This window comes from Scyliorhinus torazame, chromosome 7 (genome assembly GCF_047496885.1).
Source record: "Scyliorhinus torazame isolate Kashiwa2021f chromosome 7, sScyTor2.1, whole genome shotgun sequence".
Classification (NCBI taxonomy): Eukaryota; Metazoa; Chordata; class Chondrichthyes; order Carcharhiniformes; family Scyliorhinidae; genus Scyliorhinus; species Scyliorhinus torazame.
In genome coordinates, this window is record NC_092713.1 from 43,460,011 (window position 1) to 43,604,189 (window position 144,179).

At 48.8% G+C, this 144,179-nt stretch overlaps 1 long non-coding RNA gene across 2 annotated transcripts; it reads right to left on the minus strand.

Moving 5' to 3' along the window:
* Nucleotides 1-1,332: 1,332 nt before the first annotated feature.
* Nucleotides 1,333-100,504, minus strand: LOC140427274 (uncharacterized). Of its 2 annotated transcripts, XR_011948427.1 has the most exons (6): nt 100,400-100,492; nt 83,521-83,577; nt 14,737-14,850; nt 13,923-13,998; nt 9,694-9,786; nt 1,333-1,832 (listed from the first exon to the last, which is right to left on the minus strand). It is a non-coding gene; the product is annotated as an uncharacterized lncRNA (long non-coding RNA). The 2 variants fall into 2 exon arrangements; XR_011948426.1 differs by lacking the exon at nt 83,521-83,577 and having other exon boundaries at nt 100,400-100,504.
* Nucleotides 100,505-144,179: the final 43,675 nt, after the last annotated feature.

A 144,179-nucleotide genomic window follows, 5' to 3' on the forward strand; every position in this document is an offset into this window, starting at 1 on the left:
CCAGTCGTTTTCCTCTTAATTAATTTTCTTACCAAAAGAGAGCATATGCATATAATTTGTAAAGTTTTGCCACATGGTATGTAGAGGGAGATACACTGAAAGAGAATTATCAGAATGTTTTTATGCGTTGGTAACTCAGCATTATTTGGAGGTTTCTATAATTTAATGAGTGAGGTAAGATTGTAAAGGAGATGTGAAGGGGCTTGTTTACCTGCAGCACAATTTCACAGCCTTTTATGGGATAGTAGCATGTGTTCCCATTACAACCAGGGGCTGAATAATGGGACCTGCCTCATATGGGATGCCAGAAAGGGGATCTGATCACATGCCAAGTCTCAGGCTGGTTCATACAATAACTTGTCCGATTGCCATATTTCCTTCAGATGCTTCACCTGCATGGTTCTGCCCCAAGAATGGGGTATTGTGCCCTTTCATCCATGCTGTGCCTGGGCCATTGTTTACAGGACAGGTATGCCATTAATCTAAATGGCGACGTCTCAGACCCAGGTCAATGTGTTGTGATGTGCACTGAGCACAAGGAACAAGGCCTTGCTGCCATGATATTGGAACTCCCGAATTGGAGATGACCAGACGGGTAACGCTTCTTGCCTCAAAGCACCTGAGTGAAAATCAATCAGACAGAATTAATTTCAATCTGTCACAGTCCATTAATGAATCTCAGAGTTGGAGACTGGAGTCACAGTGCTCCATGCCGTGTCTGATTTATTCTCCTTCCTATTCTTCTAGCCTTAATCCTTTTCACAATCAAATCAATCAAAGATTCATCTAGGTGTCATTAAATAAATTAAACATCAAAGTATTAAATGTTTTGGAATGGACTATATTCCAATATCTACTGTGGGAAACCCTTCATTCTTATCCTTGAAGTCTCCCAACTTTGTCCCTTAGTCCCACAGTTTACATTAAACAATCAGCTTCTGTTTACATTATTCATGCCTCTCAGCGTTTTAAAGACCGGTATCATGTCCCTTCTCAATCTTCCTTTCTGCAATATAAGGTGTATAAAACTCTGACAAGCTGTCCAGAAATTGTTTTTCAGTTTCTCTCCAATGTGTCAATGCTAATTTGAAGATAACAAAGAAAGGAATAAAGGATGTAATCAGATAGACACATTGTTTTCGGGGCATCCCAAAGCACTGTGGAACCACCAAAGTATTGTTTTAAGTTAGGTGAAAAATAGAAAATGTTCCCGCGTAGCTTATCCGCATAAGCACATTTTCAGTGCCAGTGGTTAGTTAAGTAATTCAGTGGCAAGACAGATGCAATTATTCTGGTTCAAAACTTCAACAACTAGAAATGAACCAAATGACCTTTGTTAATGAGTCTGGTTTACTGCATTTCTGCTCGAGGTAAGAAAAAAATTACAAGCCCAATTAAGTTGACAAAGAAGCCATTCTTCTGGAAAACCAAATTAAAGGTTTAGTCACAGATTTTCTTCTTAAACAATTGGGCCTGTTAAAAGAGTCAATACGGATTTGAAAAGCCTGGGCATAAATGACAAAAGAAAAGGTCAGCAGCATATTATAAGTAATCAACTCTATTTGGAAGACTGTCAAATCCATTTCATTGACTGGTAAATGGGTAGTTGAATGGAGGAGGTACAATATCAGCCGCAATCATGAACATCTTAAAGGTAGAATTGTGCTGCTGAAATGGGGGCAGCAACGAGCCCTTGTTTTTCGTAAATTGATATGAAATTCCGAGATAGATCCTTCCATTGTCTCAGTGTCATCTAAGTTAATTTGATGCGGGTGGTAACACGCTATCTTCTTTGTATCTGTGGTCTTTGTATAGCGATTAATGCAGTCATCCTGAAAACAGATAGACAAGAATTCTTATAATCCAATTTTTATTTCTTCAGAGATTACTTATCTATCTCTTTAAAAGAAAATGGATGTCCCTTTTGACCTGACGAGGGTGAGAAAAAGAAAATTCACAGTTTGCCAGGAGCAGATAACAGCCCATAAGATCTGTCAGGTGTCTGACAATCCCAAATCTGCAATGTTCACAATTCTGAAAATGCATCGGAAAGCACCTAATCAACCTCAAGGGAATTCATTAGCTCTGTGTGTGAGAGCTGGTACATGCCCTTGTTGTATAATAAAGATTATTAGTAACTCAATTTGAGTGGGGACTAACACTTGACCCTGCTCCAAAATGTGGGATAAAATGTAAGGATTTAATGATAGTATTAGATGAAGATTTAAGTGGAGGCTCATGTGAGAAAAAGCTGGGCCGAATGGCTTGATTCTGTGTTGTAAATTCTATCTGCTGGTGGTGGTGTGCTACAGTTCACGCAGGGAGTCCAGGAATCTCTTCCAGTCATACCGCTGCCTTTGGCGTATTTGCAGGTTGACACTCAACCTGTTGGCAGTATTATGAAAGCAACTTCCTTGGTCAACAAGTCCTGGGGCGGGACGTGAACCTGGACCTTCTGGCTCAGAGGCAGCCACACTACTCACTATGCCACAAGACCTCCTAAATTCTATGTCTTGTAAGGTTTTTTTTGTGGAAAGGCTAGGGACGTAGCGATTGCTCTTCTTTGAGCTGAAAGAGGTAAGGGGAGATTTAATGGAAGTGTTCAAAATGATTAGACAGTGAGAAACTATCCCCACAATCAGAGGACACAGATTAAGTAAGATCATTAGAAATAGTAACAAGAGTAGGCCGTTCGGCCCCTCGAGCCTGCTCTGCCATTCAATAGGATTGTGGCTGATCCGACATTCCTGATATCCACTTTCCTGTCCTTTCCCCATAAACCTTGATTCTCTTACTGATCAAGAATCTTTCTATCTTAACCTTAAATATACACAGGACTCTGCCCCACAGCTCTCTGCGGCAAGGTGTTCCAAAGACTCACAACCCTCTGAGGGAAGAAATTCCTCCTCATCTCAGTCTTAAATTGGCGCCCCTTTACCCTGAGACTGAGTTGTTATGATGGATCTGAAAACTGCTTGAAGGAATGTCAAAGAAGATTCAATTATAACTTTTTAAAAATGCATAATTGCTGGGAAAGAACATTTTGTTTTGCAGGTGTCTGAAAAGGAGCAAGAATAGGAGTTTTTCAAAAGCTCTTGAAAAGAACCCATACAGGCACAATGGGTGTAATGCTGAGCAGTCCACATTTATGGTCCATCTATACTTGCCCTGAAACGGTGGTGGCCTTTCCCCTCAAACTGCGGACGTCCTGGAGCTGATGGTGCTCCAGTCCTGTCATTGGACAGGAATTCCAGGCTTTCGACTCAGAAGTGATGATTTTTCTGTCCAGGTCAGAATAGGAAGGAATCCTGCAGGTCTACCATATTCAGCTCAATTCGTCAGACGACATTGTAAGATTGATGCATCTGGTACCCGATCTACTGCACTGGTAACCTTTAAAGCTGCACGATGCACCACACACCCATCACCCATCCTTCAGTAGTCCCTGGCAGTCAACTTCAGCTCAGCCTCGTACATATTCCAATGATACCAGCCTCATACCCAGCTCAACCTGCTGCCATACTTCTCCAGTTATTCAGCTATGGCAGGGACAGAATCCTACACACTGCAATGCATTCCGTGACATTGTTCCTCTCTTGCAGAACAAGGTGTGTCATGACCACAGGGAGCAGAACTGAAGAAGTGGGGGACAAGGACACCTGCATCCTGACTCCTACAGAGAAGGTAGTTCTCATCACCAAGGGGCTGTTTACAACAAAATCCTGGCACCTGACAGCATTGAAAACATTGATACTGATGATATGTTCCTGCCTAAGTCACCTTCTCTACTCTTACCTTACCCATATCCTGCTCTTTGCCATGATACACAGTCTGTATGTGGTGTGACCATGGGCCTATAAATTTCCACCCTATCCCCTCTTTCCTCCCCTCAACCTCCCCCTTTCTGATTTTCTGCTTTGAGACAGCCAAGAGTTACTTCCTTCCCTGTATTGTATTGAAAATTGCATTGTATATTTTGAACACTTAAGGCTACTGTATATACATGTACCAGCAGAGGGAGTCTGGAAGAGAATAAAGGAAATCCAATGTTTTAGCAGCACATGCAGCAGTTTTGTTCCTTACTGAATATGGCTGAACCTTACTGTTGCTTCCCAAGTACTTCACATACTCATCCACTGCAGCTTCAAAAAGAGGTAAGAGGACAACAGTGCAACACTGATTAAAAAGGCCACATCACTTGATTTGCCATTTGAAGCCACTGGCTCAGATTCTGGCACTGCACATGCCTTAATGGCTGGTACACAGAATTGGGATCTACACCTAATGAGTCACTGGACATGAGTGGACTGGAACCAGAGCAGGGAAATGGATAGTTCATGTGCAAGCTCACATTAGGGCAGGTTGCAGATGTGTTTTGTTACAAGGAACTCGGATGAAGATTTCAATGAGGCAGCATACAGGAGAAAGTTGATAAGGAGGCACACCAAGATGCTGGGTGTGTTGTCTGCTCTGCCAAACAAGGGAATGGAGGAGTTGGTCTTGAACTTGTAAAGGCTATTGTGCAGAGCTTATTCTCTATAGAGCATCTGTTACATCTCCCTGTTGTTCTGCAGGCCCAGTAACACTGCTCCTGTTGCCCCTATCTGTTGCAACCTTTATAGATCACTAAATTTTAATTATCATTTCAACTATAAATCATCCTCTGCCTCGAGTGTAAATTATGTTACAATTATATAGAAGGTTGCCTTGGCCACATTTGAAATACTGAGTCCAATTCTGGTCACCACGCTACCAGAAGGACGTGGCGGCTTTGGAGAGAGTACAGAAAAGATTTACCAGGATGTTGCCTGGTATGGAGGGTATTAGCCATGAGGAGAGATTGAATAAACCGGGATTCTTCTCCCTCGAAAGACAAAGGCTGAGTGGCGACCTGATAGAAGTTTATAAAATTATGAGGGGTGTAGATAGGGTGAACAGTTGGAGGCTTTTTCCCAGGGCGGGAATGACAATTACAAGGGGGCACAAGTTCAAGGTGAGGGGGGAACTGTTCAGTGGAGATGTGCATGGGAAGTTTTTTTACAGAGGGTGGTGGTGGCCTGGCATGCACTGCCAAATGAGGTGGTTGAGGCAGATACGTTAACGACCTTTAAGACTTATCTAGATAGACACATGAACAGACGGGCTATAGAAGATTACAGGTGGTTGGTCTCGATAGGACACGCGGTCAGCGCAAGCTTGGAGGGCCCAAGGGCCTATTCCTGTGCTGTATTGTTCTTTGTTCTCTCTATGGGAGTGTAATAACACTGCCTGGAAAACCTGGGGACACCCACCTCCAGAAACACTCCAAAGATGTTGGAAAGCCAACCTGCAAGTTGAGTGCTTTAAATATTGCTGGTAATGGGAGGGGGAGATCCTTGTTGCTGCTGGTGAGTGACAAGTGGGTACGTTCAGCGGACCCAAATGGCCAAAGTTTGGCATCAAGATCTGCTTGACATCAACATGAGCTTGGCAAATCCGCATGAGTGCCCTTTCCAATGTGGTGGACCATGTGGGAAAAACTAGAAGTGACCCTAAATGATGTGCACCGAATTGGAATGCCCCAGGCTTCTTCTTCAGTGCTGGCTCCAGCTGCGGTGCAGTGTTGAACTGTTCAGCCTAAATTCGTACAGCTTTTCCTTCATAAGTTGACCCCACTTGGGTGTGTCCCCGGTGAGGTGCCTTAAGACCATAAGACATAGGAGCGGAAGTAAGGCCATTCAGCCCATCGAGTCCACTCCACCATTCAATCATGGCTGATTTCAACTCCATTTACCCGCCCTCTCTCCATAGCCCTTAATTCCTCGAGAAATCAAGAATTTATCAACTTCTGGCTTAAAGACACTCAACGTCCCGGCCTCCACCGCCCTCTGTGGCAATGAATTCCACAGACCTACCACTCTCTGGCTGAAGAAATTTCTCCTCATCTCTGTTCTAAAGTGACTCCCTTTTATTCTAAGGCTGTGCCCCCGGGTCCTAGTCTCCTCTGCTAATGGAAACAACTTCCCTACATCCACCCTATCTAAGCCATTCATTATCTTGTGTGGGGGAGAAGGGTTGGGAGCCATTTTACTCCAGTGGTGGTCAGGCAGCTCTTCCAGCTGCATGGATGTGAGCCACTTAAATAATCACAGGCCTCGTGCACATTAGGTGACCTGCTTGTAATCCCTGAAAACATGACAGGAACAACACCAGAGGACATCAATGATTAGGCCAGGGTTGCAGTGTGAGACCCTCAGATTTTCAAGACCACAGTGCAGAATACATTACTGTTCCACTCTGCTGATTATGATAAATGATTTATTTTTATTACTGAGAGAACCAGATGACAGCCAAGGCACAAAGTGCAAGGCACAGTCAAGGTTGAAAGAGCTTAAATAAATTAAGAAATAGTGCTTTGATGACAACAAAATCGGACTTTGAAAGTATAATGGTTGAATTTAGCATAAGTAATATGAATAATTTTAAATTTTGATTTGACTACTTTTACTTGAACACTTATTAATTAAAACCATTGGTTATCAACACCTCTTGACCTTTATTCAACACAGATAAATGGTTACCATTTCATAATTGATAGAACAAACGTTGGCTGCATCTTACAATATGATTTTTGTTCTCGCCTTATGTTCATTTTAGTTTTCTTTTATCTGGTTCATCTATCTCTTTTTAGTGCCGCAGTCCTTCATTTTTTACGTTAATTGGGCAATAGCCTGGGTGATAGCTGCCAGTTTGCGAGAGCTGTTCAATATTCAATTATGACAATTTTCATATCACTTTGGAAGAAACATATCACACAATTCAATCAAAAGGATCATTTTCTCTCCAAAATTACTGGCAATTAAATAATTTTGGGGATTGTTCAAATAGCAACGCATAATGGAATCAGCTAATTCATGGACGATACCTGGTGCGACAAAAAGGAATAATTTTGGTTTAATGATTAGACATGGTACTGGCTTCTTTTAAGGTCGATGAAAGCACTTTCACCCCTGATTTACAGGACTCTAGGTTCAAGCTCCTTTCCAGGAAATGAGCACATAGTCTAGGCTGATAATTAAGTGCAGCATTGAAGGAGAATTGGATGTACAAGGTGCTTTTGTTGCAGATGAAATATTTGTGGTAGTATGTATTGGGGGTCATGTGGGACTGGAAGCCCTAATGCCATTGGCTGACAGATCCCGGGTCCTGGTTGGCCGTTGACCTCAAGCTCCGCCCTGAAGGCGAAGTATAAGAAGCCGGTGTCTTCCCCCGCAGGCCAGTTTACTATTGGGCTGCTGGGGAACAGACACGCTTAATAAAGCCTCATCGACTTCACTCTATTCGTCTCATGGAGTCTTTGTGCGCTACAATATTAAAACAAGGTGGATGTAACGACTGACAGCATTATTTAAAGAATAACAGGAGGGTTTTCCCAGTGTCAAGATTAAAGAAGATTAATTTGCCATTAACTCATTGCTGTTTGTGAGACCTTATTGTGAACAAATAGATTGTCATGTTTATCTGAAAAATAACAGTGACCTCAATTCAATCAGCGTTGGTTAGTTCATTTGGCTAGGTGGCTAGAGTGTAGTACAGAATGATACCAATGGTGTTGGTTGAACCCCGCTGTTATGGTTCATAGAGGCCTGCCTCACTGCCTAGCCCCAAGCTTAATGTGGAGTTGTGCCCCTCAAGCTCTGCAACCAATTGGCACTCTCTAATAAATTATCTATGTGACTGCAAGATTTTAGGGTATTGTTTAACGTGCAATACAAATGAAAGATAGAATCATAGAATCAATCCCTACAGTGCAGAATGTGGCCATTTGGTCCAGCAAGTCTGCACCAACCCTCTGAAAGAGCACCCTAAGATCAGGCCCCCACCCTATCCCCATAACCCCACCTAACCTTTTGGACACTAAGGCAATTTAGCACGGCCAATCCACCTAAACTGCACATCTTTGAATTGTAAGAGGAAACCGGGGCACCCGGAAGAACCCCACACAGACACAGAGAGAATGTCAAACTCCACACAGACAGTCACCCTGGGCCGGAATTGAACCTGAGTGCCTGGTGCTGTGAGGCAGCAGTTCTAACCACTGTGCCACCATGCTGCCCTACGATTTTAATTCTTGAACATCGCTGATAAAAGAGACATGCTGCCAAAGCTTTTAATCTTGCACTCATCAGGACACACACAAGGATGAAAAATTTCAAAGGGAGCAACAATTTATACTGCACAAAAAAAGGGTAATGATTGGATGGCAATCTGCTCTGGTTGGTTGGAATATTGCCATCTGGAATGCACCTGGAGCCATTGTCCCCCATGTTTCTTTAATTCATGTATCTTTGTCCTGCAGAGGACAAGTCGCTCCATATGAATACATGTAGCCTCTAGAAAAAATAAATAAGCCATGATTGTGCACCTAACTGATGTGGGCTGGATAAAGGGGAACTGGCGGAATGTATTTAGACTTTTGGAAGGTATTTGATAAGATGCCACATCAAAGGTTACTGCGGAAAATAACGTTTTGGTGTAGAGGCTGATATATTGGCATGGATTGACGATTGGCTAGCTACCAGAAAACAGTGAGTATCCATAAATGGGTCCTTTTCTGGTTGAAAGGATGTGAAGAGTGCTGTGGCACAGGGATCAGTGTTGGGGCCTCAACCTTTTACAATTTATACAAGATACTTGGATGAAAGGTCAGATGATATGGTTGCTAAATTTGCTGATGACTCAAAAATAGGTCGGACAGTAAGATGTGACGAGGACATAAGGAGGCTACAAAGGGTCATAGAATGTTTAAGTAAGTGAGAAAAGATCTGGCAAATGGAGCGTAAAGTTGGAAATTATCTATTTTGGCAGAAGGAATAAAAAAGAAACATATTATCTAGATGGTGGTGAGAGATCGCAGAACTCTGGGATTCAGAATGCTGGGTGTCCTAGTGCATGAAGTACAAAAGGCTAATATGCAGGTACAGCAAATAATTAGAAAAGCTTCCTTCAATCACCTTCCTCAGCAGGGTCTCATGCTTTGGGACATGGGCCAATCCAACTTTGTTGCCTTTTTTTTGATGATGCTCACTAACAATCTATTCTCCTCCACTATCCAGAGAACCTCTTCATTGCCCTTGTGTTCTCTCCAACTGACCCACCCCATGCTTCTGCAGAACCACATTTCACAATTTTCCAGACTTTGGGTAACCGCCTTTCTCAAGACCCACATTTCAGATCTGTCCATCAAGACACTCCAAAGCACAGCCTTTTTAACTCTCTTCTTAAGATCTCTACCCATTCCTACGCTGAGAAATTCTTTATGTTTGGGGATTGCATTCTTTGCCATTGATATTCCAGCCCTGATTTCTTCATGGCAATAAACACCTTCTGACATAAAACATCCCACCAATTTGAATTGTGATATCTATTGTTCATGTGTTTTAGACAGTTTTAAAAAATTACCGAGTTCTGTTGGTTCCGGTTGGATCTGAGCCCCATTTTGAAATTATTTATCGATCTGTGGTTCAAATTGGACAGTCTGCCTTAAAATCATTGAGTGAGTTCAGGCAGCTTTCTTAGATAATGCGACAAGGAGAAGAATTGCTCAGTCAACCTATTACGCCCTAGTTTTGTACAACATTTATTTGCCATGACGTGATCAGGAGCTAAGCTTACAAGTTACAGAAATACATATTTTGTTCAATTATTACTCACATGCCCTTTACTCTTTCCTAAACTTGTTTGGCTGTTAAATTCCGAGTCAGTGCAATGTTAGTTTTCTGTTGCCAAGCAGATTTACATAATTGTCTGTTGAATTGAAAACAAAAAGCGGTAATCGAACATATATTGAACAAACTCTGTCTATGTGGACCCTGAGGACAAAGAGGATGATGTGAGATCATACAATAAAGTTAGAAGCTCGGTTAGCCTGAATGGTTCTCCATTCCTTTCTTGGGCACAATCTGAATTTTCATCAATACCTGAGCTAATTAAACACCCTGGGACAGAGAGTTAGAGTTAGAGTTAGTGGTGATCTATAATCGTATTCCGAACTGTGGTATCCATCAATATCTGGATTAAAGAAAGTAAAGAAAACCAGAAATGCTGCACTTGAGATTTTTCTTGGTACAGCTCTTTGAACAACATACGGATGATTTTCCTGGAGCCTCACAGCCTAATTGAAATCTGGGTCTTCATCTGCAAACTCCTCTAAGGCTTAATCTTCCCTAACTTGGCAACTTCCTTTAGCTTTACCTCACTTCATACATCACTGATCTTCCACTTTTTCCGTTTATTCATAGCCACTTTCCTCTAACCTAACATTGATGACACCTTCCCATGTCTCAAAGTTACTCGTTGAAACTCCCTGCCTATCTCTGTCTTTAAAGTCCTTCTTAAAATCAATCTCTTTGGTCTCTCCCAACTCTATCACAATGATTTAGTATTAATTCCCTTTATTCGTTGATTGTCATTTCTAAACAGTGACGCTTCAGAGTTTTGAAGATGGTCACTCTTATAATTGAGTTGTCTCGGAAGACATAAGTGTACTCCTCTACTATGAGATCTGGCTGGAGGCAAAGATCTTTCTTAAAAGTACTTTTATTAACCTAAGTACAGAAGATTACAGAAAGTCAAGACAGGAAAATACTGCTTCTCTCTGAGGTTTTTCTCAATCACCTCCCTCTGAGTGACATTTTTATGACATCGTTCCTTGCGCACATGCTCAGTAGCCATTATTCGTGTAGTGTTAGAGTTAACCCTTTCCTCCACAGTCACCAGTCTTGATTCAATCTATTTTTTTTAAATTTAAAGTACCCAATTATTTATTTTCCAATTAAGGGACAATCTAGACTGGCCAACCCTCCTAACCTGCATGTCTTTAAGTTATGGGGGTGAAACCCACGCAGACACGGGGAGAATGTGCAAACTCCACACGGGCAGTGACCCAAGGCCAGGATTCAAACCTGGGTCCTCAGCGCCGTAGGCAGCAATGCTAACCATTGTGCCACGTGTCGCCCCTGTCTTGATTCAATCTTACCAAACTAACCTTCCATTGTAAAGGCCACATGTTGCAAATAATGCCACTACCCACCAGAGGGTAATTTAGCTGCACTCGCAGAACTTCTAAACTGCTTTTTTTTAAACCCAGAGAGAACATAATTTACCGAGTGTTATTTTCACGAGACAAATGTTTGGTTTTCATGGAAAACCATGGTTTTCATGTTTCAACAGTGCTCATTCTTCTGGTGTGCAACCATAGTGGGAAATAGTTTGTAGCAAAGCCTTATCTTCAATGAAACCCACAGTACAAGAGCTGATTTTCCTCATCTCTTTGTCAGATGGTGGATGATTTTTTCCAAACCACGAGAATGGGGTGCTGTTGAACACACATGAATTGCCAGGGTCAGCTCACCTGCGCGGTCCAGCTTACACTGGGAAAGGCAAATGCTCCTGCCAATGGGCAGGCTCTCCATACTGGCAAGGGAGCAGGAAGCTTGTTTATTGCAGCAGGGTTGACATCTCAAAGTAGCAAAAGAGACAGCACAGCAGGGCTGATTTTTTACTTTATGGTAGAAGTTGAATGGGGGGTGAGTGAGGCAATTGGATATCTGTCTGATGCCAATAGCGAGAGGTCTTTTTTGGATGGTCATTTAAATCTCATAGATTAAGTGTTTGTGCGTTAGTCACATTGGTTGGCCACCATTATAAGGGTGGGATTTCCTGCGGGCATTGGAGGAGGTGATTCCTGTTTAAAGAGAACTTGCATACTGTAAGTTAAGATTCCCTTTAGATTTGGAATAAGAAAGGCACAACTTTCTACAGAGGTCTCCTGCAAAGGATATCAGCTTCAGTGATGCAGCGCCACAGGCCTTTGTGGGGTGGCTGAGGGGCTCAGAGGCAGGTTTTGTTGCGCAGAATTGTCACAAGGCAGCCCAAGCAGACACAACCGCAGGCCTGCAAGGAGGTTCCTGAGAATGTCTGTACTGGAGGCTACACTTCCAGGAGATGTTCAGTAACTTTACCCAGTGATGATGCTTGTTATGTCTTCCACTCAGCGTATGATCTTGATGCAGTATTTTTCTAGCTGTCCGAATCCCCCTGCCCCCCCCCCCCCCCCCCCCCCCCCGCCCCCCCGCCATCACCCCACACCCGAGCAACTGAAACAGTTCTCCAATTACAATCTGGGGCACTGCATCAACCCTTCTCATTCAAATCACCGAGTCCTTGATATTCTCAGAACAAACAGCATTCTGCTTTTATCCAGTGCCAGCCACAAAGCTTTTCACTTCTCCTGCATCTCACACTGGAGTTACTCCCTTGCATGTGAATCCCTCGCGATCCTCCTGGCATCTTGCTCCTTCGCTCACAGTGAGCAGACGTTGTGGAGCTACCTCACACATCTGCACAATCCTTGACAAAACCTCATGCCAAACCATTCTTCTTGCTGGACAAGCTGGTTCACAACGCTGGAGACAGGGCCAGAATCATTGGAGAGTTAGCCTGCACACAAACCCTCAGTTGAATGAAAGAGGAAGCAACATTGGAAATCGCAGGGGCTGGCATTGGAAAGAGCAAGTGGAATGAGATGACTGGATGCTAAGTACAGCAGGTGTCTACCTAATTCCCTCCTCTCTTTCTTCAAGTAATCATGGATAGAGGCAGCACAGTGACCTGGTGCAGTGTTGTGATGCCACTCATGCTTAAGCATCTCAATGGTCTTGCTGATGAAATTTTGTGTGACAGCATAAGTTTCATTTCATGCATACTGCCCACCTGTGCTTGGGTTGCGCACTGGAGTCATAACCCAAATTGTCAGCAGGTAGCCCTTCTTGCTCAGTAGACATCCTCTGTTCTCTTCTGGTGGCTTAAATACTCTTGGAATAATGGATGGTGCAGAATGAAGGCATCTGTTGCTAGGATACCTTGCCTGCATGATGCATTGAGTATGGTCGCTAACCATCTCTTCATAGAAGGGGTGGAACCCTCTGTGGTTGTGGTCTTTGAATTTGAATGTAAAGCTCACAAAGCAACATATACATATGTTAATGACACTCGGCACCATGGAGAAGTCTGCTATCTTGATAAAGCCACTTTATTAGCCTCCCGCTGAGGTCGATATATCCATCTTTCTTTGAAGACAAAATGTCAGTTGCCTCCTTTATGAAGCTGTGAACTGCAAACAGGATGATCTTGGAGATATGCCTTCTCCAGCCTGAAAGTATCCCAATTCCATGGTATACTGGCAGTATCTATTTTTTTGTAAAACATTTTATTAAGGTATTTAGAATTTTATAATAATAACAATAAACAGTACAAATACAAATGTAAACATAGTGAATAAAAACATCTCCATCCCTCGCTAACCCCACCTACCCTAAACAGAAAATAGCCTAATTCCCCCCCCCTTTTATTGCCTCTGCTGACAGTTTCGTTTTCTCCGAAGAAGTTGACAAACGGCTGCCACCTCCGGGCGAACTCTAGCGTTGACCCTCTTAAGGCGAGTATACTGGCAATATCAACCTCACCTTGTTCTAAAGCTGCAGGTCTGCCCACAATACGTGCCAGATTTGAGTAACCGGTTTCTCAGTGAAATGGAGACATTGCACACACTGAGGGTGAGGTAGGCGCATTTCTCCCTGAAAGCATTGGGTGGATATGGGTCTGCCTCTGAGAGCTCCCCCTCCTCCTCTATCTTCGAGCAGCTTGTCCTGCTCTGTGGTCGCCTCTGTTTATTCTCCATATATTCTGCCAGGTCGAAGGGGGAAAGATGGAAACTACAGAACCCTTGACTGTTCTAAGCAAAACCTTTGAAGTCAGAACCAAGACATTCACCCCGTCCTATGCCACTCTCTGATGAATTCATCAACTTTAAATGGCAGTGAAAACGAGCAAACACTTCTGCTAACTCGGTAGCAGCCAACAGATATTACTTAGCAACTAACCTGAGAGTGGTTGATGATCCTTTTAAATAGGGCGGGTAGGAGAAGTTTTCCTTCCGGCTGCTGAATACATGTTTACCTGTGCACAATTAAAAGAGAGCATTAGTTGCAGCATTGAGATAGAAAATGGCACGGTTACAGTCAACTCAGTGTTACAGGCTGGGATTGACTCCACCATCTGTCTACTGTGTATCATACGGGTCCTCCAAGTGTCAACAGCTTATCCAAAATGGCATCCAGCCTGGCCCGTGCCAGGAGTGTGAGCACATGGCACAGACGCCTTTTTGGATGCTAAATGGCACCTGCAGCTCCAAAAATAGAGATAATTCTGGAGCTGCAATTTCTTGGATTGGTTACTGGATAGGGATGTGCTTCATCTTTCACTTCAAATTCGTGGGTCGCCTTGAGTTGAAGTATTCATGAATGTACGGATTGATTATTGTGCAATGCTTAATTAGGCTGAACAATGTGCTGAATCCCTCCCGGTTGTTCCAAAGACAACCATTAAATGTGCCTTTTAATTCAACCATATCCCTTTTTGATGGGCAGCACAAGATGACTTTCTTCCCAAGATTCACTTGCTTTGCACAGAAGCCAAATACAGAAATGTCACCAGCATCATTTTTATTATGACATTTGCAGCAGCTCCGATTACGAATACCATTTGATTGGTGTGGAAGTTTAATCCACCATCATCTTGCACCTCAACATGATCATCTAATCTCACAAAATGGTACTGTCACGGGAAAAGATTGAACATTACGATGGCTGAGAGAATCCAGAACAGATTATTTTACTAAAAGAAATTGAAACTTACTTTCGGTCAGATCTCTTCTCCTGCTGAACACTCTCATTTTTCCACTGGAGGGGCTAAGTCACTCCTTGAAGTGAATGTCGCTAGAATCAGTGCTCTCAGTCGTATCCTGTAAAACTGATGACCACCAAGAAGATCAACGAATAAACGGTGTATTAAGGTAAGCACGAATTTACAGAGAATGAGATAAAGGCTGGCACTCCACAACTCCAATCTCCAAACTGGCAAGGAAAATCCACACTCAGCCCCAGGGTTTGCCCGATCCGACCCGATTGACCAAATGGATCATATGCCCCCCCAAGAACTCACCTCTTAAAGTGGTATGTTACCACATCCCCCCGCCTTTAAGTTGCTGATTAACACATTTCAATAACAATGGAACTATTTACAACAATATACAACAAATGGATCTCAACATTGTCCCTTATAAAGGTGAGTCGGTCTGGGGACTTCCTGATCATTTGGGGATGTCGTAATTCACTAGCAGGCGCTCCAGCAGTAGAGGCAAATTTAGTTTGAACCTCAATGGGTTGACTCTCGACTTGTGATGGTGCTTCAGTGCAGAAAACATCTTCATTTCCTACTGGAGCATTATTTGACTCTTCCTTGGGTAGCATTATTTTCACCCGAGCAATATCTTTGGGGCATACTTGGTGCAGACTGCACATTAGCTCTGTGTGCGATTCTCTTCTTCTCAAATGGTCCAAGTGTTTCTTCACCCTTTTACCTTGGACATCTATCTCGTATGACACTGGATCTGTTCTAGCCATGTCTGAACCAGGGATCTAATTTGGACCAGCACTAAAATTCTTTACACATACCAAGTTGTCCATCTCAGATGTTCTCTCAGTTTTTCTTGAGTTGTGATGCCTCTTCTGTGTTTTTAGTTTTGCCACCACCGTTTCCGTTAAATTTGGAAATACCGGATCCAACCTTTTTCTAATTAGTAGCTTGGCAGGTGGAACACCTGTGGTTTTTTTTTGTAAATTTAGAGTACCCAATTCATTTTTTCCAATTAAGGGGCAATTTAGCATGGCCAATCCACCCAGCCTGCACATCTTTGGGTTGTTGGAGCGAAACCCACGCAAACACGGGGAGAATGTGCAAACTCCACACGGACAGTGACCCAGAGCCGGGATCGAACCTGGGATCTCGGCGCGTGAGGCAGCAGGGCTAACCCACTGCACCACCGTGCTGCCCAGGAACACCTGTGTTGACATGAGGTGTTCTATAGGCAATCATGAAACAGGCCAGTTTTGTTTGTAGAGAGGTTGATGACTGTTCCTTCATGATGGCATTGAATGTTTGGGCTTCCCTCTCAGTCAGTCCATTTGATGAAGGGTGGGTAGGGAGCAGTTTGAAGGCGTTGAACTTCGTTGGCTCTCATGAAATACTGGAATTCTTCACCAGTGAATGCAGGTCCGTTATCCGACACTAGCACCTTGGGCAATCTGTGGGTGGCGAACATCTGTCCCATTTTCTCTACTATTGTTGATGAGATCGTGGACTTCATTTTGTGTGTGTCCAACCATTTGGAGTGCATATCTATTAAGAACAGGAACATGGACCCAAGAATGAGCCCACAAAATCAACGTGTAGTCGCACCCATGGTTGATCTGGCCTCTCCCAAGGTGCATTAGGGCTGAAGACACCAATTTTTGCAGCAATTGACATTGTTTGACCAGATTCCCTATCCCGGGCTACCACACATAGCTGTGTGCAAGAATTTGGATCTTCGTCACCCCAGGATGGGCACAGTGTAACTCTTGTAATAATAACTTTCTTGTGGGAGTGGGAATAACCATCCTTGCTCCCCATAATAATACGTCATCTTCACAACTTAACTCGTCTTTTCTTATATGAAAAGGTCTTAATTGCTCAGGCCTGTTATCAAGCAGCTGGGAAGGACCATATGCTTAACTCTAGATAATATGAGGTTCTCCCTGGACCAAAACTTGATCTGTCGCGCCAACACGGGCAACATATCAGAAAAGATTAAGAGTCAGAACAATTTCCTGTGGTACTGGCAGAGGCAATTTACTTCTGGTAGGGGAGGGCGGCTTAAAGCGTCCGTGTTTGATACGCGTGTGCCCGGCCTTTGCTGAAAAGTATACTCACAGGCTGCTTTTAATACAGCTCAGCGTTGGACCCTAGCTGATGGGAGGAATGGCCTCATCCTCCCTAAATAAGCCTACCAGGGGTTTGTGGACAGTGACTACGATGAAATGCAGTCCATAAACATCTTGATGGAATGTCTTCACACCAAAGATTACAGCTAGTCCCTCTTTTTCGAGTTGAGAATAAACGTTTTCAGCATTGGTCCGAGTTCTAGAGGCATAGGTGATAAGCATTTCTACGCCATATTCTATCTTACTTGATAAAACTGCTCTGATCCCATAAGGAGATGCTTCGCAGGTATGACCCCTCTTTTGAGGGGTCAAAGTGAACTAAGAGACTGGATGCCTGCAAAGCTAGTTTGACTTGTTCAAAGACATAGAATCATAGAATCATAGAATTTACAGTGCAGAAGGAGACCATTCGGCTCATCGAATCTGCACCGGCTCTTGGAAAGAACACCCTACTTCAGCCCACGCCTCCACCCTATGCCGGTGACCCAGCAACTCCACCTAACATTTATGGATACTAAGGGCAATTTATTATGGCCAATCCACCTAACCTGTACATCTTTGGACTGTGGGAGGAAACCGGAGCACCCGGAGGAAACCCACGCAGAAACGGGGCGAACGTGCAGACTCTGCACAGACAGTGACCCAAGCCGAGAATCAAACCTGGGACCCTGGAGCTGTGAAGCAACTGTGCGAACCACTGTGCTACCATGCTGCCCACCTTCTTTCTGATGCTCTCTTCAATACCACCTCTGGTGCCTCTTGAGCAGTGTGTGTAGGTGTGACAACATTGTCAAAAGTTTAGGAATAAATCTTCCTTAATAATTCACCATTCCTAAAAATGAAGTCAATTCTGACACAGTTTTCGAGGTCAGTACTTCCTTAATTGCTTTGATCTTCTCCTCCATTGGGTGCAGACCTTGGATATCTTAACCCCACGTCCGTTACTTCATGAGCCTGAAAAGTACATTTTCTCTTTGCAACCTTACTCTGGCCTTCTTAAGTCTTTTAAAAACATCTTTGGGATTTGCTAGGTCCTCCTCTTCAGATGCTCCTGTAATCAGTACATCATTCAGATAGACAACCACCTTGGGTAGGTCCTGTAATAAACTTTTCATTGCATGCTGGAAAATCGCACGCACTGATGAGACTCCGAAAGGTAGCTGAGCATACTGGTCTCAGCCTTTGTGGGTATTTATATCACCTAATTCTCTAGATGCCTTGTCTAATTCTAATTGTTCGTAGGCATGACTCATATCAAGTTTAATGTAAGTTAAACCTCCTGCTAACTTTGTATAGAAGTCTTCAATTCTTGATACTGGGTATCGTTCCAATTATGCTGTCTGATTCACGGTTAATTTATAGTCCCTACATATCCTGATGTTTCTATCTGGCTTCATCACTGGCACGATGGGAGCCGCCCACTCTGAATACTGTACAGGCTTGATGATGTCTAATTCTTCCAACAGTTTGAGTGCAGACTCAACCTTCCCATGGAAAGAATAGGGCATAGGTCGGACTCTATAATACTTTGGCATGGCCTCAGGATCCACTTAAATTTTGCTTTTAAGGCCCTGTACCTTGCATCCTGGAACACGCCCCGGTATTTTTTTAAGATGTCTTGAAAATCACCCTCGTTAATTTTGAAGATTTCTCGCCAATTTGGCAAAGTCAATCTCAGACAATCAAACTTGGCCCTTAATCCCCTACTAATATTGGTAATCCCCTACTAATATTGGAGACAGTTGAGCTCACAGGTGTCTGTAGTTTACGGGTGTTGTTGTTTTTCCTAAGACTCTTAAAGCTTTCCCAGTGTAAGTGGATAGCCTGACGGTCGTGCTTCTTAACCTTAGTGCTGGATCACCCTTGCAAATAATGATATGTTTGTTCTCCCATAACTGTAGCGGAGGCAGCCATGTCCACTTCTATTCTGAGTGGCTGACCATTTAACCTGTATAATTCAGATCCATTTTCAGGATTATTCTCACTACTGTGTATTGGAGTGGGAATTTTCTATTTTTTTGGCCCTAGTAGGCTCTGCTTAATCTTGCACTTGCTCTTAATGTGCAGGCATAACATATCGCTTCCCTGAATTTACATCTCTCCTGTGGGTGATCTCTGCCACACCGGTAGCATTCTTCATTGCTCCTGGTCTGTGAACCAATGTCTCTGCATTCTCTTTCTCTCAAGCCTCTTTGCTCAGTGATCTCTGCGCCCTAATCACTGGTGCCACGACTACCAGCGCTGTCCCGCCAACTTAGTAGACATTATCTGCTTGCACGCTTTGCAATTCCACCCCCCCCCCCCATCCCCCCCCCACATTTTGGTACTTTCTATAGCTTGGGCCTTCTTTATGTAATCTCTGCCTCTGCTAATAATTTACTTTTTAAGGTCGTGTCATTAACACCACCGACTAGCCTGTCTCTCAACATGTCGTTGAGTGTAGACTTGAACTTGCACTGTTCAGCGCTTTTACTTAGGCGCACCATGAATGTTGCTTTCATCTCCCCCGTGGCTCTTATCTTTGAATTAAATTTGCAATGTTGCATTATCTTCGCGGGCTTTGGCTGATAATGTCCCATGACTAATTCCATAATCTCCTCAAAGAATTTGGAGTCAGGAACGTCTGGAGAAGTCGGACTCCTCATTGGGATATAGATCGGAGCGCTGCAGGCTGTTAATCGAATTACCCACTACTTCGCTTCTGCCCCCCCAATTTCATTGGCCTTAAAAAAAATAGCACAGGCGTTCAACATCTAGGACCCACTGCTCCATGTTAGGATTGAATAGCTCAGGTTTCCCAAAAAGCATCATTTTGACATTCACAGACTGTTGAACGAGTTTTCTTCATAAAAAGACTTCCACAAAAGATCTGCTCTCCAATTTCTGTGACAGTAAGGAGGCACTCTGATTAATCCTCATCACTAAACATAGCATCCTGTAAGGCTGGCGACCAAGTAGATCAACATATAAACGGTAAGTAACTATTTACCGAGAATTAGATTTTTTTTCCCAATTAACGAGCGATTTGGCCAATCCATCTATCCTGCGCATATTTAAGTTATGGGGGTGAGACCCACGCAGACACAGGGAGAATGTGCAAACTCCACACAGAGAGTGATCTGGGGTCAAGATCGAACCCGGGTCCTTGACGCCATGAGGCAGCAGTGTTAACCACTGCCCCACCGTCCCGCCCCACAGAGAGTGAGATGAAGGACACTATACTCCACAACTCCAGACTCCAAGCTGACAGGGAAAACCCGCGCTTAGCGCCAAGATTTGCAAGCTCTGGCCTGATTGGCTGAACAGTCACATGACCCTCCGAGAACTCATTCCTTAAAAGGGCACACTACCACACTCTCCATTGTAATCCTCCAATATGAGACACAGGTTTGGATTATGGAGTCACCTGGCCCCAGGTGCAGTAGAAAATTGAGGCCTTCATCCTGCATTCCATTTGAAAAATCATGTCACATTGTACAAATTGCGTTTACATTCATTTTCTATTCAGCCATGAACAGTTATTATTACCGAAGATTAATTGCTCCGTTGTACTAAGTTTTTGTTTTACTTTCTAAAACATTGCTGCTCAGAAGACAATGTTTGCAAGAATGCATTATTGTCAGTGTGCGCTCACTGCAGCACTCGGAAATAAAAGTTATACCTTGTTATTCTGAAGGTTGATATACGAGCTACATTTGCGTACATTACATGCTGCTCTTCACATTGCCTGGGCATTGGGCCAGATCTGGTCAGCAATGTCAGCAGTTTACAGGTCAGCAACTCCTTTGTTACCTCAGGGAACCTCTAAAAGACAATTAATAAATGGCTGTCGTGGAGCTTTTCACATGTTGTACCTCTCAAGTAAGAACCATCCAGTTTCAAATTCAACATTTTGAATTACCTGCTCTAATCACATGTGCAATTGGGACAGCTGACCGGATAAAATTAAGACAATGCAAGATACAAAATAAAGTACCTGCATTTAATGAGCACCTTATCAGAATCGCAGACACACCAAATCACCTCATACCCAACAAATTGTATTTGAAGTGCAAGCAGTGTGTCAAAAGGCCGGTGAAATAGCCAATTTGCATTCAGCATTGTCCCGTAGACGGTTAAATTTGATAAATGACAAGATAATTAATTTCTGTAGGTGTTTGTTGAGGGGAAAATGGGGCCCACTTCTTTGAATATTGTTCGTGACCATCTGATTAGTCAGCCATGACTCTTTTTGAATATGGCAGGACAATTTATTAAGACGGTTTTTGAGGCACGATCAATTGGACAAAGACGATAGTTGAATCCAACTGAGGCTTTATTGCTATCAGATGTGTGGCCTCCCACAGCAGCTGGTGAAATGGCTGCTAGCTGGAGGACACGCATATTTATATCCCGCCAACTGGGTGGAGCCAGCAGGCAGGGACTACCGGCGAACCTGTAGTACAGGTCCTACCGTACAACACCTAATACAGGTTCAACAGTGGTTTACCACATTCACCCCCTGTTAAAAATTGAGTCCGGCGGGGGTGGTGGATAACTATATACAACAATGAGTTAATATTTACAAGATTTGAACAAACAAATGTCCTTTGATTTCCGGTGGACCGGTCAGAGGTTTAGCCGGTCCGGGCCTTGATGTTCCTCTGTGAGCGACGCAGTGGTGTCGGCGATGTTGGTGCTGATCTGATCGAAGGTGACTCCGGGAGCGTGCCGAACTCCTCTTAATCTTCGGGCGTGGGCAGAGGGGGGACGGACGGTCCGGGAGGGGGGGTGGGGGGATGCTGTTGTGAGCGACGGGGGAGGGGAGGGTGGCACCAGGGGCGAAGGGGGTGGTGAGGGGGTGGAACCTGCTGGTGCCAGGTCCCTGAGGGAGACAGTATCCTGGCGGCTGTCAGGGAACGTCACGTAGGCATACTGGGGGTTTGCGTGGAGCAAGTGCACCCTCTCCACCACCGGGTCCACCTTGTGGAGTCGGACGTGCTTACGGAGAAGCACGGTTTGTTGTTGAAAACTCACCATTATTCTTAGAATTCCCCCTATACCAAAAAGGGCCGACATTCTAAATGGTGAACAGGGATTCTCACTCCCCGACTCCGATGCAGGCTTCAGTGGGTCATTTGTTTTCAAGTTATCCCCCGGTATGACCCATACCTTCACCGAAGATTTCATCTACTTACCACTTAGTAGCATTGATCCTGGGTCCCGCATTGCTAAGTAAGTAAAGTAGACTTTGGAATAACCACTATTTCAGGTTCAATTAAGTTATTTTATTATTATATTTTTTCTTTTAAAAGCTGCAATTATTGTCTTTACAGAAAGGTAAAAAGATCTTGCTTCTGGATCCTTCTGGTTGGTTGAAGGGACCTTCAGGCCCAACTTGACAATCAATCTTCTTTTTAAAATCTTGTCTTATTTAGATGATGAGCTCGGTTGCTGTGTCCTATCTTTCCCATGTACCGAGCTGTGAGAGCTGTCTCTGCTGGCTATCTCTGAGCTGACTCTGCCTCCTTTTTAAATTCTAGTCTTCCTTAGATGTATTAGCTATTTTAGTTCGGCTGCTTTACCCTGTCCCTTTCCCATGGCTGAGCTGACTGTAATCTGAATCTGAGCTGCTTGTTCCTTCTCTGTTTCTCCGCATCTCTCTGAGTTCTGGTTCTGGCTGCTGTTCCCTTTCTTCGGGTTTATATATTTTTCTAACAGTTATCTAGTTTTTATGACTTTATTGTAAAGTAACTTTTATCACTTTGATTGTAAAAAGTATCTTTGATCTGAACATTCTAATACAACTAAGTATTCATTTTGACATAACTTCACCTCTCAGGTCTCTGATTACATTGTTTCCTTTGTGATGTTCAAAGTTCCTTTGTGATATTCAAAAATGCGTTGGTTTCAAGAGGTGTTACTTTTAATTCCTGTCATTTCTATAGTTTTATTTTCCAATTGTGTCCTCAGCTCATAATTTTGACTTTGATTTTGGCTTTGAATTATGTTTCTCGTAGACTGATAGTCTCCAGTTTTCTTTAATTTACCTGGTATTAGCAAAATTTCACACCTGGAATTGTCACCAAATTCAACTGCAACACATCCTTTCCTTTCCAGCTGCTTACGAAGATAGTCACTTTCAATGAAGGTGTGAGCCATTGTTTTTACCTTTAAACAAAAATCCTGTTTGTCCTGCTTGACCAAGGCTATCTGCATGTTACAATCCTTCCCTGGCAGCTGCTGTTAACCCTTTGTGGGATCTTGCCCTGTATTCTCTCAATGTTTCTCTCAGACCAGATATTGCCAGACTTCCATGTTTCAAATGACACATCTTTCCATATTTTCAATAACAGGTTCTCGGAGCTGTGAGCCAAGTCGGGAGCGACGCCCTGGATGTGGACTTCCTGGGGAAGGCAAAAAGACGTTAATGGGGTGTATTGTTAGTGGCAGTGCAGAGTATTGAGCGAATGGAGTGGAATGTATCAGGGAGGACCTCCTGCCAGTGGGAGGCCGGGAGGTTTCTAGACCGTAGGGCCAGCTGGACGGCCCTCCATACCGTCCCATTCTCCCTTTCTATCTGTCAGTTTCCCCGGCGGTTGTAGCTTGTCGTTCTGCTGGAGGCGATACCCCTGCTGAGCAGGAACTGATGCAGCTCATCACTCATGAATGAGGATCCCCTGTCACTGTGGATGTAGGCGGGGAAACCGAACAGAATGAAGATTGTGTTGAGGGCTTTAATGACGGTGGCAGACGTCATGTCGGGGCATGGGATGGCGAAGGGGAACTGGGAGTATTTGTCGATCACACTGAAGAAATATGTGTGATGGTGGGTGGAGGGGAGGTGGCCTCTGAAGTCCATGCTGAGGTGTTCAAAGGGGCGGGAGGCCTTCACCAGGCACGCGCGGTCAGGCCGGTTGATGTGCGGCTTGCACTCCGTACAGACCTGGCAGTCCCTGGTGATTGTCCTTACTTCCTCGACGGAGGAGGGCAGATTTTGTGCCTTAATGAAGTGGTACAACCGTGTGACTCCTGGGTGATAAGGGTTGTCATGCAGGGCCCGGAGTCGGTCTACCTGTGCGCTGGCACATGTACCTCGTGATAGGGCATCTGGGGGTTTGTTGAGTTTGCCGGGGCGATACATAATCTCGTAATTCTAGGTGGAGAGCTCGATTCTCCACCGCAAGATCTTATCATTTTTGATCTTGCCCCGCTGTGTGTTATTGAACATGAAGGCTACAGACCGTTGGTCAGTGAGGAGAGTGAATCTCCTGCTGGCCAGGTAATGCCTCCAATGCCGCACAGCTTCAACGATAGCTTGGGCCTCCTTTTCGACGAATGAGTGCCGAATTTCTGAGGCATGAAGGGTGCGGGAGAAGAATGCCACGGGCCTGCCTGCTTGATTGAGTGTGGCGGCAAGGGCGACGTCTGATGCGTCGCTTTCTACTTGGAAGGGCAGTGTTTCATCTACAGCGTGCATTGTGGCTTTGGAAATATCAGCTCTGATCCAGGCGAAGGCCTGTTGGGCCTCGGCCATCAGGGGAAACTGGGTGGACTGCATGAGTGGGCGGGCCTTGTCCGCATAGTTTGGGACCCACTGAGCGTAGTACGAGAAGAACCCCAGGCAGCGTTTGAGGGCCTTGGGCAGTGGGGGAGGGGGAGCTCCATGAGGGGGCGCATGCGGTCGGGATCGGGCCCCAGAACTCCGTTCTGGACCACATAGCCGAGGATGGCTAAGCGGTTCGTGCTGAACACGCACTTCTCCTTGTTGTAAGTGAGGTTTAGGAGAGTCGCTGTGTGGAGAAATTTAGCAAGGTTGGCGTCGTGGTCCTGCTGATCGTGGCCGCAGATGGTGATGTTGTCTAGGTACGGAAAGGTGGCCCGCAACCCGTACCGGACGACCATTCGGTCCATCTCCCTTTGGAAGACCGAGACCCCGTTTGTGACGCCGAAGGGGACCCTAAGGAAGTGGTATAGGCGGCCATCTGCCTCGAAGGTGGTGTATGGACGGTCCGATTTACGGATGGGGAGCTGGTGGTAGGCGGATTTCAGGTCTACCGTTGAGAAGACCCGGTACTGTGCAATCTGGTTAACCATGTGAGATATGCGTGGGAGGGGGTATGCGTCGAGCAGCGTACCGGTTGATGGTTTGGCTGTAGTCCACAATCATTTGGTGTTTCGCCCCAGTTTTAACCACTACCATTTGAGCTCTCCAGGGGCTGTTGCTGGCCTCGATGATGCCTTCCCGAAACAGCTGCTCGACTTCGGACCTGGTGAAGGTCTTGTCCTGGGTGCTGTACCGTCTGCTCCTGGTGGCGACGGGTTTGCAATCTGGAGTTAGATTGGCAAAGAGGGAAGGTGGGTCGACCTTTAGTGTCATGAGGCCGCACACAGTAAGGGGTGGTAAGGGCCCGCCAAATTTCAGGGTTAGGCTCTGGAGGTTACACTGGAAGTGCAGGCTGAAGATTAGTGCAGCGCAGAGGTTAGTGAGGACGTAGAGGCGGAAGCCGGTGCATTCTACGCCCTGGACCGTGAGCATGACCGTACAGTACCCCCGGATCGCTACGCAATGGGATCCGGAGGCCAGGGAGATTTTTTGGTTGGCGGGGTGTATCGTGAGGAAGCAGCGCCTTACCGTATCTGGGTGTATGAAGCTTTCGGTGCTCCCGGAGTCCAGCAGGCAGGAGGTTATATGTCCGTCGACTTTCACGCTGGTGGATGCGTTGGTCATGTTATGCGGACGAGACTGGTCGATTGACATGGAGGCGAGTCTTGGTTGGTTGTCGGGTAATGGGGCGGCTGGTGATCCCGGGTCCTGGAATGCTGGTGGTGCCCATGTGCTGAGGGGTAGACAAGATGGCGGCACCCGAAGATCCTGAGGGTTACAAAATGGCGGCACCCATGGAACGTACGTTGCGGGAGTGGAACAAGATGGCGGCGCCCATGAAATGCATGTGTCTCGCGGAGGGGAAGATGGCGGCGCCCACTGGCCGCACGTGGTCTGGGGGGGGAATGGCAGCGCGCATTGTCCGTGACCGAGGGGGGGTGGGGGCGATAGCGGCTACTAATCGGGCCTGGCACACCGCGGCAAAGTAGCCCTTGTTCCCGCAGGCTTTACAAAGGGCAGCGCCGGCTGGGCAGCGTTGGCGGGGGTGCTTCTGTTGGCCGCAAAAATAGCATCGCGGCCCCCCGGGGTCCGCTGGCTGGTGTGTAGCGCAAGCGTATTGGGTGGCCAGTGCCCCCGCTGGGGCGGCTGTTTGTGGGGTCCACGAAGCGTAGGAGGGGTGGGCCGCACAGTTGGGGGTGTAGGACTGGACATTGCGCAGGGCAACCATCATGGAGAGCGCGAGCATTTTAGTCTCTGCGAGGTCTCACGTGGTCCTTCTAGGAGCCGCTGGCATATGAGATCTGACCCAATTCCAGTAACAAAAGCGTCCCACATAAGGAGGTCTGAGTGTTCCTTGGCCGTAACTGCCTGACAGTCACAGTCACGGACTAATGGGATTAGGGCCCGCCAGAAGTCTTCTTTGGACTCGACAGGGAGTTGAGAGCGAGTGGCGAGTGCGTGCCTGGCGAAGAGCATATTCGTTTTCTGTGCGTAATTGTCCTTGAGCCGAGTCATGGCTTCGGCGTAGTTCGGCGCATCCTGGATTAACGGAAAGACTTTGGAGCTCAACCTGGAATATAAAATCTGAATCTTCTGAGCCTCCGGAACAGGGGTTGGCGCCGCGTTGATATACGCTTCGAAGCAAGCTAGCCAGTGCTAGAAGTCCTTTCTGGCATCGCTTGAGTGCGGATCCAGCTGCAGGCGATCCGGTTTGCTACGGAGGTCCATCCTTAGAAACTGATAGCAATAAATTGAGGCACGATCAATTGGACAAAGACGATAGTTGAATCCAACTGAGGCTTTATTGCTATCAGATTTGTGGCCTCCCACAGCAGCTGACAAAATGGCTGCTAGCTGGAGGACACGCATATTTATACCCCGCCTCCTGGGCGTAGCCAGCAGGCAGGGACTACCGGCGAACCTGTAGTACAGGTCCTACCGTACACCACCTAATACAGGTTCAACAGTGGTTTACCACAGTTTTTAAAAATCAGATCCTTAGCTTTGTGATCAGACGCAGAGAGCACAAAAGCAAGGAAGCTACGCTAAGCCATTATTGGTTAGGCCCAAGTTGGAGCATTCTGTTCAATTCTGGGAACCACACTTTAGGAAGGATACCAAAGCCTTTGAGATGGTGCACTCGAGGCCTTCTGTGCCTGGTGGGAACCACATGGTCTGGGATGCTTTATTGATGCTTATAACCACAAGTCAGTTTGATGTTTTAAGTTTCATTTGCTCTCTGTTTTTGTTCAGCGCAGTGTCCCTTTAAGAAGCTGCCCCTTTTAATTTGCTCCTCAGTTTGTTTGATTTAATTTAATTGGTTGAACTCAAAATAGTTCAGCACCTCATGGACACACCTGCCTCTTCTGACCTGTGCTATGGCCTCTTCCCCTGCAACCTCATCTTTCGCGAACACATCAACTTCATTCCCTTCGTGGTTCTCCTCATTGGAGGAGATGTGAATCTCCTCCATCTCGTCTTCTGGAAAGTCCTCTCTCCTTTACCGCATCAGGTTGTACAGCGCACAGCAAGCCATAATGATCTGTGAGACCTTGAGAGTGTACTGGCGTGCTCCGGCAGATGTGGCTGGGCATCGGAATCGCATCTAAAGATGCCTTTGGTATGCTGCACCAATGCTCGGCTAGTGCCATGAGACTTGTTGTACCTTCTCTCTGCAGGAGTCTGAGGCTGCCGCACGGCGTCATCAGCCACAGCCTTTGTGGTTACCCTTTGTCACCAAGGAGCCAGCCCTACATCCTGTGTAATCCCTCAAAGATATCCGCAATCTGTGATCTGCTGAAAATATATCGGTTGTGGTTGCTTGCCGGGTATCTGGCATAAACCTGCATGATCAGTTTCTTGGGGTCACAGACCAGCTGCATATTGAATGAGTGGTAGATTTCATGTTTATATATTGCAATGTCCGTTGCCATGGGGCCTCCATAGCCACACGAATACAGTCTACAACATCTGTGGAAGTCCAGAAACCTCTGCAAAGCCCAGGGCTCTGGCATTCTGGTGTGCTTGATCTCTGTTGAAGTTGAAGTAATTGTGGGCCTTGGCCAAAAGGGTATCTGTGACCTCATGAATGCATTTGTCGGTGGCCATTTGCGAGATCCCGTAGAGGTCCCCAGTGGAGCCCTGGAAGAAGAGACTGGAGTAGAAGTTCAGACTGGCCATTAATTTCACAGCCATCAGCAATACATGTCCACCCAGCCTCCATGGCACCAATTCCAGGAGAATGTGCAAAATACGAACAACCAGGTGCTTGGACATGGGGAGCCGTCGGTGACATTGGTCCTTGCTCATCTGCAAATAATACATGCGGGTTCTGTGGACCCGGGGCCTTATGAGCCACCTGCACACAGCATCTCCGTAAGCCTCAGCTCCTGCTGGCCGGTGGTCTTGAGGTTCTTGCACCTCCCTTTGGAGATTCAAAAGCCTCCGTCGTAATCTTCTCCTTCTAGTCTCCTGCCTGTAACCAATGATGTAGAGAGCGATGAATCCAGCCTCCATCTTCCTGATGATCTCTCTCTGCAATTTCAGTGTGAAATACACAAGAGTCCCATTTCAAAGCAAACTGCCTGTCAATTAATGGAGTGGAGCAGGTTATCTTTTTCCATTTTCAACAACAGGCATGTGTTTTCAAAGTTAAAAGGTCTCAACACATTTAAATCACAGTCAAAAGCATGTCAGCAGTATTTGCCACCACATTTCTCTATAGTTTTGAATGCATTATGATATTAATGGGAAAAGTACTGTAATTCATCTCAACACTTACACAATGCTGGTCAATATAATGGTAAACTTACCCAGGATAGAGCCTTATGATCAATCACTGCATTAAGACATAATCTGTCTTACGATATGGCAACTAACAGTGACACTTAAAGGTGTCAAAACATGTTGGGCAGGATTTACCGAGCAACCCGACATGTGTTTCCCGGCAGTGGGAAGCGGCCCACCATTGGCCAGCGGTTTGGGATCTTCCAGTCCTGCTGCTGTCAACGGGATTTCCTGTTGAATCACACCTTGCTCGTGGGAACCTGCAATGGGGAGGGCGTGCTGACCCTGGACTGGAAGATCCCGCCAGCGTGAAAGGCCGGAAAATCTTGCCCGTTGTTCCAGATTCCTTTAAAGGTTCCTCCAAGTGGTTATGAACTCTCCAACAAGGTTCTTTTTCCAGACTTCCAAAACATGCACCTGCACATGCAGATAGGGTGAGGAAAGAAATTGAACTTTCCTATGATCCTCACAATGACGGTACGTGCCTCATGAATGCGTGTGTGCGCGTGTTTTTGCAGCCACCATTTTAACCCAGATAAAGGCCACACAAAAATAGCGCGGAATTAAGAAGGTAGAGGACATTTGATTCTGCAGCCAAATAAAATCAAACTTCCAGGTTTCCTGACCCTATTCTCATCCCTGTTGAGAACTGTAAGAAGTTTTACAACACCAGGTTAAAGTCCAACAGGTTTGTTTCGATGTCACTAGCTTTCGGAGTGCTGCTCCTTCCTCAGGTGAACTGACAATGTGGCTCAATGTGCTTTCTTCAAATATTATCACTGTACGAATGTAAAATGCAAATGACTGCTTCAGTGTCCAGAGACAAATTTTCTTCCCCTAAATGAGATTCACTGTGACCATTCGATAAGATATAAAAAGGTGTTAACTATGCAGATGAAATGTAAGTCTTACTTATGCAATGTATTTGTCAAAGGAAACAATGTGAAACGCACAGTGTTAAATATTGTCTGTGTTTCTGGTGCCTTCTCCCATACAAACCTTTTTTCTTATCTAAATGCACCACCTTACACTTACTGACATTAAATTCTATCAGTTACATTATTGTCTTTCACGCCACCTTATCTCCCTCCAGCTCCTTTGGGTCCCCGAGATTATTTATCATGCCTCATCTTTTAGTGTTGTCTGAAAATTTCCTCCAACCCTCTATCCACATTATTTTTCAACATGTAGTGGGGGACAGGCAAATAAATGTCTCAATAAAAACAGCGACGGAAAGAAAGTGTTTGAGGATTAGGTTGATCCTGACAATATAAATATCCTGCAATTTGTGTTAGTCCAGCTACACAAAGGAAAAGCATCCTTATATTAGAGCAGTCAAGCAGGCAGGGTAGAGTTAGCCCAATGCACTGGCTGAATAATGAATCTCTTCACTACTTTGGTACATCACACAATATTTGAAAATTACCAGTTTAACATGCTTGGTGTCTTTTGAAGACAGGCCTGTCTTGAGGGTTGAGATGCCTTTGAATGTCAGTGTGACTGATGTTAACTTAAAAGGCAATGTTAGAGATTCTTGCTCAACTTGAGTCATTTGTTATACATAAGTAGTGAAGTTAAATACCATTAAAATGTGAAAATGCACCACCCTTTATTCACTTTTCTAATTCAAGAATTATTAGATAAATTGTCCAATGTCTTTTTCATTGATACTGAACACTTTTTTTGGAATTATTTTTATGCTTATTTTTAACTATTGTAATACAAAACTTTCAAAAACACAGAGTAACAATTAAACTGTAAGAGCCCCCCCTCCGCAACCCTGCCTTCCCTTAAAACTTGTGTTTTCATGAAGGTAATGTGGCTCTTATAGCTGGAACAGAGAAAATTGCATTCGAATATAGGAAATTACAAGATGATTCAGTGCAGATAATGTAAAATATGGAGGAGTGGGATAGAATGGATAGAAACTAAGAAACCTAAAATCAGCCGGAATAAATGTCAAATTAAATGCAAGAGATTTTGGACAGAGAGCAGGGCAAAATGTTTCCACAGAGATCTGTGAGGCTGTGGACTGTACAATTATAATTACTGATTGAATATGACACTGTGTCGACATAGAATAACTTGTTGAAGGCAGGAGAATAAAGGAACAGAATGGTGTGTAGGGTTAGGACTACTGCTCATCTGGAGAATGAAGATCAATGTGGACTAATGAGGACAAACGGCCTGATTCTATATTAGAACTTTGATATAATTCTGTCACCTAGCTGTGCCCTATATTTTCAGATGGGCTGAAAATCCAAATTCTAATTAATTATTGAATTCTGCAGGAATGGGAATCCACACTTTGGAAATTAACAATAGCATTGTAAGACAGGGCTATGGAGAAAACAATCCAGGAGTATATTTCATTTTCATTTTCATTTTATTCATTTCATTCTCGCTTTGGGTGTTTCGAGACACTTGCAGGAGGTCCCAAGTTTAAATCACAGTCAAGCTCTTTGATATCCCGAACAGGCGCCGGAATGTGGCCACTGGGGCTTTTCACAGTAACTTCATTGCAGTGTTAATGTAAGCCTACTTGTGACAATAAGGATTACATAAAAAGAGTCAGGGGTTGGCTTGGACACAGTAGGAAAAATGGCGTTCTTCTGTTCTGCAAGATTCTATAGTGTGTTATGTGGTAAACTAGCAGTAATATTACACATAAATGGTGCTTTTACTACCGAACATTTGAACGTTATGTTGTTTTTATACTTACTGGCATACAAACAGTGCATGTGGAGAGCGAGTCTACCTACCAAGCACTAAATGTGACCGATAAGTTCTACAGCTGATCTGGCTGATAAGAGTTTCAGAGAATGCCAAATAATGAGTCTGGAAAAGCTAGAGATACTGTTGCTTAAGAGGAGTAGAAAATTACCTTGAGTAGGTACTCAGCGTGAGATGGATACAAGGCTAATGGTTTAAAAGGGTCCATCTGCTGTCAGGTTATTACTGAAGAGTGGTGTTAAATATGCTAGCTGCAGGCATCAAACGATCCAGATGACTAACAGACCCCTATCACAGGCATCATTAGGTAATCCTTGTGGCTAACAGATTTCTGTCAGTTTTCTGGTAAGATTCACTGATCTATATATCTGCAAAAGATGGAGTATTGTCAATATCCACATTTCTAGGACACACTGTTGGCAAATGTACATTGGACCTGAAAGAAACTTGTTTATTTGTAGTTTGCCTGTAATTTCTTAACTCTGTTCAAACACACACCATGTCATGACGAGGCAGAGAAGTTCACTGACCTGTTAACAGTCTCTGCTAAATGTGTAGGGCATTGCCTACGGTGAAGCTATTAAATTGTGGAAATAAACTGCTTTTTGTGTAGAGGCAAGTCTAAGGTTCAGTGGTTTGTAACTGGTGCAAACAAAAACATCTTTAATTCTGCTTTCAGCAAATGACATACAACATCTTTAAATAAGTTAAATTATCTCTCCGTGCCTGCGTGGGCCTCACCCCCATAACCCAAAGATGTGCAGGGTAGGTGGATAAGCCGCAATAAATTGCTCCTTAATTGGGGAAAAAAAGGATTGGGTACTCTAATTTTATTTTTAAAAAAGAAGTAAAATTATTTGAATCCGCAAAGGCACACAGATTAGAATTGGTGATTGTTATAAAAGGATTGATTAGTCAGGGCAGCATGCTGTGTAAATATCTGTAGAACAATTAACCTTAGCCTGGAGATGCTTCTAAGTACTCTGAAGCCTAAAAATATATTTTAAAATGCCGAAGTTGATGAAGTGGCCTCATGCTGAATGTTAAACCTACCTTTTCTCTGTCACGTTCCAACAGACCTATCATACTTTCCACCATTTTGACTATTTTGTTCTTGCACAACCTTTCTGAGGAATATTCGATGCCTTTCCAGTCAGCTATTAAATTTAATCATGCCAGTTCTCATTAGGTGAACACAACCTTTGCGTTCATTTAAAGTAATCTGTACTCACAGTATGGAACTTCAGAATGGGAAAAAGCTGGTCAGTAACTTTAGGTCCCATCATCATTCAGTGTAGAGCACTCTCAGCTAACATGTATTCTCGAATGACCATTACCAAAACAGATTGCCTGGTCATTATCACATTGCTATTTTTGGGAGTTCGCTGTCTTCAAATTGGCTCCTGCGTTTCTTACATTTCAATTGCCACTGCACTTCAAAGATGCTTCATTGCCTGTAAAATGCTTTGAGACATTCTGAGGTCATGATAGCTGTAATGTTCTTGTCAGATGGCCTGACTTATATTACAGGAATTCTTGTAGCTAAAGCTATAAACCATTTATTAACATTAACTGTGGGTAAACTATATGCAAAACAACAGATGAATAAGAGTATGATCATGCACAAGCAACCTCTCTCTCCAGCTCCCGCCAGCCAGTCTGAGGGGTCACCTGACTCTAACATTCACTTATATACTAATGAGATACCTAGTGATCAGTCAGTGAATTACAACACAACCATGATATCACCATAATACGCTTTACATAAAACACATCTTTCCTTTCCTTTTCTATCGGTAAGAGACATCTTGAGTCCGTTTTCTGTTACTCTTTGCCTTAGTTCCACATTTGTAAAACTGCAGACAGCATATTTATGGTTTTATTGATTTCATCTTGGTTCCGTTGATGTTACCTGCTGCCAGTGCATACATGAAACCTTTCAGCCCCAGTTCAATCTTTTTGATCCATACATGTCCTTCTCCCAAGTAGCCAATTAGGTAAATGGCAAATTTGCGAATCAGAACTTTATTTGTAATTATGTTGCCAGTGTAACATTAACGTTCAGGTTTCATGTTCCCCTGCTGAGAATCCTCATTTTCCTGAAGTCTCTGCCTTTTTTCTCCTGAGTCACTAATTTCCATGGTGTTTCAATCTACCTGTATCTTCTATCTGTCTGATCTCTTTAGTGTGTCTCATCTGCACCACCCTTTATGTTAACCACACGTGGCTTCCAACACCAGCTTAACCTTTGAAGTTAGTGCTGCTGAGGCTTCTGAGTTTGAAACCTTTATTTACCACGATGGCCTAACCAATAGCAAATAACTTGAGCTTGGACATTTCTACTCTTTTGGAAATTGGGAACAAATAGTTCATTACAAATTAGATGTGTGATTATTCTTTATTATTTTGGCTGAGGTTATTCTCGCGTGGCAGCTGGCATGGGGAAAGTGGTGGTATAGTGGCTTTGTCACTGGACTAGGAGTCCAGAGACCCAGGGTAATTCTCTGGCAACTGGGGTTCGAATCCCACCATGGCCGATGGTGGAATTTGAATTCAATTAAAGCAAAACCTGGAATTAAAAGTCTCATGGTGAACATGAAATCATTGTCGTAAAAACCCACCTGGTTCACTAATGTCCTTCAGGGAAAGAAATCTGTCATCCTTTCCTGGTCTGGCCCACATGTGACTCCAGACCGACAGTAATGTGGTTCACTCTTAACTGCCTCTGAAATGGCCACTCAGTTCAAGGGCAATTAGGGATGGGCAGCCTTGCCAGTGGCCTTGCCAGCCATGCCCACAACCTTGAAATAATTTGTTTAAACTCCCGATTTTTGGATTCCCAAGTCATGCCGAATCCTGGCTTCACAACAGCCTGAGTAATGGAGCATTTGCAATGGATTCAACAGCTAAAACTGCTGTAAGTGGCCTCAGCAGCCATATTCTGAAGCATTCCTCCTTAGGAAATGGACAATTGAGACATTCCCTCAGTTTCAATGAAGCTGTGTTGGAGCTGATGTGGCGCGACGTGAGATAAATGAGGCAGGTCCTCTTTGGCATGCAAACACATCCTCCATAAAAATGGCCTTTCTGGAGATAGTGAACAAGATCAATGCTGTTGGCATCACCCAGACGCAAATAAATAAGAAGAGAGCAAACCTGGAGAAAACCTTCAAAATAGAGCAGCAAAAAAGATTTCTTTGCCAATTAATTGTCCAAGTTTGAATGTAACAAAGTATTTCCTCCTATCTGGTTCCTGACCACTAACATCCAGAACTCAGTCATATGAATGCATTCCAAGCAGGGCTACATCGCAGCTTGCAAGAAATACAAGTTGCAAACTTATGCCCTATTGTTATTAGAAGTTTATATTTTTCAGTACTGTGGTACAGTTGGAAATGTCTGCTCTGCCCAGTTCATGGAATCATTGAAACCTCCCCCCCCCCCAATTTTTTTTTAAAAATAAAAAAAAATCGCTTATTGTCACGAGTAGGCTTCAATGAGGTTACTGTGAAAAGCCCCTAGTCGCCAAATTACGGCACCTGTTCGGGGAGGCTGGTACGGGAATTGAACCGTGCTGCTGGCCTGCCTTGGTTTGCTTTCAAAGCCAGCGATTTAGCCCAGTGAGCTAAACCAGCCCCTGGTGCAGAAGGAGACCATTCAGTCTATCACCGACCCTTCGAATGAGCACTCTGCCCATTTACGAGTGTCCAACCCACCCTCATAACCTCATAACCTGCACATTCCTTGACATTAAGGTGCAATTTGTCATGGCCAATCCATCTAACCTGCACATCTTTGGACTGTGGGAGGAAACCGGAGCACCAGGAGGAAACCCCGCAGACCTGGGGAGAACACGCACACTCCACACAGACAGTCAGTCACCTGAGGCTGTCGCCATGGCACCCGGAGGAGTTAAATGCCTTTCTGTGTTCGGGGAGGGATGGAATATGCAAATTTGTTTGCAGCTCCCAAAAAGGAAATGATTCACCCGGGTTATGTGGAATTAGGAAACACAAAATTCATCGAAATTATTGAAATAATTACTGTTGACCAGCAGACCACCATGTGTATCCATTTGCAGTGTATAGCCGATGCAATTGGCCCATTAGAGAGCCCATGGCCGAGACTTTCAAATTGTTCTCCCTGACAAGAGACAAACCATCCTGCTACCCTTGAAAATCATTTCTACTTAAAATGGAAAGGCACCATTTTACCCTTGCTGTCCACCTGCTTGATGTGAAAAATTAAGAAACGCATACGGACTAGTCAAATCCTTAACATTCTTGGGTTCTCTACCCATCGTGACAATCTACAGCCAAAAGTTAATTAAGGACTCTATGGGGTCTCTGCTATTGTGAAACCATGCTTTATGGTGAAACTATCCTCCTCACCGTTAACTGCATTTCTGAGTTCTGTGTCGTCTGCAGACTTTGAAATTATAAAGGAAGAAGAAAGAACAGCCTACATTAATATAGTGCTTTTTGAGATCATAGTATGTCCGGTCGCCCTGTAAAGCCAATGAAATGCTTTAAAATGTAGTCACTAGTGTAATATTATGCCATGTCTATCTATGACCAGGTGATTAATGTATATGGCTGTTGTCCTAAGAGCACATCTTCCCTCCAGTCTGAAAAACGACACCCGCCACTGCCTCCTACTTTCCTTCCCTGAGTACTGAGGGAGATAGGAAATGGGTGACCATCGGACAGAGGAAAAGTAGGAAGGCAGTGCAGGGGTCCCCTGTGGTCATCCCCCTCCAAAACTGTGTTGGATACTGTTGAGGGAGGTGACTCATTAGGGGAAGGCAGCAGTAGCCGAGCTCATGGCACCATGGCTGGCTCTGCTGCGCAGGAAAAAGAGTGGCAGAGCTATAGTGATAGGGGATTCGATTGTAAGGGGAGTAGACAGGCGTTTCTGCGGATGCAAACGAGACTCCAGGAAGGTATGTTGCCTCCCAGGTGCAAGGGTCCTGATGTCTCAGAGCAGCTACAGGACATTCTAGAGGGAGAGGGCGAACAGCCAGCAGTCATGGTGTATACAGGCACCAACAAAATAGGTACAAAATGGGATGAGGTCCTACATGTTGATTTAGGGAGTTAGGAGCTAAACTAAAAAGTAGGACCTCAAAAGTAGCAATCTTGGGATTGCTACCAGTGCCATGTGCTAGTCAGAGTAGGAATGACAGGATAAACAGGATGAATGTGTGGATTGAGAGATGGTGCAGGAGGGACGGATTCAGATTTTTGGGACATTGGAACCGGTTCTGGGAGAGGTGGGACTATTACAAATTGGATGGTCTACACCTGGGCAGGACTGGAACCAATGTCCTAGGAGGGTTGTTTGCTAGCGCTGTTCGGGAGGGTTTAAACTAATGTTGTAGGGGGATGGGAACCAATGCAGGAAGTCAGAGGGTAGTAAAGAGAGGATAGAAACAAAAGTCAGTAAGGAGAAAAGTGGAAGGCAGAGAAATAGATTGAACTGCATTTATTTCAATGCAAGAGGCTTAACGGGCAAGGCAGATGAACTCAAGGCATGGATAGGTACATGGGACTGGGATATTATTGCTATTACTGAAACATGGCTAAAAGAGGGGCAGGACTGGCAGCTCAATGTTCCGGGGTACAGATGCTATAGGAAAGATAAACCAGGAGATAGCAGAGGAGAGGGATCTTTCAAAAGATGATTGGAGGTGCCTATTTGCAGGCAAGGGGACAGCTGGTAAGTGGGAGTCTTTCAAAAAGGTTTTAACCAGGATTCAGGGTGAGCTCACTCCTCTTAGAGTGAAGAGTAAGGCTGGTAGAAGGAGGGAAACCTGGATGACTAGGGATATTGAGGCCATGTTCAAAAGGAAGAAGGAGGCATATGACATGCATAGGCAGCTGAGATCAAGTGGATCCCTTGAAGAGTATAGGGCTTGTCGGTTAAGAGAGTTAAGAGAGAAATCAGGAGGGCAAAAAGGGGACATGAGATTGTCGTAGCAGATAAGGCAAAGGAAAATCCAAAGAGCTTTTACAGATACATAAAGGGTAAAAGGGCGACTAGGAAGAGGGTAGGGCCTCTTAAGGATAAACAAGGTAATCTATGTCCAGGTCCACAAAAGATCCTAAATGGATATTTCTCATCAGTATTTACTGTTGAGAAAGGCACGAATGTTAGGGAAATTTGGAAAATAAAAAGTGATGTCTTGAGGAGCTAACATATTACAGAGAAGGAGGTGCTGAAGGTATTGAAGTGCATCAAGATAGATAAATCCCTGGGACCTGATGAAATGTATCCCAGGATATTGTGGGAGGCTAGGGAGGAAATTGCCGGCACCCTATCTGAGATATTTGAGTCATCGACAGCCACAGGAGAGGTGCCTTAAGATTGGAGAGTAGCAAATATTGCGCCATTGTTTAAGGAGGGCTGTAGAGGGGCGGCATGTGGTGCAATGGTTAGCACTGGGACTGTGGTGCTGAGGACCTGGGTTCGAATCCTGGCCCTGGGTCACTGTACATATGGAGTTTGCACATTCTCCCCGTGTCTGCGTAGGTTTCACCCCCACAACCCAAAGATGTGCAGGTTAGGTGGATCGGCCACGCTAAATTGCCCCTTAATTGGGAAAAAAAATAATTGGGTACTCTAAATGTATATTTTAAAAAAAGAAGTAAAAGGGGTAAGCCTGGGAACTACAGACCGGTTAGCCTTGCTTCTGTAGTGGGTAAATTGTTAGAAGGTGTTCTGAGGGACAGGATCTGGGCAGCATGGTAGCATAGTGGTTAGCACAATTGCTTCACAGCTCCAGGGTCCCAGGTTCGAATCCCGGCTTGGGTCACTGTCTGTGCGGAGTCTGCACGTTCTCCCTGTGTGTGCGTGGGTTTCCTTCGGGTGCTCCGGTTTCCTCCCACTGTCCAAAGGTGTGCAGGTTAGGTGGATTGGCCATGCTAAAATTGCCCTTAGTGTCCAAAATTGCCCTTAGTGTTGGGAGGGGTTACTGGGTTGTGGGGATAGGGTGGACGTGTGGGCTTGGGTAGGGTGCTCTTTGCAAGAGCTGGTGCAGACTCGATGGGCCGAATGGCCTCCTTCTGCACTGTAAATTCTATGGTCTATGGTCATCCACAGGCATTTAGACAGGCAAGGGTTAATTAGGGAAAATCAGCATGGCTTTGTAAGGGGAAAGTCATGTCTCACGAATTTGATTGAGTTTTTTGAAGGGGTAACCAAGAAGGTAGATGAGGGCAATGCAGTCGACGTTGTCTACATGGACTTTAGCAAGGCCTTTGACAAGGTACTGCATGGTAGGTTGTTACAAAAGGTTAAATCTCACGGAATCCAGGGTGAGGTAGCCAATTGAATACAAAATTGGCTTGGCGACCGAAGGTTGTGGAGGGTTGTTTTTCAAACTGGAGGCCTGTGACCAGTGGTGTGCCTCAGGGATCGGTAAGGGTCCACTGTTATTTGTGATATATATTAATGATTTGGATGAGAATGTATGAGGCATGGTTAGTAACTTTGCAGATGACACCAAGATTGGTGGCATAGTGGATAGTGAAGAAGATTATATAAGATTGCAACAGGATCTTGACCAATTGGGCCAGTGGGCCAATGAATGGCAGATGGAGTTTAATTTGAATAAATGTGAGGTGATGAATTTTGGTAGACCAAATCAGGGCGGGACCTACTCAGTTAATGGTAGGGAGTTGGGGAGAGTTACAGAACAAAGAGATCTAGGGGTACAGGTCCATAGCTCCTTGAAGATGGAGTCGCAGGTGGAGAGAGGGTGAAGAAGGCATTCAGCATGCTAGGCTTTATTGGTCAGAATATTGAATACATGAGTTAGGACATCTTGTTGAAGTTGTACAAGACATTGGTAAGACCATACAAGGAATGTTGTGTACAGTTCTGGTCACCCTATTACAGGAAGGATATTGTTAAACTAGAAAGAGTGCAGAAGAGATTTACGAGGATGCTACCAGGACATGATGGTTTGAGCTATGAGGAGAGGCTGGGACTTTTTTCCCTGGAGCGTAGGAGGCTTAGGGGTGAACTTATAGAGGTCTATAAAATAATGAGGAGCAAAGATAAGGTAGATAGTCAACATCTTTTCCCAAAGGTAGAGGAGTCTAAAACTAGAGGGCATAGGTTTAAGGTGAGAGAGGAGAGATGCAAAAGAGACCAGAGGGGAAAATTGTTTTGCATAGAGGATGGTGAGCATCTGGAACGAGCTGCCAGAGGCAGTGGTAGAGGCGGGTACAATGTTTTCCTTTAAAAAACAGTTAGTCAGTTACATGGGGAGGGTGGGTATAGAGGGATATGGGCCAAAAGTGGGCAAGTGGGTCTAGCTTAGTGATAGAAACTGAGCGGCATGGACAAGCTGGGCCGAAGGGCCCGTTTCCATGCTGTAAACATCTGTGACACTATGAATCTATGAGTTAATGGGCTTCAGTCTTGCTAACAAATCTATTCTGTGGTGCTTTATCAGACAATTTTGAAGTCCCACTGTGCAACATCAACTGTTCCACCCTCATCAGACCTTCCATTACTTCACCAAAGAACTCAATCAGATTAGTTGTGCACGATTTGACTTTAACAAATCCGCGCTGACTTTCATTTATCGAATCACTGTTTCTCGAAAGGCCAATTAATTTTGTCGCGGGTAATTGCTTTCCCATCACCGGGCTTATTGGTATGCAACTGTTGTGCTTATTCCTCTCCCCTGCTTAAACATGAGTTTTCAATCATCCAGTCAACTTCTGGCATCCCAACAAGGAAGGCCGAAGGGTGTGGCCAAGCCTCTGCAATTTTCACCCTTACCTTCTTCAATCATTTAGAATGCACCCACCTTGACCAGGTGACTTTTCTACTTTGCGTTCTGCCAACATTTAAGTATATGAGTTTTTATCTATCTTAATTCCAGCTGTGATGTGTTTTCAATGGATATGATAGCAGATATTATCTGCCCATGGAAAGCGGGCAGCATAATCAAAGACCCCTCCCACCTGGGCTATTCTCTCTTCCAACCTCTTCCATCGGGCAGGAGATACAGAAGTCTGAGAACTAACAGATTCTAAAACAGCTTCTTCCCCACTGTTTTTTTAAATTAAAATATCTTTATTAAAGTTTTTTAACACAATTTTTCTCCCTGACAAACAATAACCCCCCCCGTAACAAAATAACGAGAAATCGCGCAGAGCAAGATATATACATGGCAAAATGATATATTTACATGGCTTTCTACACTGGCTTTCTCCCATACTTGCCAGTTTCCCCAACCCTTCATGTTATCTCTTGCTCATCCACCCTCCCAGGACGTTCCCCCCAGGTTGCTGCTGCTGCTGACTAATCTTCCTCTAACGCTCCGCGAGATAGTCTAGGAACGGTTGCCACCGCTTGTAGAACCCCTGCGCAGACCCTCTCAAGGCGAACTTAATCCTCTCCAACTTTATGAACCCAGCCATATCGTTTATCCAGGCCTCCACGCTGGGGGGCTTCGCCTCCTTCCACATTAGCAAGATCCTTCGCCAGGCTACTAGGGACGCAAAGGCCAGAATGCCGGCCTCTTTCGCCTCCTGCACTCCCGGCTCGTCCACTACTCGAAATATTGCTAGCCCCCAGCTTGGCTTGACCCGGACTTTCACCACCTGAGATACTGTTCCCGCAACTCCCCTCCAGAACCCCTCCAGTGCCGGGCATGACCAAAACATAGGGACATGGTTCGCCGGGCTCCCTGAGCACCTTCCACATCTGTCCTCTACCCCAAAGAACCTACTCAACCTCGTCTCCGTCAGGTGAGCTCTGTGAACCACCTTAAATTGTATCAGGCTGAGCCTGGCACACGAGGAGGAGGAGTTAACCCTACCTAGGACATCCGCCCACAGACCTTCCTTGATCTCCTCCCCCAGCTCCTCCTCCAATTTACCCTTCAACTCTTCTACCAGCGCTTCCCCTTCTTCTTTCATCTCCTGGTGTATTTCCGACACCTTGCCCTCCCCGACCCATACACCCGAGATCACTCTGTCTTGAATTTCTTGTGCCGGGAGCAACGGGAATTCCCTCACCTGTCGCCTCACAAAAGCCCTCACCTGCATATATCTAAAGGCATTTCCCGGGGGTAACTCAAACTTCTCCTCCAGTGTCCCTAGGCTCGCAAACGTTCCGTCAATGAACAGGTCCCCCATTCTTCTGATCTCCGCCCGATGCCAGCTCTGGAACCCCCCGTCCATCTTCCCCGGGACAAACCGATGGTTACCCCTGATCCGGGCCCCCACCGATGCTCCCATTGCACCCCTGTGCCGTCTCCACTGGCCCCAGATCCTTAGCGTTGCCGCCACCACCGGGCTCGTGGTATACTTTGTCGGCGAGAGCGGCAGCGGTGCCGTCACCAACGCCCCCAGGCTCGTTCCTTTACAGGATGCCATCTCCATCCTCTTCCATGCCGCCCCCTCGCCCTCCATAACCCAATTGCGGATCATCGACACATTTGCTGCCCAGTAGTAGTTCCCCAGGCTTGGCAGCGTCAACCCTCCTCGGTCCCTACTGCGTTCCAGGAACCCTCTCCTTACCCTCGGGATCTTATTCGCCCACACAAACCCCATAATACTCCTACCTACTCTCTTAAAAAAGGCCTTAGTGATCACGATGGGAAGGCACTGAAACACAAACAAGAACCTCGGAAGGACCACCATTTCGACCGACTGCACTCTACCCGCCAGCGAGAGCGGTAACATGTCCCATCTTTTGAAATCCTCCTCAATTTGCTCCACCAACCTCGTCAGATTCAGTTTATATAGGGCCCCCCAACCCCTGGCTATCTGGATCCCCAGATACCGAAAGCTCCCCTCCGCCCTCCTCAGCGGTAGGTCCCCAATCCCTCTTTCTTGGTCCCCCGCCTGTAATACAAAGAGCTCACTCTTCCCTACATTGAGCTTATAGCCTGAAAACTCCCCAAACTCCCTCAGAGTTTGCATGACCTCCACCATCTCCTCCATTGGATCCGCCACGTACAGCAACAGGTCATCCGCAAAAAGCGACACCCGATGCTCTTCTCCCCCTCGGACCACCCCCCTCCATTTATTAGACTCCCTCAATGACATGGCCAGTGGTTCGATCGCCAATGCGAACCACAGGGGGGGACAGGGGGCACCCCTGCCTCGTCCCTCGGTACAGTCGAAAGTACTCCGAACTCCGCCGGTTCGTCACTACACTCGCCACCGGGGCACTGTAAAGGAGCTTAACCCAACTGATAAACCCTCCCCCGAACCCAAACCTATGCAGCACCTCCCAGAGGTACTCCCACTCTACTCGGTCAAAGGCCTTCTCCACGTCCATAGCTGCCACTATCTCCGCCTCTCCCTCCACCGATGGCATCATTATCACGTTTAAGAGCCGCCGCACATTGGTGTTTAGCTGCCTACCCTTTACAAATCCTGTCTGGTCCTCGTGAATCACCCCCGGGACACCGTCCTCGATCCTCGTGGCCAGCACTTTTGCCAGCAACTTTGTATCCACATTAAGGAGCGAGATTGGCCTGTACGATCCACATTGCAGTTACAATTTATTGAGCAGACTTAAAAAGGAATATGGAGCTCCAGATCACCCCGGAGTGCCTGCGAATCAGCCCCCACGCAGCAAACGCAACATCCGCGTTTAAACACTGGCTGGTGTGTTTTGAGGGATACCTCCGAACAGCCCCTGGCAGACCAACAGAAGACCAGAAGATGCAGGTCCTGCATTCCAGGGTGAGTCCCAAAATCTACTCACTCATCGAGGGCGTGGAAGAATTACCAGAGGCGATCAACTTGCTGAAGGAGATCTACATTAAGCCCGTCAACCAGGTCTACGCACGCTACCAGCTCGCGACGAGACGACAAATCCCCGGGGAATCGCTAGACGATTTCTTCAACGCTCTAACGATCCTGGGACGAAACTGCAACTGCCCAGCGGTTACGGCGAACGAACATACGGACCTCCTGATCAGAGACCCTTACGTAGCAGGTTTGGCATCGTCGCAAATTCGCCAGAGACTTTTAGAGAAAGACTCTCTTGGACTCACAGAGGTACGGGTCCTCGCAGCCTCCCTCGACGTGGCCTCCCAAAATGCCCGCGCCTATGCCCCCGACCGCGCTGCAGCCCCTTGGGCTTCGTGGACCCCCGCCGCGACCGACCCCCCGGCAACTCCAACCGCTCCGCAAGCGTGCGCAGCCAGAATCCCAGACCACCCGGGGGGCCCCCGCTGCTACTTTTGCGGGCAGTCAAAACATCCCCGCCAGCGCTGCCCAGCCCGCTCGGCCACCTGCAAAAGCTGCGGTAAAAAGGGGCACTACGCAGCGGTGTGCCAGTCCCGTGGGGTCGCCGCTATCTCCGGGGAACAAATGGGACCACGGGCTCAACTCTCCCAGCGACCCACGGGCGGCCAACGGGCGCCGCCATTTTGGACCCCGGACACCACGAGGGGGGGGGATGGGCGCCGCCATCTTCCTACCCACAGGCCGCGTGCGATCCATGGGAGCGGCCATTTTGTCCACCCCCGGCCGCGTGCGACTCATGGGAGCGGCCATTTTGTCCACCCCCAACCGCGTGCGATCCATGGACGCCGCCATCTTGGCTGACAGGCAAGGACCCTGGTGTGGCCGGCTCCACACTGCCTGAAGACAACGGTCTGATACACCAACCACGTTTGGCATCGGTGACCCTCGACCAGTCGTGGCCCCGGACGCTCCAGATGACAACGACAAAGGTGCTGGTGAACGGCCACGAAACGCCGTGTTTGATCGACTCGGGGAGCACGGAGAGTTTTATTCACCCGGACACGGTAAGACGCTGTTCCCTTGTAATTCGGCCAAGCACCCAAAAAGTCTTCCTGGCGGCGGGGTCCCACTCCGTTGAACTCAAAGGGTTCTGCATCGCAAACCTAACGGTGCAGGGGAGAGAGTTCAAAAATTACCGGCTGTACGTCCTTCCCCACCTCTGCGCTCCCACCCTCCTGGGGTTGGACTTCCAATGCAACCTCCAGAGCTTAACATTCAAATTTGGCGGGCCTATACCCCCACTGACTATCTGCGGCCTTGCGACACTCAAGGTCGAACCGCCCTCCCTGTTTGCGAACCTCACCCCGGATTGCAAACCCGTCGCCACTAGGAGCAGACGGTACAGCACCCAGGACCGGACGTTTATCAGGTCCGAAGTACAGCGGCTGCTGAAGGAAGGCATAATCCAGGCCAGCAATAGTCCCTGGAGAGCCCAGGTGGTAGTAGTGAAGACAGGGGAGAAGCAAAGGATGGTTGTAGACTACAGTCAGACCATCAACAGGTACACGCAGCTAGATGCGTACCCTCTTCCCCGCATATCCGACATGGTCAATCGGATTGCACAGTACAAGGTCTTCTCCACCGTGGACCTTAAGTCCGCCTACCACCAGCTCCCCATTCGCCCGGGTGACCGCAAGTACACTGCCTTCGAAACAGACGGGCGGCTCTACCACTTCTTAAGGGTTCCATTCGGCGTCACGAACGGAGTCTCGGTCTTCCAACGAGAGATGGACTGAATGGTCGACCAGCACGGTTTACGGGCCACGTTCCCGTACCTCGACAACGTCACCATCTGCGGCCACGACCAGCAGGACCACGACGCCAACCTCCGCAAATTCCTCCAGACTGCTAACGCCCTCAACCTCACCTACAACGAGGAAAAATGCGTGTTTAGCACCGACCGTCTAGCCATCCTGGGCTACGTAGTGCGTAATGGAGTGATAGGCCCCGACCCCGAACGCATGCGCCCCCTCATGGAGTTCCCTCTCCCCCACTGTACCAAAGCCCTGAAACGCTGCCTGGGCTTCTTTTCTTATTACGCCCAGTGGGTCCCCCAGTACGCAGACAAGGCCCGCCCACTAATCCAGTCCACTACTTTTCCCCTGTCGTCAGAGGCCCGCCAGGCCTTCAGCCGCATCAAAACGGATATTGCAAAGGCCACGATGCGCGCCATCGACGAGTCCCTCACCTTCCAAGTCGAGAGCGACGCGTCCGACGTCGCTCTGGCGGCCACGCTCAACCAAGCAGGCCGACCCGTGGCCTTTTTCTCCCGGACCCTACACGCTTCAGAAATTCGCCACTCCTCAGTAGAAAAGGAGGCCCAAGCCATAGTGGAAGCTGTGCGACATTGGAGGCATTACCTGGCCAGCAGGAGATTCACTCTCCTCACTGACCAATGGTCGGTAGCCTTCATGTTCGATAATGCGCAGCGGGGCAAGATAAAGAACGACAAGATCTTGCGGTGGAGGATCGAACTCTCCACCTACAACTACGAGATCTTGTACCGTCCCGGAAAGCTGAACGAGCCGTCCGATGCCCTATCTCGCGGCACTTGTGCCAACGCACAAGTGGACCATCTCCAAGCCCTCCACGAGGACCTCTGCCACCCGGGGGTCACTCGTTTCTACCACTTCATAAAGGCTCGCAACCTCCCTTACTCCGTCGAGGACGTCCGAACAGTCACCAGGAACTGCCAAATCTGCGCAGAATGCAAACCGCATTTTTTCAGGCCAGATAGAGCGCACCTGATAAAGGCTTCCCGTCCCTTTGAACGCCTCAGTTTGGATTTCAAAGGCCCCCTCCCCTCCACCGATCGCAACACGTACTTTCTTAACGTCGTTGACGAATACTCCCGCTTCCCCTTCGCCATCCCTTGCCCCGACATGACCGCGGCCACGGTCATTAAAGCCCTCGGCACCATCTTTACCCTGTTCGGTTTCCCCGCCTACATCCATAGCGACAGGGGGTCCTCCTTCATGAGTGACGAGCTGCGTCAATTCCTGCTCAGCAAGGGCATAGCCTCGAGCAGGACGACCAGCTACAACCCCCGGGGGAATGGGCAGGTAGAGAGGGGGAACGGTCTGGAAGACCGTCCTACTGGCCCTACGGTCTAGGAGTCTCCCAACTTCCCGCTGGCAGGAAGTCCTCCCGGATGCACTTCATTCTATCCGGTCCCTGCTGTGTACCACCACTAACCAAACGCCTCACGAGCGCCTCCTTGTCTTCCCCAGGAGGTCCTCCTCCAGAACGTCGCTGCCGACCTGGCTGGCGGCCCCAGGACCCATTCTGCTCCGGAAACATGTACGGGCGCACAAATCAGACCCGCTGGTGGAAAAGGTACATCTACTCCACGCAAACCCGCAGTACGCCTACGTGGCGTACCCAGACGGCCGACAGGACACGGTCTCTGCGGGACCTGGCACCCGCCGGAGCTCCCCACCCCCCCCCAACACAAATCACCTCGCCCTCACTCCCGCCGGTGCACCCCACAGCCACCCCCTTCCCGGGGGGATCGGTCCTCCTCCCAGGCCCGTCCAGGGGTAAGGAAACAGAAGGGGACAGCGCGATGCTCCCAGAGTCGAACGGACCCGAGCCAGCACCACCACCACCCGGGCTGAGACGATCGGAAAGAGCGACCAGAGCACCATCTCGACTCATCGAATCGACTTAAGATGTATATAATTCAGTGGCCCAGCAAAGCGGCGTTGTTGTAAATAGTTAACGCTGCAAATCGGGTAAAATGTGAATAATTCGGTGGCCCAGTATGAGCGGCATGATTGTATATAGTTCAATGGTTAAGGCACCGACCCTGTAAATCCCTACCACCATACCACCCACCACCCAGCAGGGTTCTTTTTTAACAAGGGGAGAATGTGGTGGTATGTATTAGGGGTAATAAGGTACACCAGGAATGCCGAGCAGCTATTGGAGGACATGCTGGATCCCGATTGGATCCTCCACCTACTGGGCTCCACCCAGATAGGAGGGATATAAGAACCTGGGTAAATCCCCGCAGCTGCATTCTGTGACTGAGCTGCTGGGGAACGTGTCTGAACAAGTCTGCTCAATAAAGCCTCGATTGAAGTTCTTTACGTCTCGCCTCGTGTGTGATCGATGGTGCTACACCCCACTGGGGGCTGGGATCTGTACAGCTCTTCATAGAAGGCCTTAAATACCTCGTTTATTTTCCTCGCACTACGAACCGTGGCTCCCCTTCCATCTTTGACTCCTCCTATTTCCCTCGCTGCCATCCTTTTACAGAGCTGGTGTGCCAGCATCCGAATAGCCTTTTCCCCATACTCGTAGGTCGCCCCCTGCGCTTTCCTCCACTGTGTCTCCGCCTTCCCTGTGGTCAACAGGTCAAACTCCGTCTGGAGCCGTCGTCTTTCCCCAAGTAATCTTTCCTCCGGGGCCTCTGCGTATCTCCTGTCCACTCTCAAAATCTCCCCCACTAAACTCTCCCTTTCCATGCCCTCTGTCTTCTCCCTATGAGCCCTAATGGAGATTAGCTCTCCCCTGATCACCACCTTCAACGCCTCCCATACCACCCCTACCCGCACCTCCCCGTTGTCGTTGGCCTCCAAGTACCTTTCGATACACCCCCTCACCTTCCCACACACCACCTCGTCCACCAGCAGTCCACATCCAGCCGCCACAGCGGGCGTTGGTCCCGCTCCTCTCCCAGCTCCAGTTCCACCCAGTGCGGGGCATGGTCCGAAACGGCTATGGCTGAATACTCCATCCCCTCCACCCTCGGGATGAGCGCCCTGCCCAGAACAAAAAAATCTATCCGGGAGTAGGCTTTGTGTACATGGGAGAAGAAAGAAAATTCCCTGGCCTGCGGCCTTGCAAACCGCCATGGGTCCACTCCCCCCATCTGATCCATAAACCCCCTAAGTACCTTGGCCGCCGCCGGCCTCTTTCCAGTCCTTGATTTGGAGCGGTCCAGTGCTGGATCCAACACTGTATTGAAGTCCCCTCCCATTATCAGGCCTCCTTTCTCCAGGTCTGGAATGCACCCCAACATGCGCTTCATGAATCCTGCATCATCCCAGTTCGGGGCGTATACGTTTACCAACACCACCCACGTCCCTTGCAGCCTACCGCTCACCATTACATATCGCCCTCCATTGTCCACCTCAATAGTCTTGGCCTCAAATGACACCCGCTTTCCCACTAATATTGCCACCCCTCTATTCTTCGCGTCCAGTCACGAGTGGAATACCTGTCCTACCCATCCCTTTCTTAACCTGACCTGGTTCGCCACCTTCAGGTGAGTCTCTTGGAGCATGACCACGTCCGCCTTCAGTCCCTTTAAGTGCGCGAACACTCGAGCCCTCTTCACCGGCCCATTCAGCCCCCTCACGTTCCACGTTATCAGCCGGATTGGAGGGGCTCTCAACCCCCTCCCGCCGACTAGCCATCTCTTTTTCTGGGCCTCCCTCACCCTCCAGTCCCCCAGACGGGGGGCGCCCGTCTCGACCACCTCCTCTGTGTCCCATTCCTTTTCGGCCAGTGCAGCAGCAACCCTTCCCCCCCCTTCCCCCCCCTCCCCTCCCCCCCGCTAGACCCCTGTCTAGCTTTTCTGCTCCCCCCATGTCACTCCCGTAAGTCAGCTGACACCTGCTGACCCCGGCTTCCCCCGCCGTCCCATTGACCTCCCCGTGTGGGAGTCTCCCAATCAATATGCGTTCCTTTGTTCCCCTTCCCGCCTTTCTTCCCGCGCGCAGGAGAAACCCCGCGCTTTCCACAGCCCACTCCGCCCCCTCTGGCGTAGCTCCTGTCGCGGCCTTGTCTCTCTCCCCCAGCCCATATAATATTTCCTGCGCGTGATTGACCCCCTATATACAACAACCATCACACATCAAACCTCAAACATCCCCCCCACCCTCACAAACCCTCAGTTAGAGTCCAACTTTTCGGTTTGTATAAAGGTCCACGCCTCTTCAGGCGTTTCGAAGTCATAGTGTTGGCCCTTGTATGTGACCCACAGTCGCGCTGGCTGCAGCATTCCGAATTTCACTTCTTTCCGGTACAACGCCGCTTTGGCCCGGTTGAAACCCGCTCTCCGCTTTGCAACCTCCGTGCTCCAGTCTGGGTATATTCGGATCTCTACATTGTCCCACTTACTGCTCCGCTCCTTTTTGGCCCATTTCAGGACCAACTCTCTGTCCGTGAACCGGTGAAACCTCACCACCATCGCCCTTGGCGGCTCATTTGCCTGGGGCCTCCTCGCCAGCACCCGGTGTGCCCCGTCCAACTCCAGCGACCTCGAAGGGGTCTTCGCGACCATCATCGCCCCAAGCATCGTGCTCGCGTATGCCCCGGCATCAGCCCCCTCCACTCCTTCAGGGAGACCCAGGATCCGCAGATTCTTTCTCCTCGACTTGTTCTCCATGTCTTCGAGTCTTCCCGCCCACCTCTTGTGTAGCGCCTCGTGCTGCTCCACTCTCACCGCCAGGCCCAAGAGCTCGTCCTCGTTCTGGCTGACTCTTTTCTCCACCTCCTGGATCTGAACCTCGTGGGCCTTCTGGGTGATCCCGAGTCCTTCAATTGCCGAAAGCATAGGCGCCAGCATCTCCTTCCGCATCTCCTCGCGCTGCTCTTCGAAGCAGCGCTTGATGAACTCCTGCAGCTCCCCTTTGTCCCTGGCCGCCGCCATTTTGTTTTTTTTACCTCGCTTCTCCCGTTGCTCCACTGCCGTTTTTCTGGCCGTTGCACTTCGGGTCCGTTTCATAGGCGTTGGAGGGGGACCTCTCTCTTCCCTTCCCCACGGGTTTTTGTCAAAAAAAAGTTCTGTTGGGGCTCCTCTAGCGAGCCCGAAAGTCGGTGGTAGCGGGAGCTTCCGAATCGCGCGGCTTAGCTCCGCATCGCCGCACACGGAAGTCCTTCTTCCCCACTGTTACCAGACTCTTGAATGAACCTCTTATGGACTGAACTGATCTCTCCATGCATCTTCTTTACTGAGTAGGACTACACTCCTGTATGCTTCACCTGATGTCTGTGTCTATGTATTACATTGTGCATTTATCATATGTTCTACGTTTTACATGTATGGAACAATCTGTCTGGACTGTACGCAACACAATACTTTTCACTGTACCTCGGTACACGTGACAATAAACTAAATACAATATAGATTGTGGATGTTTCTGAATGGAACCCTTAAATTACTTTACATTTAACAGGTGTTGGCGCATAAAAAACATTTTCCATTGCCGCAGCGTTCAAACAAAGGACACTGATATGTACAGCAGCCTGAGTTACTCCTTCACATACTGGAACAAGAAAGAAAGGAACAAATAATATTGTTTGTGTTTTGAAAAGCAATTATTGCTACACGTCCAAGCTGGCTCTCTGTAACCATGTGACCTCGACCATGAGGCTGGGGTCAGCCATCTTACATCAGCTCACTAAAGACAACGAGTGTGGGAAAATGGAAACGGCTACTCACCTCCTCACTTCCCCTTAGTAGCCATCGCACCAGCTTCATGTTTTGAAAAAGAATATTCAACGACGCCCATGTGATTTCTCACTGGGTAGCCAGTTAATTCTCATACATTCGACATCAAGCTCGCTAATGAGATGGAAATTAATTCAAATTGAGGGTAATGATACGCACACTATATTTGGGCATGAACTCACCATCGGAAGCAGGCCGGTTAGATAGCAAACAGGGGCGAAATTCTCCGGAAACGGCGCAATGTCCGCCGACTGGCGCCCAAAACGGTGCAAATCAGTCGGGCATTGCGCCGCCCCAAAGGTGCAGAATGCTCCGCATCTTTGGGGGCCGAGCCCCAACCTTAAGGTGCTAGGTCGGCACCGGACGAATTTCCGCCCCGCCAGCTGGCGGAAAAGGCCTTTGGTGCCCTGCCAGCTGGCGCGGAAATGACATCTCCGGGCGGCGCATGCGCAGAAGCGTTAGCGGCCGCTGACGGCATTCCCGCGCATGCGCATTGGAGGGCGTCTCTTCTGCCTCCGCCATGGTGGAGGCCGTGGTGGAGGCGGAAGGGAAAGAGTGCCCCACGGCACAGGCCCGCCCGCGGATCGGTGGGCCCCGATCGCGGGCCAGGCCACCGTGGGGGCACCCCCCGGGTCCAGATCGCCCCGCGCCCCCCTCAGGACCCCGGAGACTGCCCGCGCCGCCTTGTCCCGCCGGTAAGGTAGGTGGTTTAATCTGCGCCGGCGGGACAGACATTTTAGCGGCGGGACTTCGGCCCATCCGGGTCGGAGAATCGCGCGGGGGGGCCCGCCTACCGGCGCGGCGCGATTCCCGCCCCCGCCAAATATCCAGTGCCCGAGACTTCGGCAACCGGCGGGGGCGGGACTCACGCCAGCCCCCGGCGATTCTCTGACCCGGCGGGGGATCGGAGAATCTCGCCCCAGATTCATGCCTGGCACGAGTATCGATTCGGCCTTTCCTGCTATTTAACTGGCGCGCACAGATCCGCGCTGGGCGCAACGCAGTAGTTAAATCGCATCATTAATTGTAAGAAATACTGCATTCAGATGTTACTCAATCAGATATTTTCCAACCTGTGCCCCTCATATGAATGCTCTTTAGATTCCTACTCATCTCCTTATCAAACAAGCAAATTAAAGCACATTGCTGCAGCCCATGCGCCCATGTTAAGGGCTACAGATTCTTTTGTCTCTGATTCATAAATGCAGGCGGAAGTTGAAAAGAGGTGACCATGATTGAAATTGAGCCTCCTTTCTTCCAAATGAAGGTATGTGATTAAAAAAAAACTAACTCTCTACCTGGTCAGCCAATCATTTCATAGAAATGATTCCCTTGGTGATTTATTCCAAAGAGTTTTTCAATAACCTTATCATCAAAGTGATGATTGGTATTTTTGTAACAGACGTAGCAAAGTAAGCCAATCAGAGACCAGCTACTGCTTCAGATGACCTGTTCCCTGTAACCAACCCTATTTGTGCTTTTATTTTCCGACAATCCATTCAAGGTAATTATTTATCACATAGGTATTAAATTATAGTAGCAGTCAATTTGACCAAATGATTGACCAAACATGAAGAATGCTTGCTGGGAATTTTTTGTCATGGTAAACTTTCCCCTAACTGCTAGTCAGAATATGCCATTCAATTATACCTCTGCCACCTAGAAAGAAACGGGCAGCAAATGCATATAACCACCACATCTAAGTTCCCCTCCAGGTCATGCACCATCCTGACTTGGAACTGTTCCTTCACTGTTGTTGAGTGGAAAACCAGGAACTCCATCGCTAGCACACTACGTGAACCTATAAGTAAATTTAAAGTCACCATAGTCCCAGATGACTATAGGCTGCTTTCCTCTTTGAGGAGGAGAGCTGACTCATGATGATTTCTCCTGAGAATCACCACACCTGAGACGAGAGGCAAGGCTGAAAAGGTGGGCCTTCATGAATAACCTCAGGCGGTACAGGAATTGAACCCACGTCGTTGCCTTGTTATGCATCACGACCCAACTGTGCAGCTCATTGAGCTAAACTGGCAGATTTCGAATCTGTACTAGATTCTGCAATAACTGTCCGAGAGGTTGCTCACATTAGTTTACAGGGGGCTGGAATACGTCAATGAAGGCATTAAACTTTGCTGAAGCATTTGAAGTAATCACTGAGGCTTGTAAGGATCAACATTACATTAGAGAGTCTCAAACAACACAACTTAAAATGCATTGCAAATCCAAATGTACTTTAGCTTCGCATCAGCAGGGAGGACAGGTGTACTAACTTTAACGTCCTTGAAGGAGCCAAGAGCACCAATTTCGTTGTGCCGGCCATGGGCTTAGGATGTCAGAGTCCCGACTGTCAAAGCAAATCATCTTCGCTCAGCTCAAGGAAGGCTCTCGAACAAGAGGAGGACAAAGGAAGCTCTTCAAAGACACCCGAAAGGCTTACCTTAAGAAATGCAACACAGATGCCAACATCTAGGAGACCCTTGCTCAGAAGAGACCTACTTGGAGGAACATCCTGATTGAAGGGACACAATTCTTTGAGGACAGCAAGAGGAGGCCTGGAAAAGGAGGCTGAGAAAGGAATATCAGTGATCTCGAGTCAGAAGACTGATTCCACCTTCCGGAAACACCTGCCGAGTGTGCAGTCGAAGTTGCGGCTCTAGGGAAGGGCTCATCAGCCACTGGAGGACCCATAGAACCCGTGACCAGTAACACAAAGCTTCTTAGGTGGGCAATTGTAGCAGTTAGCGAATTATTGCCAAAGTTTATATACACTCCAAACCAACTCTATCCATTACAGTTTCTTTAATCGAATTAACATCCTCATGACAAACCAAAGTTTAAAATAACCTTACTTTCACTTTCTGTGACTGTAAACCCACTTCATACAATAAAGTACTTTTTAATGGAATTAACAGTCTCATGACAAACCAAAGTTTGAAAAAAATTAAAATACATAATTCTTTTACTTTATGTGCATTTTAAACATATTTCTAAACATTATAATATATCTGCTGTCGAGTGCTCCCAGCAGCCCAAAACACACCCATACCCACCGTCACAGCTTCCGAAGTCAGTTTGGCCTTCCTGAAAGAGAACCCTTGGAAGGCGGCATGCCCAGGCGGCATCCCTGGTCGTGCACTCAGAGCCTGCATAGATCGACTGGTAGACGTTTTCGTGGACATCTTTAACCTGTCCCTCCTCTGCTCCGAGGTCCTCACCTGCTTCAAGAAGACCACCATCACACCGGTGCCAAAGAAGAACCAGATAACGTGCCTTAGTGAACTACGTGACATCAATCGTAATGAAGTGCTTTGAGAGGTTGGTCATGAAGCGCATCAACTCCATACTCCCAGAACGCCTTGATCCACTGCAATTCACATACCGTCGCAATCAGTCCACAGCAGACGCCATCTCCCTGGCCCGACACTCGTCCCCAGAGCATCTCGACAACAAGGACTCCTACATCAGACTCCTATTTATTGACTTCAGCTCCGCCTTCAACACCATAATCCCTGCCAAGCTCATATCAAAGCTCCAAAACCTGGGACTTGGCTCCCCACTCTGCAACTGAATCCTCGACTTTCTGACCCACAGACCACAATCAGTAAGAATAAACAACAACACGTCCTCCACAATAGTCATCAATACCGGGACCCCACAAGGCTGCGAACTTAGCCCCCTACTCTACTCCCTGTACACACACGACTGCATGACCACATTTTGTTCCATTTCCATCTACAAGATTGCTGACATTGACCATAGTGGGTTGGATCTTGAATAACGATGTGTCAGAATACAGGAGGGAGATAGAGAACCTAGTGGAGTGGTGTAATGACAACAATCTAACCCTCAATGCCAGCAAAACTAAAGAGCTGGTTATTGACTTCAAGAAGCAAAGTACTGTACACATGCCTGTCTGCATTAACGGGGCCGATGTGGAGATGGTTAACAGCTACAAATTCCTAGGGGTACACATCACCAAAAATCTATCCTGGTCCACCCACGTCGACGCTACCACCAAGAAAGCACAATAGCGCCTATACTTCCTCAGGAAACTAAGGAAATTCGGCATGTCCACACTGACGCTTACCAACCTTTACAGATGCACCATAGAAAGCATCCTTTCATCACAGCCTGGATTGGCAACTGCTCGACCCAGACCGCAAGAAACTTCAGAGAGTAGTGAATACCGCCCAGTCCATCACACAAACCTTCCTCCCAACCATTTACTCTGTCTACATCTCCAGTTGCCTGGGGAAAGTGGGCAGCATAATTAAAGACCCCTCCCACCCAGCTTACTCACTCTTCCAACTTCTTTCATCGGGCAGGAGATACAAAAGTCTGAGAACACGCACGAATAGATTCAAAGACAGCTTCTTCCCTGCTGTTACCAGACCCCTAAATGACCCCCTTATGGACTGATTAATACTACACTCCTGTGTGCTTCACCTTGTGCTGCCCTATTATGTATTTTCTTTTTGTTTTCTTTTATTTTCATGTACTAAATGATCTGTTTGAGCTGCTCGCAGAAAAATACTTTTCACTGTACCTCGATACACGTGACAATAAACAAATTCAAATCCAAAAGATAAGCCCACCGAAAAAATGGTCTCCTGCCTAAAATGTATAACTAACCAAGCGTAAAAACTGACTTAACATTGGGGCAAGGAGACCAAGTTAGCGCTGTCCCAAGATTTCACAGGCAGCAAAGGACTTGAAAAATGCAGCAGCGTAAGTTCGAACCTCCGCATAATCCCGACGCCCACGTATGGCATGCGATCTCCAATTGCCAGGAGATTGTATGGAAGTTACGGGTAACTGATGGAATGATGGAGTACTGGAGCACCATATAGATCTTTTCAATGTTACAGTGGGCAGAACTTTATGCTCCCCTTAAGGAGGATTCTAAGGTGGAGTGGGATGGGGGGGGGGCGTAAAATTGAATGGATGGGATTTCCTCCCCAAGAACCCGCCTGCCCAAACCCAGATGCAATTTCACACTTGGGTGGGCAGGGTTGCAGTGGGAAACCCGCCCATTCACCTATTAAGGTCTTTAAGTTGCCACTTAATGGCAACTGGAAGGCCTTTTCCCATCTGGTCTCAAAGCTTAGGCTGGCGTGATTGGGTGCAGGTAGGGTGGGAAAGAAATATTGGGGCGCCTCACCTTGAAGGCCCCTCAGAGTTGGGGATCCCCCACCCCCAGTCAGAGGCTGTCAGCTCTCACGGGTAGTACCTCCTACCAAGGACAAATGGAATTCCCACCCACTGACAATCAACGCCCAAGTGAGCGTTAAATGGCAATGGGAGGTTGAGAGTCGCTGGCTGCGCGTTAGGTTCGCGCTCGCCATCCTTAAAGTTCCACCCACAGGATTAATTCACAATTATCCATCAAAAGTGTGAATTATTTGTGTGAATGAAGAATGCCTGTTCAGTATCCCTTATTATGTTGTGGAGAAGTAATTAATATAAAACTGCAAAGAAAATGAGATGCTTTAATAATCATCCACATGTTGCATAAATTAAGAAGGCTCCGTGCAGTTAGTTCCTTCCAGTCAGCCCTGTTCCGTTTATAAAGTGGTCTTTCTGTACTCCAGCACAATGTGATGGGTCTATGGCCGGATGAATTTTATCGTTCCTTTGAGTGATAAGACAGACTTAACCGGTTTCTATAAAATGTTGCTCCTCATGCAGAAAACACATTGAATCTCAGCATGCAATAAAATTTATCTGAACCAATGAATAAGGGAAAATTTGTCAACTGTAGGCATTATAAAGAAAATATATTGGAAGTAATTTACTTTCAATATAACAGAACACAAACAAGCTCTTGGAAAGGGATGTATATTCACCAGAGAGTTTTAAGGGAGGAAAGTGAATAGGACAGATAAGAACTCATTTTGTGATAATGCTTGGCCAGTAATTCAAACGCAGTCTAGTTAGAGTGATAGGGTCATAATATTTTAAAAGTCCCCGGTTTTATTCATGCCATTAAAATTCTAAAGGATGTGATCATTTTGATCAGAATTATAAAGAATCAAAGGAGATTTCCGCATGACAGTTTTCATCTCATTTCATTTCAATTATGCTATTTTGGACGAAATTAAAATATACGTCCATCATTCACTGTCAACAGTGGATCATTCACTAATTGTGGCCTCTTTTATTTCACAATTGTGAGCCCAGCTCCAGATTCAGAGGCACAAACAAATAACCAGCTGCAGCACACATACTGCAGCACTGAATCTTGACTTTGAGTGGTGCAGGTGTGCCCACAGTCCTAAAATGGCAGAAGCCGGGTGGCGAGCGATAATAAATGTGGCGATGTATTTTCAACTAGCAGCCAGCCCCCAACGTGCCGCGATAACATATTTTTATGAGGTAACGAATGTGGTTTAAAGACAAATGTGAGAAGCAGATGACTTCCGTTGCTGACTCAAGGAAGGCATTCAGCTACATCGGGTTGTTGTGAAAGTCCTGCACATGACAACCTCGTTACCATCCTGGCAACATACCGCAGGGCCAGCAGCAGGTTCTCTCTGACAAGGGAGGCATGAAAGATATTTATGTATTGTGATAAGCCTCACGAGGACCAGGGAATCGCTAATCGATCCCCCCTTGGGGGTCGAAGAGTACGAGCCCCCGTGATAGAACGAGGAGGCAGACTCGTTAGTGAGCCCTTCAGACCGTGACCGGGAGTTCCAATAGTCCCGGGCTGGGACATTAGTGCTGTATGCCATAGTGGCGGCTTTACCTTTTGAGTTAAAAACAAACCTGTTTAGTCTTATTCTTCTTGCCTCTCGGATTACTATATTGGCGACGAGAGTGGGATCAGAAATGGAGTCTGAGCTGACTGACCCTCAGGCTTAGGTGAGTGTCGAAGAGGAGCCCCCATCAGTGGCACTTTGACGCTCTGCCAGGAAGCAACGATCCCCTATCAGTTTCACGCTGCCCCCCGCTCAGGCTCCACTGACAGTCGACCCAACGCTGTCTACCAAGAAACATAGGAGGCCTCATCGTCATGGGAGTGGGGCAGATGGGGGACTTAGTGGAGGAGGAATGTGATAATCTTCACAAGGACCAAGGAGCAATCTCTCCATGGAGCTCGGAGAACATGGGTTCCCGTGATAACGGGTAGATGCCGGTCCTGCTGGGACTCATTAGTGATCCCTTTAAATGCTGCTCCCACACTGGGATCAGGATCTCCGATAGTCCCGGCCGGGACATTAGTGTTGTACATCACGGTAGCGGTTTTATCTTTTGAGTTAAAAAGCAACCTATTTAGTCTTCTTCTTCATGTCTCCTGGATTACGACATATGTAAAGAATATGGATGGCATTCTCCGTCCCATCGCACCCATTTTCTGGTGCGGCGCTCCCCCGCCGGCAGCGGGATTCTCTGTCCCAGCAGCCGACCAATGGGGCTTCCCATTCTAGGAAATGGTGAAGTCCGTGGGCGTGAGTGCGCTGCCGGTGAAACGGAGGATCCCACCAATGGAGGATCCAGACCAATAGCTTTTGCACTACCTCCTGGAACAGTTTTAAACCCTTTAAAGACACTTGTTCAATCGTTGTCTCAGAATAGGTTCAGAATTGCCCAAAATGGTGGTCGTAAAAATATTTCATAACTGAAATTCGCCACATTCCCCAAGGAACAGAGGCTGCCCTCCTCTTTTGAGAGACAACCTACTGGTGGGGATTTAACTTCAGGGTTAGCTCACTTCAGGCAAGGAACAAGGTTAAGTAACCTCAGCAGGTTCAGGAATTGAACCCACGCTATTGTCATCACTCCTGCACCACAAACCAGCTGTCCAGCCAACTCTGGGGTCCCTTGCTTCACTAAAGGAAGTACAGCATCATGTGATGTCTGATTGCCAGTCTGCTGGCTTCTAGACTGACTCCACACAAATATCTGAAGTTAGAATCACTTTTCATGAGAAGGCCGAGGGTGGGGTAGGGGGGGTAGGGGGGTGGGTGGGTGGGGGGGTAGGGGGGGGTGTGGGTGGGGCGGTAGGGGGGTGGGTGGGTGGGGGGTAGGAGGGGGTGTGGGTGGGGCGGTAGGGGGGTGGGTGGGTGGGGGGGTAGGGGGGTGGGGGGGTAGGGGGTGGGTGGGTGGGGGAGTAGGGGGGGTGGGGGGTAGGGGGGTATGTGGGTAGGGGGTGGGTGGGTGGGGGTTGGGGGGGGTTGGGGGTGGGTGGGTGGGGGGGTAGGGGGGTGGGTGGGTGGGTGGGGGGGTAGTGGGGTGGGTGGGTAGGGGGGTGGGTGGGGGGGTAGGGGGTAGGGGGGAGGGGGTGGGTGGGGGGTAGGGGGTGGGGGGGGTTGGTGGTGGGGGGGTAAGGGGGGTAGGGGGGTTGGGGTGGTGAGGGGGGTAGGGGGGTTGGTGGCGGTGGGGGGGTGTAGCGCACAATGGCTTACGAGAGAGATGAATAGAGATGAAGTCGATGAGGCTTTATTAAGCGTGATTTGTTCCCCACAGTTCAGCAACAGACTGGAGCGGCGGGGAGAAGCCCGGGTTCTTATACTCCGCCTTCAGGGCAGAGCTAGGGGTCAACAGCCAACCAGGACCTGGGATCTGTCAGCCAATAGTATCACGGCTTCACAGTCCCACATGACCCCTAATACATACTACCACATTCACCCCTTGTTAAAAATGAACCCGGCGGGGTGGTGGTTCGCATGGTGGTAGGGGTTTACAAGGCTGGTCCTGGGAGGAAAAGTGTTGGGCATGTCATTACAATCTTAGCCCTACACTGGGCTATGTACAAGGTTTGTGAACTATTTACAATATTCGTAAGAGGAAAGGAACATTTTTGTTACAGTCCAACATCATTCTTGGTGTCACACTGATGCCACGAGTCGAGTGGGTGGTCTGGTCTTCCTCGTTGATCGCCTCAGCCCCGGTGGTGGTGTAGGTGCTTGTTCCAGCATTGTCGTCTCCGGGAGCGTTTCGGTGTCTGTTTCTGTTTCACTCCTGGTCGGACACGGGAGGAGGACCGATCCTCCCGGGAAGGGGGCGGTCGCGGGGTGCGCCGGTGGCAGGGAGGGGGTAATCGGTGTCGGGGGGGTGTGCATGTTGCTGGCGGGCGCCAGGTCTCGCAGGGAGACCGTGTCCTGTCGGCCGTCGGGGTACGCCACGTTGGCGTACTGCGGGTTCGCGTGGAGGAGGTGAACCCTCTCGACCAACGGGTCCGACTTGTGCGCCCGCACATGTTTCCGGAGCAAGATGGGTCCTGGGGCCGCCAGCCAGGTCGGCAGCGACGTTCCGGAGGAGGACCTCCTGGGGAAGACAAGGAGGCACTCATGAGGCGTTTGATTAGTGGTAGTACACAGTAGCGACCGGATGGAGTGGAAAGCGTCCAGGAGGACCTCCTGCCACCGTGATACTAGGAGATCCCTGGACCGTAGGGCCAGTAGGACGGTCTTCCAGACCGTGCCGTTCTCCCTCTCTACTTGCCCGTTCCCCCGGGGGGTTGTAGCTGGTCGTCCTGCTCGAGGCTATACCCTTGCTGAGCAGGAACTGGCCCAGCTCGTCACTCATGAAGGAGGACCCCCTGTCGATATGGATATATGCGGGGCAACCGAACAGTGTGAATATGGTGCTAAGGGCTTTAATGACTGTGGCCGCTGTCATGTCGGGGCAGGAGATGGCGAAGGGGAAACGGGAGTACTCGTCCACCACGTTCAGGAAGTATGTGTTGCGGTCGGTGGAGGGGACGGGCCCTTTGAAATCCAGACTGAGGCGTTCAAAGGGGCGGGAAGCCTTGATCAGGTGCGCTCTATCCGGCCTGAAAAAGTGCGGTTTGCACTCTGCGCAGATGTGGCAGTTCCTGGTGACTGTACGGACCTCCTCCACAGAGTAGGGGAGGTTGCGGGACTTTATAAAATGGTAGAACCGAGTGACCCCCGGGTGGCAGAGGTCCTCGTGGAGGGCTTGGAGATGGTCTATTTGTGCGTTGGCACATGTGCCGCGGGATAGGGCATCGGACGGCTCGTTCAGCTTTCCGGGACGGTACAAGATCTTGTAGTTGAAGGTGGAGAGCTCGATCCTCCACCTTAAGATCTTGTCATTTTTAATTTTGCCCCGCTGTGCATTATCGAACATGAAGGCTACCGACCGTTGGTCAGTGAGAAGAGTGAATCTCCTGCCGGCCAGGTAATGCCTCCAATGTCGCACAGCTTCCACTATGGCTTGGGCTTCCTTTTTACTGAGGAGTGGCGGATTTCTGAGGCGTGGAGGGTTCGGGAGAAGAAGGCCACTGGTCTGCCCGCTTGGTTGAGGGTGGCCGCTAGAGCTACGTCGGAGGCGTCGCTCTCGACCTGGAAGGGGAGGGACTCGTCGATGGCGCGCATCGTGGCCTTTGCGATATCCGCTTTGATGCGGCTGAAGGCCTGGCGAGCCTCTGTCGACAGGGGGAAGGTAGTGGTCTGTATTAGCGGGCGGGCCTTGTCTGCATACTGGGGGACCCACTGGGCGTAATATGAAAACAACCCCAGGCAGCGTTTCAGGCCTTTGGAGCAGTGGAGGAGGGGAAATTCCATGAGGGGGCGCATGCGTTCGGGGTCGGGGCCTATTATCCCATTGCGCACTACGTATCCCAGGATGGCCAGCTGGTTTGTGCTAAAAACGCACTTTTCCTCGTTGTGTGTGAGGTTCAAGGCGTTAGCGGTCTGGAGGAATTTTTGGAGGTTGGCGTCGTGGTCCTGCTGATCGTGGCCGCAGATGGTTACGTTGTCGAGATACGGGAACATGGCCTGCAACCCGTGTTGGTCAACCATTCGGTCCATCTCCCGTTGGAAGACCGAGACCCCGTTCGTGACACCAAATGGGACCCTTAGGAAGTGGTATAGACGCCCGTCTGCCTCGAAGGCTGTGTACTTGCGGTCACCTGGGCGGATGGGGAGCAGGTGGTAGGCAGACTTGAGGTCCACGGTGGAGAAAACCTTATATTGGGCAATCCGATTTACCATGTTGGATATGCGGGGGAGAGGGTACGCATCTAGCTGTGTGTACCTGTTGATGGTCTGGCTATAGTCTATGACCATCCTTTGCTTCTCCCCGGTCTTTATTACTACCAACTGTGCTCTCCAGGGACTATTGCTGGCCTGGATTATGCCTTCCTTCAGCAACCGCTGGACTTCAGACCGAATAAATATCCGGTCCTGGGCGCTGTACCGTCTGCTCCTAGTGGCGACGGGTTTGCAATCCGGGGTGAGGTTTGCAAACAAGGATGGCGGTTCAACCTTGAGAGTTGCGAGGCCGCAGATAGTGAGTGGGGGTATTGGGCCGCCGAATTGAAACATTAGGCTCTGCAGGTTGCACTGGAAATCTAATCCCAGTAATGTGGGCGCACAGAGTTGGGGAAGGACGTAGAGCCTGTAGTTTAAACTCCCTCCCTTGCACCGTTAGGTTCACGATGCAGAACCCTTTGATCTCTATGGAGTGGGATCCTGCAGCTAGGGAAATCTTTTGCGTACTTGGACGGATGGTCAAGAAACAGCGTCTTACCGTGTCGGGTTGGATGAAGCTTTCGGTGCTCCCGGAGTCGATCAGGCATGGTGTCTCGTGTCCGTTGATCAGCACCATTGTTGTCGTCGTCTGGAGCGTCCGGGGCCGTGATTGGTCCAGCGTCATCGAGGCCAGTTGTGGTCGTAGTGTCTCAGCATCTTCTTTGGACCCCGTGGAGCCGTCGATGCTGGGGTCCTTTGTTGTCATCCAAGATGGCGGCGTCCATGAATCGCACGCGGCCGGGGGTGGACAAAATGGCCGCCCCCATGAATCGCACACGGTCGGGGGTGGACGAAATGGCCACCCCCATGCATCGCACGGGACTGGGGGGTCACAAGATGGAGACGCCCATCCTCCCCTCGTGGTGGCTGGGACCCAAAATGGCGGCGCCTGCGGGTCGCACATGGGGCGCTGGGGGGGGTTGGGGAGCGTTTGGGATGCGCTGGGCTCTTTCTTCTCCGGGGACTGCGGTGACCCCCCGGGACCGGCACACAGCCGCGAAATGGCCCTTTTTGCCGCAGCTCTTGCAAATAGCTGCGCGGGCCGGGCAGCGCTGCCGGGGGTGTTTCGCCTGCCCGCAGAAATAGCAGCGGGCCCCCCCGGGATGACCTGGCGTCTTAACCGCGCAAGCCTGTGAGGGAGGGGGGGGGTTGTCGCGACGGTGGTCCACGGAGCCCAAGGGGCTGCCGCGCCTTCGGGGCCGTAGGCGCGCGCGTTTTGCGAGGCCACATCTAGGGAAGGTGCAATGGCCCGTGCCTCTGAGAGTCCTAGCGACTCTTTTTCTAAAAGTCTTTGGCGGATTTGGGGAGAGTTCATACCTGCCACAAACGCATCGCGAATTAACATGTCCGTGTGTTCAGTCGCGTTTACCGGCGGGCAGCTGCAGCCCCGTCCCAAAATTAGCAGTGCGGCGTAGAACTCCTCTAATGATTCTCCGGGACTTTGCCGTCTCGTTGCGAGTTAGTAGCGTGCGTAGACCTGGTTCACGGGGCGAACGTAGATGCTCTTCAGTGCTGCGAGCGCCGTCGGGAAATCGTCTGCGTCTTCTATGAGAGGGTAAATTTCCGGGCTTACCCTTGAGTGCAGGACCTGCAGTTTCTGGTCTTCTGTGATCCGGCCGGGGGCCGTTCGGAGGTAGCCTTCGAAGCAAGCTTGCCAGTGTTTAAAAACTGCTGCCGAGTTCACTGCGTGGGGGCTGATCCGCAGGCATTCCGGGGCGATCCTGAGCTCCATAGTCCTTTAAGTCACGCTTAATAAATTGTAGCGCACAATGACTTACGAGAGAGACGAATAGAGATGAAGTCGATGAGGCTTTATTAAGCGTGACTTGTTCCCCGCAGTTCAGCAACAGACTGGAGCGGCGGGGAGAAGCCCGGGTTCTTATACTCCGCCTTCAGGGTGGAGCTAGGGGTCAACAGCCAACCAGGATCCGGGATCTGTCAGCCAATAGTATCACGGCTTCACAGTCCCACATGACCCCTAATACATACTACCACAGGAGGTAGGGGGGGGTTGGTGGTGGTGGGGGGGGGTAGGGGGGTTGGTGGTGGTGAGGGGGGGGTAGGGGGGGTTGGTGGTGGTGGTGGGGGGGGGTAGGGGGGGGGAATCACTCTCAACATGTCCAATATTCCGTGAGCCCCACCTGGAGTCAGGCATTTCTCACGGACACACTGCTTGTGAAATAATTCATTGTCTCCGCTTTCACCATCCTTGTAAGCAGAAAGTTCCATGTTTTTACCATTTGTTGTATAAAAAGCTCTTCCTTAAATGCCCATCCATCTCTTCCCCAAAATCTTAAATATGTGTCCCCCAGCCAAAACCTTAAATATGTGTCCCCCAGTCTGTGCACCATCAGCTCGTGGGAACACATTTTCTTTGTCTACCTTTTATTTTATTTTATATATATTTTTCTAATTGATGGGCAATTTAGCATGGCTGATCCACCTATCCTGCACGTCTTTGGGTTGTGTGGGTAAGACCCATGCAGACATGGGGAGAATATGCAAACTCCACATGGATAATGATCTGGCGCCGGGATCGAACCCAGGGCGTCGGCGCCGTGAAGCAGCAGCGCTAACCACTGTGCCACCGTGCCGTTGGTCATTGTCTACTTTATCCGAAACAGTCACAATCTTGTATGCCTCCCTCAAATCTCCCCTCAATCTCTCTTGCACCAAGGTGAACACCTCCAGTTGGCTACGTAAGGGAAATAAACTGCTGGGTTATGGGCGTAGAGTAAGGATAATGGGACTGACAGTATGTTTTCCAGGGAGCTAGCCTGGACTCGACGAGCTGAATGTCTAATTCCTTTTGTGTCGGAATGATTCTGTGGCCCAATGTTTCTCTGTTAATGGAACGTAGCTACTCTGTGTCAAGGAATTACAATTATATTTTATAAATTACAAAATGTAACCGTAGCAATGAATGAATCAATATTTAAAGCCTTACATCTGTGGAGTTTATTTTGGGCCTGAAATCATGCCTGCATTATGCTGGTGCATCATACCTGGGGTCAATGCTGATGGACTTTCTATGACAGTCTTGCCTCCTCTAATGCAGGACATTTATATGGGCAGCATGGTAGCACAGTGATTAGCACGGTTGCTTCACAGCGCCAGGATCCCAGGTTCGATTCCCGGCCTGGGTCACTGTCTGTGTGGAGTCTGCACTTTCTCCCTGTGTCTGCGTGGGTTTCCTCCGGGTGCTCCGGTTTCCACCCACAGTCCAAAGATGTGCAGGTTAGGTGGATTGGCCATGATAAATTGTCCTTAGTGTCTTAGTGGCTACTGGGCTATGGGGATAGGGTGGAGGTGTGGGAATTTAGTGGGGTGCTCTTTCCAAGAGCTGGTGCAGACTTGATGGGCTGAATGGCCTCCTTCTGCACTGTAAATTCTATGTTCTAAAATGCTGTCAGAGGTGAGGAGTGCTGTGCTGTATGTCATTCGTGCACTGCTGACACTCTCCCACACCGTCCCCCTAGCAAATGCTCCCAGGAACGCCTGCTGGCCTCAGCTTCACTCTCTGTTCCCACCCCACATGATAACTCTCTGGCTCCTGAAATCCCTCTAATTGAATATGTTTTATTGATGAATAAAAAGATGATTTTTCCCAACAATGCATGACCTTGACTGCTCTCTTGAAAAGGAGTTATTGGCACACCCTCTCTTTTATGAGCACAGTACGAAGTCTTACAACACCAGCTTAAAGTCCAACAGGTTTGTTTCGATGTCACTAGCTTTCGGAGCGCTGCTCCTTCCTCAGGTGAATGAAGAGGTCTGTTCCAGAAACACATATGTAGACAAATTCAAAGATGCCAAACAATGCTTGGAATGCGACCATTAGCAGGTGATTAAATCTTTACAGATCCAGAGATGGGGTAACCCCAGGTTAAAGAGGTGTGAATTGTCTCAAGCCAGGACAGTTGGTAGGATTTTGCAGGCCAGATGGTGGGGGATGAATGTAATGTGACATGAATCCCAGGTCCCGGTTGAGGCCGCACTCATGTGTGCGGAACTTGGCTATAAGTTTCTGCTCGGCGATTCTGCGTTGTCGCGGGTCCTGAAGGCCGCCTTGGAGAACGCTTACCCGGAGATCAGAGGCTGAATGCCCTTGACTGCTGAAGTGTTCCCCGACTGGAAGGGAACATTCCTGCCTGGTGATTGTTGTGCGATGTCCGTTCATTCGTTGTCGCAGCGTCTGCATGGTCTCGCCAATGTACCACGCTTCGGGACATCCTTTCCTGCAGCGTATGAGGTAGACAACGTTGGCCGAGTCGCACGAGTATGTACCGCGTACCTGGTGGGTGGTGTTCTCACGTGTAATAGTGGTATCCATGTCGATGATCTGGCACGTCTTGCAGAGATTGCCATGACAGGGTTGTGTGGTGTCGTGGTCACTGTTCTGAAGACTGGGTAGTTTTCTGCAAACAATGGTTCGTTTGAGGTTGCGCGGTTGTTTGAAGGCAAGTAGTGGGGGTGTGGGGATGACCTTGGCAAGATGTTCATCGTCATCAATGACGTGTTGAAGGCTGTGAAGAAGATGACGTAGTTTCTCCGCTCCGGGGAAGTACTGGACGACGAAGGGTATTCTGTCGGTTGTGTCCCATGTTTGTCTTCTGAGGAGGTCGGTCCGGTTTTTCGATGTGGCGCGTTGGAACTGTCGATCGATGAGTCGAGTGCCATATCCCGTTCGTACGAGGGCATCTTTCAACGTCTGTAGATGTCTGTTACGCTCCTCCTCGTCTGAGCAGATCCTGTGTATACGGAGCGCTTGTCCATAGGGGATGGCTTCTTTAATGTGTTTAGGGTGGAAGCTGGAGAAGTGGAGCATCATGAGGTTATCCGTGGGTTTGCGGTAAAGCGACGTGCTGAGGTGACCGTCCTTGATGGAGACGAGTGTGTCCAAGAATGCAACTGATTTTGGAGAGTAGTCCATGGTGAGTCTGATGGTTGGATGGAACTTATTAATGTCATCGTGTAGTCGTTTCAGTGATTCTTCGCCGTGGGTCCAAAGGAAAAAAATGTCATCGATTTATCTGGTGTATAACATCGGTTGAAGGTCCTGTGCGGTGAGTAGGTCCTGTTCAAACTTGTGCATGAAGATGTTGGCGTATTGGGGTGCGAATTTGGTCCCCATGGCTGTTCCGTGCGTCTGGATGAAGAACTTGTTGTCGAAGGTGAAGACGTTGTGATCCAGAATGAAGCGGATGAGTTGCAGAATTGCGTCTGGAGATTGGCAGTTGTCGGTGTTGAGTACTGAGGCTGTTGCAGCAATGTCGTCGTCATGGGGGATGCTGGTGTAGAGTGCCGAGACGTCCATTGTGACGAGGAATGTTCCTGGTTCAACTGGTCCATGGGTGCTGAGTTTCTGTAGGAAGTCCGTCGTGTCGCGACAGAAGCTGGGTGTACCTTGTACGATGGGTTTCAAGATGCCCTCGATGTAGCCAGAGAGGTTCTCACACAGGGTCCCATTGCCTGAAACGATTGGGCGGCCTGGTGTGTTGGCCTTATGTATTTTTGGGAGGCAGTAGAGATCTCCAATGCGGGGAGTACGTGGGATGAGAGCATGTAGGGTGCTCTGAAGATCTGGATCCAAGGTCTTGATCAGTCTGTTAAGTTGGCGGATGTGTTCCTTGGTCGGATCTGCGGGTAACTGTCTGTAGTGTTCTTGGTTGTTCAGTTGTCGGTATACTTCTTTGCAGTAGTCCGTTCTGTTCAGTACGACAGTGGCCCCCCCTTTGTCTGCTGGTTTGATGACGATGCTGTGGTTGGTCTTGAGAGCGCGGATGGCATTGCGTTGTGCTTGGGTGACGTTCGGGGTTGTCTTGTGAATGCGACTGATGAATCTGGCATTGACGCGACTCCTGACGGCTTGAGCATACATGTCGAGTCTAAGGCAGCGGCCTTCCGGAGGGGTCCAATTCGACTCTTTCCTCTTCGGTTGCCGCACCGCAGATCTCTCGGTCTGCTGTTCCGGTTCATTGGTAGTCTGCTTGGGTTCGCTGTTGGCCTCTTGGGGTCTGTGGAAGAATTCCCGGAGCCTCATTCGCCTGATGAATTCCTCCGTGTCTGCCGCGAGACTGATGGGGTCCATTTTGGTGGTGGTGCAGAAATTAAGCCCTCTGCTGAGGACTTCGATTTCGTCTGGTTGAAGGGTGTAGTCTGACAAGTTGACGATAGATTTCCCTGTATTGTTTTCTACTGTGACACCGGGGGTGGCTTGGTTGCTGCCGGTGGTGATGCCAAGTTTCTCAAGCTTTCTGTTCTTGGTATGCATATAGGTGGCATAGTATTGTTGTCTCATCTGTTTGGCGGTGTTCCGCAGCTGGTCTGCTGCATCCTGAGTGCAAGTTGAGAATATGGCCTCTATCTTGGTTTCCAGGTTGCGTCGTCTGCTGTACAGCTGGCGGACGAGGTGGTTGAGGAGTGTGAGAGAGGTGCGACGGCAGAGTCTCTCAGCGAAGCCTGTGTTGTAGGTCGACTTGAGTGGGTTTGTGATCTGTAGCCCTTTCGGGATCTTGTCTGCTTTCTTGCATCTTTGTAGAAACGTAATGTCAGTGTCTATATGCGCGATCTTCCTGGAGATCCTCTCCACTTTGAGCCGGCAGTTTGCGGTGTCGATGGTAGCCATGATGTGGAGATGCCGGCGTTGGACTGGGGTGAGCACAGTACGAAGTCTTACAACACCAGCTTAAAGTCCAACAGGTTTGTTTCGATGTCACTAGCTTTCGGAGCGCTGCTCCTTCCTCAGGTGAATGAAGAGGTCTGTTCCAGAAACACATATGTAGACAAATTCAAAGATGCCAAACAATGCTAGGAATGCGAGCATTAGCAGGTGATTAAATCTTTACAGATCCAGAGATGGGGTAACCCCAGGTTAAAGAGGTGTGAATTGTCTCAAGCCAGGACAGTTGGTAGGATTTCGCAGGCCAGATGGTGGGGGATGAATGTAATGTGACATGAATCCCAGGTCCCGGTTGAGGCCGCACTCATGTGTGCGGAACTCCGAAAGCTAGTGACATCGAAACAAACCTGTTGGACTTTAACCTGGTGTTGTAAGACTTCGTACTGTGCTCACCCCAGTCCAACGCCGGCATCTCCACATCTCTTTTATGAGTTGCTGCAGCCTCACTCTTTTCCCCTTGCCTTCAGATGCTTTGACCTCTTCCAGTGACCCTGACCTCTGTTCTTGCTCTTGTGAGCCACATCTTCTCCTGATATAACTGGCCATTCCTGATGTGTTAACAACTCCTCGTTGCAGTCCTCCCCAGCAGCTATCTCTCTCTTCAGCTCTCTCTGTCTCATACCTTCCATTTACCAAATCCAGGCCAGGCCCATAACTTCCTCCCAAATCCTACTTTTCCCAACCTCAGTTGCCAGTGCATCACTTCCTCTGTCACTTTGAACCTGCTGTCTACCCCCGACATGACGGATTATGCATTGCCAGCAGCGATAACTTGTTCAGCTTTCATGTCCTACTGGTCATTGCAGAGGCCCCACAACATTGGAAGTACACAGGTTTGCACTATAGTGCGCTCATCTAAAAGTTGCTTTGGGACAACGAGCAACACTACCTCTGAGCGACAACAATCTCCAAGTAAGGAACCCTTACGAATTCACTAATTATGAATTAATTACAATTATAAATTTTACACCTGCGCTTTGAGGCATGAGGGACCTCCTCTCATTTCACAAATAGTAATGAGTCCCACACCATTTTTGAAGTTGAAGTGGACCAATTGAACATTTCTTAACTGGAATCTTTTTAAAAATCTAATTGAATCTATGACTTACTCAAATTTTTAAAATATCATTTTTAAATGGTTGATCTGATCATAATGATGGTACTCCGTAAGGTTTGTTTGCATTCTAAATTATGTTTCTTAACATTCCCATTTTCCGATGTCTTTTTGAAAGGGATTTTGCAACTTTTCTTCATCGTTTTTTTGAGGTGCAGTTAACCTAAGCCATGCTCATGACATCCTGGCATCTGCCCGTGCTAGCCTGCAATGCAGGGTCTTTCCGTAACCCACCTTGAGAGGGAATCCTGCCTCAAGGCAGCAGGAATTCTTGCCACCGGGATCACCGTGGGTTCATTTGGAGATTTACTTGACGTCGATGAAATGTGGCAGCTGACTGCAAAGAAAAAAATCCAGGCCGATAGGTACAGTGGCTGACATCTTGCTGCATATCTTGGGAGTTTAAAAAAAAAAGATGGCGGAGAGACTTGTAGCTCAAGGAAGAAACATCTGTTGGAGCCATGAAGAAAAATTGGGAGACTTACAGTGAAGGAATAGGCAGGAAAGACCGATTTGTTCAAGAAATGAAACAGGCATGAACAGAACTGGACACAGAGAGACATCGCAATGATAGAGTGTGTGGCAGCGAGGAAGGAGTTTATTTTGCTGGGACAGCCAAGATCCTTTCCACTTTATCCTTCGCTATTTCATCACCATTTTTGGAGCCCATTTCTCTTTATGTGCAGTGTTTCACAATTGGTCACATGAAATTTGGCCCCACCATTATCCTCACAGCACTACTACTTGGTAAGTATGTAATCATTACATTTTGTGATTCCAAAACAAATTACACAACAAATCACTGTTGCGGCGCAATTTATTTACATCACACAAAATATACAGATGCATTGCTGCCCCTTTTTTCACAGTCATTGGGTTAGCCCCAGGTTCTAAGTCACTGAAAATCTACAACAGTAAAATCTTCAGCCCTAATTGGTAGCTGCAGTACAATAAAGCTGTTGTGAGTCTGTATTCTAAGGCTTTCCCATAAGGCTTCATAGGTACCTGGAAACATAAGCAGTTTTTCTAAAACGTCAACCAATTAGAGCCTCTCCCATCACTATTCCCTAATGAATAATTGGATCATTTTCAACCTCTTTCTTATCATGAGAATGGTGGGTAGATTTGAGCAAACCAGCAAGTGACTACCTCGTGCCAAAAATAATGGGCTTGTTGGTTTCGCTAATTGCCTGCACTGAGTTCGAATGCATTTCCATCATTTTATTCCCATTTGCTGCTAATTGGCTCATTACAGCCATTGACAATCTCTTTTGGAAAGCTATTTTTCTTCCCAGAGAGTAGATTTGACAACTCTAAATTTTGGACTTTCAACATTCACCATGTACCTCAGGCCATTGTGGTCTCACATGAAGAACTTAACTTAAATAATGAAGGAAGACTGTGAGCACTTCATATTTGCAGAATGAAGTATTTCCTAATAGTAACCCCGGGGAAATACTGGGCTGGATTCTCCGGCCCTTGACTCCGGCAGCGTGGATCGAGATCGGGCGGAGAATCGGACATCCGGCCAAAATCGAGGTTTGCGCTGGGTGCCGAACTGACCACTTTGCTACAGCCCCCCCGCTGGCGATGGGATCACTCTAATAACCCATTTGCATCCACTTAGAGGGCCAAGCACCAGAGTCTCTGGACCCTCATGATTCTCCGGTCTTCCGGATTACTGCTGGTATTTACCAGCGTGGCAGGACGTGGTGGACCTCGCTGTGGCCAAGGACATAATCCCGACAAGGATTTGCCCTCAAAGTCCACCCTAGGGCCACCCTCCCCCCCACAATGCACAACCTATCCACCTCTCCCCTAACCCCTGGAGAGGGGCGCCCCCCTGAGAAACCCCCAGAATAGGTGGAGCCCCCACACAAAGACCCCCAGAATAGGGGGACCACCCACACAGAACCCCTGAATAGGTGGAGCCCCCAATACCCCTGGATGGGGCCCCTCCAGAAACCTTCTGAATACAGGGACCCCTCAGACCCCCTAACAAAATTAACACCTCCCAGAGACCCCCTAACTAAAGGGACCCCCCAAGAGGTCCCCTAAATAAAGGAACTCTCCCCAAACACAGACCCTGAGAATAAAACCCCTGCCTGGAAGCAAGAGAGTAACACTCGCCTGGGTAGACACCTGCTGGCTCAGACACAGGAATCAGCGTGTGTCCAATCCTGGAAAGAGGAAAGCTGTGACCTGTGTCTGAACCCCTCAGATCCTTTAGCTGCAGGCCATTCATTCATTTCTCTTTGTGGGCTGTGATTGACAGCTTCCACAAACACACAGCTGTGAGCCTTGCTTCATTCATCTCCCTTCATGGATGAGTAACTCTAAGTGCTGCAACTACAATGTTTACAAACATAGTTCACAAACTATTCAGGGGATCTCTGTGGGGGGGGGGTCTTATTTAAGGGCCTCAGAGGTTCCCCTATCCAGGGGGCTTTGGGGTTTTGGTGGGGGTGGGGGGGGGGGGGGGCGGCGGTGGGCAGGCCGGGTCATTCGTAACCTTGGGATAAGGGGGGAGGATGCATAAAATGCAGGGTTAGCGGGCAGAATCGCGATGCGGGGTGGGCCAGTGGGGGGCAGCTTTGCGATGTGGTGCTGCTTTGTGGTGCGGAGTGGCTGATCCGCGTTGCAATGGGTCTGATCGTGATACAGGTGCTAATCTGCGATGTGGGGAGGTGGGTGGCTGCCTCGCGATATTTGGGGGGTTTGACCAGCCGCAGGACCTCGCTATCGGGCTGCCTACACAAAATGGCGGCTCAATGGCTGGATTCCCACGCATTCCTTGCCATGCATAAATTTGCCTGAAGTGGGATACTGAATTACTTCTGCTGGGAGCGCAAATCTTTTCCAATTCACCTCTGGTGGGGGAACGTAGGGCGGGATATTCTATTTAAGGGACAAAGTGTTGGTGCCGGGACAGAATTGTTGGGCATCTACGACAGCAAAATTGGCACCTTCCCGAACCGTTAATGGGCTAGCACCGGCGCCACGTGGAACACTGGCGATTCTAAAGAAAAACTGTGTCGGATTCATAGAACATAGAACATACAGTGCAGAAGGAGGCCATTCGGCCCATCGGCTCTGCACCGACCCACTTAAGCCCTCACTTTCACCCTATCCCCGTAACCCAATAACCCCTCCTAACCTTTTTGGTCACTAAGGGCAATTTAGCATGGCCAATCCACTTAACCTGCACGTCTTTGGACTGTGGGAGGAACCGGAGCATCCGGAGGAAACCCATACACCTACGGGGAAAATGTGTAGACTCCTCACAGACAGTGACCCAGAGGGGAATCGAACCTGGGACCCTGGTGCGGTAAAGCCACAGTGCTATCCGCTGGGGTCGGGATTGACACTCGAGAAGCTGACAAGCTGCAGCCGCATATTAGCACTCCCCGCTCCCCCGACACACTCATCCCAGCCAACAGGGTTGCAGCACGGAGATCGGCACCCCGGTTTGTGGACATCGAGCCAGAGACCTTGCTGGATGCAGTGTAGGAGAGGCGGGCTACCCTGTACCCCTGGGATGATGGAAGCTGCCACCCACTGCCATACACATGGCCTGGGCACAGGTGGCAGAGCCCGTGAGCGCCATGGGCCCCACCACCAGTGCAGGCCAGCAGTGCTGTAAAAAGCTGCATGACCTCAGGGCACCAGGATGAGTAGACAGCACTGTGCCCCTTGCACTAACCACCGTCCCACTTACCTATACCCCCTCCACCCGGAGGGTGACCAGACCCCATCTGCTGGCAGTGTGCGAGCACCCCACCCTGCATCACATGCCTGCAGCCATAGCGGCCACCATAGCCAGGTGCCCTGGCCACGAAGGCCACCAGCTAGCACCCCCAGTGCTGCATGCGTCCGACTGCCTAACATTATGCGCTATCTCTTTCTCTCTCCACTCCCCCCCCCCCCCCCCCCCCCCACCACCCCGGCCACACCCACCCAGGAGAAGGCGCCGCACAACTGCCAGGAGAGGGAAAAGATCGGAGGGGGACTGCCGGATCTGCATCAGAGCAGCAGGCACTGAACCTGGTTGGTAGGCCGGAGAGAGGGCAGTCACTGAGCCGGATGTCGGGTGAGCAAATGAGGCCTCCGAGTTGCAGTTCCTGTGGCATGTGTGGCACGGCTCCCCTACACCGCCCCCACACCAACCCCCACCACCCCCCCTCCCCCACCACCACCTTCCACCTCCACACCTCCCCCCTCCACCACCACAACCACCAACACCCCCCACCCAATCCACCCATACCCCCCCTCACCACCTGTAATGGCACGGATGTACCTGTGCACCAAGGTCTGCGAGATCCCAAACGGATCCCCATCAGCGCCTGGAAGGAGCCCATGGCATAAATGTTCAGGACGACCGTCACTTTAACTGCCACTGAGAGTGGGTACCCTACCCATGCCACCGATATCCATCGTGGCTCCCGTCTGATGCCCTCCTGTAGGGGCTACATTGGGCGTTGCTCTTGAGTGGGCTGTGTGAAGTCCTGCCGGTGGGTGCCGCCTGGTTTTGGGGGGGGATTGGTGGTGTGGAGGAGGGCTGGAGTGCGGGGCTGGGGGTGGGGGGTGAAGTGCGAGGATGGTGGGGTAAAGGGTGGGGGGTGAGGTCCGGGGACTGGAGGCAACATACAGCCACATAGGGCGGTCAATGCGGTGCACAGCAAAATGACTGCCTTGCAGACTGCGGCAATGGCGATCCGTGCCTAGACACTCTGGTCCTATGGGGGTCACCCGTACCCCACAGCCCATCCCCAGGTCATCCCCTGCTGCTCCAGCCCCCTACCAACCCTGGCAGATGCCCCGCCACCTCAGCCAGCCCTGCCAGGGGCAGGACTGGCAGCCCATGGTTGTGCCTCTGCATGTCCTACCTCCTTCCCTCACTCAACAGCCTTTTTCCTGATTTTTAAAACCACAAGAGAAACTCAGCATCAGTAATTCCTCCTGGCAGAGGCGGAGCATCGTGGATGCCTCAGAGAATACCGGGTCAGACCTACTAACGATATGCCAACGCCGTTTATGGTACGTGCGGAGAAGAACGCATTGACTCCATTGTCGAGGCACCGCCATGGCATTCTGTTGAGTGCCCAGTGTTGGCCACTGTAGTGATCTCTGCATATATATCTACATGAAGGGTTAATGTGTAGTCAGTACAGTGAGATGATCACGAGAGGGCAACAGTAACAGAGAATATAAATACAAGCTCAATCTGTTTTCCCGCGTGCTTTGTGGCTAGAGAACAGAATCATATAGTTAGATCAGAGTGCAGAGTATATTATTCATAGTTAATCTAATTCGTTCTTGTTTAATTTGACTACTAGTAAAAATATTGAAGAATCAAACTCACAAGTTAATTGATTAGTTACTCAATAAATTATTTGTTATCACTGGACGACTTTGAGTATTCATCATCATCAAAGTTCAGTATATCTCGGCATAAATAAATGAGTAACAAATATTACTCCAAGTAATATTTTAGCTGTGGGGAAGAAGCGATTCTCCGCCCAATCATTTTTCCCGATTCCAGCATCGGCGGATGGAGAATCCTGCCCATTGGCTCCCAAACGGATAATCCCGGCCGCTATATAAATTCCACAAGATACATACCTCCCATACGAACCTACAAACTTATGTAGTCAAAAGACCGTGACATTGTTTTACTGGCCTCAACAGTGAATGCCAAACTGTACAAACAGAAGGTTAAACCCAACAATCATTAACATCCAAGGTAGAAAAGAAAGACTTGCATTTATAGCGTGCTTTTCATGACCACAGGATGTCCCAAAGCCCTTTACAGCCAATTAAGTACTTTTGAGGCTTATTTACTGTTGCAATGTACGAAACACAGCATTCAATTTGCACTCGGCAAACTCCCACAAACAGCAATGTGCTAATGATCAGATGATCAATTTTTGTGACGTTGATTGAGGGATAAATATAGGCAAGGATACCAGGAACAACTCCCCCGCCCTTATTCGAAATAGTGTCGTGTAAACCTTTACATTCACCCTGGCAGGCAGATGGAGCCTCAGTTAACATCTCATCCAAAATAAGACACCTCTAACAGTGCAGCATGCAGTCAGCGTTATACTAGAGTGTGAGTCTAGGTTTATGTGCTCAAGTCGTGGAGTGGGTCTTGAACCTGTGACTTAGAAGCAGGAGCGCTACCAGCTGAGACACAGCTGGCACTGCCATGTGCAGGTACACTCCTCATATTAACCCACATGATTACAGTAAAGAGGCTGCTTTTATGATGTGAGAATGCTGACAAAAGTTTGAAATCAAACTAATATCAGGTTATTTACTGCAAGCAACGAGATGCCATGTTCTGTGTAGCCACGTGACAATTTATTGTTCCCTGTATATTTAGGCAGAAGAATGTGTGCTCGCCCAAATGCATGGTGCACTGCCATCCTTCCTGAAACCTTGTGCCCAATATCAAAGAACATGGAGGAGACCAGCACCGCCTTGGCACAAGCCTTGGCACAGATTTTTTGGAGCATATCCTTTCCAATATGGAACTGATGATCACTTCCATCTGAACACAACATGATGCAGCACCTGACAGCTTCTATTGCGACACAAACAGCTTCCATCAAAGGTCTAAGTGCTGCAGTGGAAATTCAGATTGCTGACATGATGGCTTTGTTTTCTGTCAGATCAGTAGGATTGCTGAGGTGATGTCTGGGAAAGTGGGCAGGAGCTCCAAGGAGAGCAAAGTTCCTTTTCTCTCTTAGGATGACAGGATTCGTGCTTGCGCCCCTGCCCTTGTTAGTTCCTATCAGTGAGGCAGCCCCGGGTAGCTGCAGTCCCAGCTGGGATGGTGTAGCCTGAAGCCGGGCCTTCTAAGACCAGAATTAATCAAGGTCACACTCCTCTTCCCTATCCTGTCCCTCCGTCCCTTCCAGTTCCTCTTCCTCCTCCTCCTCATGCTCCTGTCATTCAGCTTCTCAGCTGATAGGTGGTCGCACGACCGTTCCTTCATGGTGACCAGGTTGTGCAACATGCAGCATACTATCACAAATCTCAATACCCACACAGTTGATGTCTAGAGTTCTTCTAGAGTGCCCCAGGCAGTGGAAGCTTTGCATGATGCTAATGGTTTGCACTAGAATGTTCCTTGCAGCAGCATGGCTCCCATTGTAGCTTTCTATCTATGTGTACCTGAGCTGTGAGGTATGCCATGACTAGATCACCCTTCTCACAATAGCCAGGCTTTGACTATCATAGATTATCATAGAATTTACAGTGCAGAAGGAGGCCATACGGCCCATCGAGTCTGCACCGGCTCTTGGAAAGAGCACCCTACCCAAGGTCAACACCTCCACCCTATCCCCATAACCCAGTAACGCCACCCAACATTAAGGGCAATTTTGGACACTAAGGGCAATTTATCATGGCCAATCCACCTAACCTGCACATCTTTGGACTGTGGGAGGAAACCGGAGCACCCGGAGGAAACCCACGCACACAGGGGGAGGATGTGCAGACTCCGCACAGACAGTGACCCAAGCCGGAATTGAACCTGGGACCCTGGAGCTGTGAAGCAATTGTGCTATCCACAAGGCTACCATGCTGCCCCTAGCTGGTGAGTTAAATACAGCTGGCACAGGGGACCCCTGCAAAACAAAGGAATTGTGACTACTTCAAACATAAAAGGCATTCACCTGAATGATGCATCGCCTGTGGTTACATACCAGCTGGGACTCCTTTCAGTTCATGAAAATGGCTGAGTTCAGACTTCTTCAATTTATTCACTCATGAGATGTGGACATCACTCCTAGGCCAGCCTTTATTGCACATCCCTAATTGCCCTCGAGAACGTGGTGGTGATCCACCACCTTGAACCTCTGCAGTCCATGTGGTGTACACAGTGCTGTTAGGGAGGGAATTTCAGGATTTTGACCCAGTGACGGAGATATATTTCCAAGTCTGAATGCTGTGTGACTTGGAGGGGAACCTCCGGTGGTGGTGTTCTCATGCTCCATTGGCCTTGTCCTTCTAGTTGGTAGTGGTCATAGTTTTGGAAGGTGAAGCACAAGCAAGGTAACTTATGTGCAGTCAATGGTACGCTGCACTATGGAGAAGCCTACAATCCAGAAATCCATTGTGTTTGTCCATTTGCTTGACGGGAGGAAATGAGTTGAAACTGACTCTCTATACGTAGAGATTCTCAGTGGTCTTCATCAACACTGCACTGCAAACTGAGTAGCAGCCTGGAAGGAGCTGCGACATTATGGGAAATGTTCAGAATACAAAGGTTTACTGTCATATCATAATTAACCACTGGATGGAACTAGGGGCAGAACTATATAAAGCACTGACTTACAGAATTCTGGGAGAAGGCTGGAGAGGAGAGCAGAGGAGCAGTGAGAGAGATCAGAGTACAGTTATAAATAGAGTGTAGAGACTAGTGTTAGTTGAGTGTAGATTGTAGATTACTAGATTATTGTTCACGACAGGAGTAAGTGGTCAAGCTTATTCCTATGTTGGAAAGACCAAGGAACTGATCATCGACTTCAGGAAGCATAACACGACACACACTCCCGTCTGCATTAATGGCTCCGAAGTGGAGATGGTCGATAGTTTTAAGTTCCTGGGGGTCACCATCACCAACAGTCTGTCCTGGTCCACTCATGTTGATGCAACAGTCAAGAAAGCCCAACAGCGTCTCTACTTTCTACGGAAGCTAAAGAAATTTGGCATGTCTGCATCGACTCTCACAAACATCTACAGATGTGCGATAGAGAGCATCCTATCCGGCTGCATCACAGCCTGGTATGGCAACTGCTCGGTCCAAGATCGCAAGAAACTGCAGAGTGTGGTGAGCTCAGCCCAACACATCACATAAGCTTGCCACCCCCACATTGTTTCTGTCTACACCTCCCGCTGCCTCAGGAAGGCAGACAGCATTATCAGAGGCCCCTCCCACCCAGACATTGCCTTCTTCCAGACCCTTCCATCAGGCAGAAGGTACAGAAGTCTGAAGACTCGCACATCCAGACATAGGAACAGCTTTTTCCCACAGCTAAAAGACTCCTCATCGACTCCCCCTCGGACTGATCTGTTCCCTGTAAGAACACTATTCACGATGCCCTATGCTGCTCTTGCTCATGTATTTGCTTTGTTTGGCCCCTTGTTCCGCACTGTAACCAATCACTGTTTGTCGATGCACCATTTGTCAATGTACTCTGTTGATTATTCTTTTGCCTACTATGTACATACTGTGTACGTTCCCTCGGCCGCAGAAAAATACTTTTCACTGTACTTCGGTACATGTGACAATAAATTAAATCAAATAAAAAGCTTTAAGCTTTAGTGTAAATAATGTTAGCTGTGTTAATGAACTTAGCTTCTGTGGTCTTTGTGAACACAACAACATCCATCCTGATAACAAGAATCACAAAGAACACCACAGGGGCAAGATGCATGAAATTTAAGAGCTCTTGGTCACCTTAAGAGCCAGAGAAAATGCAGTCCTCGGCCTGCTTTGAGGTTGCAGGGCAGATTTCAGTCTCAACCGCTTTAGTACAACAAAGCTCTCTGAGGCATTTGTCCTCACTTAAGTAAAGGCAAGTGAATCATAGAGTCATAGAGCCACAGAGGTTTACAGCATGAAAACAGACCCTTTGGCCCAACTTGTCCATGCTGCCCAGTTTCTACCACTAAGCTAGTCCCAATTGCCCGCATTTGGCCCATATCCCTCCATATCCCTCTTTCCCATATAACTGTCTAAATGCTTTTTTGAAGGATAAAATTGTACCTGCGTCTACTTCTGCCTTTGGCAGCTCATTCCAGACACTCACCACCCTCTGTGTGAAAAGACTGCCCCTCTGGACCCTTTTGTATCTTTCCCCTCTCACCTTAAACCTATATGCCCTCTAGTTTTATACTCCCCTACCTTTGGGAAAAGATGTTGACTATCTACCTGATTTACGCCCCTCATTATTTTATAGACCTCTATATGATCATCCCTAAGCCTCCTACGCTCCAGAGAAAGAAGTCCCATGACTAACTATAGACCCTCAGTCGATACAGCCTCTTCCTGAGAACTCAACTCCTCCTTCTCCTCCTCCCTCTTCCTCCAGCTAGTCCTATTTTGTCTGTCCTCTCATAATCTTACCAGTCATTATCAATTCCAAGAGGAAGACCCACCAGGCCACCTGTATCTGGGATGAAATTATTTCGCCACCACTGTTTCGCCATTGAGTAAGAATATTGCAACCGTGGCCAAACCATTCCCTCTCAATGATTCAAACTTTAGTTAAGCATAAGTAAGCTCTAAAAGACATACAGACAGATAAATAATCCTGCAACTAATCCACTAATCTGTGAGTAGTTCAAGTTGACTCTAAGTAATGTTGTTAGTGTCATACTCAGCAGTGTAACATTAAGACGTTAAGGCAGAGCCTGGTGTTCGGAAATGGCACTGTTCGCATTGCACCCTGATGGCATAATGATCTGCTTGCCCTAAATGCTTTTAATGGCTGTTGAGTGACGTTATTCATGAAGGCCCCGCTTTCTCAACTCTGCCCCTCACCTGAGGCGTGATGACCCTCAGGTTAAATCACCACCAGCCATCTCGCCCCCTCAAAGAGGAAAGCAGCCCTATGGTCACCTGGGACTATGGCGACTTTACCTTACCTTTACACCAACATTTTTTAAAAAAATTAAATAAATTTAGAGTACCCAATTCATTTTTTCCAATTAATGGGCAATTTAGCGTGGCCAATCCACCTACCCTGCACATCTTTGGTTTGTGGGGGTGAAACTCACGCAAACATGGGGAGAATGTGTGCAAACTCCACACAGACAGTGACCCAGAGCCGGGATCGAACCTGGGACCTCGGCGCCATGAGGCAGCAGGGCTAACCCACTGCGCCAGCGTGCTGCCCCCCTTTACACCACCATTTAACAAGATGGTGTGCAGTGCAATTCTCTGGAAGTGCACGGACGCATCTTGGATTTGGATTTCATTTTCGGATATTGAGGCATCGCGCCCAAACAACAGGTGCTACAGAGCACAATTTCTTTCCTATCTTGGCTACATTACAATATGGCAATTTGAACATTTAATTGCAAGTTAACAGCCAGGTGTAGCTTTGGATCGGCTGATGTTTGGCTGAGGCGCCACTCATTTTCTGCTCATTGCAGATGCCATATCAGGAAAAACGCCTCTTAATCAATTTAACCTGAAAGTAATTGGCCAAATTACCAGGGCATTTCTCCTAATACAGTTTACCACAGTGTCATAGTGTCATAAAGTTATTTAATAATTATAATAGCTTATTGTCACAAGTAGGCTTCAATGAAGTTACTGTGAAAAGCCCCTAGTCGCCACATTCCGGCGCCTGTTTGGGGAGGCTGGTACGGGAATTGAACCCGCGCTGCTGGCCTTGTACTGCATTACAAGCCAGCTATTTAGCCCACTGTGGTAAACCAGCCCCTGATTTATGGTACAGGAGGAGGCCATTCATCTTATCTTTCATGGCTATGGCACAAATTCCTCAGTCTGAAATTTGCACCCATATGTTCCTCCGGATTTCCGCCCAGTCTCGTGGAATGAAGCATATCAGAAGTCCTTACATCCCCCTATGTGAATGTGCGGTATGACTCTGAACTCTGCAGAGCAGAGTTATCCCAGACTAGATTCCTCATCTGTGCCAAAATGTCCAAGTTGTGGCAGGGTTTGGAGCATTTATCTTGCTGTTGCTTTAAACGCTTAATTTATCAGCGAGTTTCAAGCTTGCATCTTATGTAGCCGACAACGGACGTCGGGGGTGGGGGTGGGGTGGGGGGTGCATGCGCATCTATGTTTGAAAGTGGCAGGGCACACTGAGAGAGCGTTGAGCAAAGCATACGGTATCTTGGGCTTCATAAATAGAAGTGTTGGCGGCACGGTGACGCAGTGGTTAGCACTGCTTTCTCACAGTATCGAGGACGCGGGTTCGATCCCGGCCCCAGGCCACTGTCCGTGTGGAGTTTGCACATTCTCCCCATGTCTGCGTGGGTCTCACCGCTATAACCCAAAGATGTGTAGGGTGGGTGGATTGGCCATGCTAAATTGCTCCTTAGTTGGGAGGAAAAAAAGAATTGGGTACATTAAGTTTATTAATAAAATAAAAATAAATAGAGGCAGTAAGTACAAAAGCTGGGAGGTTATGCTGAATTCATATAACGTTCTGATTAGGCCCCAATTGGAGTATTGCATCTAATTTTGGTAATGACAGTTCAGGAAAGACGTGGGGGTCTTTCAGAGGGTGCAGAGTGATTTACCAGAATGGTTCCAAGGATGAGGGATTTTAGCTCCAAGATGAGGTTGGAGAAGCTGGGGTTGTTCTGTTTGGAGTAAAGGAGACTGAAGGGAGATTTGATAGATATATACAAGATTATGACAGGCTTAGGTAAGGAAGGCAAGGAAAATCTCTTTTCATTAGCTGATGGTCCAAGACTAAGGGACACGGAGTTAAGATTTTGGGCAAGAGGTATATAGAGGATGTGAGGAAAAGTTTTTTTAACACAGCAGGTAGTAATGGCTTGGAACTTGCTGCCAATGAGAGTGGTGGAAGCAGAGACATTCAACAATTTGAAAGGAAGTTGGATGGGCACTTGAAGAAGATTAACTTACAGGACCATGGAGGTCGAGCGAAGTGGGACTGATTGGATTGTGCCACGGAGATCCGGGGTGGGATTCTCCATTTCTGAGACTAAGTGTTGGCACCAACGCAGAATTTGTGGACTTTCATGACAGGAAAACTGCCGCCACACCTGGACCGATTCCGCTACTATTGAGGGGTTAGCACCCGTGCTGCGTGGAACACAATTGATTCCAACGAAAATGGTGCGGGATTCACCGGGTCCGAGATTGACACTCAGGAGGCTGACAAGCTGCAGCACATACACATTACACTCCCCACACTTACCCCAGCCAACAAGATGGCACTGGTTGTGCTGTGGCACCCATACAGCTGATGGGTTGGCTGAGGCCAAACGGCACCAAGGGGGGGGGGGGGGGTGCCCTTGGGGGACACCTTTATGACCCGTGACACTAAGTTCAAAATGGGCTATTAGCAGTGGGCGCAGCTGCATGGCTGCCTTGCCAGCTGCGGCAATTGTATTCCATGCCCATCCACCCCGACCCCACAACCCACATCCTGGCCGCCCCCCCACTACTTCCCCTGGCCTTGGCAGAATCCCCTGGCCAGCAGCACAACTGTCAGCAAACAATGGCAATGTTGGGCATTTTCCGGACACCTTCTCTCTCCCTCAACAGCCGCCACGCCGGTTTCAAGATTTTTAAAAGCACAAGTTCCCGCCGTCGGGAGCTTGGCCCATCGGAGGCGGAGAATCGCGGAGGCCCCGGCGAATACCTGGCCGGGTCCGCTAATGATATGCAAACGGTGTTTGTTGTACGTGCATTCCGGAACGCATTGACGCCGTTGTCGAGATGCTGGAGCGTTGCGATTTGGCGTCAAATCGGTGCATGCCGCGATTTGGCCTCGGAACCGATTCACCACCCAATCGCCTTTCCCGATTTTGGTGTCGGCCAACAGAGAATCCCACCTCCGGTATGAACTCAATGGGATGAATAGCCTCCTTCTGTGCCACAAATGGCTATTGACTCCACAAGTGTTTCACAGTCAATGAAGTACTTGTATGAAGTGTGGCCGAAAGAACAGGGAAACAATGATCAGATCATTTGTCTTATATTATGTCAGTTCAAGGATAAACTTTGGCCAGGACACTGGGAAAAATTCCTCAATTAAATAAAAAAAATAGTGCCACAGCATAATTTCTATACACCTGAGAGGGTAGAGCGGGCCTCGTTATAATGTTTCATCTAAAAGATGGTACTTTAGACATTGCTGCAGTCCCTCAGTACTGTCCTGGGTTGTCAGACTTGGTTTTTTGCTCAGAACGAGCATTCTGCTACTGAGCCACTACTGATGCACATTGCATTATTTATTCTGGTGTTGCAGCATTTCGAATACCTTTATAAAATTGGCATAGTGGGTTTCCCAATTGCAATCCTATTCGATTGGTGTTTCCTGGAGGAAGGAAAAAGAGGGGCAACAGATTAGTCAAGATCCCATTTAATGGCAGAGTAGAGATGATGGGCCGAATGGCCAACTTCTGCTCCTACGTCTTATGGCCTTATGGTCTTAGAGAAGCATCATGGAGGTCAGATTGGAAAACCATGCCATATGTCCCAACCACATTGACGGACAGACATTCCTCAGGGTCTCTGGTGAGGTAGGTGTAGGCTACAGTCCGTCAGGGCTACATTGTACAAGCCGATCTGCAGCTGGGTCCTCCTTGGACATGGAATTGTGAATGCTTGTGAAGGTCTTATTTGTCAGCTCTGAGGCACTGTCTGTGAAACTGTGCAGACATTGCACCGACACTGCTGAGGATCCTTCGGTGAACAATATGTAATGGTGCAGTTTTTTGAAGGTTAATTTTACAAACATATCCACAGTCATTGCAATCACCATGACACCCCCTGCCCCCGGCTTCCTACATTTGCTTTGACCATTCCAACCGCATATTCTAAGACATACCAGCAGTTGCTCCCCTTGAGGCAACATTTCCATTGTTTGAGCTGTGGAGACACAATAGGTCGATGAAGCCACACATAAAGGGTTGGGCTTTCTTCAGCCAGAGGGTGGTGAATCTGTGAAACTCTTTGCCGCAGAAGGCTGTGGAGGCCAAAACACTGAGTGTCTTTAAGGCAGAGATAGATAGGTTCCTGATTAATAAGGGGATCAAGGGTTATGGGGAGAAGGCAGGAGAATGGGGATGAGAAAATATCAGCCATGATTGAATGGCAGAGCAGATTTGATGGGCCGAGTGGCCTAATTCTGCTCCTATGTCTTATGGTCTTATGGCTTTTACCCTCGAGGCAGGCAGCGGGAGTCTGGAAAATTCCCACTGGCCTACCCACCTTGGGAGAAAGTGCCTACAAGACCCAGATTTTCTTTGTGGCAGGATGGGGTGGGTATGTGAGGGGTGCAGACAAGCCAGCTGACCTGTAAAAATGTAGGCTGCCACAGAGCCAACTAGGTTTGGAGCGGGCTGTTTAACAGGTCCACCATGATACGGTGGGACCTTGTCCAGATTATTATAAAGATAAGAAGGCTCTTCCGACCTCAGCCCTCATGCACTCTCGATGTCCCACCGACCCGTGTGATCCCTCATGATTGCTATGTCAAGATATGGCACCAACTTAACACTGTATAAGGCCAATGAACCTTATAGTGACAATAAGGCAAGTTAGAAAAACTAAAGCAATCAATCATTGATAACATTCCATTTTCTTTTTAAAAACTCCCTTTTACTACAGCCCAATAATAGCTTTGATAATCCAGGCCCTTTAAAGTATCAATGGCTGAAACTGCAAGCTTTTAAAACCTCCTTTTCTTATGAAAATGAACATTGCACACTTGACAGTATAGGTCAGAGAGCCAGAACTGTCAATCAAGCACCATTTTCCCTTAGGCTTAGGTTTGCCAAGAGACTAATGGATTGCTGGGCTCTCAACTAAAAGTTCACAACAAGCCGTGGTTCATTATTGTTGAAAAATAACATTGCCCTTTATGTTATTTCCCAACATAAAATCTACATTTTGAATAAAGTCAAAGAGTCATAGATGTTTACAGCATGGAAACAAGCCCATCGGCCCATCTGGTCCATGCCGCCCAGTTTATATCACTAAGCTAGTCCCACTTGCCTGCATTTGGCCCGTACCCCTCTATACCCACCCTGCCCATGTAACTGTCTAACTGCTTTTTAAAGGACAAAATTGTACCCGCCTCTACCACTTCCTCTGGCTGCTCATTCCAGATGCTCACCACACTCTGTGTGAAGAGATTTCCCCTCTGGTCTCTTTCTGTATCTCTCTCCTCTCACCTCAGACCTATGCCCTCTAGTTCTAGACTCCTCTACCTTTGGGAAAAGATGTTGACCATCCAGCAGAGGGCAGTAGAGCGGAGATGCTGATTGGCTGTTGCAGGGAAAATTTGCATCAGTGCATTGCGGTCAACGTATCTTGAAGGTGGTTTGTGGAGGAGCTGTTGTCAAGTGACAGTTAAACCCAAAACACTTCTTCAGTGTTTCCCTCCCTACCTCCTCCTCTAATCAAAAAAAAAGACTGTAAGGATCCCAGCCAAGTAAAGATCAAGAAGGAGACAAAAGGGCAGGTAGAAGTAGAAAGAAGTTGAACCGTGACGTCACAGCCTGCAGTGAAAGAGCGTGAGGAGAGCAGTGGGGACTCAGTGAAAGAGCGCGAGGGGAGCGGCGGAGACTCAGTGAAACAGCTTGAGGAGAGCGGCGGGGAAACAGGATAAAAGAGCGCGAGGAGAGCTGCGGGGACACAGGATAAAAGAGCGCGAGGAGAGCTGCGGGGACACAGGATAAAAGAGCGCGAGGAGAGCTGCGGGGACACAGGATAAAAGAGCGCGAGGAGAGCTGCGGGGACACAGGATAAAAGAGCGCGAGGAGAGCGGCGGGGACACAGGATAAGAGAGTGGCGGGGACACAGGATAAAAGAGCGTGAGGAGAGCGGCGAGGACACAGCTGCTGGAGAAACGGCCTTCAGATTTTCGACGGGAGCAGTGGCCAGGGGTCTGTCGGGAAGGTAAGTTTTCCTCTTTAACTCTTCGTGTGTTGGTAAGTATTGTGACTGGTAAGTAAAATCTTTATTCCTTTCACTTATTAGGGGCTGATTTAGCACACTGGGCTAAATCGCTGGCTTTTAAAGCAGATTAAGGCAGGCCAGCAGCACGGTTCAATTCTCGTACCAGCCTCCCCGAACAGGCGCGGAATGTGGCGACTAGGGGCTTTTCACAGTAACTTAATTTGAAGCCTACTTGTGACAATAAGCGATTTTCATTTCATTTATTCATTATTTGATATTATATTTGTAATCAGTTAAGGTAAAGTGTACAAATGGCATGAGATCCCAGACCCGTGTTATGCTTCTCGTGCTCAATGTGGGAGTTCCGGGATTCCTTCATGTGCGGGAAGTGTGTCCATCTGCAGCTCCTGTTAGACCGCATGACGGCTCTGGAGCTGCGGATGGACTCACTTTGGAGCATCCGCGATGCTGAGGAGGTCGTGGATAGCATGTTCAGTGAGTTGGTCACACCGCAGATTAGGATTGGTGAGGGAGACAGGGAATGGGTGACCAAAAGGCAGAGAAAGAGCAGGAAGGCAGTGCAGGTGTCCCCTGCGGCCACCTCCCTCCAAAACAAGTCTACCGTTTTGGATACTGTTGGGGATGATGACTCACCAGGAGAAGGCAGTAGTAGCCAGGCTCATGGCACCGTGGCTGGCTCTGCTGCACAGAAGGGTGGGAAAAAGACTGTCAGGGCTATAGTCATAGGGGATTCAATCGTAAGGGGAGTAGACAGGCGTTTCTATGGTCAAAATCGAGACTCCCGAATGGTATGTTGCCTCCCGGGTACACGGGTCAGGGATGTCTCAGATCGGCTGCAGGACATACTGAAGGGGGAGGGTGGACAGCCAGTTGTGGTGGTGCATATAGGCACCAACGATATAGGTAAAAAACAGGATGAGGTCCTACAATCAGAATTTAGGGAGTTAGGAGATAAGTTAAAAAGTAGGACCTCAAAGGTAGTAATCTCAGGATTGCTACCAGTGCCACGAGACAGTGAAAGCAGAAATTCAAAAATAGTCAGAACGAATACGTGGCTTGAGAGATGGTGCAGGAGGGAGGGGGTTCAGGTTTTTGGGACATTGGAACCGGTTTTTGGGGTGGTGGGACCATTACAAATCGGATGGTCTACACCTGGGCAGGACTGGATGCAATGTCCCAGGGGGTGCTTTTGCTATCATTGTTGGGGAGGTTTTAAACTAATGTGGCAGGGGGATGGGAACCAGATTAGGAAGTTAGAGGTCAGTAAAGGGGCAGCAACTAAAGCCAGTAAGATACTAGATAATAAACTCAATGTGACTAAGGGGAAGAGTAGACAGGGAAGAGATGATGAACGCAAAGGGACAGGTGGTCTGAAGTGCATTTGTTTCAATGCGAGAAGTGTAGCAGGTAAGGCAGATGAATTTAGGGCTTGGATTAGTGCCTGGGAATATGATGTTATTGGTATGACTGAGACTTGGTTGAGGGAAGGGCAAGACTGGCAACTAAATATCCCAGGGTGTGGATGCTTCAGGAGGGATAGAGAGGGAGGTAAAAGTGGTGGAGGAGTTGGATTACTGGTCAGAGATGATATTACAGTTGTGATTAAGGAGGGCACGATGGAGGATTTGAGCACTGAGGCAATATGGGGAGAGCTAAGAAATAGGAAGGGTGCAGTAACATTGTTGGGACTTTACTACAGGCCTCCCAAAAGCGAGCATGAAGTAGAGGTACAAATATGTAGACAGATTATAGAAAAATGTAGGAGCAATAGGGTGGTCGTGATGGGAGATTTTAACTTCCCCAACATTGAATGGGACTCATGTCAGGTTGGAGGCGTAGATGGAGCAGAATTTGTAAGGAACATCCAGGAGAGTTTTTTTAGAGCAGTATGTAAATAGTCCAACTCGGGAAGGGGCCATACTGGACCTGGTATTGGTGAATGATCCCGGCCAGGTGGTTGAAGTTTCAGTCGGTGATTACTTTGTGAATAGCGATCACAGTTTTAGAATACTCATGAACAAAGACGAGAGTGGTCCTAAAGGAAGAGTGCTAAATTGGGGAAAGGCCAAGTATAACAAAATTCGGCAGGAGCATGGGAATGTGGATTGGGAGCAGCTGTTTAAGGGTAAATCGACATTTGAAATGTGGGAGTCTTTTAAGGAAAGTTTGATTAGAGTGAAGGACAGACATGTCCCTGTGAAAATGAGCGATAGAAATGGCAAGATTAGGGAACCATGGATGACGGGTGAAATTGTGGGACTAGCTAAGATGAAAAAGGAAGCATACATAAGATGAAGGTGACTTAAAACTGATGGAGCATTGGAGGAATATCGGGAAAGTAAGACAAATCTCAAAAGCGCAATAAAGAGGGCTAAAAGGGGCCATGAAATATCTTTGGCTAACAGGGTTAAGGAAAATCCCAAAGCCTTTTATTCATATATAAGGAGCAAGAGGGTAACTAAAGAAAGGATTGGCCCACTCAAAGACAAAAGAGGGAATTTATGCGTGGAGTCAGAGGAAATGGGTGAGATTCTTAATGAGTACTTTGCACCGGTATTCACCAAGCAGTGGGACATGACGGATGTTGAGGCTAGGGATGGATGTTTAAATACTCTAGGTCAAGTCGGCATAAGGAAGGGGGAAGTTTTGGGTATTCTAGAAGGCATTAAAGTGGACAAGTCCCCAGGTCCGGATGGGATCTATCCCAGGTTACTGAGGGAAGTGAGTGACGTAATAGCTGGGGCCTTAACAGACATCTTTGCAGCATCCTTGAGCACGGGTGAGGTCCCGGAGGACTGGAGAATTGCTAATGTTGTCCCTTTGTTTAAGAAGGGTAGCAGGGATAATCCAGGGAATTATAGACCTGTGAGCTTGATGTCAGTGGGAGGCAAACTGTTGGAGAAGGTACTGAGGGATAGGATCTATTCACATTTGGAAGAAAATAGACTTATCAGTGATAGGCAGCGTGGTTTTGTGCAGGGAAGGTCATGTCTTACAAACCTAATCGAATTCTTTGAGGAAGTGACAAAGTTAATTGATGAGGGAAGGGCTGTAGATGTCATATACATGGACTTCAGTAAGGCGTTTGATAAAGTTTCCCATGGCAGGTTGATGGAAAAAGTGAAGTTGTATGGGGTTCAGGGTGCTAGATGGAAAAAGAACTGGCTGGGCAACAGGAGACAGAGAGTAGTGGTGGAAGGGAGTGTCTCAAAATGGAGAAAGGTGACTAGTGGTGTTCCACAGGGATCCGTGCTCGGACCACTGTTGTTTGTGATATACATAAATGATCTGGGCGAAGGTATAGGTGGTCTGATTAGCAAGTTTGCAGATGGTACTAAGATTGGTGGAGTTGCAGATAGCGAGGAGGACTGTCAGAGAATACAGCAAAATATAGATAGATTGAAGAGTTGGGCAGAGAAATGGCAGATGGAGTTCAATCCAGGCAAATGCAAGGTGATGCATTTTGGAAGATCTAATTCAAGACGGTTAATGGAAGAGTCCTGGGGAAAATTGATGGACAGAGAGATCTGGGAGTTCAGGTCCATTGTACCCTGAAGGTGGCAATGCAGGTCGGTAGAGTTGTCAAGAAGGCATACAGCATGCTTGCCTTCATCGGACGGGGTATTGAGTACAAGAGTCGGCAGGTCATGTTACAGTTGTATAGGACAACATTTGGAATACTGCGTGCAGTTCTGGTCGCCACATTACCAGAAGGATGTGGATGCTTTAGAGAGGGTGCAGAGGAGGTTCACCAGGATGTTGCCTGGTATGGAGGGTGCTAGCCATGAAGAAAGGTTGAGTAGATTAGGATTGTTTTCGTTGGAAAGACGGAGGTTGAGGGGGACCTGATTGAGGTCTACAAAATTATGAGAGGTATGGACAGGGTGGATAGCAACAAGCTTTTTCCAAGAGTGGGGGTGTCAATTACAAGGGGTCACGATTTCAAGGTGAGAGGGGGAAAGTTTAAGGGAGATGTGCGGGGAAAGTTTTTTACGCAGAGGGTAGTGGGTGCCTGGAACGCTTTGCCAGCGGAGGTGGTAGAGGCGGACACGATAGCATCATTTAAGATGCATACAGACAGATATATGAATGGGCGGGGAACAGAGGGAAGTAGATCCTTGGAAAATAGAAGACAGGTTTAGATAAAGGATCTGGGTCGGCGCAGGCTGGGACGGCCGAAGGGCCTGTTCCTGTGCTGTAATTTTTTTTGCTCTTTGTTCTTTATCGATGCTCCTCATTATTTTATAGACCTCTATAAGATCATCCCTAAGCTTCCTAAGCTTCAGGGAAAAAAGTCCCATCCTATCCCAGCCTCTCCTTCTAGCTCAGGCCATCAAGTCCTTGTAGCATCCCTGTAGCATCCTCATAAATCTCTTCTGCACTCTTTCTAGTTTAACAATATCCTTCCTATAATAGGGTGATCAGAACTGAACACAGTATTCCATGTGTGGTCTTATAGGTAATTTAGGAACAATTTCAACCACACAAGGCCCAACATCAAAGCACTATTTAAATTTACTTTATGAAATGGGAAAGACAAACACTTCCCATCAATACTATATGCTTATGCATTCTGATTCAGAGAACCTTCAGAAGAAAGATCTAAATCATTTGCTAATAAAACGCTCTGAGCCAAACCAGTGTCTCTCAGGATAACAATCTTTCTAGGCTCTTTTTTAGATAAAACTGGAGTAACATCCCCTTCAAATAAAGCCCCTTATAATCCTTTGCATCCTTATCTATTCCCCAGATACAAACATTGGGTGCAATGGGTTTCTTACAATTTTCACTTTCTGGTACTGCTTTCTCTATGAAAATTCCCATCTCTTGCACTAGTGTCACCGATTTAACACCGGGCTGGATTATTCGGTCCCCCAGACGTGTGGTTCTCGACAGCGCAGTTCGCTGGTGGCAGGATTCTCTACTCCTGCAGCTTGTCAATGGGATTTCCCACTGAAACCACCCCACACTGCCGGGAAACCCAAGGGTGGGGGTGCGGTGCCGGCGGGAACAGGTAATCCCAACGGCCATGGAATTTCAGCCATCTTTCCTGGTTCAACCGTTCCTTAAGAATCTGCCGTTGGTTTACCATTCCACTTCCAACATGTCATGTCTGAGAGCGGGTAAAGCTTCAAGAGTTTTGACCTTACTGTAATTCTTTATATGCTAATTTGGAACAACTTCTGCATCCTCTCTAAATCTAGACTATTTTCTATTCCTTCAACTTCTGTGGGTTTTCAAATGGAGATCTACTGTCCCCTAGCTGCCTATGTGATATATCGTAACTATCTGTCTGAATTGCTGCTTCCCTTATCTAAGAAACCTTACTTTCCTCCAAGTGTCATGATAGCCATTGGGAGGCTGTTTTGAAATTCTTCCATTATCATTGGATCTCTCACATTCCCAACATTCTGTTCATGAGTGGTGCCCAAAACGACCTCAACATGTCTTTCTCCCTCGCAAATTCTATGAATATTTCACTTGGAATTTTCTTTCAAGTGCAAAGTTTCAACTGATATGCTTCAGGGGCAAGATCACGAGCGTAAAATACTGCTGTTTTAACCATCTCATAATATGAGAGTTGTTCGGCTGAAACACAGTGACAACTTTCCCAGGCAAAAAAAACCTTTTCGAATTAGATAAAATCTCTCTCAACTCTTCCCTCAGTCAATTTAGGGAGGAAGTTTGTATCAAAGTTTGGAGTGGGACTTGACTCATCATCCGAACTACCAGACCCTCTTTTACCCCTTGCCTCAGCTTTTAATTAGCCAGTTCACACTGTCTGATTTCTTTCTCTTTTTGAAGCTCTCTGTCTCTTTCCTTATCGGCTTCTTTCCTAGTTAGCTCCTCTCTTCGGAGTTCAAGCGCAGACTTTTGTACTTTTCTTCCTCTATTTCAATTCAAAAAAAATTATTTCCTTTTTGAATTCAAGTTTTTGCTTTTCTTAATCCATCTCAAGCTGCTTCATCTGCAACTGAATTCTAGCCAACTCGACTGAATTGCTATCTGGAGCCTAATGGCTCATTTAAATACCCAGACGCCGGATTCACCCGGTGCCCGGTACTCACCAGCTGTGCCTGGGAGACCTTGCCAGGGCGCCGTTTAGTACTGGTCCACGCAAACGTGGACCAGTCATAACGGCGCCAGGGAGAGGTTGCCCAGGGCATTGAAGAACCCCGGGTGTTCGGATGCAGGGCAGGGAGGCATCGGGGAGCCCCAGCAAAACTGGAGTCAATGGAAATCGAGGGAAACCTCTCTGCTGGTTGGAATCGTACCTGGCACAAAGGAAGATGGTTGTGGTTGTTGGAGGTCAAGTATCTCAGCTCCAGAACATGCAGGAGTTCCTCAGGGGTGTGTCCTAGGCCCGACCATCCTCAGTTGCTTCAGCAATGACCTTCCTTCCATCATAATGTCAGAAATGGGGATTTTCACTGCTGACTGCACAATGTTCAGCACCATTCGCGACTCCTCAGATACTGAAACAATCCGTGACCATGTGTAGCAAGGCCTGGACAATATTCAGGCTTGGGACGATAAATGGCAAGTAATATTCGCGCCATACATGTGTAAGGCAATGACCACCTCAAACAAGAGAGAATATAATCATTGCCGCTTGACATACAATGACATTACCATCATTGAATCTCCTACTATCAACATCTTGGGGGTTACCATTGTCCAGAAACTGAACTGGATGAGCCATATAAATACTTGGGCTACACTTGCAGGTCTGAGGCTGAACATTTTACAGTTGGTAACTCACCTCCTGACTCCACAAATCCTGTTCACAATACATAAGGCACAAATTAGGAGCGTGATGGAATACTCCCCATGTCCGGTTGAGTGAAGCTTCAACAACACTCAGGAAGGTCAATGCCACCCAGAATAAAGTGGTCTGTGTAGAATCCAATGAAAGAGACGCAGGAACACAAGGTAGGATAAAAATGAACTCAGGTTTATTTAAGTATACATAATTAACTTCTAACAACTCACCACCCTGAAGGGTCACCCTCCATGACCTTCACCCAGTTCGGGGTTTTAAACAGTGACTTTGGGCAGCACGGTAGCATAGTGGTTAGCACAGTTGCTTCACAGCTCCAGGCTCCCAGGTTCGATTCCTGGCTGGGTCACTGTCTGTGCGGAGTCTACATGTTCTTCCCATGTCTGCGTGGGTTTCCTCCGGGTGCTCTGGTTTCCTCCCACAGTCCAAAGATGTGCTAGTTAGGTGGGTTGGCCATGATAAATTTCCCTTAGCGTCCTAAAAATGTTATGTGGGGTTACTGGGTTACGGGGATAGGTTAGATACGTGGGCTTCAGTGGGGTGCTCTTTGTAGGGGCCAGTGCAGACCCGATGGTCCAAATGGCCTCTTTCTGTACTATAAATTCTATAATTCTTCCTCCTTGTTAAATGAACCCCCCTCCCCCCTTTTACCGGGGGAGATCAGTTCATACGTAGAGATAATTACAGGGAACCGGATGGCGCACAGTCTGTGGCCTCGGAGGAGGTTCAACAGCTTGTTTGATTGCCACCTGAAAGATTCCCTCCCTCTACCATCGACACACAATGACAGCAATGTGTACCATCTACAAGATATTCAGCAGCAACTTCCCAAGGTTCTTTCGACAGCACCTTCCAAACTCTCAACCTCTCCCACCTAGAAGGGCAAAGCCAGCTAATGGATGGGAACACCACCACCTGTAATTTCCCCTCCAAGCTGAGAACCAGTCCAATTTGGAACTACATCATAATTTGTTCACTGCCACTGGGTCAAAGTTCTGTAGCTCCTGACAGCATTGTGTGCATACCTACAACACATGGACTTCAATGGTTTAATGCGGTGGCTCACCACCACCTTCTTGAGGGAAATGAGAGATGGGAATAAATACTGGCCTAGCCAGCGACACACACATCCTGTGGAAGAATAAATAATTTTGCTTCATGTGTGCTCGATCTAACCTCGACCCCTGGAGGTTATTTGGCCGATGCACCAAATTGGGTCTTCTCCTTGTTGCAGATTGACATTGCCTCATACTCCCTGGTCCTGCTGAAATAGGTTACTGCGTTATAGGAAGAGTTGTAAATTGAGCTGCACGCCAAAATATTGTCAGAAAAAAGTGACGAGGTAATGAATTGAGGTATTAATTAAATTGTTTTCACCTCTTACCATGCAGATTAGTGTTCCATTTCAAACATGGAGTACAGAAGAGAACATAAAGTGTGGGGGGGGAGGGGCGGATTTTCCACCCTCATTTTCGGTGGATCGGAAAGCTGGAGGGGGTGGAGAATCCAACTGGAGTCCCAAAATGTCATTTATGCTGGCGGGAATTAACATTGATACAGTCCCTGCTCGATGCCAGTGACGTAATGGGTTTCCCGCCATGAAAGGTTGGGAATCCAATGACCATAAATTTGAATATCATTCCAGGTCTCTGCGTCGTATTGCCCACCCATGTAACGGCACCACCCCTCCACCCCCCCCCCCCCCCACCCCCCCGAGCCCCCCTCTCCACTCCAGTTGGTATGATGTCACATCAGTGGGGTCTGCAACAGGTCCGGACAGATGGCGACCTGATGGACGGTCCCCAGTGGGGATGCACAAATAATTACAGACCCCGGGGGGGGGGACCGGGGGAGGTGTGGGTGAGGGCCATGGGCACTGCCCCCCTGGCACTGCTCCTTGGCACTGCCCCATCGACACACTTCCAGGGCGCAGCACCAGGGGGCACTGCTGGGGGCAGGGCTTCTGCTTGGGAGTGCTGTGGAGGGGGAAAGGCGGGTGCGGAGGTGAGAGTTTCATGGCGGTGGTTGGAGGCATCCTGTGTCCATGCGGGGGTTATTTAAAAAGGCTGCCCCAATCTCTCGGCCTCCCACCCTGCCAGCAGGGCGTGGGTTTATTATTTCCTCGAGTGTTTGAAAATAGGCCGGGATGGGCAGAGAAGGCAGCTGTTGGGTTGCCCACCACTTTTCCCGCCGGAGACAACCCTTGGAGGAAATTTAAAAAAAAAAGTTCTGCCCACTGTGTCCAGACCTCATAGAATTTACAGTGCAGAAGGAGGCCATTCGGCCCATCGGGTCTGCACCGGCTCTTGAAAAGAGCACCCTACCCAAGCCCACACCTCCACCCTATCCCCATAACCCAGTAACCCCACCCAACACTAAGGACAATTTTGGACTCTAAGGGCAATTTATCATGGCCAATCCACCTAACCTGCACCTCTTTAGACTGTGGGAGGAAACTGGAGCACCCAGAGGAAACCCACGCAGACACGGGGAGGATGTGCAGACTCCGCACAGACAGTGACCCAAGCCGGAATCGAACCTGGGACCCTGGAGCTGTGAAGCAATTGTGCCTCAAGGCTGGGTCAGTGACGATCTGGTGATGGGGATTCTATCGTTTGACCCAGAGCTCGAATTGAGCTACTGCTGGCCTGTTCACACACTGTTTTCACTCCCCAACAAGCCCAAAGATATGTGACTGCAAACTAATGCTCTCAATAAACTGCAACCGCCTTTTGGTTCATTTGGTGAATAAAGCACGTCTTTGGGAGACCCTTCACCTGAGGAAGGAGCAGCGCTCCGAAAGCTAGTGTTTGAAACAAACCTGTTGGACTTTAACCTGGTGTTGCAAGATTTCTTACTGTGCCTTTGGCAATGTTTGAGCCTGACATTAGCAGAACATAGTGCATTTCAAAAGCAAATTTCATCCAAAATATTTAGTCAACTAAAATAGGTCAAGAGATTAAAATCCAGTTCATGACACTAGTTGTGTCATCAGAAGAACTTTAGCAAAAAATTCTATAAAACTATATTAATAAGGAGCAAAATCACTCAAACTTCATCTTACAGATTCCTTTCTGCTGTCCTTCGTCTGAATAGGTTCCATTTTGACACGAATCCCTTCAGATTTTGACTCACTTTAGGATGAAAATTTGACAAGACTGGAAATGGTCACACAGCTTAGTAAACCTCCCATAGGGGCAGGAGGGAAAGAGAGGAATAGTTTATGTAAATGTCTTTGAAGTCTGTGGGCTCTTTAGCTGTGTAAAATGATTTAACAACAGCCTGTCAGCCGGCCTTTCTGCTCCTCTGGTTTGCTTATAAAGTGGGATAAGATTAATGTGCCTGCAGTAGTTTGCTCTATGGAGCAAATCTACTCCTCGGATAGCGTATTTAGATTTTCAATTTGAGTGCAATAATCAAATGGACACAACTGTTTTTAACGGTGTACATGAGTGCTCCAGACACTATTCATTTGAAGTACAACAGGCAGCGGATTATCTTACTGTGGCATGGCACTTGACAGATATTTAGCCTTTCCTGTATCCTTTGGCCCTTCAAAAAACGCCGTTCACTTAATCCTTGCTTGGTAGTGGAAACATCATCAATGATCTCATGTCTCCTTTATTTTCGCGACAGGTGGCCTATTTACAAAGATTGAGAGAAAGTTTTGCAAAGCTACAAACAATTGATATCAGAGATTGGGGGAAAGAATTCCTCATGAGTTCACTGTTCAGCAACTGATTTAGGAGCTGGTACTTGGTGATTGGAGGCCACTATGTGGTCCGCCCTATTGGGCTGACATGCAGCAGGACACTTGGTACCAGGAAGATTGACAACTAGCTCGATTATAGTGTTTGTGCCTCTGTGCTAGAATGATAGGGTTCAGGCAGCCCTCGTCAGCCCTGGTGAGTGGAGGCCAAAGCGTCAACTTTGGTGACATACAACATGGGTGCTTACTTCCAATGGGGATGAATACCTCTGCGTCATAAAGGAAAAACGGGGCTCTTTAGCGTGGGTGGAGTTTGACAGATGGTAGTTACTCCTCATGGGTAGGTGGGCTGTAATTCTCTTTGATGCCAGGGCTCTTGTAACAGCTTTGAAATTGATGCACCATGCTGAACAGATAATCCAAGAGAAATTCTCTTTCTTGGTCTGATATCAATTGTTCATAGTTTCATAGAATTCAAGTAAATAGGTAATTTTTCTTTAATATAAAAGAACACGGCCTCATTGATAATGACCGCGATCTTCCCAAAAGAGAACCCCTAGCGAGCGTGACTCACGTTGAATAGAGGGCCTGAACGGGGAACGCGCGGCCAAGGCTGCACATATCCCCGCTTGCCAGAACTCCACATTGTAGCGAGAGATAGGGATGCTATTTAAAAATGGCATCCCGATCTCCGAGACCCCCAAAACAATCCCCAACCTCCCCCCTCCACCCTTGAGAATGGCTAGTCAAACTTTGGGTGCGCCTGAATGTGGACTTCACCAGATCCTTTCAAGGCTCGATATTCTTGTTGGTGGATGCCCATTGCAAAAGGTTAGGCACTCACTAGTAAATGGGGTACCTTGTCCATGACCAATATCTCCAGGATGCCATGGGTACCGAATGAGAGGCGTAGCTTCTCGATGGTAGCCTTCGAAGTGGTGGACGGCAAGCGATAGATGCCTAACCTTTTGCAATGGGCTTCCACCACTTCGAAGGCTACCATCGAGAAGCTATGCCTCTCATTCGGTAGCCATGGCATCCTGGAGATATTGGTCATTGTCAAGGTACCCCATTTACTAGTGAGGAGTTTACGCACTTCACAATGCACATCCAGAACACCACAAACAGTCTGGCTGAACGAGCGGTGCAGACATTCAAGAAGTGCATGAGGAAACAGGTCACAGGATCCGTGGAGGCATGGTGCAAAAACATACGGACCACCTCTGGAGCAGGAGCCAGCATCAGGACCAATGTCACCAGAAGAGCTGCTTTTGGTCCCACCTGTCGGGTATAAGGGGGCCTGGGGACATCACTCTCTAGAAGCCCAGACACTGAGATGCATGAGGTGGAAGTTTCCTCCCACAAGTCCCGAAAGACATGCTGTTAGGTGAATTAAACATTCTGAATTCTGCCTCTGTGTACCAGAACAGGCGCCAGAGTGTGGAGACTAGGGGCTTTTCACAGTAACTTCATTGCAGTGTTAGTGTAAGCCTACATGTGACAATAAAGATTATCATAAGGACTCAGGGTCCGAGATGGAGGCTCAGGCATCCACGATTCAGACGACAGCCGATGGGGCCGCCCAGGCGATCGGCGCAAAAATGAGGTTCCCCAACAATTGACACCCCCTGCACCCCCCCGGTCCAGCTCGTAACAGCCGGACGCACAGCTACCGGCAAAGTGGAGAAGAGAGAAGACAGCCTCCTCCATCTTCTATGGCAGAGAGTCTTGCGGACTTTGGGGAGGTGGGATGTTATAACTCCTACAAGAACAACCCGATGGATCTCCCTGTGGGGCTCATGAAATATAAATTCATCAGCCGAGGGGCAGAAGCTCAACAGCGGGACTCATTAATCCCCCGACATGAAAGTCAGCCGAGAAGGGAGCCAGCATCTTCAGATGGGCCAGGCTGGGACAAGAGGTGTTATTTGCTGCTGTATTTCCTTACTGTGAGTCGGAAATAAACTATTTTAACTTACCTTTTCGGGACTCCTCATTGATTACCATACCTGGTCCGTGGCTCAATCATCTCATGTTGATAGTTGGACTAGGTCCTGCTGTAGGGCTGATGCATGGAGAAGCTGCAAAAAACACTACAAGGGGTTGGCTTTTATGGCCCTCTGGTAACAGATGTGCAGGTGGGTGGGCCAATAAAATGCCATGGGTGCCATGCTCACTGCTTACTCAGCCATCTCTACCCGAGCCACAATTTTACCCGAGGGTTTGGGTTAGACACATGGCAAATATTTAGCTCTTCCTGTATTCTTAGACCTTTGAAAAACTCTAAAAATTCACCCAAAAATGATTCTCTGGAAAAATTTTGAAGTGTGGCAACGTGCAGGAATTGCCGCGAGCTTCCTGGTGCTCAGCCCAGCAACGCCAGCAATGCTGTTCAACGTTAATTGGTCCACTTAATAAGGCCACGCGGGCCTCTCGAAGCAAATGAAGGCTTGGCAGCCGATTTGCCAGGACTGTGCTCTCCAGCCCCCCACGAACAAGGTCGAGCAGCACTTAAGCTGCACTTGCTCAGTCAACTCCAGCCAGCTCGCAACAATGACAGTTTTGACACTTCCTTGACAGATTATTGACAGCTGGGCAGTTCATTGACAGCTTGACAGTTCCAATGAGTTTGTGTGGAAAAAAAGGTGCATAATCATGTTTATTTTGAAAAACCACAAAGGGTGCCTCACCTCTTCTAAAGGGTGCCTTACCTTTCTCAAGGATGTCCCGTGACCCTATCCAAAGGAGTACCCTGGCTATTCAAATGAAATCACCAAGTTCACCCGCCTCTTACCCATTCTAAACTGCCCACTCCAGGTTTCACTTCCTGGACTTCCAAAATCTCACCTCAGCGGTGGCAGCTGGGGATTTAAATGGTCAGCTGCTTCCACAAATCACACATGTGTCAACACCGGCCCAAATCCAGTCCAGCCCCCACAAAGGGTTTGGGGCTGGACTCAAACTTTCTGCCATTTCCTGAATTTCCAGCCGAACGGAGATCCTCTCCAGATGGGCGAAAATCTGGGCCCAACTGGTTTAACGCAATTTACAGTCTCACAGCCCTCTGATGTGAAAAGAAATGCTCTAAAAAATGTTCTAAGTCTAATGCCTTATATCGATGTCCCCTGCCCAGATCCCTGAATTAGTCGTGGCTAAAAGGACACGCACGCAAACACACAGGCATACACAGGTACGGAAAACAGCATACATAAACAGATGCAAATACAGTTGTGTCCCGGTTCACGGGATTAAATATGTAGGTGTAAGCATATATGCAGACGCAAATACACACATACGCACAGATGCAGACATCCCCCAAAACATACAGACTGACCTCTAAGATTGCATGCAGATAGAAACAAGCATGCAAACACAGATAAATGAATGATTAAAGACACTTCAAAGTTAAAAGTTGTTTGTTTGGTTGCCTGGGAGAATTTTTTCTCATTTGCTCTCCTGAGGCGCTTCAGTTTATTGCTTAATTACGCTCTTTCCTTTTCTATTCAGTACGTGGCAGCTGTACCACTCACGGCATTCATTGCAGCGTTAGTCACCAGGGACTTGCAATCTTCAGCCGCTGCTGCTAAATTTAAACTGATTAAACCTTTCCCGTCTCAGTCTAGTCGCCCTGCGAGTGCTACAGCAACAAATCAACCAAAATGTGACCCCTAATATTAATGCTTCATTTACTGAGGAAGGAGAGAATTGAATCCAAGAACTTACCTGAACTTTACTTCATTTATTTTTAATTTTTCTCTCCCAGAATATTTCAGCTTTTCAAGACCGCTACCCTGCTGGTAATACTGTCCTATTTCCTGTTGGGTATTGTATGGATCTTATGCTAATAGGGTGGTCATGGGTCAGCCATGGTAATTGCTCCTATCTCTCAATTTAAAATCGGGTGTGATACCAAGGGGCTAAGAAAGCAGTCCGTCCCTGCACTACCCCCTAACGGAAATAATTTCTTGCAGAGATATATTCTATCATATGAAATGGCTGGAAACTGATCTTGGCAGGGCCAGACTCTTAGTTGGGTGCAAATTCATGGATAGCATCAGCATTTTCTTCAAATTGCATCTAGCCGTATATTGCTATTATATCGAGTGCAAAATGATTGTTTTAGAGATTGTGTGCTACTTTTTGCTGCTGGTAAAAGCCTCCCTATTAAGCCTGGTTATGTTCTTCTGTGCCTTTATCAATGCTACTTGGTAATACTCTGGTAGAAACTGCATTAGGGCAGGCAGGACTTCCAAATCTCTCTTCTCACATGATGGTGCAACTCCTTATAGGATATTTTCACACAAGTCAACTTGCCTTTTCTACCATTCCTACGAAATTATATCCCAATGGCTTCAGAATAAGTGGTGGAGGGCTATTGATGTTTGAATACGTGATCACCAATCCCCAGAGGCTGGGGCTTGAGAGTGCCCGGCAGCAGACAGCAGCATTTCTATTACTGCCCCAAAGCTAACATGATGATGAACATTGAGAGAGGCGATACACTGACATCATTAGGAGGTAAATAAGTGCCCTCTCACAGTGCACAGTTCCGCATGAACAGCAGAGAGCACACTGTAAGAGATCAGGGATATGACTGAGGTGACTGTCACCCAAAAGTGGTGGAAATGGTGGTACCAGTCGATATAATAGCTTCAGTTAATTCTGGAAGGGCAGGTGACACTATGGTCTGGTCTGAGAGCCGGGCTGCAGTAGTCACAGAGGTGACTACTGCAGATGAGTAGATAGTAGAACTTGGGCAGCACGGTAGCATAGTGGTTAGCACTACGGCTTCACAACGTCAGGGTCCCAGGTTTGATTACCAGCTTGGGTCACTGTCTGTGCGGAGTCTGCACGTTCTCCCCATGTCTGCATAGGTTTCCTCCTGGCGCTCCGGTTTCTTCCCACTAGTCCTGAAAGACCTGCTGTTAGGTATTTTGGGCATTCTGAATTTTCCCTCAGTGTACCCGAACTGGCGACAGAATGTGGCGACTAGGGGCTTTTCACAGTAACTTCATTGCAGTGTTAATGTAAGCCTACTTGTGACAATAACGGTTATTAGTATCACACAAGGTTAAAGCAAACTCATCTGCACTCTCAGACATGATGAGACAGATCCAAGGAAGGTTTTCCAACATCTCATGCATGTGCAAAAAGGAATTTTCTCTTGAAGGATGGCCCCCAGATGTCAGTAACTCTGACTTCCATAGCAGAACTAGAAGCTGAGATTGAATTTGGAGAACTATTTCCTGGGCTGACCTTTCCACTGACCCCATGCAGCTGCTAACTTGTGTTAAGTGATTCATCAAGCACACTACATCACCTCCAATGCAATGAATTTGATTTCTGTGCTTGTACAGAGTGATAGAACAATTGGCAGTGTGTCTTTGGAGGGATTAAGCTACTCATAGTGTTGTTCTGCAGGTCTGCAGTTAGACCTAGAGGACAGGGAGCAGGACTAGTGACTGCATGGCATGGAAAAGCCAGATTGTAGCAGTCGCTAGTCAGCACTGTATCGCACCAACTGTTACCGCCCGTTGTGAGAACAGCACTGGGTGACTGTGGGATTGGAATAAAAAGTAAATGCTGGACAAACCTGGGGAGTAGTGGGGGTGGGGAGTCGAGGGGGTTGGGTCAGAGGTGTTTAGCATGCTGGTGGGGAGGGGTGTGGACAAAACTAGAGATAAGAATAACTCCCTTGCTGTCTTGAGTTCGGTCATCAAACCCCTTCCAGCATTGAATCCATGACTGGGGTGAAGCTACAGCTATTGTCAATCTATTGCCTGCATGAGTGACTGCTTGAGGTGCACTCTTACATTCTTTTTCAATGTAAATGCACTAATCATACACAAGGGGCGAGATTCTCCGACCCCTCAGCGTGTCGGAGAATGGCCGTTGGCCGCCGTGAATTCCGCCCCCGCCGCCTGCCGAAGTCTCCGAAGGGAGAAAAGTCGGCGGTGCGTCAATGGCGCCGCACACCTCGGAGAATGGCACGGGTGGGCGCAAGGCAATGGATTTTGGGGCTGCCGATATCCTCCCGTCCGGATGGGCCGACGTCCCGCCGACGTGATGACTGGTCACGTCGGCGTAAATCAAACCACCTTTCAATCGGCGTCAACCTGTGCTCAAGGTTTACGCTGACCAGCGTGGAGGTGGGTGACGGCCTGGGGGGTTGGCCGCTGGAGAGGCGATGGCGTGGCCGCAGTCTGAATGTGTGGGGGAGAGGTGTGTGTAGGGTTTTGTGTGTGTGTGGGCGGCAGGGGGGGGGGTGGTTAGAGTGGGCTGGGCTCCGGGGGAGTGCCGGGGGGGGGGGGGGGGGTGAGTGCCGGGGAGGAGGATGGGGTCCGTGCCGGGGAGGGGGATGGGGTCCGTGCCGGGGAGGGGGATGGGGTCTGTGCCGGGGAGGGGGATGGGGGGGGTCCGTGCCGGGAAGGCGGATGGGGGGGGGGGGTCCATGCCGGGGAGGGGGGTGGGGCCCGTGCCGGGGAGGGGGATGGGGTCCGTGCCGGGGAGGGACGTTGGGTGAGTTGGTCCACCTGGCCTGGTGCCAGCCTCCAACAGTCGGACCCATGCGGTCCATTCCACCAGGCTGGCTGGCCCCCCCCCCCCCCCCCCAGGCTGTCATGTTTTCCGATCAGCCAGCGATGCTGGCCGCCGTGGCGGCAGCCGCTAATGTCTATGTTGCCCTGGATGAGGAGGAGGAGGAGCGTGCCAGAGAGGCGGCGCAGGCTGCCGCAGAGGGGCAGGCGGCAGCCGACCAGGCTGGAGGGACACCTGACCGACAGGACGAGGAGGGGGAGGAGGACGTCGCGGCCCCACGGCAATGGAGGCACCCGAGGGCGCCCCGTGTGTACCGACCCCGGCAGTCATACCAGGACCTCACGGACCAAGAATGCAGGAGGAGACTCCGGATGAGCCGGGAAACCGTGGCACACATCTGCCACCTGCTGGCGCACCTGTCACCGCGTGGCACTGGCGGGGGACACCCTCTCCCCGTGTCCGTCAAGGTTACGGTGGCCCTGAACATTTATGCAACGGGGTCATTCCAGGCACCGAGTGGGGACCTGTCCGGCATATCGCAGTCATCGGTGCACCGGTGCATCTGGGCAGTGACAGACGCCCTATATGCCATGGCGCACCGCTACATCCGCTTCCCTGTGGACCGGGACAGCCAAGATGCCCGGGTCGTGGGCTTCTCTGCCGTGGCCGGGTTCCCCTTGGTCCAGGGCGCGATTGATGGGATGTACGTCGCCGTGCGGCCACCTGCAGATGACAGGGCCGTGTTCACCAAGAGGAAGGGGACCTATTCGATGAACATACAGGTGGTCTGCGACCACCGCATGATGATCCTGCACGTCTGCGCCCGTTACCCAGGCAGTGTACACGACTCATACGTGTTGTCGCGGTCATACATCACCGGCATGTACGAGGGACGCCATCCCCGGCTGAGGGGCTGGTTGCTGGGCGACAGGGGCTACCCATTGTGCTCGTGGCTGATGACGCCTACACGGAGGCCACGCAATGAGGCGGAGAATCGCTACAATGATGCACATGTAGCGACAAGGGGAGTGATAGAGAGGTGTTTTGGCCCCTCCTCCTCCCTCGGGGTGCCCGATGGCCCCCAGGCCTCTATATGGGTGGGGGATGCGAACGGACTGGCCATCCGACGCCCCCCCGACATCTGGCGCTGCCAGTCCTGGAGGCCCGTGCTGGTATCGACAGGGGTCTGCAGGTTTGCCGCCATGGAGCTCAGGGGATTGGCAAACCTTGTCTGTGACTGTGCGACGCTGGCTTGCACATGGGCAATGGCGCCGATGCCCTCAGCGATGGCCTGCAGAGACTGGGCCATGGACTGCAGAGACTGGGCCATGGCCTGCTGAGACTGGGCCATGGCGTTGAGCACCTCTGCCATCTGCCGTTGGCGCTGGCTCATGGCCTCCTGTGAGAGGGCAGCCATGTCCTGGGCCACAGACGCCGCCTGCACGGAAAGCCCCAGGCCTCGCAAACCGTTCCCCATGTCTGACACCGTCGCACCCATTGCCTCCACCGCGGACGCCACCCGTGGGGTGTCGGCCTGGGTGGCACGCATGACCGGCACCACTCCCAGCTCCTGGACGCGGGTGGACTCCTCCACCTGCGACTGCAGCCGCCGCAAGCATGCCGTCACCCTCTTCGCTCGTCTCTGGTTCGGTGGTTGCATCGGACCTATGGGTGGGTGTGGTAACTGCAGGAACCCGGGATCCATCTGGGCGGCAGATGTTCGCTTGGGCTGGGCTGCCCTCCGACCGCCCGGCCCCTCTGCTGCTCCTACCTCCACCTGCTGTACCGGGACGGCTGTGTTGCGCGCACCAGTGAGTGTACCAGACGCCTCATCACTAAAGTGCCCAACCGAGGTGAGCGTCTCTGCGATGGTGGAGGGTGTTGGTGACAGCAGTGGCGTTGTGTCATGAGCATCGTCCCACTCTGAGACCATGGCACTTTGGGGTGGCAGTTCGTCTCCGCCCATCCAATCTGTGTCATTGTCCTGTATTTCAGTTTCCTGGGTAGTGGTGTCATGGGTAGGGGTGTCCTGGGTAGTGGTGTCCTGGGTAGTGGTTTCGTGGCTCGGCTGTGACGGGGGCCTGTGGCTGCCCCTCTCGTCGCTGGGTGGCACAAGCCTGCGTCGTCGCACCTGCACGAGATGGGGGCGTCGTCTCCCTGTTGCTCCAGGTCTCTCCATCTCCAGCGGTCTCCGAGGGACATCGTGCGGGCGTCGCATGCCAGAGGGTCCGGGTCTCTCCTTCACCCGTGGTGTGTGAGGGGCATCCTGCGGGCGTCGCATGCTGGAGGGTCCGGGTCTCTCCGTTCCCCGTGGTCTCCGAGGGGCATCCTGCGGGCGTCGCATGCCAGAGGGTCTGGGTCTCTCCGTCTCCCGTGGCCTCCGAGGGGCATCATGCGGGCGGTCTGCATCTGCGGGGATGGGTGCCTCGACATTTGCTCCTGCGATACACAATAAAGCATGCATGGTTAGACACGCAGGCAGTGATCAGGTGATATGGGGGAGGGGGATTTCGGGGAGGGGGGATATGGGGGAGCGGGATATGGGGGAGGGGGGATATGGGGACGGGCTGTCGGTGGCTCACTTGCTGTTGGGCCCCCGACCTCTGCATCAGCAACCTCCCGGTCCTCAGGTCCGCCAGCCAGTTCCAGGGCCCTTCCCTCATGTTCGGTCAGTGGCCTCTCATCAGCGGGGCCTCCTCCAGTCCTCACATGCTCCCTGGTGTTGTGTGCGCGTTTCTCCTGTGGGGGGGGGGGGGGGTGGTGAGGGCAGGGGTAAAAGGCAACAGTGTTAGACAGGTAAATGAATGCACGCCATCGGTTGCGCGTGTATTGCAGAGGTTAAGGTTAGGGCTGGATTCACTTGGGGAAATGGGTGAAGGCGGATATGGGGGAGGGGGGGATATGGGGAAAGGGGGGATATGGGGGATATGGGGAAAGGGGGGATATGGGGGATATGGGGATGGGGGGATATGGGGGGGGGATATGGGGGATATGGGGGAGGGGGGATATGGGGATATGGGGATGGGGGATATTGGGGAGGGGGGATATGGGGAGGGGGATATGGGGGATATGGGGGAGGGGGGATATGGGGGATATGGGGAAGGGGGGATATGGGGGATATGGATATCGGGCAGGGAGGGGAGGCTCACCCTGGCTGCTCTGACGAGGTCGTTCACCTTCTTGTGGCACTGGGTGCCTGTCTGTGGTGTCAGGGCCACAGCGGTGACGGCCTCTGCCACCTCCCTCCACAGACGCCGGCTGTGGCATGGGGCAACTCTGCGGCCGTGCCCGGGATACAGGGCGTCCCTCCTCTGCTCCACTGCATCCAGGAGCGCCTCCACATCGCGTGACTCGAACCTCGGGGCTGAGCGACGGCCAGCCATCCGGCCGGGTGTTCTGGTCGGGTTGGGGGAGCAGCGCGTACTTAATGAGCTGTCACGCCGCACGGCGTGAACCATGTGAGCCATCGCGGATAGCGTCACGTCGCTGCTAGCCCATTCCGGGCCGGAGACTTTGCGACGTTTTTGGCGGTGTGATGCAGGTGGGATTTGCGCCCTTTTTGCCGCCGGTCGGCGGACTTTGCACCGATAACGGAGAATTTCGCCCATGGATTGGTGATACATTAATGTGGGTTCTTTAATTGAAGATAAAACAAAATACAGGTAAGTATTATATATTTGATCTCAACCCTGCTGTCTGCTGACTGACAGCAAGTCATGGGATTAATGCACCATATTCTGTTGGGGTAAGTAATGATTGGCAGCAGTTGGAGATTGTGGTGAACCACTGTATTATGGGACGTAAGGTAGGACCTGCACTACAGGTTCGCCGGTAGCCCCTGCTGGCTGGCTCCGCCCACTAAGATCTGTATAAATATGCGTGACCTCCATTGCCCTGCCATTTCGCCAGCTGCAGCAGGAGGCCACGCATCTGACTGCAATAAAGCCACAGTTGTACCCAATCTGCGTCTTTGTGCAATTGATCGTGCATCAATTTATTGCAGTCAGATTTTCCACAGAATTGATATCAGAATTAAGCCCGATCGCCTGCAGCTTGTTCCGCACTCGCCCGACGCCAGAAAAGACTTTACTCACTGGCTAGCCTGTTTTGAGGCCTACATCAACGCTGCGGACCCCGCGCTAACGGAGACTCAGAAGATAAATATCCTGTACTCCAGACTGAGCTCCAGCGTGTTCCCGTTGATCCAAGACGCCTCGAATTACACAAAAGCAATGGCACTCCTTACAGAACACTATGCTGAAAAGACGAACACGCTCTTCGCCAGGCATGTACTCGCCACCCGCTCGCAACTACCTGGTGAGTCCATCGAAGACTTCTGGCGCGCCCTAATTCCACTCGTCCGGGACTGTGACTGTCAGGCTATTACGGCCGCTGAACACGCTCATCTCCAAATGCATGATGCTTTCGTGACGGGGATTGCGTCGGACCGCATCCGAGAACGATTACTGGAAGGGGCCATGCTCGAAATAGTGGAGACGAAAACCTTGGCGCTCTCCATGACGGTCGCATCCCGTGATGTACAGTCTTATCCCTCCCGCCGTGCTGCCCACCCTTCTACCATTTCCTACCCCTCCTGGACCCCGCCGACGAGCTTCTCTGCTGGGGCCCTGCCTTCCCAATATGCCTGCGCCGCACGCCGATCCGCCCACCCCGGGGGTCCCCGCTGCTACTTCTGCAGTCAGCAGAAGCACCCCCGCCAACACTGTCCGGCCCGCACTGCAGTTTGTAAAACCTGCAGTAAAAAGGGCCACTTTGCGGCTGTGTGCCAGGCCCGCGCAGTCGCTGCGATCGCGCCCGCTATCGCCCCCTCCCCCACGCCAAACGCATAATGGGAGCCGCCATCTTTTCCTCACGGGACCATGTGCGACCAATGGGCACACGCGCCCCATGGGGTGCATGATGCCGTCATCTTGTCCCGACATCGCAATATGCACACCATGGGCACCGCCATTTTGTTCCCCACTGGGTCTCCGGACATCACCCAGGACAAGACCTTCATCAGGTCCGAGGTCCAGCGGCTGCTTCAGGAGGGTATTATCGAGGCCAGCAACAGCCCCTGGAGAGCCCAAGTGGTAGTGGTTAAAACTGGGGAGAAACACAGGATGGTCGTGGACTACAGCCAGACCATCAATCAGTACATGCAGCTCGACGCGTACCCCCTCCCACGCATATCTGATATGGTCAATAAGATTGCGCAGTACCGGGTCTTCTCAACAATTGACCTGAAATTCCCCTACCACGAGCTCCCCATCCGGAAATCGGACCGTCCATACACTGCCTTCGAGGCGGACGGTCGCCTCTACCACTTCCTTAGGGTCCCTTTCCGCATCACAAACGGGGTCTCGGTCTTCCAAAAGGAAATGGACCGAATGGTCGACCAGTACGGTTTGCGGGCCACCTTTCCGTACTTAGATAATGTCACCATCTGTGGCCATGACCAGCAGGGCCACGATGCCAACCTCGATAAATTCCTCCGCACTGCCACTCTTCTCAACCTGACCTATAACAAAGAGAAGTGTGTGTTCAGCACGACCCGGTTAGCCATTCTCGGCTGCGTAGTCCAAAACAGACTTCTAGGGCCCCGACCGCATGCGCCCCCTCGTGGAGCTCCCCCTCCCCCACTGCCCGAAGGCCCTCAAACGCTGCCTGGGGTTCTTTTCCTACTACGCCCAGTGGGTCCCAAACTATGCGGGCAAGGCCCGCCCACTCATTTAGTCCACCCAATTCCCTCTCGCGGCCGAGGCACAACACGCTTTCGCCCACATCAGAGCAGACATCGCCAAGGCCGGGATGCGCGCAGTGGATGAGTCACTGCCTTTTCAAGTAGAAAGCGATGCTTCAGACGTCGCCCTTGCCGCCACTCTAAACCAGGCAGGCAGACCCGTGGCATTCTTTTCCCGCACCCTTCATGCCTCTGAAATTCGACACTCATCCGTCGAAAAGGAGGCCCAAGCTATCATTGAAGCTGTGCGGCATTGGAGGCATTACCTGGCCGGTAAGAGATTCACTCTCCTCACTGACCAACGGTCGGTAGCCTTCATGTTCAATAACACACAGCGGGGCAAGGTCAAAAATGATAAAATCTTGCGGTGGAGAATTGAGCTCTCCACCTATAATTATGAGATTTTGTATCGCCCCGGCAAACTCAACGAGCCCCCAGACATCCTCTCCCGAGGTCCATGTGCCAGCACACAAGTAGACCAACTCCGGGCCCTACACGACAGCCTTTGTCACCCGGGGGTCACTCGATTGTACCATCTGGTCAAAGCTCGCAATCTGCCCTACTCTGTCGAGGAAGTAAGGGCAGTCACCAGGGACTGCCAAGTCTGTGCGGAGTGCAAGCCGCACATCTACCGGCCGGACCGTGCGCGCCTGGTGAAGGCTTCCCGCCCCTTTGAATGCCTCAGTGTGGATTTCAAAGGCCCCTCCCCTCCACCAACCATAACACGTACATTCTCAGTGTGGTCGATGAGTACTCCAGATTCCCATTCACCATCCCATGCTCTGATATGACGTCTGCCACCGTCATCAATGCCCTCAACACCATCTTCGCTCTGTTCGGTTTCCCCGCCTACATCCACAGTAACAAGGGATCCTCATTCATGAGCATTGAGCTGCGTCAGTTCCTGCACAGCAGGGGTATTGCCTCCAGCAGGACGACCAGCTACAATCCCCGGGGAAACGGGCAAGTAGAACGGGAGAATGGGACGGTTTGGAGGGCCATCCAGCTGGCCCTACGGTCCAGGAACCTCCCAGCCTCTCGCTTGTAGGAGGTCCTCCCTGACGCCCTGCACTCCATCTGGTCACTATTGTGCACCGCCACTAATAACACACTCCATGAACGTGTTTTTACCTTCACCAGGAATTCCACATCTGGGGTGTCGCTCCCTACTTGGCTCGCTGCTCCAGAACCGGTCCTTCTCCGTAGGCACGTGCGACTCCACAAGGCGGACCCCTTGGTGGACAGGGCTCACCTGCTCCACGCCAACGTTCAATATGCCTAAGTTGAGTTCCCAGACGGCCGCCAAGATACTGTCTCACTCAGGGACCTGGCACGGTCAGGTTCCACACCAACACACTCCCCCACCCATGCGCCCCCCCCCCCTCCCACCGCGCCGCCAACATTGACCCCACCAGACCAACCCCTCCCCCCCTTCCCGCACAAGAGGATGAAGAGGATTTTGCCACGCTCCCGGAGTTCCCCGATGGCTGGCCAGCATCAGCACCGCCACCACCGCCACCACCGCCACCGGTGCCACCTCCACCACCGCTAGCACCGACTTCGATGCCACCGTTACTCCGCTCCCAACGAAGTACCAAAGCATTGGATCGGCTGAACCTTTGACGGACTCCGGACCGTCAACCTGGACTTTTCTGTTTTTTCATTCCTTGTTTTCCCCATTCTTAACACTGTACATAATTGCACTATGTATATATAGTTTCACATCACCCCGCCGGACTCATTTTTAACAGGGGGTGAATGTGGTGAACCACTGTATTATGGGATGTAAGGTCGGACCTGCACTACAGGTTCGCCGGTAGCCCCTGCCGGCTGGCTCCGCCCACTAAGATCTGTATAAATATGCGTGAGCTCCATTGCCCTGCCATTTTGCCAGCTGCAGCAGGAGGCCACGCATCTGACTGTAATAAAGCCACAGTTGTACCCAATCTGCGTCTTTGTGCAATTGATTGCGCATCAGAGATATGCATCCTTAAAGGTGCCTTCACATCACATCACAACAGGCACACACCTGAGGCAGACAACTCATTGAGCTCAGCCACCAGCCTTGCCCTTACTGATACTCCCTGCTCTACCTGCCCTGACGATGTTTATGGCTTCATCCTCCTTCTGCTGACCCACATCCCCAGAACGAATCACCTCCTGGTTATTTTAAGCCAGCTCGTCCTGCAGTAAACAGAGCGAAAGTGTTAACAAGCAGTTGTTGAAAAAGATTATGTAGACCTGAGGGTCAGCTTCGTATCTGCACGCTGAGAGGGAGAGGCAGCAAGTTGTGAGCCCAATGAGGCAGGGGGGTGGTGGTGGTCATGTGCCAGAAAGTGGATCTCCTGTGAAATGAGAAAGCAGTTTGCAGAGGAGTGAAATGCTCAGCGGTTGCTACGGTGTAAAAGCAGAAAGCAGTTAATACCTGTTGTGAGGGTAGCAGCAATCAGTGAGTGTGGGATTGGATGAGAAGGTGAATTGTACACTACTAAACACTTATGATCAGTGGAAGAACATATAGTGCGGGCCGTGTAGGTGTTTGGAGTGCTGTTGGGGGTGAGGATAGAGTTGTGCTGTAACCAGGCATAATCCAAGGAATGAGAGATAGGAAAATCTCATGCTGTCTGGCTCAAGTCATTGAAACACTCTGAATACTGCCTTCATGTCATAGGGAGTGAAGCTGCAGGAACATTTTTCAGCAAGCAGCAATAACTCTGTGTTTTGGGGCTTTATGGCAAATCCCTTTGGACTGATCCATTCAGAAGAATCAGTGTTTAAGCCATCTGACCATGTGGTTTGGCTGTTGGTAGCGACATGTGACACTTGGTATTTTCTTTGAGCCAGAGCTCCAGCATTTTGTGCTCAAGCCACCAACCAGAGACACCAGAGGGTATCTCTGGTCTCCCAAGTATCTATATTTATGGTAGAAAGATCTTGAAACACTGGTGAAGCTGCAGACTGGTGTAAGAGGTGTAAGGGGGAGCTGGTCATTTCCCCTGAATTGGATCTCCATCTTTGACTGTACTTCTGCTGTTCGAACATTTGTGAGCGGGCTCAAATTTAATAACCCTATTTGAGGTGGTAGCTGGTATGTCTGGTGGGGTGCACCCTCTGAGGAGGGTTTCTTTAGGTGCGATGTCTTCGACTGGAATGACTGGGCCTACCTTTGGGTGGGGTGTAAGGATAGTGGGGGTGGCATCGTAGTTCTAGGGGCCAGTTCTTTTGTGTCTTTGTTCTTGTGGTGACGCTGGGCTAGACCAGGCTTGTTGCTCTGTGGGCAGTGACACCTCCTTTGGGGGTGTTTTAGGTGGTCCCTATGTGAGTGGTCCATATTCAGAAAGATGTTGAAGTGGAATAGATATAAAGGTGGGACACACTTTTATTCTTGGTTAACTCCTCCTGAGATTTGGATGGGCCCAGAGAAGTGGTTGATTGGTTGGTCCGAGGAATTAGTTCTGACAGTTTTCACACTTCTTCTTCCTCACTTTACTTCAGACTTATTAGGGGCGTTACTTATATTCATCTTAGGTTTGATGTCCTTGGCTGGTCCTTAATGTCCCGGACAACATATCAAGCTAGATTTTCCAGTCGTCGACGCTGAAATTGCGTTCAGCGAAGGGCCGGAGAATCCAAATTCCTGACAGAATTGGGGGCGGCGACGTTTCCATGATGCTCCACCCCCTCCAAAGTGGCGTAGTCGCAGAGGACATCACGTATCCACGGCCTCAGGCCGTTGCCTGAGGCCCGCCCCCGATGCTCTGCCCCCGCCTGGCCGAGTTCCCGATGGCGTGGGGCAGGTGTGGCCTCACTCGTCGGGAACCCAGCATGGCGCTGCAGACTCAGTCCAGTGCCGCCACATTCGGGGGAGGGCCGATCAGCGGGCAGGGATGGACATATTCAGGGCTGGGGGCACTGTGGTGGGGCAGTCCGGGGTGCGTGACCCGGCCGAAGGGGGGCACTATTTCGCGGGCCGGGTCCGCGAGCGGCATCTGCTATGAAGCACGGTGCGGCCGCAGCAGGCTGCCGCCGTGCGTATGCGTGGCCACGGACCCGGTAATTCTCCAGGCTGTATTGGCAGCCAGAGCCGGGTGGGTGCTCTACGCTGCCTTCCTGCTAGCTCCCTTCCCAGCAAAACAGGGAATCGGTGGCCGTTTTGCGCCAGTTTAAAATGCCACCGTTCCCACCCCGGCGTGGGGGGACATAGTCTCCAAATCGGAGAATCCAGCCCATCGTTTTTTGTCAGCTTTGTTTTTATTATGACTTTTTCTGAGTTACCAAGCCAGGGCTCAGAGTGTTGTCAGGGGCGAACCCCTAATCCAGCTCCTCGTCTGCTCCAAAAAACAATTCAAATTCAAATTGAATCCAATTCATGGTCCCCACAAGGGAGACATACCAGATCTGAGCCAAAAGCTACTACACTTGATCTTCGCTTTTAGGTGGCTGAATCTTTTCTTTTTTTTGTTGGTCTCGGGGAGCCTGCAATTCCTGGGGAGTGGGGGGGGCTTTCCCTCCCAGGGCACCCTGCAAATTGGGGGCGACTCTGATGGCCGTCCAGGTATGGAGTAGGTTCCCCCCCCTCTCCCCCGTCTCTTCAACTGTGACCAGGCTATTTTCCTCTGAGTCCTGGTTCTTGACCCCACAGTTGCCTGTGACCCCTTTGGGGGCAGTATTGGTAGTGATGGTTTGATGGTCTGTTTTGTGCTTGGACCTGGGACTGGAAGTTAGGGATGTGGGGGCTAAGTTTCTCGCTCTTGACTCTCGTTCTTGTTCTCTTTTTACTTTTTCTTTGGGAGAGCCTGGTTTGATAACATGCGTTTGGTTGTGCCCCATCTGCTCTGTCAATTTATCCTTGTTTTTTGCCATCTCGAAGGTGTAGGACAGCTGCCCATTCCAGCTGCCCATTGCATTCTGTGCCTGGAGAAGAGCTCTAATTGCGCCACTGGGGTTCCCGGGTATTGTTTTCTTCTTCTGTCATTCTGTTTGTAGCTATGGGTATGATGGAGGTCTAAGTTGTTGCCTATATTCTGTTTGGGTGCAGACAGGTCATTTCTGCCCTGAAATGTATGGTCTTGTTGTTCCTATCGCTGTAATGACTGTTGTTTTAGGCTGCACCTGTTGTACATCGACACCTGGAGCTGCCATTTTGCTTTTACTTGTTTCATGCGAATTTGTGTGAAAATTGAAAATCTCCAATAAACAGACATTTAAAAACAAAGCAGATCATTGCAATAGACGCAGTTCGGGGAAAGCTTAATTGACTGATTCCTGGGTTGCTTTTTAAAACGTTCATGCCTGGGATGTGGGCATCGCTGGCTGGCCCAGCATTTATTGTCCATCTCTAAATGCCCTTGAACCGAGTGGTTTTGCTCGGCCATTTCAAAGGGCATTTAAGACAATCACATTGCTGTGGGCCTGGAGTCACAAGTTCGCCAAATCAGGTAAGGGTGGCACATTTCCTTCCTGTAGAATGCTGTGGGTTCCTTAAATCGCCGACCTCAAGGTCTTCCAACAAAGTTAGTGCAGTCCTGAGTTCAACAGCTATAAATAAACATTTGTGCTCCGCCCGCACTCCCAGGGATAATGACTGTGCACCCGCCACACGGCATCTTCCGTAGCCACGTTATCACATTCCCACATGAACGTTTGGTCTACATCTTCCCTGTTTAGTTGGAACACCCCGGTGGCGTGAGATGTGACGGTGCGCACAATAGAAAACTATATATAAACCATTGTGTGACATAAACAAACTGACAATGCATAATTATTTACATATATATACTGAGGCACGGATTAGACTGTAGCAACTGGTGCAGAGCACATCGCGTCGCCTTCTCCTACCCCCTTTTCTGTTGGAAAGAAACCTGAACTTCAAAAGTCAGTTGGAGGCTAAGTGGTGATTAAGTCCTGTAATATTGTGTACGGCCTGCTCAGGCTCTCTGAACATATGATTACACTGGTTGGTGGTGTTGCAGTTTTTCTGGGGCCAGTATTCTCACTGCTATCAACAGGGGAAGTTTCATCTGTGTGTTAGTCGGGTGAAGGATTCACTGCGATGGCCTCTGCTGGAGTCTGCATGCTGACTGGTGCGGGGGCTGGTGCCGTAGTCCGGATGACTGTTGGTGCTGACTCTACGACTTGCAGAAGGTGATGGCGGTTGCGTACATAGTGAGCACCATATGAGGCTACCATGTAACTGTTCGGTTGTCAAGCATTGCTGTGTACCACCGCCAACTGGTCATGGCCACGTGCAGTCCGAATCCTGACCGTTTGACCTGGTATTACAGGGCCGAGTCCTTGGGTATCTCAATCATAGTGTTTTATACTTCTTAATCTGCGTTGCAGGAGGGCATCAGTCAGGTTGATTTCAAGTTTAAGCTGCAGCAGAGCCTTGGCAGTAGGATTCGTGGTTCTGGTGCGCCTGAAAAAAGTTATTGTGCTGACGAGGACATTCACGAGATTTGACAGGCTGAGGAGTGCAGCATAATAGTCTGTGTGATCCCCTGCACTTCTCTCTAGAAGATGACTGGCTGAGCAAACTGCCCATTCTGCCAAACCATTTGATTGTGGATATAGGGGCCTGCTCTCGATATGCTCACAGTCCCATATGCGTGCAAAGTTGCAATACTCAGTGGAGACAAATTGGCTAAAGTGTTTGTCATGAGTCTCTGTGGGATGCTGTGTGTGGCCAAGTGTCTCTTACACTTGATGATGACGGTTTTACTCGTCATGCTTGACAGGTAGTCGAGTTCAATCCACCCCGAATACGAATTAACTAAGATTAAGTGTTGTTTACCATTCCACTCAAGATTGTCAGTTGCTGTGAATGTCAACGGGAGGTCCGGGACCTCATTTAAATGCAACAATTCTGTTGCTTGATGAGGTTTGAGTGTATTGCACAGTGTGCATCTGGAGATTTCCTTTACCATGCCTGTGTACATGGAAGGTGAGTACAGTGATCCCTTTGCCCTGTGCCTGGATGCTTCTAACCTTAGTGCGGTTGTTGTGTGTAGTACCTCTGGATGGCATAGGGATGACAAATGGCTGGCCATGTAGTATTAGCCCATCCTGTATGATCAGCTCACCTCTGATGGCGAGAATGTGCAGAGCTCAAGCGAAAACTCCCTTGAGGCCAGTCCCTCATCATGACGTTATGCATGTGATGTCAGTCTGTGAACCTGTTTGAACTCCTGAATTCAACCAGAGGACAGCATGTCTATTGTCGTGATGCCTATGTCTTCCTCATGATCTGCCTGATCTCTGGTGCGTAAGAAGGCTCTGGAGATGGTATCAGCCAAGTACAGCTCCTCACTACGTTTGTAGACGATGCTGAGGTTGTAGCTTTGCAACTTTAGGATCTAATTAGTAAGTTTGCGGAAGACACAAAGGTTGGTGGAATTGTAGATAGCGATGAGGACTGTCGGAGGATACAGTAGGATTTAGATCATCTGGAGAGTTGGGCGGAGAGATGGCAGATGGAGTTTAATCCGGACAAATTTGAGGTAATGCATTTGGAAGGTCTAATACAGGTAGGGAATATACAGTGAATGGCAGAACCCTCAAGAGTATTGACAGTCAGAGAGCTCTAGGTGTACAGGTCCACAGGTCACTGAAAGGGGCAACACAGGTGGAGAAGGTAGTCAAGAAGGCATATGTCATGCTTGCCTTCATTGGCTGGGGCATTGAGTATAAAAATTGGCAAGTCATGTTGCAGCTGTATAGAACTTTAGTTAGGCCACACTTGGAGTAAAGTGTTCAATTCTGGTCACCACACTACCAGAAGGATGTGCAGGCTTTAGAGAGGATGCAGAAGAGATTTACCAGGATGTTGCCTGGTATGGAGGGCATTAGCTATGATGAGAGGTTGAATAAACTTGGTTTGTTATCACTGGAACGAAGGAGGTTGAGGGGAGACCTGATAGAGGTCTACAAAGTTATGAGGGGCATAGACAGAGTGGATAGTCAGAGATTTTTTCCCAGGGTAGAGGGGTCAATTACTAGAGAGCATAGGTTTAAGGTGAGAGGGGCAAGGTTTAGAGGAGATGTACGAGGCAAGTTTTTTACACAGAGGGTAGTGGGTGCCTGGAACCCGCTGCCGGAGGAGGTGGTGGAAGCAAGGACGATAGTGACATTGAAGGGGCATCTTGACAAATACATGAATAGGATGGGAATAGAGGGGTACGAACCCTGGAAGTGTAGAAGATTTTTGTTTAGACGGGCAGCATGGTTGGCGCAGATTTGGAGGGCCGAAGGGCCTGTTCCTGTACTGTACTTTTCCTTGTTCTTTGTCCTTTATTCATGCATTGCAGCCGTGCAGATGCAGCAAGAATAGGCTTCTTTAGGATAGTTATGAGCGGCTGGTGGTCGGTTGCAGGATGACCATATATGAAGTCAAGAAATTTCTGACAGGCGAAGACTAAAGCAAGAAGTTCCTTTTCGATCTGTGCATAATGCGGTCTTAGTGTCAGTGAGGGCCCTTGAAGCAAAGGCTATTGGTCTGCCATTCTGGATGGAGTCTGCGCCAAGTCTGTGCTGGGAGGTGCCTGTTGATATAAATACGGGTGCTCGAACGTCAAAGTATTGGAGCACCGGTAGGGCTGAGAGTGTCTGTTTGAGTCTGTTCAAGACGGCTGTGTGGTGCTCCAGTGGCCACAAACTGCTCAATTCCTAATAAAGTGAAAGTCCTGAATACACATTTCTTTGCTAATATTATTAGGCTGCCCATGTAAGATTATATTGATTCGTCTGCCCTTTGGTTCATTGAATTGAATGCATTTTTATCAAGGATTATGTTTTTTACCGGGAGATGGATATTCTCGAACTGTTCCAGGATTATCCCGATATCTTCTTTTTCCTCCTCTATCTGGAAAACAACTGACCTGAATTTTTGATGGCCTTGGGGCCTGGGAGGTTTAATAGGGTATAAGCCTGTACCTTTCGGGATTTGTCAGAGAGTGCAGCACCGCAGTAATTACGTCACTTCTTCTGAGGCTTTTCCCAACCGTCCATAGTATTTTCATCAGAGAGAAATGGGGCAACTTCTGTCCCTGTTTAGAAGGTGGTGGGTTCCATAAATCACCAGCTTCAAGGACATCCAACAAAGGCTGTTTATTCATAAACTCAACAGCCATATACAAAACTTGTGTTCTGCTCACACTCCCGGGGATAACTCCCATGCTCCCGCCACGTGATCTCTTATGTAGATGCACCATTACGTTCTCATGTGACCACTCAGTCTACTCCTCCCAAAAGGATATTATCTTATGAGGAAAGATTGGACAGGTTGTGCTTGTATCCACTGATGTTTAGAAGAATAAGAGGTGATCTTGTTGAAACAAAAAAGGGTCATGAGGGGAGTTGACAGGGTTGATGCTGAAACGATGTCTAGTCTGTCCTTGTGGGATAGACATGGCCCATAGACTAAACTATAAACTAGAGATGCCTTAGAAAAAGAAATACAGTTGGCTCAAGGGTCAAATTTTATGTCAAGGTTATTTAAGGAAATCGTGAATAGCCTGGGGATAAAACAATATAATTCATCAGCATATCATCCGGCATCACAGGAAGCATTAGAGAGATGGCATCAATTTTGAAAACGATGATGAAAGTGCATAGTCAGAGTTACACACGTGACTGGGACAAAGAAACTCCATTTTTATTATTTGCCATTAGGAATGCACCAAATTAATCTCTGAATATTGTCCGTTTGAATTGATTTATCGACATGAAGTGAGAGGACCGCTAAAATTAATCAAGGAAAAGTGTTAAATGAGAAATTGGAAACTACACTTCGACTATATGTCAAATTTCAGAGAGAGACTGAACGGGGCATGTGAATTGGCGAAGAAGCATTTAAAAGTAATAAAAATCGAGGCTGATAAGAAAATGAATACTCATAATTTTGCAGTGGGGAGAAAGTACTAGTTTTAATATTAGTTTCGGATGAACCATTAAAAGTTAGGTTTTGTGGACCATACCAAATTGAAAAAAAACTTAACAAAGTAAATTATCTCGTACACAGTCAAAATAAATGCAAATCTCACAGGGTATATCACATGTTAAAGAAATATTTTAGAATTGAAGAAGAGGACAAGCAAGAGGTATTAATAGTAATGAAGCAGGGAGAAAAAGAAGAATTCTGAGAGTGACCTTTCTTGAATTCAATTGGGTAATGAGGAAGCACTGTAAAATTTAGACGACTTGCTAAGTGATCTTCCAGATAAAAAGCAAGACAAACTGAAAGAGTTACTGCCGTCTGATAGAGATAGGTTAAGTAGAATGGATGTAGCTATCCATGGTATAGATGTGGGCGAAACATTCTCCAAACTTGGAATAGGAAACAAATCTCTCCTCGTGACAAAATTAATTTTCCTGTAGCCAACACAAAGTCTCTGCATTCCATTTGGTTTTGGCACCGTTACAATAGGTGAACTCCAGTCGCTAATGGGTCCAGACCAGAATCCTATTTTTCTTTTGTTAAGGTCCCGTACTAGAACCCAACTTTTCTACTGAAGTAAAATGATGTGGAAATGATACTGCATCCCAGGAATGGGAACACTGACCAGCAGACAGCTTTTAGGTAAACAAACTTTAATTTAAACACATAATTAAACACAATAGCAACAAAGGAATAGCTGAGACTTAACAGTCACAGCAGTTTTCTTGTTTTCTACCCCTTCGTCTCAAAATATATTTATATATTCTAATTAAGCAAAGCCATTTATGTTAAAATACCACGAAAAAATAGTGTTAACAATCAGGTTTAACTTGCTTATCTTGAGACTGCCTTTGGGAGAGAGACATTTATTTATAACCACTGAACCATGTCTGTCCAGCTTGGTAGCAACTGACGAACCTGACCTCTCCCATTAACGCACACCACATTCTTGTGTCGTGTTACAAAAGGTTGTATTGCCCCTGCAAAAATCAATGATTCAAGCAAAAGTACAGAATTCAAACTTTAAAATATGAAAATTTCTCACATCCATCACACCTCCCCTTCCACTCCCCCACACCCCAAAATCAAAATGAACCGGCAATATGAAAAGCTGGCTTCATTGTCCATAACCTTTCCTACTTAATAAACTACTCAGTACTAAACACTACTCTTCCATTGTAAAACACATATCGTGTCATATTCATACATGCAAATTTAACATCAGTATAGTTCATTTCAGTGCAGCTTTCTCAACCTTCATTCCCGATCCAAAACCTTTCGAACATCAGCATCACACTGTTGCTGCAGTTTGAGCTTCTCCTCATGAAATATTGTCTTCATCTCCAACTCTTTCTCATGTGTTCGAACCAGAGTCAGCTCATTGCAGAATGAGCTAATATTTCCCGGATTTGCTTTTGGTAAAATCGGAGACAAAGGTATTGGTTTCTCCTGTAAGTATCTTCTCCAAAGATGTTGGTAGTCTATATAGGTCACATCTCAGCCTGATTCTTTCAATAACAAAAAGTCAGTTTCAGACTTTCCGCGACATTAGGCCACCAACATGACAAAATCGATCTTTACCCCTGTGCTTCTTTTGTATTAAAGATGATGTGAGAATCATTTTGGGCCAAAGCGACGCAACACATCCTTGAGAACTGCATGGAAAGAAGACTTTTTCCATTTGTTCCAGCCTTTTCCCATGTTCTGGGGGTATTGCACACCGAAGTAGCCGTTTTTCCCTAATCAATCCGCAAAGTTTAGCAAAGTCGATTCTGTAATCCAAACTTCTCTTGCTCTGGTCCTGCCTCAGCATTGTGCAACTTTCTCTCCCAATCATTTCTTAAAGAATCAACACTCTGCTCAGCCATCTTCTGCAACTCAAAAATCCGGTGCTCTTTACTTTTTCGGATAATCTGTGATTCACGAACCAGGCTCTGATTTCTCTTTTTCAGCTTCTTCTTCATGTTTTCCGCTTCCTTTTGGTTATTTCTCTGCAGCGTCCTTGAGTGTGATTCAGCAGACTTGAAATTAAGTCCTGGTCCGTTTCGCGGCGTGTTTCCCAGTGGTTGCGGAGTTGAGATTCGCCAGCAATTTGCCTGTTTTTTGGGCCTTGGAGCATTTCACCCCGCCGAGTCCACACTTTAGTCAATTTCCTGCTGGTGAGTTTTTCTCGCCAGGAGGAACAGCGCCCCGCAGATCGGGATACATGTTGAACAGCACCCCCCCCATTTCATGACCCCCCTCCCCACTTTCTGGACCCCAACTTCACTCCCCAACCTTCTTCTTGCGCCTGAAACTCACTCCCAAATTCCCCTCTAATGGGCAAGGCCCCCTAAGGCCTGACCCCTGGCACTGCCATCCTGGCACCCTGGCAGTGACCTGGCATTCCGGCTTTATCACCTGGGTGCCAGGGTGGCACTGCCAGGTTGCCTGGGTGGCACTGCCATGTTGCCTGGGTGGTACTGATAGGGTGCCAGGCTGGCAGTGCCAAGATGTCCAGGCGCTGGGGAGTGCCAGGGTAACACTCTGCCCTGTTCCTGAACATCCATGGGACTCTAATGACCTGTGAGACCCCTAATGGTTCATGTAAATATGCTGGGGGTGCGCTGGGCGGAGTGAGTCGGGTGTCTCGCAATCAGCCTGCAGCGGAGGCTGATTTGGAGCTCTCGCGGGTTCATCCTTTACGCCCACCCCTCTGCTGAGCACAACGCACTGACCAAATCATGCCCGTTAGCTCTTCAACCTCCTTTTGAATCTATGCAAATGTGAATGGATTCAGTCTATATAGATGGTGCTTAATTGGAGCAGAAATTCCAACACCTACATTATCTATAATCACCTTTGTATTTCCTAGTTTCCTCACACATATATCTCTAGTGATTGTAATAGCTTTTTCATAAACATAAGAACATAAGAACTAGGAGCAGGAGTAGGCCATCTGGCCCCTCGAGCCTGCTCCACCATTCAATGAGATCACGGCTGATCTTTTGTGGACTCAGCTCCACTTTCCGACCCGAACACCATAACCCTTAATCCCTTTATTCTTCAAAAAACTATCTATCTTTATCTTAAAAACATTTAATGAAGGAGCCTCTACTGCTTCAGTGGACAAGGAATTCCATAGATTCACAACCCTTTGGGTGAAGAAGTTCCTCCTAAACTCAGTCCTAAATCTACTTCCCCTTATTTTGAGGCTATGCCCCCTAGTTCTGCTTTCACCCGCCAGTGGAAACAACCTGCCCGCATCTATCCTATCTATTCCCTTCATAATCTTATATGTTTCTATAAGATCCCCCCTCATCCTTCTAAATTCCAAAGAGTACAGTCCCAGCCTACTCAACCTCTCCTCGTAATCCAACCCCTTCAGCTCTGGGATTAACCTAGTGAATCTCCTCTGCACACCCTCCAGTGCCAGTACATCCTTTCGCAAGTAAGCAGACCAAAACTGAACACAATACTCCAGGTGTGGCCTCACTAACACCTTATACAATTGCAGCATAACCTCCCTAGTCTTAAACTCCATCCCTCTAGCAATGAAGGACAAAATTCCATTTGCCTTCTTAATCACCTGTTGCACCTGTAAACCAACTTTTTGCGACTCATGCACTAGCACACCCAGGTCTCTCTGTACAGCAGCATGTTTTAACATTTTATCATTTAAATAATAATCCCTTTTGCTGTTATTCCTACCAAAATGGATAACCTCACATTTGTCAACATTGTATTCCATCTGCCAGACCCTAGCCCATTCACTTAGCCTATCCAAATCCCTCTGCAGACTTCCAGCATCCTCTGCACTTTTTGCTTTACCACTTATCTTAGTGTCGTCTGCAAACTTGGACACATTGCCCCAACTCCAAATCATCTATGTAAATTGTGAACAGTTGTGGGCCCAACACTGATCCCTGAGGGACACCACTAGCTACTGATTGCCAACCAGAGAAACACCCATTAATGCCCACTTTTTGCTTTCTATTAATTAACCAATCCTCTATCCATGCTACTACTTTCCCCTTAATGCCATGCATCTTTATCTTGTAGAGCAACCTTTTGTGTGGCACCTTGTCAAAGGCTTTCTGGAGATCCAGATATACCACATCCATTGGCTCCCCGTTATCTACCGCACTGTTAATGTCCTCAAAAGATTCCACTAAATTAGTTAGGCACGACCTGCCCTTTATGAACCCATGTCACTCTGATTTTCCTTCAGAAGGTAACTCAGTAATTTATCCCAATTTCTTATTACTTCTTCATTGTTCAATCTAATTTGAGGAGTGTCAAATTCAGAATCCTCTGGATATGTCTCTTCTCTATGAGTTATAACACTAACACATCCTTCTGCTTTTCTTCCCCATCAAAATACCTTTTGAATATATTCCCAGGACATGTGTGACATAGAATCATAGAATCCCTACAGTGCAGAAGGAGGCCATTCAGCCCACTGAGTCTGCTCCGACCCTCTGAAGGATACCCTACCTAGGCCCACTCCACCGCTCTATCCCCATACCCTGGACACTAGGGGGCAATTTTAGCATGGCCAATCCATCTAACCTGCACATCCTTGGAGTGTGGGAGGAAACCAGAGCACCCTGAGGAAACCCACACAGAGACAAGGAGAACGTGCAAACTCCACAAAGAATTTAACCTGGGTTCCTGCTGTTGTGAGGCAGCAGCTAACCACTGTGCCACTGTGTTGTGCAGTCCATGCCAATAAAAATGTTTTTATTTTTTTGCCTGAGTTTTCCTTACTCCTAAATGCCCCACACCTGGAACAGCATGCGCTACCTGCAACACCTCCTTTTTATAACCCATCGATAATATGAATTGGTGAACTTCTGCCAATTTATCATCTGCTTGAATGTGTAAAGGTCTCCACTTTATGGGGCTGGTTTAGCACAGGGCTAAATCGCTGGCTTTTAAAGCAGACCAAGGCAGGCCAGCAGCACGGTTCAATTCCCGCACCAGCCTCCCCGAACAGGCGCCGGAATGTGGCGACTAGGGGCTTTTCACAGTAACTTCATTCTTCATTTGAAGCCTACTTGTGACAATAAGCGATTTACAATTTACAATTTCTCATTAATACATTATTTCTAAAGTAATAACACTCCGGTATACACTATTTCTGTAACGGTTTCCTGATACAACCGCTTTATCTCTGAATCCTTCTGTTGTAATTCTACCAACTTTCCTGAACTAAAGATAGTGGGCGAAATTCTCCCCCAACGGCGGGATGTCCGCCGACTGGCGCCAAAGCCGGCGTCAATCAGACGGGCATCGCGCCAGCCCAAAGGTGCGGAAGGCTCCGCATCTTTGGCGGCCTAGCCCCAACATTGAGGGGCTAGGCCGACGCCGGAGGGGTTTCCGCCCCACCAGCTGGCGGAAATGGCGTTTGTTTCCCCGCCAGCTGGCGCGGAAATGCGGCGCATGCGCGGGAGCGTCAGCGGCCGCTGTCAGTTTCCCAGCACATGCGCGGGAGCGTCAGCAGCCGCTGTCAGTTTCCCGCGCATGCGCAGTGGGGAGAGTCTCTTCCGCCTCCGCCATGGTGGAGGCCGTAGCGGAGGCGCAAGGGAAAGAGTGCCCCCACGGCACAGGCCCGCCCACGGATCGGTGGGCCCCGATCGTGGGCCAGGCCACCATGGGGGCAACCCCCGGGGTCAGATCGCCCCGCGCCCCCCCCCAGGACCCCGGAGCCCGCCCACGCCGCCTGGTCCCGCCGGTAAATACCAGGTTTGATTTACGTCGGCGGGACAGGCAATTCCTGGGCGGGACTTCTGCCCATCCGGGCCGGAGAATCCAGCGGGGGGTCCCGCCAACCGGCGCGGCCCGATTCCCGCCCCCGCCCAATCTCCGGGAGCGGAGACTTCGGCGGGGGCGGGATTCACGGCGGCCAACGGCCATTCTCCGACACGGTGGGGGGTCGGAGAATGACGCCTATTAGCTTCATCCTCCACCTGCTCTTGTCCTATATCAACAATCTGGTCAAAGATTGTTCCTGGTAACTCAATCTCAGCCTCCTATCTTTATTCCTTGATATCGCCCCCTCCTGTTTCAACTTATGGCTTTGTGATCTTTTATGCACAATCTGGAAAGACCCCAGAAAATATTTTTGCAACACCTCAGTTGTTTGACTGTCCACTGGCTTTTCAACCACAGTAGGCATCATTTCTACCTGTGATCCAGCTATATCATTACCCAGGATAAACTTTACCCCTGATAAAGATAATTTCCCTATTAGTCCTACCACCACTTCACCACTTTTCACCAGACTCTCTAACCGTACCTTATATAATAGAATAGTACTCACTTTGCCATAAATTCCACATAGTACCATCTTTTCTGGCAATACTCTTTCAGAATTACATATCTACTTATCTCTAAACATTAAGGATTAACTTACTCTTGTATTCCTTAATATTTTAAACTCCTTACCAATTCCATCTTGTACAGCTAGTAAAACTTACCCTCACAAATAAAATCTTTAAAAAGATCTGGGGCGTCATTTTCCGACCCCCCGCCGGGTCGGAGAATGGCCGTTGGCCGTCGTGAATCCCGCCCCCGCCCCTGCCGAAGTCTCCGGTACCAGAGATTGGGCGGGGGCGGGAATCGGGCCGCTCCGGTTGGCGGGACCCCCCGCTCAATTCTCCGGCCCGTATGGGCCGAAGTCCCGCCCAGAAATTGCCTGTCCCGCCGGCGTAAATCAAAGCTGGTATTTACCGGCGGGACAAGGCGGCGTGGGCGGGCTCCGGGGTCCTGGGGGGGGGGCGCGGGGCGATCTGACCCGGTGGCCTGGCCCGCGATCGGGGCCCACAGATCCGCGGGCGGGCCTGTGCCGTGGGGGCACTCTTTCCCTTCCGCCTCCGCCACGGTCTCCACCATGGCGGAGGTGGAAGAGACCCTCCCCACTGCGCATGCGCAGGAATCTGTCGGCGGCCGCTGATGCTCCCGCGCATGCGCCGCATTTCCGCGCCAGCTGGCGGGGAACCAAACGCCATTTCTGCCAGCTGGAGGGGTGGAAATCCCTCCGGCGCCGGCCTAGCCCCTCAATGTTGGGGCTCGGCCCCCAAATATGCGGAGCATTCCACACCTTTGGGCCGGCGCGATGCTCGTCTGATTGGCGCCGTTTTTGGCGCCAGTCGGCGGACATCACGCCGTTGGGGGAGAATTTCGCCCCTGATACCTGCTTGTCAACCAACCTCTGAACAAGCTGAAGACACTTTTCAACTCTTCAGCTCCAACCATGGTTTATTTTGCCACTTTAATAAACCACACTGGCTTATCCTGTTTTAAAGAGTCTATCTTCCATTTCTTTTCTTAAATCACCAACACTGTATGCCCAACTTCATTACATTGAAAACATCTGAGTTTTCTTATCTCCCTTTCACTCTCATAAGTTTCCTTTTTAACCTGAGGCAAAATCTCTGTAATATCTACAACTAGACCTCTTTTGCCTTGACCACCTTTGGATTTTTCATTTCCTCAGTTTCTATCCTCCCCAGACTGAAAGTGACGTTGAAAACCAAACCTTGATTTATGAATTAATTCAGAATCATCTGCCATTTCTGTTGCCTGTCTCCCAATCGTAACCCTTTGCTCTTCCACATGAGTTCTCACTATTGCAGAAAGTGAATCTTTAAATTCCTCCAGAATAATCATCTCCCGAAGAGCTTCATATGTTCGGTCTATTTTTAAAGCTCTTATCCACCTATCAAAATTATTTTGTTTGATTCTTTCAAATGTTGTATACGTCTGACCTCATTATTTTCCTTATATTTATAAACTTCTGTCTATCAGCTTCTGCACTTCATTTGCACTTAAAATAGCTTTTCTCACCTCATCACAATCCCTATATATGTCTTTTGACAATGATGTAAACATTTCACTAGTTTTGATTGAACCAACACTACCCAAATGGTTATTGGAATATGTAGAATATCATTTGTGTATGATTTAATAACTGAACTGTAAGTTAGGCTAGGTGCCGTATGCATAGACTGAGATTCTAGTATCCGACCACAGGTGACGTAGTGACAGGAGTAGGTCACTAAAAGCCAGGCCTCATGGAGATACAAAGTAATCTCCTGGACACCACAGCGACAAAGAATCTGAACAACAAGCACAGACGCATATCGAGCAGCTCCTGGGTCAATAGTTATTAATAAGAGTTAAGCCATATTGAGCCATAATATCCAACTGCAATCTTACATTATAGAGACCCTTTAGTGATTTAGTTAATTAATAAACAGTTTTGTTCATTTACAAAGCTGCATGTTCTCTGAGCACTTCAACTACAAAATCCATGCTATCCATGCGTGCAGAGAACTTTACAGTAATTGGCCAATTTATTGTTTGGCTACTTTCTCGAAAATGATTTTAAAATCCTTTCCTGTCTTTCTCATCAAACCTTGGCAGTGCTTGAACATATTTAAACATATCCCCACTAGGATCTGGAGTGGGAATGATTGCTTCTCCCTCTTGCCTTACCTTAACTTCTGACTTTAACTCCAATCTTTTAAGTTGATAGTCTCCCTCTCCTTTTCCCTTTCTTCCCTTGCTAATTTTTCCATTTCCACATAAAGTTTCCTCATTTCAATTTCCTTTTAAAAGCTCTTTCTCTATCTTTTTTTGATGAATTTCTAATTGTTTCATTTGAAGTTGAAGTTTCGCTAATTCCACTGATTCTCGTAGGCTGTGCTTCTGGCATCGCTTCCAAATTTAAGTGCTGAGCGATCACTTCAGATATCTCTACCTTCCTCGCCTGGGCAGATAAATTCAACTGCAACTTGCCAATTCCAAAAGTTTGTTTTAACCACCTTTTGTAACCCACCCCGGGTTATTTCTTCCATAGCCAGGAAATTTCTAGCCTCTGAGAGACATTTTACGAGTCACTCCCTATTAAACTGATATAGTATCAACACCTGAAAGCAACAGTTCCCCACACTCGCTGTCTTTAGATTCAGTAATCCCAAGCCAAACAAGGAATTAATAATCTTTATCAATGTCACAAGCAGGCTTACATTAACACTGCAATGAAGTTACTGTGAAAAGCCCCTAGTCACCATACTCCAGCGCCTGTTCGGGTACACAGAGGGAGATTTCAGAATGTCCAAATTATCTAACAGCATGTCTTTCGGGACTTGTGGGAGGAAATTGGAGCACCCGGAGGAAACCTATGCAGTCATGGGGAGAACGTGCAGACTCCGCACAGACAGTGACCCAAGCCGGGAATCGAACCTGGGACACTGGCGTTGTGAAGCAACAGTGCTAACCATTGTGCTAAAATGCTACATTTTAAATCTGGACGAGCCCCCAATTGTTGTGGATCCTGACCTGCACCCCAATTTGCTTTTGTTAAGATCCTGGATTAGAACCCAACATTTTACTTTGGAAAGATTGTGAGGAATGATAACACAGACCAGGGGCGAGATTCTCCGACCCCCCCCCCCGGCACCGGAGATTCGGCGGGGGCGGGAATCGCGCCGTGCCGCTTGGCAGGCCCCCCCCCCGTGATTCTCTGGCCCGGATGGGCCGAAGTCCTGCAGCTAAAATGCTTGTCCCGCCGGTGTAGATTAAAACACCTACCTTACCGGTGGGACAAGGCGGCGCGGGCGGGCTCCGGGGTCCTGGTGGGGGCGCGGGGCGAACTGGCCCCGGGGGGTGCCCCCACGGTGGCCTGGCCCGCGATCGGGGCCCACCGATCCACGGGCGGCCCTGTGCCGTGGGGGCACTCTTTTCCTTCTGCCTTCGCCACAGTCTCCACCATGGCGGAGGCGGAAGAGATTCCCTCCACTGCGCATGTGCGGGAATGCCGTCAGCGGCCGCTAACGCTCCCGCGCATGCGCCGCCCGGAGATGTCATTTCCGCACCAGCTGGCGGGGCACCAAAGGCCTTTTCTGCCAGCTGGCGGGGCGGAAATTCATCCGGCGCGGGCCTAGCCCCTTAAGGTTGGGGCTCGGCCCCCCAAGAGGCGGAGGATTCCGCACCTTTGGGGCGGCGCGATGCCCGACTGATTTGCGCCGTTTTGGGCGCCAGTCGGTGGACATCGCGCTGATACCGGAGAATTTCGCCCCAGTAGACCGCTTTTATGGTAAAACAAACATTAATTTAAACACAGAATTAAACACAAACTCAACAAAGGAAAAGCTTCCATTTAACAATTGCAACAATTTCCTTGTTTCCTAACCCTGCCTCATTGAGCAAACTCATATATAGTGAATAATGCTAACAATCAGGTTTTACTTGCTTACCTTTTATTGTCACAAGTATGAAGTTACTGTGAAAAGTCCCTAGTCGCCACGTTCCAGCGCTTGTTCGGGTAAGCTGGTACGGGAATTGAACCCGTGCTGCTGGCCTTGGTCTGCATCACAAATCAGCTGTCTAGCCCACTGAGAATAATCTCCTGTTTTATATAATTCTATGATTGTGTGCACAGTGATGTACCATGATGTTAAATACAGTAGCCTTTCCACTGACAATAATGCAACACTTGACACAATTACCTGTATGTTTAACATAGAGTTGCACTCCATCATAATGGATTATTGCAGGGTGACTAAACCACCAATTATATGGGACGTATGTAACTAAGTCAAGGCAAACAATTGTCTGTGCTAAATATTTCATTTAAGATAAGGTTCTTAAAGGGCATTGTGAGGGCATTTAAAAGTTTATTGGATAAACATATGGATGATAATGGTATAGTGTAGGTTAGATGGCTTTTGTTTCGGTGCAACATCATGGGCCGAAGGGCCTGTACTGCGCTGTATTGTTCTATGTTCTATGTTCAATATCTTCAATACTAGGTGTGATTTAATAGAAACATTTCTAAGTGTCATTTTGGGCGCGTTTGGCAGGGTGTTGCTCGCCAACCCTGTTGGCAATATTACGGCCCGTATTTAACAGCACTGAGTGCCGGAAATGAGTCCCCATGAACCTCTCGCCATTACTGGCTCTCTCACCATCTGATTCGCCAGACTCGCGCCCCAGTGTCTTGCTGCTAACAAGGAGCTGCTTTTAAACGCTCCCTCACAACTCACACCCAGTCAACACACAAGCATGGCTTGTCACAAGAGGAGAGGACAGTGTGAAACAGATTGGTAAGCTCGAGGAAATACTTGTTAGGAAGGAAGATGTGTTGGGCATTTTGAAAAACTTGAGGATAGACAAGTCCCCCGAGCCTGACGGGATATATCCAAGGATTCTATGGGAAGCAAGAGATGAAATTGCAGAGCCGTTGGCAATGATCTTTTCGTCCTCACTGTCAACAGGGGTGGTACCAGGGGATTGGAGAGTGGCGAATGTCGTGCCCCTGTTCAAAAAAGGGACTAGGGATAACCCTGGGAATTACAGGCCAGTTAGTCTTACTTCGGTGGTAGGCAAAGTAATGGAAAGGGTACTGAAGGATAGGATTTCTGAGCATCTGGAAAGACACTGCTTGATTAGGGATAGTCAGCACGGATTTGTGAGGGGTAGGTCTTGCCTTACAAATCTTATTGAATTCTTTGAGGAGGTGACCAAGCATGTGGATGAAGGTAAAGCAGTGGATGTAGTGTACATGGATTTTAGTAAGGCATTTGATAAAGTTCCCCATGGTAGGCTTATGCAGAAAGTAAGGAGGCATGGGATAGTGGGAAATTTGGCCAGTTGGATAACGAACTGGCTAACCGATAGAAGTCAGAGAGTGGTGGTGGATGGCAAATATTCAGCCTGGATCCCAGTTACCAGTGGCGTACCGCAGGGATCAGTTCTGGGTCCTCTGCTGTTTGTGATTTTCATTAATGACTTGGATGAGGGAGTTGAAGGGTGGGTCAGTAAATTTGCAGATGATACGAAGATTGGTGGAGTTGTGGATAGTAAGGAGGGCTGTTGTCGGCTGCAAAGAGACATAGATAGGATGCAGAGCTGGGCTGAGAAGTGGCAGATGGAGTTTAACCCTGAAAAGTGTGAGGTTGTCCATTTTGGAAGGACAAATATGAATGCGGAATACAGGGTTAACGGTAGAGTTCTTGGCAATGTGGAGGAGCAGAGAGATCTTGGGGTCTATGTTCATACATCTTTGAAAGTTGCCACTCAAGTGGATAGAGCTGTGAAGAAGGCCTATGGTGTGCTCGCGTTCATTAACAGAGGGATTGAATTTAAGAGCCGTGAGGTGATGATGCAGTTGTACAAAACTTTGGTAAGGCCACATTTGGAGTACTGTGTACAGTTCTGGTCGCCTCATTTTAGGAAGGATGTGGAAGCTTTGGAAAAGGTGCAAAGAAGATTTACCAGGATGTTGCCTGGAATGGAGAGTAGGTCTTACGAGGAAAGGTTGAGGGTGCTGGGCCTTTTCTCATTAGAACGGAGAAGGATGAGGGGCGACTTGATAGAGGTTTATAAGATGATCAGGGGAATAGATAGAGTAGACAGTCAGAGACTTTTTCCCCGGGTGGAACAAACCATTACAAGGGGACATAAATTTAAGGTGAAAGGTGGAAGATATAGGAGGGATATCAGAGGTAGGTTCTTTACCCAGAGAGTAGTGGGGGCATGGAATGCACTGCCTGTGGAAGTAGTTGAGTCGGAAACATTAGGGACCTTCAAGCAGCTATTGGATAGGTACATGGATTACGGTTAAATGATATAGTGTAGATTTATTTGTTCTCAAGGGCAGCACGGTAGCATTGTGGATAGCACAATTGCTTCACAGCTCCAGGGTCCCAGGTTCGATTCCGGCTTGGGTCACTGACTGTGCGGAGTCTGCACGTCCTCCCCGTGTCTGCGTGGGTTTCCTCCGGGTGCTCCGGTTTCCTCCCACAATCCAAAGATGTGCGGGTTAGGTGAATTGGCCAATGATAAATTGCCCTTAATGTCCAAATTGCCCTTGGTGTTGGGTGAAGGTGTTGAGTTTGGGTAGGGTGCTCTTTCCAAGAGCCGGTGCAGACTCAAAGGGCCGAATGGCCTCCTTCTGCACTGTAAATTCAATGATAATCTATGATTAATCTAGGACAAAGGTTCGGCACAACATCGTGGGCCGAAGGGCCTGTTCTGTGCTGTATTTTCTATGTTCTATGTTCTATGTTCATGGCAGAGCACTTTGGGGATGCCGACCTGGCCAGATTTCTTGATGCTGTGGATGCGAGATGGGACAACTTGTTCCCCTGAGGGGGTCGGAGGACCTGCACCAGGGTCTCCAGCACCACCTGGGAGGCAATGGCAGTGGCTGTCAGTATGTGCAGCATTGCCAGGAGGAACAGCATCCAATGTTGGAAGAAGACCAATGACCTCCAGAGAGCTGCAAGGGTCGGTTATCACTTCTCTCTTGGCATCAGTTCCACCTGCCACCCCTAAAATTCCCAACCCCCTCCACCCTCCCCACCCACCCCAAATCACTGGCTGACACCTTGCACCCTCCCAACATCCAATGTTCAAGCTTGTTGCCAGCACAACTCCTTCATGTCCGGGTGCGGTGCCCACACATGCCATCTGCTATAGACCTCACCTGACCCATCAAGCATGCGGCTCACAATGCCCTCTCTTTGTTCCCGCTGGAGGAGATAGGCCATAATAAGCGGGAAAAGGCTAAGACGGGGAGGGGGAGGGGGGGGGGCGGAGTTCTAGAGATTTGAGTCCTCACCCTCTATGAGGAACGGGCCCTAGAAATCGCTGGGCTTACCGAGGAGAGATCAGTCACCAACAGTGAGGTTGGCCTGCTCCACAGAGGTGAGGATCCACTGCCCCTTCACCCCGGTGACCTGTCTCAAGTGAGTTGTTCATGTCAGACAAAATGATCCTTTCCTCTCACTGACCACGTGTCCATTGTCTCGCAGGAGCTCCATCTGATGGGGTCCAGTCACCTGAAGCCCGGCACCTTGCTGGGCCTGGTCCAGGTCAAAGTTGATATAGTCTGATGCCAGTGCATACAGGGCAACACATGTGAGCTGTAGCTTGGGAAATGCCACACAAGTTCCTGCTCAAGCCATGGAATGAACTGGTTTCGTAAAGGTTCACGGTTGCGGTGAACTTCACGGCCATTGGGAGTGGGTGTCCTCTTCCTCCAAGGGGTGCCAGGTTCGCACGGTCGTGGTGCTGAACTGTCTTTCTGTTGAGATGCAGCCTCTTACGGCACATGCTGTCCGTTATCTCCTCGAAAGACCAACGACGACCAACACATTGGGCCATCTTTGCCGTTCCCCTCTGGGTCTCTTCTTGGACTGATGGGCGGCCGCGTCTTCAAGGTGTGCGGTGGCCTCATCACATGAGATGCTGCCTCCAGCTTGCGTCGACACTGCTGCCCTCTCGGCATCTGGCCACCTGGGCTGACAACAGTGCCGCGAGGGCAGCCTCTGCGGGACCAACATAACCAGCCATATTTTGTATATCTGTAAGGAATTGGAGAAGGAGAGAGACCGACAATCTGTTAGGGCTTCCACCCGGGACCCTCAAATCGCCCAAGCCGCTCCCACCCCTCACATGTCCTGCCTTCTCTCAGAGTGCCATCCTCGAAAACTTCACTCTGCACACTCACCCACGGCCACAGCAGGAGTCCCTAGGCCCAGACCCCAGACCAGGGCCAGGAACATCTGGGAGACAGTGCTCTGGTGTCCTCTCCTGATCCACACACCAACCCTATGGTCACAAGGAAATCCCCAGTGCAGAAGTCCAGCTCTTGAGTGTTTGATTGTTGGCTGCTGCCTCTATTGTGCTGACACTTTTAGAGTTCAGGCAAAGTGTTCAGGGTTCAAAGTTTGCTTGAAATGCAATACAATAATCATCGTCTGAGACATGGCACATTTACCCACAAGAATCCACTTGAGAGCTGTGAAATGTTCTCACAACTAACAAGACCAATTTTTCATTAGCAATGGCCTTCAGCTGTGAAGCGAGAGGCTGCTCACAGTGAAAGGGAGTAAAGTGACTTTCAACAGAGAAACAAAAGCAGGTCTCTGCCCTGGATGTGTTTGATAGGACAGACAGGCAGCTGCTGTCGTTGCTCCTGTTATCGGTATCCGCGATATTTAAAGATGGTTTGAAGGCCTCACAGACAAAAAGCCCCTTATCACTCCGGCCGAGGAGTGACCCCTGACCTGGAACGCTTCAGCCCCAGGACCAAGTCCAACCCCCTGAGGGTCCCGCCCATTTTAAAAAGATTCACTAAACGAGGCCCACGTGATTTCTCGCTGGGAAACTGGTTAATTCCCGGGACACTGTGGCATTCAACTTCAATCTCGCTTAACAGATGGAAATTAATGCAAATTGGGGTTAATGATATGCTCCTCATAATTGGGCTTGATCTGGAACTTGCCATCGGGAGTGGGCCGGTTAGATCGTAAACTGATTTGCGCCTGGCATGAATCTCAATTTTGGCCTGTTCCGATACTTACGCGGCATATCCAGATCCGCAGCAGGCGCAATGCATGTGGTTATGAAGCACAATCAGGCAAGCTACATAGAATTTTTAGTTAACTAGCAATTTGCTGTGCTTTATCCAATTATAGCAAATGGTTAACAGTTATATTGTTGTAATCTGCAGAGCATTTGCTTTTCAAGGTTTAAGCAACTTGCAAGTATTTTAAACTACTACCCATACTTACATTGATTTAATAGGGAACTTGCCAATGTAGTTTAAATTGTAAAATTAATTGGTATTTGGCAAGCCCCTATGACAGTAAAATCACCTTACAGCTAACCCTGCCTATAAACAAACTCATTTATATTCACCATTCAGATTGTCAAGGCCAAACATACTGGGCTGGATTCTGCGATTTTGCGGCTATGTAAGGAAGCGTCTGGGCTTACGACCAAAATGTCGGCGGCGCCCCCGCAACGATGCTCTGCCCGGTGGGGGGCTAGCAGCCACGCCATGAAAAGCCCGGCTTTACCTGCAGATACGGACGCAGAGAGGCCGGGTCCGTAGCCACGCATGCGCACGGGGCTGGCCGGTGGCGGCTGTGCCGTGCAACATGGCGCCAGCCGCGCCTGGACCCAGCCTGCCAGATAGTACCCCCCTGTAACCCCGTTTGCCACCCCTGGACCATCTCCCACCAGTCCCCCAGCCCCCACCAAAGCCCCCCCCCAGCCAGCGGAACGGCTCCCCCCCCCCGACTGTAGCGGAGAATCTACACCAACATGGATAAAATCAAATTGCTGCGGATGATTGAATCTGAAGCCAAAGAGAAAATGCTGGAAAATCGCAGCAGGTCTGGCAGCATCCGTAGGGAGAGAAAAGAGCGAACGTTTCGAGTCCAGGTGACCCTTTGTCAAAGCTAAAAGACAGAGAATGTGGGACAGCATGGTGGCACAGTGGTTAGCACTGCTGTCTCACGGTGCCGAGGTCCCAGGTTCGATCCCAGCTCTGGGTCACTGTCCGTGTGGAATTTGCACATTCTCCCCATGTTTGCGTAGGTTTCGCCCCCACTACCCAAAAAGATGTGCAGGGTAGGTGGATTGGTCATGCTAAATTGCCCCTTAACTGGGAAAAAAAATGAATTGGGTACTCTACATTTACATTAAAAAAAAGACAGAGAAAGTGGGAAATATTTATACTGTGGAGTGAGAATGAAAGATGAGTCAAAGCCACAGAAACCAAGGGAAACGGGGTGCTAATAGCCACAGAAACTGAGGAGAAAGAGTGCTAATGGCAGTCCCCAGAGAACAAAAGGGGTGAAAGGCTACCATCAGCACTCTTTCCCTTTGGTTTCTGTGGCTATTAGCACCCTGTTTCCCTGGGTTTAGAACATAGAATTTACAGTGCAGAAGGAAGCCATTCAGCCCATCGAGCTTGCACCAGCCCTTAGAAAGAGCACCCCACTTAAGCCCCACACCTCCACCCATCCCTGTAACCCCACCTAGCCTTTTTGCACACTAAGGGAAATTTTGCATGGCCACCTAACCTGCACAACTTTGGACTGTGGGAGGGAACCAGAGCACTCGGAGGAAACCCACGCAGACACGGGGAGAAAGTGCAGACTCCACGCAGACAGTGACCCAAGCCGGGAATCAAACCTGGGACCCTGGCGCTGTGAAGAAACCATGCTAACCACAGTGCTACCGTGCTGCCCTACAATTCATCTTTCATTCTCACTCCACAGTATAAATATTTCCCACTTTCTCTGTCTTTTAGCTTCAGCAGAGGGTCATCTGGACTCGAAACGTTAGCTCTTTTCTCTCCCTACAGATGCTGCCAGACCTGCTGAGATTTTCCACCATTTTTTCTTTGGCTACACCAACATGGCTTCAGGATGGGCTGACCTAGATGGGGAAAATCAGGATGCTGAACCAGCTGCTTGATGGCTGCTTTGAGCATTGTCAGAACTCCCTGAACTAGATGTGGCAGGCAGAGGCTGCCTGGATCTATCAGCTGCCATTATCCAATGCCAACCGGAGTTGAGAAGATGTATGGCAGATGATGCAAGGAACAGATCATCTTGGTAACTGATGATGGCATACTGGTACTGGGGCACGGGTTCAAATCCCGCTACAGCAGTTGACGGAATTTCAATTCAATTAAATTTAAAACAAGTCTCAGTTAATGTTGACCACGGAACTCATCAGCTGTTGTACTAATTAACCTCATTCACTCATGTCCTGTGGAGAAGGCAATCGCCCATCCTTACTGCCCTCCGAAATTGCCCAGCAGGCCACTCAATTCAATGCCCAATAAGGATGTGTGACGAATGCTAGTGTAGCTAGTGACACCCACATCCCGTGCAAGAATTAAAAAAATAACGATCCCATGTGGCAAGTAGAAACATAATGGATTATGAACCGCAGCATACCAGTAAAAGTGAGCAATAGCATTCTGGGGCGACATTCTCCGACCCCCCGCCGGGTCGGAGAATCGGCGGGGGCTGGCGTGAATCCCGCCCCTGCCGGTTGCCGACGTCTCCGGCACCGGAGATTCGGCGGGGGCGGGAATCGCGCCGCGCCGGTTGGCGGGCGCCCCCGCTCGATTCTCCGGCCCGGATGGGCCGAAGCCCCGCCGATAAATTGCCTGTCCCGCCAGCGTAAATTGAACCACCTACCTTACCGGCAGGACAAGGCGGCGTGGGCAGGCTCCGGGGTCCTGGGGGGGCGTGGGGCGATCTGGCCCCGGGGAGTGCCCCCACGGTGGCCTGGCCCGCGATCGGGGCCCACCGATCCGCGGGCGGGCCTGTGCCGTGGGGGCACTCTTTCCCTTCCACCTCCGCCACGGTCTCCACCATGGCGGAGGCGGAAGAGACTCCCTCCACTGCGCATGCGTGGGGAACTGTCAGCGGCCGCTGATGCTCCCGCGCATGCGCCGCCCCGAGATGTCATTTCCGCGCCAGCTGGCGGGGCAACAAAGGCCTTTTCCGCCAGCAGGCGGGGCGGAAATTCCTCCGGCGCCGGCCTAGCCCCTCAATGTTGGGGCTCGGCCCCCAAAGATGCGGAGCATTCCGCACCTTTGGGGCGGCGCGATGCCCGTCTGATTGGCGCCGTTTTGGGCGCCAGTCGGCGGACATCGCGCCGTTTCCAGAGAATTCCGCCCCGATATGTAACTCATTTCTGTGCTGTAATATTCTGTGATTCCATCGTTTTAATGCAATTGACTTGACAATGTTTAAAAAGTTAATTAATTTCTATTCACCCTACTCCTGTTAATGGCCCGGTGAGCAGCAAATGTAAAGTGTGTTAAAGGAATGCAATCTGTGATTGTAAAACAAGTTATTTTAAAGAATGAACTGTGAGTCTATATGTAAAACAGTAAAACTTTAGGATGTCTGCTCTTTTACTGAATCTTTACCATGTATCTTAAGCACCAGCATGCGAAGGGCCCTGAAATAAATCCTCAGTTGAGATCTCTTCTGCAGCCCTGCCATTAAAATTGACTGACACATTAGATGCATTGACACCCAGCAATGCATCACCATTCCCCTCAAATGATCTTCAGCCCAAATCTGTGTAGATCTAAATGACAGTATTCTGGCATGGCGTGGAGAACGACTGCTGCATGAATCACATCAAAAAAAAAGATGACAAGCTGCAATAACTGGGCTCCAAGATGCTGCAAGGCCTCTGACCTTGTGAATTTGTTTTTTTTCCAGAATGAACACGTGACCACAAGCACGTGTCGCCTTTCCCCTGTTTCGCTGTAGTCTGTGGCAAGTGAGTCACTCTTACATGTGAAACATTTGCAAACATGGCCTTTTGTAGGCCCCAAACAAATCTGAACAGAGATGGTCAAAAGAAAACTTGGTTTATTGCAAAGCAATTATATTTTCAGTATACATCAGGGGCGAAATTCTCTGGAAACGACGCGATGTCCGCCGACTGGCGCCCAAAACGGCGCCAATCATACGGGCATCGCGCCGCCCCAAAGGTGCGGAATGCTCCGCAGCTTTGGGGGCCGAGCCCCAACATTGAGGGGCTAGGCCGACGCCGGAGGAATTTCCGCCCCGCCAGCTGGCGGAAAAGGCCATTGGCGTCCCGCCAGCTGGCGTGGAAATGACATCTCCGGGCGGCGCATGCGCAGGAGCGTCAGCGGCCGCTGACAGCATTCCCGCGCATGCGCAGTGGAGGGAGTCTCTTCCGCCTCCGCCATGGTGGAGACCGTGGCGGAGGAGGAAGGGAAAGAGTGCCCCCACGGCACAGGCCCGCCCGCGGATCGGTGGGCCCTGATCGCGGGCCAGGCCAGCGTGGGGGCACCCCCCGGGGCCAGATCGCCCCGCGCCCCCCCCAGGACCCCGGAGCCTGCCCACACCACCTTGTCCCGCCGGTAAGGTAGGTGGTTCAATTTACGCCGGCGGGACAGGCAATTTATTGGCGGGACTTCGGCTCCGGGCCAGAGAATCGAGCGTGGGGGGGCCCGCCAACCGGCGCGGCGCGATTCCCGCCCCCGCCGAATCTCCGGTGCCGGAGACTTCGGCAACCAGCGGAGGCGGGATTCACGCCAGCCCCTGGCGATTCTCCGACCCGGCGGGGGGTCGGAGAATGTCGCCCCAGATCCTAACCGGGTCTGCCCTGTCGGTTCCGCACCTGTCTGACTTTATACACATCTCAATCGTGAATGTCCTCGGGCTCCCCAACCCCAGAGCGGGGGAGATCATATTCAGCGAGATTCACAGGCAGACTGATTGCTCCAACCCTATAGGTCTCATGCAGGTTATAACGTGGCAATTGGACAAATTACATTCTATTGCATGAATTGATGCTCGTGTGTGTTTTCCATCTCTCTCCAAGGGCTCTCTTTCATACCTTGTCTTTAAGTACACCTTTCCTGCCAAGACTGGAATAGCCCACTGTTCATCTGACCCTTGGGAGGTGAAGATTTGGTTGATACATCTGTAGAGATGTAGGAACATAATATTTCTCAGTTCATTCATTATAAATTCAGGCAACTTTGAAGACATTTGGACCATGGGGGCAAGATTCTCTGGCCTCCCCCGCGGCATGTCTCTCGGCGGCAGTATCTTCTGGTCCTGCCGCTGCCAATGGATGTTGAATCCATCCCATGTCACCAGGAATGCAACGGCAGGAGTGCTCTGTTGGCGGGACTGTAAGATCCCGCAGGCGTCAACAGCTGGAAGATCTCACCCAAAGAAAATAGCTGGTTTCATTAGAAATCGACTAGATAAAAAGTCCATACATTTCTACATTGCTTGGAAACATACACTATTGAAGAGCAGGTTATGTAACATGTGAAGTATTTTATTGGGGGTACATAAAAGTGAGGTGGAATAGGTCTTCAGTTCACCCTTGTCACATTTCTTTCTCTTTGGCCATGTTTTAGCTGCTGATGTTAAATCTGTGCTGCTGAGCTCCACATTTAAACAGACAGAACTATAAAGTGACCTTGTGCATTCTCCTGGGATTCTGCCAACACTGAATGTTTTTAATGTTCTTTCCAGCAATACAGCAAATTCTTCAATAGGTTGGGCAGCACGGTAGCACAAGTGGATAGCACTGTGGTTTCACAGCGCCAGGCTCCCAGGTTCGATTCCCTGCTGGGTTACTGTGTGTGCGGAGTCTGCACGTTCTCCCCGTGTCTGCGTGGGTTTTCTCCGGGTGCTCCGGTTTCCTCCCACAGTCCAAAGACGTGCATGTTAGGTGGATTGGCCATGATAAATTGCCCTTAGTGGCCAAAAAGGTTAGATGGGTTATTGGGTTGTGGGGATAGGGTGGAAGTGAGGGCTTAAGTGGGTCGGTGCGGACTCGATGGGCCGAGTGGCCTCCTTCTGCACTGTATGTTCTATGTTGGGCCATTGGAAGTTGGAATTCTGTAATCGGAAAGAAACCTTGCCATGCAGTATGCCCTTTACGTCTGCAGCACCTAAGTGCCAGGTAAGGGTCAGCTGCAAGAGTGGGCAGAGGCTGGGTATCCTGTGCCAAGTGGTTCACCACCAACTGATACCTCAAATTCCCTCCAGCACCGACAACACTCAAGGTAAGACTATGGTGGAATATTCGCCACTTATCAGGTTGAATGCAAAATAATAAGACAATCAAGAACAAAGAACAAAGAACAAAGAAAAGTACAGCACAGGAACAGGCCCTTCGGCCCTCCAAGCCCGTGCCTACCATGCTGCCCGACTAAACTACAATCTTCTACACTTCCTGGGTCCGTATCCCTCTATTCGCATCCTATTCATGTATTTGTCAAGATGCCCCTTAAATGTCACTATCGTCCCTGCTTCCACCACCTCCTCCGGTAGTGCGTTCCAGGCACCCACTACCCTCTGTGTAAAAAACTTGCCTCGTACATCTACTCTAAACCTTGCCCCTCGCACCTTAAACCCATGCCCCCTAGTAATTGACCCCTCTACCCTGGGGAAAAGCCTCTGACTATCCACTCTGTCTATGCCCCTCATAATTTTGAATACCTCTATCAGGTCTCCCCTCAACCTCCTTCGTTCCAGTGAGAACAAACCGAGTTTATTCAATCGCTCCTCATAGCTAATGCCCTCCATACCAGGCAACATTCTGGTAAATCTCTTCTGCACCCTCTCTAAAGCCTCCACATCCTTCTGGTAGCGTGGCGACCAGAATTGAACACTATACTCCAAGTGTGGCCTAACTAAGGTTCTATACGGCTGCAACATGACTTGCCAATTCTTATACTCAATGCCCCGGCCAACGAAGGCAAGCATGCCGTATGCCTTCTTGACTACCTTCTCCACCTGTGTTGCCCCTTTCAGTGACCTGTGGACCTGTACACCTAGATCTCTCTGACTTTCAATACCCTTGAGGGTTCTACCATTCACTGTATATTCCCTACCTGCATTAGACCTTCTAAAATGCATTAGCTCACATTTGTCTGGATTAAACTCCATCTGCCATCTGTCCGCCTATGTCTCCAAACAATCTAAATCCTGCTGTATCCTCTGACAGTCCTCATCGCTATCCGCAATTCCACCAACCTTTGTGACGTCTGCAAACTTACTAATCAGACCAGTTACATTTTCCTCCAAATCATTTATATATACTACAAACAGCAAAGGTCCCAGCACTGATCCCTGCGGAACAATTAGAAAAGCATCCTTCCATTGCTACTCTCTGTCTTCTATGACCTAGCCACTTCTGTACCCACCTTGCCAGCTCACCCCTGATCCCGTGTGACTTCACCTTTTGTACTAGTCTACCATGAGGGACCTTGTCAAAGGCCTTACTGAAGTCCATATAGACAACATCCACTGCCCTACCTGCATCAATCATCTTTGTGACCTTTTTGAAAAACTCTATCAAGTTAGTGAGACATGATCTCCCCTTCACAAAACCATGCTGCCCCTCACTAATACGTCCATTTGCTTCCAAATGGGAGTAGATCCTGTCTCGAAGAATTCTCTCCAGTAATTTCCCTACCACTGACGTAAGGCTCACCGGCCTGTAGTTCCCTGGATTATCCTTGCTACCCTTCTTAAACAGAGGAACAACTTTGGCTATTCTCCAGTCCACCGGAACATCACCTGAATACAGTGAGGATCCAAAGATTTCTGTCAAGGCCTCAGCAATTTCCTCTCTAGCCTCCTTCAGTATTCTGGGGTAGATCCCATCAGGCCCTGGGGACTTAATCTACCTTAATATTTTTCAAGACGCCCAACACCTCGTCTGTTTGGATCTCGATGTGACCCAGGCTATCTACACACCCTTCTCCAGACTCAACATCTACCAATTCCTACAAATGAATACTGATGCAAAGTATTCATTTCGTACCTCGCCCATTTCCTCTGGCTCCACACTTAGATTCCCTTGGCTATCCTTCAGTGGGCCAACCCTTTCCCTGGCTACCCTCTTGTTTTTTATGTCCGTGTAAAAAGCCTTGGGATTTTCCTTAACCCTATTTGCCAATGACTTTTTGTGACCCCTTCTAGCCCTCCTGACTCCTTGCTTAAGTTCCTTCCTACTTTCCTTATATTCCACACAGGCTTCGTCTGTTCCCAGCCTTTTAGCCCTGACAAATGCCTCCTTTTTCTTTTTGACGAGGCCTACAATATCTCTCGTTATCCAAGGTTCCTGAAAATTGCCGTATTTATCCTTCTTCCTCACAGTAACATGCCGGTCCTGAATTTCTTTCAACTGATGTGGAGATGCCGGCGCTGGACTGGGGTGAGCACAGTACGAAGTCTTACAACACCAGGTTAAAGTCCAACAGGTTTGTTTCGATGTCACTAGCTTTCGGAGCGCTGCTCCTTCCTCAGGTGAATGAAGAGGTCTGTTCCAGAAACACATATATAGACAAATTCAAAGATGCCAAACAATGCTAGGAATGAGGGCGGGCTCCGGGGTCCTGGGGGGCGCGCGGGGCGATTTGGCCCCGAGGGATGCCCCCACGGTGACCTGGCCCACGATCGGGGCCCACCAATCAAGGATCAAGGAAAACCCAAAAGCTTTCTATAGGTATGTCAGGAATAAGCGAATGACTAGGGAAAGAGTAGGACCAGTCAAGGACAGGGATGGGAAATTGTGTGTGGAGTCTGAAGAGATAGGCGAGATACTAAATGAATATTTTTCGTCAGTATTCACTCAGGAAAAAGATAATGTTGTGGAGGAGAATGCTGAGCCCCAGGCTAATAGAATAGATGGCATTGAGGTGCGTCGGGAAGAGGTGTTGGCAATTCTGGACAGGCTGAAAATAGATAAGTCCCCGGGACCTGATGGGATTTATCCTAGGATTCTCTGGGAGGCCAGGGAAGAGATTGCTGGACCTTTGGCTTTGATTTTTATGTCATCATTGGCTACAGGAATAGTGCCAGAGGACTGGAGGACAGCAAATGTGGTCCCTTTGTTCAAAAAGGGGAGCAGAGACAACCCCGGCAACTATAGACCGGTGAGCCTCACGTCTGTAGTGGGTAAAGTCTTGGAGGGGATTATAAGAGACAAGATTTATAATCATCTAGATAGGAATAATATGATCAGGGATAGTCAGCATGGCTTTGTGAAGGGTAGGTCATGCCTCACAAACCTTATTGAGTTCTTTGAGAAGGTGACTGAACAGGTAGACGAGGGTAGAGCAGTTGATGTGGTGTATATGGATTTCAGCAAAGCGTTTGATAAGGTTCCCCACGGTAGGCTATTGCAAAAAATACGGAGGCTGGGGATTGAGGGTGATTTAGAGATGTGGATCAGAAATTGGCTAGCTGAAAGAAGACAGAGGGTGGTGGTTGATGGGATATGTTCAGAATGGAGTACAGTCACAAGTGGAGTACCACAAGGATCTGTTCTGGGGCCGTTGCTGTTTGTCATTTTTATCAATGACCTAGAGGCAGGCGCAGAAGGGTGGGTGAGTAAATTTGCAGACGATACTAAAGTCGGTGGTGTTGTCGATAGTGTGGAAGGATGTAGCAGGTTACAGAGGGATATAGATAAGCTGCAGAGCTGGGCTGAGAGGTAGCAAATGGAGTTTAATGTAGAGAAGTGTGAGGTGATTCACTTTGGAAGGAATAACAGGAATGCGGAATATTTGGCTAATGGTAAAGTTCTTGAAAGTGTGGATGAGCAGAGGGATCTAGGTGTCCATGTACATAGATCCCTGAAAGTTGCCACCCAGGTTGATAGGGTTGTGAAGAAGGCCTATGGAGTGTTGGCCTTTATTGGTAGAGGGATTGAGTTCCGGAGTCGGGAGGTCATGTTGCAGCTGTACAGAACTCTGGTACGGCCGCATTTGGAGTATTGCGTACAGTTCTGGTCACCGCATTATAGGAAGGACGTGGAGGCTTTGGAGCGGGTGCAGAGGAGATTTACCAGGATGTTGCCTGGTATGGAGGGAAAATCTTATGAGGAAAGGCTGATGGACTTGAGGTTGTTTTCGTTGGAGAGAAGAAGGTTAAGAGGAGACTTAATAGAGGCATACAAAATGA